We start from the raw sequence: 118,640 nt of genomic DNA, 5'->3' as shown, positions 1-118,640 counted from the left end.
GAGTTGCACTTCTTGCTTTAAACTGATTTATGTTAGCTGAGTTTAGTCTTCATTTGGAATCCACCTAGATCGGAATAAACATGTGTATTCTTTATTTTTCTTGTGCTCTTTTGCTTGCGATTGAGTCATTGTTAATTGTTCGACGTTCGTTGTATTTTGTGAGGTAAATTGCTAATTTACCAGATTTTACATCTGTTTCTCAGAGACTGGTACTGTTTCCCCATGAACCTTGAGCAACACATGGATTGTCTATTTCGTCTTATATTTCACATTATAAAACCATCGATCTTTGTAACCGAGTAGTTAAGATCAAACACTGATACACAGAAACAATATGGGTTCGAACGCTTTTCAAGAAGTTTGGTAAAACTAAATATACGTTCTGACCAGTGTGTTGATTCTCATGTGAGGTGGTAATACTAGATCAATTATAAGAGCTTTGGCCGGCGCATCCCACATAGCAGGTCTATAGGTGTCATCCTACTTTTCCATTTAATTTACCCAAAAAAAAATTCACATTAGAAAGGCTCGTCAACTATCGTCAGTTCCCACACATCGCATGCTTCATTCATGTACCTAAAATACAAGTTATAAACATCAAAATAGAGGATCTGGAACACAATCTGCACAGCTGTACAGGTTTGTAAATTGTGTTATATAGACAGAATAAATAGTAGAAGGGAAAGGTAGAAGACAGCTTGAAGGGTAGCAATAGCCGATATGCAGGGAAGACTTATCCTGGTGGAAATGTGTGTTGGAAAAAATCAAAACCAGGATGGGCTTTCGGCAGTGTGTGAGTTTGGTCGGTATAGACTCTAGAGAGGAGGACCATTAGCAGGATTGTGATGTGTGCACATGGTGTGTTGCCTCCACTTCGACACAAACACACAGACAGAGTGCAAAGATACTTCTGGTGGTACAAACAAGTGGTCATGATAAAAGCACAACTCAGTGGTTCCAAAGACCTTGATAAGTCTAGATGTTACCATTACAGTTCACAGAATATGTCGCCCTTGTGATATTTTGGTGACTCTTTGAGAACTGATCCACTGGTGATTGCCAGAGAAGATTAGATTCCTAAAAGATGGAACCTGTGTGAAAAGTCGGAGGAAAGCATTGGATTCATCCATAGAAGCCAAACAGAATCAATATCATCAGCAACTTTTTATCTCGATTTATTCGCTAGAACTAGCACTGGACCTTGTGATCTGAGAAAATCTGTACAGGTCAGCTACTTAGTCCTTCATCCCTCCCAAACTCAAGATAATCGGAAATAATATACTAATGAGGAGCATTCCCTCATTCAGCAACTTAATCTGATTCCAAAGAAATTAGCTTCCAATTCCACAAACTAGACCGATTTTGTGAAGATGTGCCGAAAAGATCACAACACGCAGAAAGGGTCAAATAGTTTTCAATCGTGAATATTATTCATCTTTTCCATGATTTCAGCACTATACTCAATGAAGTCAGTCTCCTATATGGGATGATTCTCAGGCTACTGTTCACCAACAAAAGTTGGAAGCTGCAGGAACTATTCTTGCTGATCCCCCTTCTTTCAATGTCTAAAACTTGCAGGAACCACTAACACATAACTGTGTATCTTGAATTTCTGCAACCTCCACTGCAAGACCCTCACACTGAATCACACTCACAACCACTTCCAGTTACTTATTGTCTATATGAAATAGCTGGATATTATTATATATACTCACTTAATTATATAGATACTTGTATCTTTAATAAGAATTTTCAAATTGAATTATTAATAATAACTACAATTCTTAATTATAATTAGTATAAAATATTAAAATAAATAATAATAACAGGTAAAAATTTCTCTTTAATAATGATAAAAAACCTCACTTCTAAGTTAGTTAGTTAAAAAATGGAATCCTGAATTGACCATTTTGTCCTCAACTTAAGAAATAAAAGAGAAAATCTAATGTCACAGCCTCTTTTCATACACCCTCTCTCTCTGTCCCTCTCCCCACTGTCGTAGCTTCCTCCCTCTCTCTTCCTCCCAACGACTACCTATTAGCTCCTACCTCTTTTTGTCCTTGTGGCATTCTCCATCTCTTCCTTACCCTCTCCACTCTCTCTCTTTCTGCACTCTCCTGTGTCTTTCCCTCCGACTTCCACTCCCTCGCCTTCACTATTTCTCTTTCTTGTTACTACTTTCTACCTCTCTTCTACATTACCAATTTCTAGAACAAAAGAAAGTAATGATTGGAAAATGAAAGACTGAGAAAGAAAATAGCAAATAAAAAAAAGACTATGATAGGATAGGAAAAAAGTATAAGGAAATATATTAATACAAAAGACTAATAGAGGGTGTTCATGTAAATTTTGCCACTGAATAGAGGGATTACTTAATTACAACTACAACCTCCAGGGCTATAATGGTAATTTTGCAAAAGATAGGGGGTGCTTGCGTATTTGGAATTTACCTCAAAGGGTGTCAATATTATTTACCCTATTTATTATGTGTCCGCACTAATACTCGTGTATTGTACATTGTAAATTATTCTTATATTATGAGTAATTCTTTTATGTGTAATTCTTTTGGGTTATAATAAATTAGGAAAAAACTTTTAAAATTTTACCCCTCCCCTTCCAATATTTTGTATACAGTTTGATAGGGCTGAGGTTTCACATGAGACCTAAAAGTGCTCAAGTTTTCAATATGTTCCACAAAATTATCCAAAAAAGCAGCTTTTGAGAGTTAATGGTGTCCATCATTAGTTTAAGAAAAGAATTTCAATCTTAGGAAATGGAGTATTATTCTGACATCCAAATAGGAATCATAAATTTAGGGAAGAGAGAGTAATAAACACAAATATCATATCATATATAAGCGTGAACTAAAACTACTTTGAATTATCAACATGACTATGTGTGATAACTGCTAAATTCCACCATGCTTTCTGGCTTTATCAAGTACATACCTGGAAGTACAACAAGCTTCAAATATGTTTGTTAGATTAAAGAGTTAATGACATGTGAGAAACAAATTTGCATATCCTGAGAACTTGTATACAGTTCACATTGAAGCCACAGTCTCTTATTGTTTTTATGTTCTATCACAAGGATGAGGTGGTAGAAAAAGTGAGAAACTATCCTCGACCTTTAACTTGACTGACAGAACCATAAACGGAATAGCTAATCTATGAAAACGGGGCAAGTTGAGTTAAACCTACTAGGCTCACTAACCGAACAGAAAATTAACTAGAACTGCACTAGGCACTGAGGCTGCTTGGTGTCTCAAAAATCTATTACTAAATCTGAGCCACAGTAACATACATAAAAAATGAAGCAGCAGAACTCTAGAGAGCACAGAAAATTAATAGAATGTCTAAGCAATGCAAGCTTCACCCCCAATGTCATGGGAAATGATTGACGTTCCAGAAGGTGACCTAAAACAGCAATCAGGATTCCACAATATTCAATTACTAAACCAGTTACAGAGATTATTTTCCAAGGCAAACTAACCAGAATCTCCATTAAACAACTCAAAGAAGATAGCCTAAACGTTAGGAACCTAATTTTTCCAACTCCAAAGGATGCTTGAGGCAGTCTTTATCATGTTCATTTCATTGTCCTTGATTCATGCAGTCTTTAATAATATCCACATGAACTAAGTAATTCATCCACGAGTGGTAACTGATTTCTTTTCTAAGAAAAATCATCCAAAGATGCAAGTGTAAACGAAGGAAATAGAAGATTGTTATATTCAAGTAAGAATTTAACAAAATTTTTTGCTCTTTCCGATGGAATAACCAACAGAGAAGAAAATCTTAAAGAAGTTGATTATGAGGAATATCCAATCAAAGATAAGAAATAAGTTAGAATGAAGTCTGACTTGAAGAGCCTTTGTAGGTGACGAATTTTCAATCACACTATTTCTTTTAAAGTTGTCTAGTGTTCACTAGCTACCTCTATCACTTCCCCCTGAGGTGCTTAATGATCACAAGCAACTTGCTTGCATAACCAGTTTCCACTTGCAGTTCGAAAGAATGCATTTATATTCTGCAACCAACTATAATAATAAAAAAATGTTCTATTACTTTCACCTTTTTCTTTGTTTTCTACGGCATTCAAAACATTCGGTACATGAGGACTTACTCCTACTAGTGAAGCTAAACTGGAGCTTGCTAGGTTGGACTTTCAGTTCTTCCACCAATATATGGCGAAGCTTCTCATTTTCTTTCATCAGCTCCTCAATGAGTACTTGGTGTTTCAACACCTGAAAGCACAAGAAAGTTTATACTTAATATGTTTCATTTAACGCGCAAAAGACAAGTAGAAGAAAGAATATTTTCTTCGGGATATTTAAAGAAAATAGAAAAACAGAAACAGAAACCAAAAAAAGAACATAAAAAAAATGAAGACAGTGTGAGCTCTATTTGGGAGAACTTGTGCCACTGATCACAGGAAGTCTCAGAGTAAAACAAATTTTAACAGAGCCTGATGAAAATGCTATAATAACTGGAGGTATGATTGCAGTTATTTTCTTTCAAATTCCTAATTTACTGAATACACTTCAGCTTATGGCAGGTCTATTGTATTCTTTTCACTACATCAAAAGAGACAATTCCATTAGAGTCCTTACATTTATGCAATTAGATTCTTGAGTATTCCACATTTCATTGATCTAAAAGTTCCCATGATTTATCGAGAAAAGAAGACTTAAACTTCTTTGTGTTTTTGCATATCAAAGTGATTGCTTTGTTGGGGCAATCTTAACCTTTTTGAGCTCTTTTCCCCTTTAGTAATATTCAACATGAAACTAAAGTCTCCGACAAAATTTAGAACACAAATGAGTATTCAGCTGATGAATTAAGTATTATTTGACATTAGTGGGAAAAATTTCTCTACATAAAGTATTAAGTTCCTGTGCAACCTACCATTTGAAGCACATCATTTTCCAACTGCAGCGGCCCAGCCTGCAATGAGAACTAGGAGTCTGTAATTTTTCAGTTGACAAGATAGAAGAAATTCAACTCAGCACTACTGAAGTTTTAGCAATCAAATACACAATAACTAGCGATTTGAATTCTAGCCTCAGTTTTAAACAAAGATCAAATAAGGACACAAACACCAAACTTGAGAATCTGTGAGAAAATAAATTTAAATGTTCTGAATCTATTGACACATTCATCAATCAACGTGCAATTGTGGCACATAAATGAAGAACAATTGTGATAATAGCACCAGATTTTCAATCTTTCTCTAGTTAAAAGAATAAGATCCAACTAACAGAAAAATGTGATTGTTCTAGGTAAAGATCCTCACCAGTATAGCACACGCAATGAAGAATTCAGAAAAATGCTTGTCAACAACTTAAAGTTATGTTGCAAAGAAAATACTCTAATAAAAAAGGATTCATTTTTACATACTTGGTCATGGAGTGAGCTCCCCTTTTCTAGAAGTGGATTTTTCAAAAAGTTGTTAATCACTGTCTCTGTTCGACTCCTATGTTCTGTGTCAACTGCAGCAAATTTTGGCACTAAAGTCTCCTCTAAGGATACTCTGGTTTTTGCATCCCTAATGTTGCCTTCATATGTACTGTTTGATACTGATTGTACCAAATTATGAATACTTCCAGCTCGATTTTCATGTGAGGGTTCCTTAACCTTGCTCATCCCAGTTTCCAAAGATCCTTTGAAGACGCCTTCATTAAGAGGAAAGGAGGCATTGGAACCTATTCCAAGTTTTATCATCACACTTCCTGCCACTTGCTGACAAATTAGGAGATGAAGTGAGATTAGGAAAATACAACCAACTTGCAAGCGTTGACTAAACAGAAGACAGTATGGGGTACATACCCAAAAATGTGATTGAATCTGATGCAGCACAGAAGGCTTCACAGCAAGGCCTGTCATGCCATGCAATATCTTAGCATATCTAAAATAAATGAGGATATGCAAGCTGCTGTAGCTTCCAAGCAACTAATCCAGTCATAATTCAACACACCAGATCTTCATACCTGCTCAGACATTTTCAAAACAAATGTAGAACCAAAAAACTACTGAAGTAAATGGAATCTTTTGGCAAACATAAATCAGAATTTCCTACAATTATTTTTAGCTCAAAAGGTGTAAAAGAATGAAAGTATAGCATTACAAAAAATTAGGTTAATTAACAAATATAACTCAACTTGCCAAGTGACTCAGAGTCGCATGAATTCTTTTGGTAATCCTAAATTAGATTCTTACTGTGCAACTTGGACTTAAAATATCCAATTTCTATTGTAGTCAATCTATAAAGAGTTCAATTGGATTTTCGCCATCTGAAAGAAGTAACTGAGTCCATTACAGGTATCTAAAATAGTGAAGTCACTGCGACAGTTAATCATCCAACAAAGAAATGATAAATTATACAATTATGTTAATCATAATGATTAATCATAAAAGAGTAATTGGTGACTTTTACGACCTCAATCAATTTAACTTCTGCATTCTTAATTTTTTCAACAATTAGTTAGACATTTTCATTGCTAAAAATTTAGGGTGAAACTATTCTTAGAATCGACCAATACCATAAAAGATCAGTAATAATTCATTCGATGACAACAAAATTAGGCGGTCATGGCAAGTCAAAAACATTCAGCAGATGAATTTGTTATCGTCATGCTGCAGTAGTTCTTCTCATTTCCATCCATAAGAGTATGATGTTTACGCATATAGAATCTAAAATACAAAAGTAAAAAGTAAAGCATTACACAGAATATTAATAGTCACAGACAAGAAATTTGGCAAATATAAGGAAACACCTGCGCAAGCTATCATGATATCATCTAACAAGTTCTCCAGATGATCTTGATGGCAATCTCTTTTGAGTGTAAAAAGATTGAGATATAGACAATAAACTAGAAAAAGCGAAGCTATCTATACATTGTCTGCTCTTGATTGGTTGTATACATATTTAGATGCAATCATTTATCATAAGGTTATCTAACATATATCTTCAGGATACGTACCAACTCCAAATCCATGGCCAAAACCTACTCCACAGCCAATACCTGCTTCAATGTTCTTTGCACCGACTTTCCTCAACTAGACACATTAAAAGACATGGACAGAAAACATTAGAAATTCAAAGCTGTCATAGCAAGTACGAAAAATACAAAACAGATGTCAGATATTAGAATCACATACTGAACTATTGACATGTCTTTGCACACCAGAAAAAGCATCAGTTGCACCCCTAGTAGCAATCATTACTTGGTTCAGGACTGGTATTGCACCTAATAAGATATTGAAGTTTCATAATAAATGAGAAATATGAATAAGCCCACATACTAATGTTTACAAAATAATAATGTAAGCTTATAGCATCATTTTGGTGAGCACAAGATGGAAGAGTGGAAGGAATCTATCATGATCAAACATGATTACAGTTATAGATGGTTTTCTCGTGATCAAAGCAATTAAACAGAGAACATTTAAGTTAATATCTCTTTCTTAGGAAGATGGTGCTCTAGATGTACCAGCATCAGTAAAAAGATGAAGTCCAACTTTTATGGATTCCCATATTGCACATAACTTTGGTGATTTAGTCTTCATGAACATGGTGCCATCTCATTTTCTTACCATGGCTGTCCCTAACTTGGCCTCCAAAGAATAGAGAAGCTTCATTTACTTGCCTAAAGTAAAAAAGCAGTCCTCAAACCCAGCTTATTCATCTATTAGAAAATCATTTTCCGTTTAAGCTTTTTATACACAAAGTTTAGCTCATCATATAGCATTGATTGAATCAAGATGCAGTAATGTCGCCTGATGTACTGATCAATGGAAAAATTAAATCATTTTCTAGGTGAGCCTTCCTTTGTAAGTAATTTAGACAGTCTTAATTTAATAACCAATGACAACAAAGTTAATGAACTAGATCCTACCTTCAGATGCACATATTTGACTCATGAGTTATACACTCAAACGAGGTATAGAATAGTGTAAACCTAATCATTCTCATCTCGTCATTATATTCTTTTTTCTTTCCATTTCAGGTTTCAGAATATATAGACATCAAACACCAATTTCTCAAACAAGAAAACAACCACAGCATAAAAGTGTATAATATTGATATTGACATTAAGTAAATTCAATAGAATAAACCCATAAACACAATCATCGTAGAGCAGAACCTCCAAAAATATCGAATACTTCTCCACCACATCACAAAAACCGGCCAAGAGCTCCACTATCCAAACTTCCCCAAATTCTCACCAAAAGTAAGCAACAAACGCAAGAAACGAACACATAGAAGACATAGTTATCAACAATTCCCTCTGTGGATTGAAGAAAGAAACAAGATTAATCTTTTTTCTTTTTTCTTTGCTAAAGTCTCAAGGTCTTGAGAGATAGAAACAGAATTAACAAGAATTTGCACATACAGACACTAAGAAAAGGTACCCAAGTTTAAAGGGCGACCGACGCCAATGCCAATTCCACAGCCAACGCCAAAACCAGTGAATACTTGACCCACTTTCAAAGTAAATGGATTTTCTAAACTAATCCCTCGCTTCTCTTTCATATCCTTCGCATAAATGACTCCACTGCCAGCTCTAGTCTCCATTCTTTCTTTATTTTGCTCTAGAAGTTCCCAGCGGTGTGAGGAATGAAGTTTGACGGCACAAAGCGGCGGAGTCTGGCGAGCAAGGAGACGAAGTACAGCAAAATACAAGTTTGAAGTCCTTAACAAGTTAAGAAAAGCACTTTTAAATTAAAATCTAAAAGCCCTTTGTATTGCTTTTAGCTATTTTAGCTTTTTTAAAATAAATTCAAGTTTATTTTTTATTATTTTATTTTTATTATAATAATTTTAAATGTAATTTTATTATTTTTAATTTATTTTTGAAATTATATATTTAAAGTTGATATCGAAAATTTTAAATAATTTGAATATTTAACAATAATTCATTTATATTTTAAGTTTTTTATATTTATGTGCTATATTATTAATATATATTTTCTTTCACATTATTAGTTTATTAACTAATAAATATTTTTTTTTTGCAATTATGCAAGTTTAATTATTATGTATGAATAAAAAAATATATTATTTAGTGAGAGCATTAATAAATTAGATATGCATATATGGACGGTGAGAAAATTAAGTGTTCTTGATAACTACACAAACTGTCATGATTTCATAGTGATTTAAATCTTCCTTTTGAACCAAAAATATTCCTAATCTTGTGAATTTATTGCATATTCAGCTAAAAGGGATGATATGGGATAAATATGCAAAATCAAGCCGAAAACAGATATTAAGGGCACCAAAAAGGAAAGAAAAGATTTCAAGGCAGTTTTGCGGGATTGACTAAACGTGCCCACGTTTAGTGATTTGGTCATCACGGATGAAGAAAGGAAAGACGCAATTTTTGCAAGAAAAAAAAGGAATGATTTGCTGAATTTTGGAAAGGACTCCTTTAAATACGTGATTGATGATTTATTAATATTTTTAGAACCAATCATGTACTTATCTCCCCCCTATGTCTAGATTCGTATAAGACTTTTATTATAAATAGGGGGGTCTCTCCATATGTAAAGCACACTTTTGAATTGAAGAGAACACTTTGAATTCAATAGATTAGTTCACTTTCATACTTTCTCTTTTTATTTTAATTTGTTGCCGGGGTTAATGGAATTTCACTTCTTAGTGTGTTCTTCCATTAACATGTCCGGCTAAATTCATTATTTTCTAGTTAAGGTTATGGTGATTGCTTGATTCGTAACTTGTTGTGATATCTAATCTACTCTTTCTACACTTGTTAAATAAGTATTCATGTTATTCTCTGTGCCTTTATTACAAACATCTGATTTATGAATAATGTGGTCAATTATTCATTATCAAGAAAGTTTGCTTAGCTAATTGAACTTTACAAATTCGTGTAATTGTTTGTTCAGTTTAAATACTTAGTAGCAACGTAGCATAATTAATTATGTCAAAGTAGTTAGTTATTTTATGGGGAATGTATGATCTAATTTAAACGAATTATCCTCGTAGGAATTTTGTTAATTAGAATCACGTCTTTCTAATTCTTAATGTTGTTAATAGATTAAATCTTGCGGACGTTCCCGGGATTGTGAGTTAATTAAGAATTTAGCCAACGGTCGTACCTTGACTAACAAAAAGGTAAGAAAAGGTGAGGTTGTTATGCCGTACCAATGACCATAACTGATTTATTTGTTTATACAAGTGTTATATTTGCATTAATGATCAACTCATAGATTTAAGAATGATCCTGACCTTAACCGGAAAAGCTCTCTCTCATATCTTCGCATGGTAATTTTAGTTACTTTCTAGTTTATTTTAGTTTTTAATTATTTCTCTCTACCATCAAGCATCTCCCCAACTATTCTTTTTTTCTTTTAAAGAAATCGACTTAAACCAGTCCCTGTGGAATGATCTTATTCCCACTTTCGCAAGTGTTGTAGGAATTATTTTTTGTGGTTTCGGCACCTATAAATTTGATGGGTGTCGAGACCACAAAAAGTAATTCCTACAACACTTGCAAAAGTGGAAGTAGGGTCCATTCCACCAGGACTGTTTAAGTCGATTTCTTTAAGAAAAGGAAAATAGTTGAGGGGATGTTTGATAGTAGGGAGAGATAATTAAAAACTAAAATGATCTGAAAAGCAATTACAATTACCAAACGAAGATATAAAAGGGCACTTTTTTTGTTAAGGTCAAGATCATGCTTGATTCTGTGAATTGATCATTAATGCAAATATAACACTTGTATAAATAAATAAATCAGTTATGGTCATTGGTACGCCCTAACGACCTTACTTTCCTTGTCTTTTCGTCAGCCAAGGTACGACCATTAGCTAAATTCCTAATTAACAGACAACCCTGGGAACGTCCACAAGATTTAATCTATTAACAACATTAAGAATTAGAAAGGTCTGATTCTAATTAACAAATTCCTACGAGGCTAATTCGTTTAAATTAGATCATGCATTCCCCATAACATAACTAACTACTTTAACAAAATTAATATGCTACGTTGCTACTAAGTATTGAACTGAACAAACAATTACACGGATTTAAAAAGTTCAATTAGTTAAGCAAACCTTCTTGATAATGAACAATTGACCACATTATTCATAAATCAGATGTTTGTAAGCACAGAGAATAACATGAATACTTATTTAACAAGTGTAAAAAGAGTAGATTAGATCTCACAATAAGTTACGAATCAAACAATCATCATAACCTTAATCAGAAAATAATGAATTTAGCCGGACATGTTAATGAAAGAACACACTAAAAAGTGGAATTTCATTAATCCCAGCAACGAAACAAAAAGAGAGAGTATGAAAGTGAAGAATTCTATTGAATTCAAAGTATACTCTTCAATTTCAAAGTGTTCTCTTCAATTCCAAGTGTGTCCTACAAATGGAGAGACCCTCTATTTATAATAAAAGTCTCCTACGAATCTAGACATAGTGAGGAGATAAGTACATGATTGGTTCTAAAAATGTTAATAAATCATCAATCACGTATTTAAAGGAGTCATTTCCAAAATTCAGCAAATCATTCTTTTTTTCTTGCGAAAATTATGTCTTTCCTCTCTTCATCCGTGTTGACCAAATCACTAAGTATGGGCACGTTTAATCAATCCTGCAAAACTATCTTGAAATCTTTTCTTCCCTTTTTGGTGCCCTCAATATTCATTTTTTGCTCGATTTTGCCATCTTTATTCCATATCATCCCTTTTAGCTGAATATGCAATAAATTCACAAGATTAGAAATATTTTTTGCTCAAAAGGAAGATTTGAATTACTATAAAATCATGACAGTTTGTGTAGTTATAAGTTCTTGTTGAAAGTGCAAAAATGAAGTTTATAAAATTATTGACGAGGTGAATTTCGACTTGTATATAAAATATTTTATACCAAGTATTATAATTGGACTTCTCATGGCGAAAAGAGGGTATAGGAGTATTTTGAGTGCCATCACCGCGGCCTCTTTGCAGGAAGAGGAAACTCCCATTTTTCATGAGGTGGAGGGTACCAGTACGCACTAGGGTGATGCAGCGCAGATGGATTGAGCGCAGAGGATGGTTTTTTATGCCGCCGGGTCGGCTGTCTAGTCTTTCAATTATAACCAGGATGGTGTGTCTGATGATGGTATGTGGTCGTGTCCTAATAATGCAGGGCCTAGTTGATATTATGTTAGGGGCCCCTATGATTATGTATTTGGACTGATAGATCGATTTCACTATGTAGTGCATGTTGCCCAGCAGCCGTTGTGGAACGGTTGCACCTAATCTCAGTTGGGTGATGTTGATGAATTGATGAATATCAAGACCAAGGGCCATATTTCTCAATATATATAATCAAATATCCCATTGGGCTGATTATGTATTGCACCACGATCACCATACCCATGTATCATATTATCAATACTTAAGAGTATTTTTGACTATTTTTATTTAATTTACAAAAAAAAATAGCCAAATTATATATATAAATAAAAACTCTGTTTTTTGAAAACTTAGCTAAAAATCTCCTATTTGTTTTAAAAATAGGCTAGGGCCCCCTCCCTTTTTTTTATTTTTTTAAACATAGTTCAATTGCCTCTCCATTAAATGTAACTAACGACATTAGTGTTTTGATAAAATCACATATATCCTTCTATATAATATACTATTCTTTATTTTAATGACTATTTGATCTTTATCGATAATATAAGAATCGTCATATTTAACTAATTAATTTTAACCGTTGGGTTTTAAATTCATAAAAGAATTGAATTCAAATTTAATTAATTCTAAATATATATTATAAAAAAATAAATCCTTCCTCCACCACTGCCCCCACCCCACAAAAGGGTCGTTGTCGCCTCCAAATCTGGCTACTCGCATCTCCTAGATTTGCTCTAGGCAATGGCAGTAGCCCAGACTGGAGATAACGACAACATCGCCCAACGAAATTATTTTTGTAGTATCTAAATATTATATTTAAAAATGATTAAAAATTTTAATTAATTAAATTTCAAATAATTCATTTAAATATTTTTAAAAAGTTTAAAGATAATTAAAGAAAAGTATCAGATTCGGGTTTGGTCAAGTCCTATAACGAGGGAAACCCTCGTTTTGTGTTGCTGAGACATGCACCTAAGGAGAAACTCATACTTATAACATTAAGTTAAATATAAACACAACTTTAATATTTTTAATTAAATAATAATTTAAATTAATTAATAATATATAATTTTTATAATAAATATATATTCATATATGTTAAGATATATAAATTTGCATAATAATTTAATATATTAAATTGTGTATGTGGTATTAATTTAATGTTTTAATTTAATTATAAAACTTTAAAAATGAATATTGTTTTCTATATTTGTAGATAAATATATTTTTAAAAAAATTATTTAATTTTTTTAGAAAGATGAAATTGCACAAAAAACACTAACAAGTTAGAAATAAGTCAAAAATATTATATAACCACAATAGAAACATTTTAGTCATAAAAGTCCCAGAAAATAGTGGAAGGACACCAAAACACTCTCCAAACCACACCACTCCCACGATCCTACATTTTCCACTAGTTTCTAAAAAAGGGATGATTTCACAGTGAGTTTCACGTAACACCTGCGGGGTGGGGGTTCAGCCTTTGAGGAAAAACACAGTGACGTAAATTGAAGTTTAGCCTAAAATAAATGCACGCACGACACCTCTGCCTTCATAAGCAGCAAATACATTAAAACACTTTTCAGAATCTATCCTGCCAAAATTCTCAAGATCATTGTTAATTTGAACAGTCTATTTGCAAGTTGGACAAAAGTTTGATTCTTAAAACACAATAGTTGGAGAATACCATGATTTATAACAGGACAAAATTGTTATGACTCAACTTCAACACAAAAATGATTCCAATAACTCAAACAAAAGGGAAAAAAATCTGAAAGAAGAAATAAAGGAAAAAGGCCCTAACGCTCTAAATATGGTGAAAACATTCATGCATGTCCAAGTAGTGAAGCACCATGAGTGCAAATCCTGGGGATACATCTAAATTTACACTGAAAATACTAGGAGTTTGAGCAATTTCATTGAGCCACCGCAAGCCACAAAGATAAGCATGTAAGCTTCAATGTATGGCAGGAAGGCCCTCACTTGGCAACCAGGGAAGGGAACTGTCCAACATCTTCAATAGCTGGGGCCTCCACGTTATAGTTGTTTCCTCCAAATCCACCTCTACCACGGCCACGTCCCCTGCCACGCCCACCTGCTCGGTAGTATTTGTCCCCTTCTGCTGGCTTCAGAAACTCATTTATGCTTACAGACTACATACCCACAAAGAAAAAAAGGTGCAAGGATTAAGCTTAATGCATTATATTATCAGCAAGCAAGTACTATCCAAGTTTCCAAAAAAGTGTGTTTCATGAATAAAAATGCCAAAGTGAGTTCTCCAACTATAAAATATTTAGCATGAATAACACAAAATGATGCACAGTTTAAAGGAATATTGATTCCCTTGTATAACCCATGCAAAAGTTTTTTAACAGAAAATCACAGGTATACATTTTTTAAACAGGAAGAAGAGTGCTGTGCAAATAGAAGAAAGTGCCAAACAACTCAACCATTTCATAAGCTAGCTTTCTAGACTAAACAGACAGAGGATAATCCCAAAAGGCCAAACTAATTCGATTTATCAGGATCATGATCTTTTTAGGGTATAACAGAACTTGTGACTGAAATAGGAAGGCAATGATTATTGCAAATCTGTCAAACAAATCAAACTGACATACATATCAACAAGTACTGAAAGACATAAACATACCTTCTTAGCCTTCTCAGCTGCCTCTTTGCGCTTATCCTTATCTGAACCCTGCCGCATTATTCACAATTTTAGCAAAACCAGTAAAATGTTCTGATTTTAAAGATGGCATTGCCCAATATCAACTCACCAATTTAATGAAGACCTCATCGTCATTCTTCTTGTTGGACAAAAGTTGCATAGATTCAAGTTCTTTGTCCAAGCCGACCTTCCTTTCCTCAGATTTTAATGCAAGCAATGCCTTTCTCTTCTCTTCCAGTACTTTCTCATACTCCTCCAGAGTCATCTCCTACCATGATACAGATAAAAATGCAATTAATTTCTAAAATATAGTGAAGTAGCACATCAGAGTTGTTCAGATGAATTACAACATACAGACTATCACATAAACAAAAATGTTTTACACTAACTCTGGTCGTTGGCACTAATTTTAACAAGTTATACAAATGACTTTTTCGCAGGCTAACCCTGTAGCAAGACATGGCATAAAAGCATTCACGAATGCACACAATTTCACCTAATCAACTTGCTTAAAAAGCAATTACATTTAATGCAATCCTACAAGTTAAATTTTAAAGCTGATGAACAAAGACCCAAATCAACTGCCAAAATGAAAATGGATTTGAAATCAGCAAGACAATACTGAAGCAAGCCATGCTTATAACAGTCTATCTCTTAAAATATGAAGCATGTAACCAACCACAGGAGATAAAAGAAAGCGGCCAAATTAATCAAGTATACCTTTTCCTCTGGCTCCTTCTCTTCCTGTTCATTTGCAGAAGAGTCCTTGTTAGCATCAATGACATCATCTTCTCCAGATTGCTTTTCAGAATCAACATTCTTCACTCCTTCATTGGTAGGTTCCTCAGTTTCCCTAAAGTTTAGGAAATGGTGGTCTGAATTATACAAAACCCATGCAAAATCACAAGCAAAGTATGCTAGTTCAAGAATGAGTGGTTACGGGACTATTTCATCAGTGGGTGTTCCCCAATTTCCACGTCCAGCACCCTCTCGTTTGAACTCAGTGCTGCAGCATCATATTTGGTGAAAAATAGAATAGGAAGGCAACAAACTAAGATAATGAATACAGTTAGGTTAAGCATTTAATCTCAAGAACACAAGGAAAACAATAAACCTGAAAACACCAGAACTACAATTTGCAAACAAATACCATAAAATGTCCTCTCTAAGTGAAGCAAAAAGGCAAAAGTATAAATGATAACCACAGCCTCTTGATTCCCTTACCCACGCCCAGTTCCACTGCGGCGATCGAACGCCCTACGGGGACGGTCACCCTCGGCAGCTTCACCATTATTGTAGCCACCACGACGACCACCACGGAAACCCCCACTTCCACGAGGTCCACTATATGGACGTCTTTCAGAAGGAGCCCTTCCACCATCTCCGTCTTCTGAAGCCCTGTAGCCACCAGAGAATCCATTACTGTTTCCAAATGTATTTTCATTGTCAACCAAATCTCTGCTAAATCCACGCCCACCGCGTCCACGCGCAGCACCACGACCACCACCACGGCCTCCACGCTGACCATCATTCCTGGACTCCCTCACTGTTCAAATTTTTGTTATAAAAGCTGTTAGTAGGAAACAAGAGATATAAAACACATAATAATCCTGTTGGCATCAGATATGCAAAATAATAGCATAAACTTCATAAACTATGGAATGCAAATGAAAAAGGCTGTCTCAGAAAAGGAAATCTCAATCTGTAAACAGCTGAGGACAAAAATCCAAACAAGCAAGAAATAATCACAAACAAGGCAGTCATGGAGTACACAGCATATCCAATTTAATATAGAACAGACCCCAAATCCTGCCCTTTGTGGCATAAATAATAAAGAAATTATGTTTATCGAAACAGAATCTCATAATAATCAAAGCGCAACAACCTTGAAACAACATAAAATAAGCAATGAACCAAAAACAGTAACGATAGAAGATATTTCTTATCAATAGATTATAGAATTTCCAAGGAACATACTCATCAAGGCTGTACATTTGATCATTCCCGGAAACTTGTTTCTTTTTTAATTAGTGAGTCAAGTTCAATAATTATATGAGTTAACGAAAGGCGAATGAAATCCATACAACACCACCAGACCCCAACTAAATACAAGAGGACAGCGAAATCCAAGGAAGATATAGATGTCACTTCTTAGCACTCAAGGGGAAAGGAAAAGTTCACAGCGAAAACGCGACCAAAAGATTAACAATTCTGAGTAGCAGGCTATACTACACAACAACCATCAACTGTAACTTATAAAAAAAAGGAAATTCCGCCTTCGGTTTATTTTTCCAGTTTATATTTCAAGCATCACTAAATAAAGGATATACACAAACGAGTTGCAATGAGCAAATGGGTCTACAGTATCTCACCAGCCTGAGCTGGTGGTAGAGGCTTAGATGGCAGCTTAGCCGAGGCCTTGGCCGCAGGCTGAGCCTGAGATGGAGCTTTCTTGGGCTGAGCAGCAGCTAAAGCTGAAGCAGCAGCTTTTTGCTGTGCAGCAAGGAGAAGAGTCGGGTCCTCTGCGTCATCATCACCCAGAAGCCCAAATGGATTCAAAGTTGCCATTTCCTCACTTCCTTGACAAATGAATCAATAGACACACAATGGCGTATCTCAAGCTATAACCTCCCTTAAGATCCTCAAAAATAAAGATGACCCTAGTTTAAGGAATCCATGAGATTACAAGTACGAGAACGAAATGGAAGGGGTGGCGAAATGGTGCAAACCCTAGCCGAATGCGGCAGAGAAAAACAATGAGTAGTAGAACAAAAACCTATAATCCTTTAAAAACCCTAGTGGGGATGGGGACTATTGGGGGAGTGAGAGCTGTAGTGAATTTGTACTGTGGTAATTGTAGGCCCCAGAGATTTGTTTATGGATTTGGGCTTTGCTGGAGGGCTGCTTCTCTAGCCCATTAACATTTTGGTTAATTACATCTACCACCATTCAAATTTTGTCTTATTTTGAATTGATCAACTCAATCAGGGAACTCAAACATCCTGTGACGTGTGTGATTTGGTAGATGCTACTTATCAGTGATTTGGATGATAGATTAAGGCTTGTGTATGAAGATAGGGTTGTCCTACAAATGTTTCAATTATATATGACTGAAAATTGTAACGATATTTTGTAGACGGGAGACATAAGTCATTTATACAATTTTAGTGGATTGATTGGAAAGATAGTTGACTAATTGAATTGACTCGCAGAAATTGTTATTATGTGTTTATTTGTGGTTATGTGGTATGAACCTCGGATGAGTGATATGTAATCTTATAATTGATTGTTAAATTAAATTGAGTGAAAAAGTTACTAACGAGAAATAATTATTAAATAAAATTGAATGATGAAGTTAATGATGTGATATTGTGAATGGTAAATTGAGATAAAAAGATGGCTTATCTAACCTGGGGCATATTTAGTGGTTTACATAGCAGGGAATTAGTTTCGGACTTGAGGAATCATGGTAGCCGCATGCATATGAAAGATGTATCTTAGATTTGGCGAAAGGTGACTGTATTGTGAGATATGGTTATTATAAGCCTTGTCCAGTGCAGTTTAAGTATGTAGTAAGGATGGTGGATTCCAAGAAAGAGTTTGTTTCCTGTCAGTATGTGACAGCGAGTCTCCTATGCGGTCTAAGATGGTTTAAACTCTATAAGTCTATGGTCATAGTAATTGATTGAGTGAGAAGAGATTTTTTATATTGATCAGTAAAGTAAACGCCTCTCAAGTATGAAATATAGATGCCTAGTTAAGGATGACAATCGATACCCAATTTCATACCCTAGACTAAAGACGGGAGATAGTTGGCAAAAGGATCGTACTTGTATGGAGTTTGGAGCCTAAATATTCACGCTATTATTCACCTAGTTTCTAGTGTCATAGATTGTTATTAGATGATCACCTGTGGTAACGGACATTTCTAATTATGAGATAATAAAATATAGTAAATTAAAATTAAATTTAATTAATTGAGTTGACCACACTCCTAAGTTTAGTTGAGGATGAACCTAAAAAGTCATACATAAATCATAAAAAGTGATGGAATTAGTTTAGAATTAATTTTGAAATTAATCTTAAAAGAGATAAATTAATTTAATTGGATTAAACTCATTCTTGGATAACATAAATAATTGGATCATTTATAAGGGTTAATCAATTGGATGGATAGTTCAAAAATTTGATTAATTACATTAATTTGATTTTGAACTTAACCTTTTAAATTGATTGGGTAATTTAAATGAGGCTTGGATTAATTATTTAGTAGATGGGCTTGACGGGCTAAAATAATTAGTTGGACTAATTATGATTATGAATTTGATTGATAAATTAAATTTATTAATTAAGTATATATGGGCTTGTGTATATTTAATTAGATTAAATATCCACATGGGCTTTATTTTGAGTATTTTATTTAATTAAACCCAAGAGATTAAGTATTAGACTTAATTTAGTTTGTTGAACAACTTAAAACAAGCCTGATCTAAATTTTCAAACTCTAGCAGGTTTTGAAGAGGACCAAGTCAAAGACATGGCTGTAGTACACATGTTGTGCATGTTTTGTGGAGATTAGTTGAGTAGAAATTCAAAATGGCCAGGTCTTTTGAACAATACACGACACTAGCACACGAAAGTCTCCCTTGATCGCGAAAGTCCTCAAACTTCTTCGAGTTACGTTCTTCTTGATTTAGAATCAAGTCAAGAACAAGGAAGATTCAAAACGCACTAATCGACAGTGCGGCTTTTTTTTATCTTTCTTTCTGGATTCATTTCTTGCTAGCATAAGAGAAATCTCACGTTACCGGTGTGGTGTGGACACCTTCACACGTTGGAGTTTAGCATGCACGTATCTTGGAGGAACAACGCGTACAACCGATTAAAGAAAATGAAAACGGTAATATTTTCTTTTAAACATAGCAATCTCATTTTCTCCATAGCATAGATCGTAGATCTAATATTTTTATTTATTCTTTGCGATTTTATACACCGTTAACAAGAGAATGTTCAAGGAAACAACCCTTGAATGCTAATTCACACGTTTATTCCTTTTATTTCTCGTTTCTGCTGCGTTCCCAACCGATTCACTCCCTTTAGGACGTGTAAAACATTGACATTGACATTGCATTACCCTTTTTACCACATATTGATCTCGTGGCACATGAAAATAATATTGAGTTGGCTGCACTAGGGTCTGAAAATGAAATATGTGATGTCAACGCAAATGTGCATGAAAAAGAAGGAAAGTTCCAGTAAGTGTGATTCAAACTTACACGGCTGACATTGGAAGTGATAGTGAAATCGAAATCTGTTTCAATTTTGATTACTTTGTTGAAGGTGATATGATACGTGACAATTGTGATCCTATAGGTACTATTGAGTTAGGGGGGACGAGGTAATGAGCATGGGCTCTAGATTTTACATTTTTAACTAAATAAATGACATATAGAGTGATCCAGGTATTTTAATAGAGCCTAGTGAAAATGAAGAAGAAAACAGGTTTTTGAGGTTTCCTGAATTTGATGAAACACTGGACATGAAAAAACCAAGTCTAGAGGTGGCTTTTGTCTTTGCCAACATTGTAATTTTCAGGAAAGCTTTGAGGCAGGTTTTAGTGAGAAGGGAATTTCAGTTAGTATTTGGAAAATTCAGACAAAAAGATTGATAGCAAGATGTATAAACAACTGTGGGTAGAAGATAATGTCCTCCACATTCCAGGTGAGGAGCTTGAATTGTGTGAAAAATTCGATATGACCCGAGAATTGACAAGAATTGAATGAAAGTTTGAAAATAAGCATATTTAAATTTTAAATCGAAAGGGAACTAGTCTCCTAGTCCCGGGCATTCGGCACTCAACAGTCAACAAGTATAAAATAAGTTTGAAATAAAACAAGTGGTTATTGCAACAAAGAGTGATGAAATCGTAATAACGAAATTTTACCTTTCCAATTTGAAGACTTTTTTCAAGCTTTTCTCTTCCAACTGTGTGTTCATACAAAAACCAACGCGATCTTCTCTGCGTCGAACACACACTACACCACAAGGTGGTCTACACCAAACCTTGCTAGAGGTGAAGTGTATGTAGTATAAGAGACTTAATTATACTATTAACTTAGTATATCAAAGTAAGAGGACTTGTTGTATATATACATGTATATATTGCGTGTCAAGTCAAAAATAGATACAGCCCTTGAAAGGTAGAGAAATCCGCTAGGGTTGGAGAGAATTGAGTGTAGAAGAGTTGGATTGAAGTTTGGAGCAAAGAGTGGAATACCTAATCAACTAGGTAACTTCCCTATCTCTACCAACTTTCCATAAACTCTCCTCGTCTACTCAAATTCGAAAATCAGCCTTCTCCTTACTCTAATAGCCGATTCTTTATTTTCCCACAAAGCAAGTTGACCTAGACAAGGTCAACATGTGCTAGGTTTGGTGTATTTAAATTGAGTTTGATTAGTTTATCCCAACATATTAAATTGAGTCGAACAGCTAATTCTGTTGAGCTTATTATTTAATCTAATTAAATAAAATACCCAACAAATAAATCCCAAGTGAATTGTTAATAATATTTAATCCAATTAAATATTCACAAGCCCAAAATGCATTGAATTAATTATATGAATTCAATCCACTTAATTAGGACGAGAAAAAGGTTGGGTCCCGACTAAAAGCTCGCTAACCTATCAAGAGACAAGTCCCTTGAGCCCGTCTGGCTGCCAAATGTACCGCCTCCCCCCCCCCCCCCACACACACACATGTGGTAGACGACTATTAGTACAACACCAAAAGGAGGGTCATGTAATAGCCACCTCAACCTGAACACTCGAAGAAGATCACATTCACTTCACAATAACCCTCCTCAGGATGCAGACTTTTTTTTCTCTAGGAGACCTACCTAGCTCAAGTCTCCTAGACTAGCCTGACTTCTTGAAAACCTCAGCAAAACACTTTCGAATTTGGGGGAGCCTTGTTGACAACAATCATAGACTCGAGTCCTAAGAATGCACGTCAAGTCATTCGGTGAGGAACTAAGGCTATAAAAACCAGTCTCCTCGATTCGATTAAGGGTAACGATTCCTGGTACAAGCACATATACAAATTTACTATAGAAGCACTATAAATAGTAAAATTACTCTCTCATCTCTTAAGCATCCATTGGTATTATGTTTTTCTTTTCTTGAGTTTATCTTTTTACAACTGTTTACTAACTTGATTCCCCATTCTTAACTTCAAAAGATTTGACCCAAAGATTTTGAATCCAAAGACTTCATTAATGAACAATTTTTCCTAGCATCATAATTAATTAGTCAAATCTCAATTAAATTAACCTAATAAATTTAAAAAGACTAATATCAAATTTAATTAATTCAATCAATTAAGTTCTTAGGCCATCCATTCAATGACTAACCCAAATAAATGACATAATTATTTATTTTTCTCTATGAATTGATTTAACAAAATTAAATCAATTTATTTCTTTTGGAATTAATTTAATTAATTCCATCTCTTGCATAGAAGTTTGTGTGCTATGCTAGGTTCACCTTTAGAACGACTTGGGTTTGCGAACAATACATTGATTAATTAAATTAAATTAATTAATTCTAATGATCTATTAACTAGAAACACCCATTACCATGGATGGTTGTATAGCAACGATCCATAACACTAGAGACTAGATGAATATTGCCGTGAATATTTTAGAGTTGGGGTGCCATACAGGTACAGACCTTCCACCAACCGTCTCCTAACTTTAGTTTAAAGCATTAAGTTGGCATTGATTCTTATCCTTGACTAGAAAACTATACTTCATATTCAAGATGCATTTCCTCTATTGATCTGACCTAGAGAACCTTCCTTACTCAATCAATCGTTTTGGCCAAAGACTCAAAAAGTTTAAACCGTCTTAGATCGCATATGAGACGTTCTGTCCAATACATCCGTTAGCTCAGACGCCACGTGGACACTACCCTAAGAGTTACAGCCGAAAAGATCCGCACAGGCAATATTGATGCATCTATAGTACGAGCCAAAAGAAATGCAACCCAGTTCCCTCCCTATAACAAAAGGTGGCTTAGATTGAATCAAATTCAGTTAATACCTTCCAACAATCATTGATAAAGGGATGAGGTCCCCTGCGTACTGGGTCCTTCGTGCCAAGAAGATTAAGTAGAGTTTCAGAATCGACTCAATAATTAGTTTTAATTTTTTTTAAAAGTTTGATTTTGAATTTAAAATCACTTTCAAATTTGAAAGTTGTAAAGAGCTGGGCCAGTTGGCCAATAGTTTCCAACCATCAATTTTTAGAATAAAACAAAATTGTTATGACTCCATTCCAGCACTAGAATGACCAAAAAAAACTCCAATAAATAAGGACAAGGGGTAAAAAATGACAAAAGCAAACAAGGGTAAAAAGGCCCTAATGCTCTAATTATGGTGAAAATATTCATGCGATGTCAAAATCATGAAGCACCATGAGCTAGAATATTGGGATACATCTAAATGTACACTTAAGTTAGTATGAGTTTGCACAATTTTCATTGTGCCACCTGCAAGCCACGAAGCTGTGCTGGTTGACGGCAGAGCTTAGATGGATGGTCAGGTGTCCCTCACTTGGCGACCAGGGAAGGGAACTGTCCTACATCTTCAATAGCTGGGGCCTGCAAGTCATAGTTGTTTCCTCCATATCCACCTCTACCACGGCCATGTCCCCTGCCACGCCTGACTGCTCCGTAGTATTTTTCCCCTTCTGCTGGCTTCAAAAATTCATTTATGCTTACTGACTACATTACAATAAAGAAAAGGTGTAAGGATTGAGCTTTAATGCATTCTTTTATTACCAGCAATGTAATATCCTCAGTCCACAACAAGGTTATAGGCATGACGTACCAAATTACACTGAATAACATTCACTAATAGACAGGTCATCTTGTCACCAGTTACAAAGAGAGAAATTGTTCAGGTTTCATACTTCTTCAATTAAATCTTCCTTCCAAATAGCCAACTACAAACAAGAATCCCAATCTAGCCACCACAAAAGATGCTAAACATGCACTAGCACTGCAGCGCAAACTTTAGACATAGTACCTTGATTATGACTATAACTAACCAATATCCATCTGTATATATAAGCAATCAACACTAGCAGTAAATGAATCCCATTATTTTCAAATGAAACATTCATTTGAGTAAATCAAGAATCAGTTCAGTTGATTAAAAACAGTTGCAACAATGTAAAACAAACGGAATCAGAACATTCCCTTTAGCAGTAGTTCCATCTCACAATGGATTACACAGAAAAAATGCCAAGTGTACGGAACAATGATGCCTGGTATGACATAAGTGCATAATATTTTTAACAGAATTTTGCAGAAACCACAGATAGATGTATAATAAATTCCATGCACAGAAGAACTTACAGTAATATAGAATATGGCGGATAACCTAGTCTTCATTTTACAATCAGGCACATTTTTCAAGCAGATAATATAGTAACATGCTAATGGCATATGACCTTTGCAAAGGCAAACCCTTACAGAAATGCTTGGAACGCTGGGCCAAGGAGTACTTTAGTTGGCAAACATAACTATATTTGACTTATTTGCATAAGCACATAGAAATATTTACCATACATGAGTATCCGCCACGGAAGCTTCTATTTTGACTTTCCAAAGTAGAAGTGTAAAATAAAGTTTCTTAAGACAATATCTTCACCTTATTTAACATCCTTGGGGAAGGAACAATTTTCATACACATGCAGACAAATGTAGCATAAATAATATAGTTACGCAATACATTGGGCATATTTATAGTCCATAAATCAATCACAGAAAGTAACATAATGCCAGTATACTCCACGATTTGAATTGATGATAACCACCGTGCAAAACCACAGCAATGTTCTTAAAGTTTGTTCTTAGGCGCCTCTTGCCGTAGAATCCCATACCTATTTCACAGACATGAACATTGTGGTGTACGACACAAATGTAATATACAAGATTGCAAAATCTACTAATTTACAATTGTTTACTAAGTTCAATCAATTGTCAAGCTGACGAGCAATCATCTTTGGTACTCTAGGGATAGTCAAGACGTGTGGGTGATTTCTCCCATTACAACAGTGTCTAAGATATCAATGGCAAGAGGTTCCCTTTCAATTTCACTTGCAAGAGATTACTAGCAAAAGTAAATGAGAAACAGGCAGCACATCTAACCACAAATTTTTTTGATAAAAAACAAGTCCATTTCATGCAATAAAGACATGATATCTGAATGCTGCAGTCCAACACTAAAGATTGTGGGGGAGAAATTTGATCCTTACCTTCAGTTATTTCCCACATATAAGTAATGAATCAGGAGCTAGATTATATAAGACAGGGTATTGCATCTACTAGAATATACTTAAAGAGGAGGAAGAGTAAAGACAACATGAACTACCAGACAACTCTAACCTTCATAAGCTAACATTCCCACCTAACTCGATGGAGTATAGTTCCAATAGCAGAAAAGGCCTAATTTAATTTGTCAAGATCATAATAATTTTAGGGGAATGCACAGATGCCATTCTATTTCAAATTTATCAAACAGATACTGACTGGGATAATCATACCTTCTTGGCCTTCTCAGCTGCCTCTTTGCGTTTATCCTTATCTGAACCCTGTCGAGTTATTGACAACTTTAGCACAACCAACATAGTGTTCTGGAATTAAATACGACATTGACCAAGATTTGCACTCACCAATTTAATGAAGACATCATCATCATTCTTCTTGTTGGACAAAAGTTGCATGGATTCAAGTTCTTTGTCCAAGTCGACCTTCCTTTCCCGAGATTTTAATGCAAGCAATGCCTTTCTCTTTTCTTCGAGTACCTTTTCGTACTCCTCTAAAGTCATCTCCTAACGATACAGATGCAGATGCACTTATGTTCTAGGATATAGTGAAGCAGCACACTGGACTTGTTAAGACAGGCTACAACTTACAGAGCATCATGTTGAGAATAATGAATATGTAATTTTTTAAACTGAAAATAAAAGAAAGTTCTACACTAATTCTGGTCATAAGCAGTCAATTTTCAGGCATTATACAAATGACATTTTCACCAGGTGAACCTTCAAATAATGTAATCCAGCAAGTCAAAATCTAAACTTGATGAACAAAGACACAAAACAAACTAATTGCAGGTATGCACGTGGATCTGAACTCAGCAAGTCAATACTCAATGAAGCCAGGGTGATAAGAGTCCAACTCTTTCAATGAAGAATGCTAACAAAGCAAGAGATACATGATAGAGGCTAAATGAATCAAGTTTACCTTTTCTTCTGGCTCCTTCTCTTCCTGTTCTTTTGCAGAAGTGTCCTTGTTAGCATCACCAACATCATCTTGTCCCGATCGCTTTTCGGATTCAACATTCTTCACTCCTTCACTGTCAGGTTCCTCAGTATCCCTAAAATTTAGGATTTGAAGGTCTATATTATACAAAAATCCATGCAAAATCTGATGCAACATAGGCTAGTTAGTGATTGAGAGGTTACTGGACTATCTCATCAGTGTGTGTTCCCCAATTTCCACGTCCAGCACCCTCACGCTTGTACTCAGTCCTGCAGCATCATTTGTGCTAAGATATTGAGCCTTCATACAGTTAGATAAAGCAGTTTATCTTGAGAACACAAGGCAAACACCATAGCCACACTTTGCAAACAAACACCATAAATGCTCATCTCTGAGAAAATGCAAGTATAAATGATAACCACGGCTGCAGAATTCGCCTTACCCACGTCCAGTTCCACTGCGACGATCAAACACCCTGCGAGGATGGTCCCCCGCGGCAGCTTCACCATTATTGAGGCCACCACGACCACCATGGGGACCCCCACTTCCCCGTGGTACACTATATGGACGTCTTTCAAAAGGAGCCCTTCCATCATCACCATCTTCTGAAGGCTTGTAGACACCAGTGAACCCATTACTGTTTCCAAATGCATTTTCATTGTCAACCAAATCTCCACTAAACCCACGCCCACCACGGCCACGGCCAGTACCACGACCACGGCCTCCACGCTGACCTTCATTCCTGGACTCCCTCACTGTTCAAAATAACTTTATAAAAAGTTGTTTGTGTCCAACAAGAGACAAAAAAAAATGTTATGAACATTTTTGTTGGCGCCAGACAAGCAAAAGAACACCATACTTCCTAAACTAAGGAGTGTTGGCAAAAACTTCTACTTTTAGAGAAGTGATTTTAGTAAAGAAAGTTGGAAGTCGTAGCAGAATCAAAAGTGGATAGTGTTTGTAAAAAAGTGAAGAAAAGCAGATAAAAGCTAAATTGGGTAGTGTTTGTAAAAAAATCACTTCTTAAATAAACTTAATTGCTTAAAGACCATTTTGTCCATATGTATTAAAAAGATACTATGTTTGTTTAATATTTGCACTTGTCATTTGATAATAATAATTTTTCCCTAAAAAAATAATAAATTTTATTGCAATTAGTATATCTCACATTTAATTCGACAAATACTTGTCATTTATATTATTAAAATATTAAATATGAATGAAAAAATTAAATGTTTAATTTAATTATATTTTCACTATGTAATATAGTTGTTCAGTAATTCATGCACAATAAATAACCTCGCATGATTGCCGAAAAATATATTTACTAATTAATCATAGCAATTTTAATTTATATTTTTCTATGATATAGGAATAATAGTCAATAATATAAAAAATAAAATAAATAAATTTTAAAATATTAAATATGTGAAATAGTAATATTGTTAGTGATAAATTATTCAATTTATTTGAAAATTCTAACATCAACCTTAGACAAGCAATTTTAATAATAAATTAAAAGGGCAAAGCGAAATAAAATTATTATATTGAGGGTAAAGTATTCCAAAGAAAGTTAAATTTATTTACAAAAAAGCCAATACAGCTAGAAGCACCCTCCAAGGTGCTTCTGACTTTTGGCTTAAAAGTGCTTTTTTCTTGACAGTTTCAGAAGCAGAAGATGGTATCCCAAACACTTCAAAAGTGCTTTTCTAAACCTAAAAGCTGAAAAGTGCTTTTAAGAAGCTTGCGCAAACACGCAAATGGAAACGGTTATGAAAAGAAAACTCCATCTCTAAACAGCTGAGAACAAAATACAAACATACAAGAAAAATAACCACAAACAAGGCAGTCGGGGAGTACACAATACTTCCACTCTAATATAGAATGAACCCCAAATCCTTTTCTTTGTGACATATATAATACAGCATTATATGTAACAATTCAAGTTTTAAAAATCACAATGGCATCAAGCTTCCAACCATATAAAATAAACAAGGAATGAGAAAAAATGCCACTTATCAATAGAATACAGAATTTGCAAGGAACAGACACATCAGCTCTAAATTTCGTCACAACATTAAACTTGCTTCTTTTGAATAATTCGCTAAACAAACTTCAATGAGGCTAGTTCACGAAGAAAAATTTCATACAACAGCACAGTACCCCAACTAAGTACCAGAAGACAGCAATTCAAAACACAAAATAGAGAAGTAAAAATCCAAAGAAAATTTAGATGGCAATTCTTAGTACTCCAGGCAAAAGCAAAGTACATAGCCAAACCGATTAAAAGATTAAAAAGTTTCAGAGTAAAGCGAGTTAGTACACAACCACCAATACAACTAATCCAAAAAATATTCCACCTTCAGTTTATTTTTGCTGTATATTTCAAGCATCACTCAGAAAACGACAAAATAGTTGAAATAAACAAATGGGTCTTCAGTTTCTCACCGGCCTGAGCTGGAGGAAGAGGCTTAGAGGGCAGCTTAGCCGCAGGTTGAGCCTGAGATGGAGTTTTCTTTGCTTGAACAGTAGCCGTAGCAGGACCAGCAGCTTTCTGCTGTGCAGCAAGGAGAAGAGTTGGGTCCTCTGCGTCATCATCACCGAGAAGCCCAAACGGATTCAGAGTTGTCATTTCTTCACTTCCTTGACAAATCTCAAGCTCTGAGCTTCAGTAAAGATTCTCAGGAATCATGATGGCCTACTACAGGAATCCACGAAAATGCAAGAAATTGAGTGAAACTGAAAGGAGGAATAAATGGACCAAACCCTATCCGATTGCTGCAGAGGAAGATATGGGTCGTAGAGCAAAAACCAAATCTTTTCAAAACCCTAGTGGCTGGGACTCAATGGGAGAACTATCGCTCTACAACATGGACTCGGAGGTGAATTGTACTGTTACCACTTTAGGCCCCAGAGATTTCGCAGGTTTGTGGTTGCGTTTGGTGAGGGATTGCTGATCGAGCCCACCGAGACTTCGGCTCTGAAGGTCCATTTTTGGCAGCACAGTAGGCAACGTTTAAAATTAAATGGATTGTCTTTAATTAAATGTTTGATATAAATTGTAAGGTATTTATTTACATGTATTAACAAAATCATATTAATTTTAAGGTATTAATGAAAAAGTTTGATATAAATTGTAACGTATTTACTTACATGTATTAACAAAACCATCTTAATTTTATCAAGTATTTACTTTTATGTATAAACTTGCTTTTAGTTGGAAATTTACCTTTGAGCTATTATTTACAAAATTTAAATGCACAGCAAAACATTTCCCCAAGATAAATCACATCTATGCCCTAATTTACATTGAGCAGACTCGTGTTAATTTTCTTCGGCCGATCAGAAGACAAACTTGGGGTGTAAAAAAAGATTAAGGAGTATAGAGGGAGCTCAAATAAAAAAAGAAAAAGAAAAGAAAATTGAAACTTCATTACCTAAGAACCAAACTCGGTCTATACTCGTGTTCTCTCCAGAGTTGAGAAACGATGAAAGAGTTCATATATGTCTGAAAAATAGGGAAGAGTAATTCAACTCTTCTTTCAGCCTTGGGGTTAAAATGGTCATTTCAAAATGGTGTTGATAGGGGTATATCATGCCTATCTAGAAACTTACATAAATACTCAGTAAAGATTGGTGTCTATTACAAAGTTATGCTAAAGATTTGTGCCCCCTCGATCTGGGTCGGGTCACCCAACTACGATGACCTGCTACTGAGAACCGTTGACACCTGACAACACATAAGGCGAGATCACGACACATGACACAGGCAAGTAGACTCCTTCAGACCCTAAAAATAAACCATTTATACTTCATTTAAGGGAAGATATTTATTACATTCAAACCCGGACTAAATTCTTTGAGATCACTTTCTTCTATCTCGACCCCAGTATTAACTTAAGTATCGAAGAGTCTTAACTATGGACTTCCTAGCAAACCTAACCATATGCTCTTTCCTCAGGTACAATACTATTTCGAGGAAGCGTGAGGTAGCTAACAATCTGCGACCTGGATCAGTTAAGTGTCGTTTGTGGAAAATTGAGAAAAGAATACCTAAACTCAAGATGGAAGGAACCTCTAGAGGAGAACACACCCTATGAAATAACAAACACCACCGAACAGACCCCTGTGAGGCAAGAAGAACAAATGGTACACTTAACTCGTGATGAATTACAATGCATGATTGAGGCTGCTAACAGAAATGTCATTGTAGAGTATGAAAAAATAGTTACACCAACTGTTCGAGAACATGTAAAGAGACAATTGTTCAGTCGCAAAGGAAAGGAGATCGCAGATGATCTAAAAGAGGTGACAACTAAAGTAGAGCACGAGAAGAACATGAACCAGGGAGAGGGCATGAAAAGAAAACGTTAGATGATGGGTCGAGTAAATGAGGAAGATAGAGAGAGCCAAGGATTTCGTGAGCAGAGATAGAAGATGTCGGAAAGTAGATAGAAAGACTAGGCCAACAGATCCATGAACTCAAGAGGTGTGGAAAATTGGTCGCGCAGAACAGGAACTCTCCCTTTGCCAACAAAATTCTCATTGAGGTAGTGGATCCTAGTTTCAAGTTGCCAGATCTCCCTAAGTACAATGAATTAATACATGAACCAGGAGCATGTATCCGCCTTCGAATTGATAATGAATTAATATGGGCAAACTGACTCCATAAATACGAAACTATTTGTGACTACTTTGATAGGAAGGAGTGGTTCACTAGTTTACCAAGTGGGACCATAGAATCTTACAACTAATTGATCCAAAAATTAACTTTTCATTTCGCTAGTAAAAGAAAACCAAAAAGATCAGCTACCTGCTTGTTCACCATTTGACAAAGAGTGATAAATCTTTGAAAAGCTTTATAGGAAGGTTCAATAATGAAATTTTTGAGGTACAGGACTTGAGCATAGACATGATGGTGAGTATTTTAATACATGGTCTAAAAAAGGGACCATTCGCTTTAGCTTTGGCTAGGGACCCTACAGAAGACATTGAACAGTTAATGCATTTGGCTTCAAAATACATAAATGAGGAAGAGATGAATGCAATGTAGGATGAGGAGTGGTCCAACCCTTAAGGCGAGATAGAGGAAAAGTACTTCTATGAAGATTTGAAAAAGATCACTTTTGCATAAATTTAAAAAAAAATCATGATCTAAGAAAAATCTATATAAATATCACTTTGAACAGTTTACCTTAGCCACAAAAAGCTTGCAAATCCAAGAATTGCAAAACTTGAAAAAGATCTTCGCAATAATTCAAGTATAAGAGACCCATGGAGGTCGCATACAATTAAATTCTAAAAATTCTCCAAGTAAAAGCAACCCATTGAGGTTGCATACAATTAAATTCTGAGAATTCTCCAAGTTAAAGCAACCCATTGAGGTTGCGTTTAATTGAAAAAGAATTTTTCCAAGTATAAACAACCCATTGAGGTCACTTATAATCAAATTCTAAAAAAGAATTTTTTTTTCTGAGTCAAAAAAACCCATCAAGGTCACATGGAACAAAATTCTGAGAAAGAATTTTTTCTAAGTCAAAAAGGATCCGACGAGGTCGTGTGGAACAAAATTCTGAAAAAGAATATTTTCTAAGTTAAAAGGACCCCATTGAGTTAGCGTGGAACAAAATTTTGAAAAAGAATTTTTTTCTAAGGTAAAAGGACCCATCGAGGTCGTGTGGAATAAAATTATGAAACAGAATTTTTCAGGTATAAACGGCCCATTGAGGTCGCATGTGATCAAATTCTGAAAGAAAAATTTCAAATATAGACAACCCATTGAGGTTTCATATAACAAAATTTTGAAAAAGAATTTTTTCTAAATTAAAAGGATCCATCGAGGTCACGTGGAACAAAATTCTGAAAAAGAATTTTCTTTAAGTTAAAAGGACCCAACGAGGTCGAGGTCGCCCAAAAAAATTTTGCTTTTTTTTTTTTTCAAAAGAACTTTTGTACTCATTTCTCAGTTCAAGGGGGTGAGGGGGGTAAAGTGTATGTTTCCTATTTCGCATATGAAAAACACTTATCAGGTTAAAAAGAGATGAAGTTTTACAACAGGTATCTTACGAGATAATTCTTGACTGACATATACACTCGGAGATACACATATTACTTCAATAAGATAACTTGCATATGAATCTTGAAAAATAAGAGTGAACATTAACTTCTGGCCAAAGTTGTAGCATGAATGTCATACTCTGTGCTGACAGCATGAAGAGTGAACATAGAAGGATCCAAGTATAAATCCAGTCATGCAACAAGAATATTTTGTAGACTGAAGTTAAGAAAAAAGGTCATCATGAAATTCGGCACCGATTCATGCAAAACTTTATGAAAACAATTAACACTGAGGTACTGGGCAGATTTTAACAGAGTATATGATCATAGCATTGAGTATAAGAAAGATTATGTTATATAAACTTCCAACCTTGTCTAGGCCAGGTATGGAAGTGCCCTCCTAATACAGGAAGCTAGCAGAGCCTCTCAATCCTTCCTCAATGGAGTTCGATATCAGAAACAAAACTACAGGCATGAGAACTGCTCCCAAGTGAGGTCGGGAAGCCTGTGAGTCATGTTAGGAATATATTCAAGATGAGAACTTTTGAAATAGAAAATACTGCCTCCCGGTGAAGCCAATCTATTATTATATCGCATTCCGGCAAGGCTAAATCCGACTCATTTATTCACAGAAAGCTTCAATACATCTTAGGCTTCTTTCGAACACTCAATTAAGCCCTAAACTCTAGACGACACCCTGAACTAAGCTACAAAAGAAAAATAACAAATGGGTTGTAACTGTCGATCTATTTCAGAAATATCTTTATCGTTGTTTACATAGATATACCTCAGCCGATGCACACATTGCAGCAAACCACATGCTGCCAATCTCCATATTGGCATCAAATTCCTCTCTGCATATCACATTATCAGGCAATCAGCTTCATATTACTTAAACCAGCAAACATATATGAGTGAAAAGAACTTGAGAAACTCTGGCAACCCCCCACCAACATATGCAATTATAAGCATCAGAGGGCATTTGGTTATTGTGAGTCCGGGTGCAGACATTCACAATATGCATGCAGACAGATGCATTGACAAAACTAGCATGAACATATTTCACACTCTATTGAGTGAAAAAGAAGCTTTGCCGTTACATCAAGAGTCTCGCTTCCTCTAAAATTATCCTATGGTCATACCTCTAACTTTTGTCCAGCTAAACCTTTCACTAATAGAAGTTCAGAGATTAAAGCATAAACTCATTAGCATATAATGATTCTTAAGCATGCATATAGAGAAATAAATCCAATTATATCCAGAAATGGTAAAGCATCACGAACCCGATATGAGTCAGGTCCGACCCCCACCAAATACAATCCAGGAAAAACACTCTGTCAAAACAGAAAAACCCGTTAACATCCACCATACCCAAAAAGATAAGAATCTAGAGAGAGAGAGAGAGAAGCATTTCAAACCCACATACGTCGAGTTGTTTCTGAACGTTCTTGGGCCATCTTCTTGGTCTACGGGCAGGCTTACCTCCAGTCAAAGCATAAACATCCTCCTCGATTTCTTCCCTCGACAGAGAAATCCAAACTTTCCTCTTCTCCTTCCTCTCAACCCCACCACTGAGCTTTCCTCCTTCCAGCAAACCGCTTAGCCTCTGCGACTTAACCCCGTTACTGCTTCTAATAGTTTTGTTATAATTATTCCCATCCCTCGTTCCTTTGTCCAAATTCCACGCCGCTTTGATGACCTCTTTCCTTGGCCGCAAGTTCCAAGGCCTCGCTGCTTCATTGTCGTCGTCCTCCTCCCACACCAAGCTGTTGGACTGCGAAGCAGTCGTGGGTCCGCTCTCCAAGTTGCAGCCAGCGTCGGGGTAGCAGTGGTGACGTTGATCGGGGGAGTCATGGTGGCGAAGGCGGTGTTGGAGGGAGGTGGATCCAGAGGCGGAAGAGGAGGAGTTCTTGTGGGGCCATTTGAGGTGGGGCAAGGAAAAGTTGTGCAATGGCTGTGATTTCACCGGCGGCACAGCCATAGCACCACCGTATGAATACTGAATACCTTTTCTTTGGGTATTTGAATTACGAAAACTCTGAAAGGAGTCAACGAGGGTGTACTATGGTCTGCGGATGTGGGTCGGCGTTGGTTCTGAAAGGAGCAATGGAACAGAGGAGGTGGTGGAGTAGAAAAGGTCAGAAGGAGACGGCACCGCATTATATATATGGTGTTCAACTGTACGAAGCGAGCGAGGTGTTGGTTTTATTGGGCTTGTTTGGCTCACTGTTGAATGTTAGGAATTTACCCAGCGGCGAGACAAGAAAAAAATACAATTATTATAGTGGAATACAAATTAATATTATAATAATTATATTTAATAAGAATAGTGAGAAAAAATAATAATAATAAATAATTTTGACTTAAGGAGTCGGATCGGATAGGAAGTCCACAACCACAAAGGCCGACAACCCAACCACCGGTTGCTCAAACCCACCAAGAGACGACAGCCACCAAGGCTAATCAACGCCACCAAAGGCACACTCGCAGCCACCAAGACATCATCGAATCAATTAGGTTCACTTTTCTCATTTCTACTGGTTATTCTTTTCTTTTTCTCAGCGAGAACTCACTCTCTTCTTCTTCCATGGCAACGGCACTTTGCCTTCCCCACCTCGTAGTTTTCTTCTCCCATTTCCAATGACTTTGGAAATTCACTCCGCGCTCAAATTCCCTCTTTTTCTCATATTTTACAGTATAAATAAGCCCCTTTTGAATTTAAAATATGCGAGCTATCTACGAAGAAAAATTGAGAGTTTTCTGATAAGTTCTTTGCGAACTAATAAATACTTGAGATGTGGGTCTGTGTATTTTTTAGCCTTGGTGGCCGTGGTTCTTGGTGCAACCGATGGTGGGTTGCGCCATTGATGCCGTGTGCTTTGTCCCCTGATCTCGGCTCCTTGAGCCTCTTCGATTTTATTCCTTTCTTATATATTGTCATGTTTCTGTTTTATTTTAATATTACAGTTGTTATATCTCTGTTTTGTAATAGCTTGTGTTAGGTTGTATTTTTGGAGCTCATCACTATGGGTGAAATCCAAAAGTTGAAACTGAATGATAAAAAAAACATTTAATTTTGTTTTTTCATACTAATATTTATACAACGATATGTTTTTAGGGTGGGAAACTTTTCGTACATAAATACTATTTTTATTCAAGTACAAAATTTATAGTAAAAAATGGGTAGCTAAATAATACTTACAAAATTAGAGGTCGATATTTCTTTTGGAAAAAATAAAATTTATCCTCCTATTATATTGATAATATACAAAAAATTTCTTGTAAAACAAAAAAGAGCAATTAACTCATCTATATATTATAAAATAAAGCAAAAAACCTCTTAAGATAGGTGGTGTCATACAAACGCGCTTGATGCAAATTTTTATAATTTTTAAGAATAAATGTTATTTTATATAAATATATATAATATATATAATTTTAAATATTTAAGGTAATATATTATTTTATAACTTAACTCACCCTCACTGATAGCCACCACCCCCTCCTTTCTCCTTTATTTGCATGGTGTTGTCGTGTCCTCGCTCGTCCCATTCGACCTACCAGTCCTGTTGTTGCCCTCCCCCGCCCCTTTCCTGTTGCTACCCACCTCCCCTCCCCCCTTTCCTTGGTCGCCCTGCTAATCAATTTTCCGTTGTTGTTCTCCCTCCCCCTCTCTCTAGCACCGTGGCCATCCTCCCCCTTGAGCCCCCAATTGCATCAATCACCACTCTTTCTATCTATCTATCTATCTATCTATATATGTAAATATGATGAATAATTTCAATTATATACCTATATATTATAATATATTTATATATTTTTTATATAAATATGTAATTTAAAACTACACCGTTGATTTGAATTATGTAAAATTCAAGCCATTGATCTGCTAGTCAAAAGTGAACCTTATATTCAAATGATTAGATTCAACTATTTTATATAAGAATATAAATTTAATTTTATATTCAATATTAACAAAATGGGCATGAAACACGCAAAATCACGTTAGCAGTCTTTTTGCTTTAATTTGATAAACACAAAGGAGTAAAAATGATTTTTTTTTACTTCCACAGGGCTTAATTATTATATCACAGAGGGTATATTGCATTTAGCCCTATTTCTTTTTTCACTAAAAGCTAAAGTTAGTCAAGCTCCATAAATCCAATAGTAGGATGTAGTCGCTGCGAAGAGTTACCCTCCATCGAATATATAACAGAAGACAATTTTTTAGTCAGTTTCAATAAGAAGACTTTTCATGTTGTCACACACAACTAGTCTAGTGTCATATCATATGACCCACAGTTCTAGCTCAAGATGTGCAGTGGACTGAGCTAGCCTAGTTTGGCCCAGGATCGAATTGCACTAGTAAAAAAGTTGGCTAGTTTGGCCAAACCTGCTTGGGATAAGGCCGATTCTGGGCTGGTCTCAAGTATTGATATATGGGACCAACCCAACCTAGTTGGGTCTGCTAGGCCTTTTTTCTTATAATAACTGTAGTTGTTGTTGGACGCAATTTTCACGAGCATATAAAAAAATATATATAGTGTGAAATGAAGAGAAAAAATTATAAAAAGATAGTGAGTTGATGAAAGTATATGAGAAAAAAGAAATATGGAGTAAAATAAGAAAGAAAAAAATTATAATTGTGGGTTTCAAAAAATTATAATTGTGGGTTTAAGAAAAACAATATGGAGAATATAAGAGAGAAAAAATTAATGGTAATAGGATTATTAAGATTATGAAAGTTTGTGGGCGAATTTTTTTTTTTTGAAAGAATAAAATGAACATAAGGGTAAAATAGAACAATAAAAAATTCGTACGATCAATGAATTTTTTTTATAATAGCATAAATATGTGGCATATGATTTTTAATTCATTCATCTAAATTGACTATTCTAATAGCTTTTTTTACACTTTTGAAACTTTAAAAATTTTAATCTTTATTGTTATACTTCGAATACTTTTGGTACTTTAATTCATTAATACTCTTTGTTTATTTTAAATCAACTTTGAATTTATTATCATTTAAGGTTATTATTAAGCTGGTTAGGTAAATTATTATTTAATTTCATTATATAGTCATAAAAAAAAATTTCTAGTTATAAATTTTTGTGTGGTTGAATTTAGTATTTGTTTATTTCATAATACAATCATAAATTTAAGTTATTATTCAAAAGAAAACTTCAATTTAAAAAAAAAATAAAATAAATAAGGCACCCGAGCTTGATCTGTGGTTGGTCGGGCCTCAATTGGGCTAGTCCATGGACTGAGCTTGGATTTAAAAATAGACCCAATTGGAGCCCATTTAAAGGTCCAAGACCACCGCAAGACTAACCATAAGTAATAATGGGTCAATCTTGGGCCGAGTTTTTTTCGAGATTTTCAGTGCCGATCTTAAGTCGGACCAGCCCACCATGGACCTTGAGTTCTAGCTGCAAGAAAATACTTTTAAATTGTTTAAAATATTAATTTTGGCTTTAAAATAAAAAACAATAATAAAAAATTTGATATGTGCACTTTTTTTGTAAAAATGTTGGAGATACGGTATACTTGATATATTGTTAATCACTATTTCTAAAATAATAATTATAAATAATTATTTTTAAAACAATTTTTAGTACTATATTAAGTGGACATCAATATGAGAAATTCGGTTTTGAATGTATCTCCAACTTGATGTTGAGAGGTATCAATTTTATAAATCAACAATAATTGTTATGCCCTTTAGATTGCGAACGTGGCAACAACAGTGTTTCTTAAGCTCATAAATTTAAAAGCACCAAAGGCACATCACACAACTACTATAAATCTTTGTAAAGTGGGGATATTTATTATGATATGCATTAAAGACCTTCATGTACAGGAAGGTGACGCGCAAGACTTATTAGGAGACCTTGAGAAATAGTATCTTTAAAGACCTTATTGAGGGATTTATCTTTATGTTTATTTTTCCTAAGTACTTAAGGTATCCTGATGACATTCATAATTGACAAAAATAACAGTCGTCCTTCGCTGATAAAAGCACTGTCTTATCTGCTAGCACCACAATCTAACATTGTCTAGAACAAGATATGTGCAGCCACTGCATACCATTGATCATGTTTTTGATTTAGGGTGTACGTGTAATAGTACAATCCAATCGACATATATAAATATGGATGTCCCACATCAGGTACAACTTTTGCTATCCCAACTCTTTACACTTTTTCTATCGAAGACCTTAGATTCAAAACTAACTTGAGCGTTGAAAAGTCATCGATGGGAACCTTTGTGGTTTAGCTTGAATGTTGCCTTGTTTTGCAGGATTTCCTCACCTTTGAGAGCGTAGTCGGAGCATTTGGTGTAGTAAAGACCTTAAATACTCACTATATACGTCCCAGATACCTTGCTATAATATTTAGCGTCGTATGTGGGAACACCCTCCAGTTCTTTCGAAACAAAGAACATGAATAAGACTCCAGGAAACCCTAAAGGGGGACATGAAAACAAGTAGTCGTTGGTCCACCGGGTATGCACCTTATTAACCCGCCTAAGGCACCGGAATTGTTGGCTATATCGCTAAATGATTTGAGAAGAATGTTTGAGGAATAGGCAGCTAAGAGAGGTATGGTCCCTCCACGTCCTCAAATGGAGATGAGGAACATGAAGATTTTGTGGATCCATATGTTCTAGAGCCTCTAATGAATCTGCAGTTGCGGAGAGCTCTTTTCTTTGTAGGGGAAGAGAGAGCACCTCTTCCTCCTCCTTAGGAGAGGATTAACTAGAGAATACATAGAGTTCCTTCTGAGGAGGTGAGCTACAGTTGGATCATTTGATCAACTCACTAGAAAATTTTTACATCACTTCATGAGTAAGAATAAGGCAAAACGATCGGCAGTGCACTTGTCCGCTATCAGACCAAAGATGATGAAATCTTGAGGAGTTTCATTGATAGATTCAATATAAAGGTACTTGATGTGCCTGATTTAAGAGTTATTGGTCATAGAAAAGTATATACAAGAAGAGGGGATGGATATCCTTAAAGAAAATAATAGGAAGATTCAATTGGAAAAGCAAGAAGAGTTGAAAAAAATAGAAAGCGAAAAGATAAAACCAAGTCCGAGTCTAAAAAATACACAACATCCAAGTACAAGAGATTTCATGAGTATACGTCCTTGATCACCACAATGGTGGAGACCTTAATGAATATTGAAAAAAAAACTATTCCAGTGGCTGCCAAAGACAAGCCAACCCCATCGAAAAAAGTCTCAAAATTTTATTGCAAGTTCCATAAGGATAGGGGGGTATGACACAAAAAATTGCTTTTCATTGAAAGATGAGATTTAAAGGTTAATAAGACAAAGATATTTCAAAGAATTTATTCAAAACACTGAGGCCAAGAAAACTGAAAGTCACAAAGGGCGCAGACCCCGCGTGAGGGAAATAGGTCCCGAAGCCAAGAAAGAAAGTATCGCGATAGAGAACATGAAATCCCACGGAAAACAACCCCAATTGATGATAATCAACCGAGAAGAGGTGTGATTAACACAATCTCAGGGGGACGGGCTTGCGATGATTCTTCAAGTCAAAGGGGTAGGTACGTAAGGTTTGGACAAAGTTTCTCTAGCTTTCGACACAATCCTATTGTACTGTCTATAACAATCAAGTTTAGATGTATCATCTTTGATTACAGAGACCTTAAGGAGTGTTTTTTGCCTCATGATGACATTGTTGCCATTACCATAGATGTTGCGAACTTACCAGTACAAAAGGTATTAGTTGACCTTGACACTTTAACTGATATTTATTTCCGGAATGTATTTGGAAGGATGGATATCAATTTGGCTAACATCAAAACGGTAAACACACCTTTGATTAGGGTTTGGAGGAGAGGCAATTGCTCCTATTAGAACTATTGGCTTGCCAACTTTTCTTAGATATGATCCATGTGGACGTACCGTAATGGTGAGATATCTGGTGGTAGAACACACCTTTCTATTATAATATAATTTTGGGACGTCCTGCATTGAACCAATTCTAGGCGTTAGTGTCTATATATCATTTTAAGCTCAGACTCCCAACCAAGAATGGTGTGGGGCAAGTGAAAGGTGACAAAAAAACTAGCTAGAGAGTGCTATCATACCTCGGTCAAAACAAGTTCAACTCAAAGAAAAATAGTTGGGGAGAAAGTAGAAAAAAGACAATGAGATTTCGAAGTTGAACAAGACTTTAAGACAATGAAGGTAGAAAGGATGGAGCCCTCCAATCACAAGGTTGTAGTGCGGGTTCCAAGCAACTCTGACAGAACAACAAGGATCGGAAGTTAGCTTCCTTCATATATGGAAATAATGTTAATTGATTTTCTAAAAGAGAATGTTGACATGTTCACATGGACAACATCTGATTTTGAAAGGATCAATCCAGAAATTATTGAACACAAGTTGAATGTGGATCCTAATGCAAAACCTATTAGATAGAAACAGAGGAATTTTGGGTAAAAAATTGATCAAATCATCGAAAAATGAAGTTAATAAATTATTAGCTACTGGATACAAGGAAATTGAATACACTAAATGGCCGGTGAATATGGTAATTGTGCTAAAGCCTGGGGAAAAATGAATAATGTGCACAGATTTCACTGTTCTTAATAAAGCTTACCCATGGGATCTCTATCCACTCCCTTGAATTTATCAACTCGGGCACTCCACGGTAGGTTGGGTTTTATTAAGCATGACGGATGACTGCCAATGGTACCATCGGATTTTTATAGCGAAGCAAATCGCATTAAGACTTCATTTATTATTGAAAATTAAATCTAATGTTATTTGTCATGCCATTTGGTCTTAAGAATGCAGGTGCAACGTATCAAATGCTCGTGAATCGCATGTTCAAAGAGTTGATTCATAAGATTATGGGGTAGATGTGGATGATATGTTGGTAAAAATCTTAAAAGAGTTGAAGTCCTTAACACATTTGGAAGAATCTTTCCAAGTCATGCGGCGGTACGGAATGAAATTAAACCCAACCAAGTTTATATTTGGGGTTTGCAGTGGCAAGTTCTTAGAATACCTTGTCACAGAGAAATGGATCGAGGCCAATCGTAGGAAGATTGAAGCGGTCCTACAGATGCCCATCTAAAATTCGTGAAGGACATCCAACGATTGGTTGGGTGAATATCTCTTAGCAGATTTATCTCCAAAATAGTTGACAATTGTTTGTCTTTTTTAAAAAATTTTGCCAAATATGAAGACCTTTGAATGGTCTGATGAATGTGACAAAGTTTTTCAATAATTTGAAAAGTTACCTTTCTCCCTCTCCATTTTTTCAAAATTTATAGAAGGAGAATATTTATATTTGTATCTGGCTAATTCAAATCCCATGTAAATTATGTGCTAATAAGAGTTATGGACTGTAAACAATGACTAGTTTATCATGTGAGTCGCATGCTATTGGAGCTGAAAAGAATTATATGGTGATTGAGAAATATGCTTTAGCACTTGTAATCACAACAAGGAAATTGAGACCTTACTTTCAGTCTCATGTTGTACTTGTATTAACTGATCAGCCGCTGAAGCAAGTACTTTTGAAACTTGATGTTTTCAGAAGATTGGTGAAATGGGCAGTGGAACTTGGACAATATCATATTGAATTTCAATTAAGAACTAGAATCAAAACTTGAGTGCTTACAGACTTTTTAGTAGAGATGAACATCCATGATGAAGAGATCAACCATGGCAAATGGTTTTTTCAAGTAGACGGATCTTCAAACTCGGCATAAAGGGGAACATGTATTATTTTGAGGGACCCTGAAGGTCTCGAATCTGAAATGGCCCTAAAATTAAATTTCACGGTGACTAATAATGAAGAAGAGTATAAACCACTAATTGCAAGAATAAGATTGGATTCCCAGCTAAGAGCTAACACTTGATTACTTGTACAAACTCCCAACTGGTGGCTTAATAGTTTAGTGGAGCTTATAAAGCAAAGAGGCAAACATGGTCAGATATCTTAGAAAGTAAGAGAACTACGGTCTAGCTTTATAAACTTGTAACTGCATCAAGTTTTGAGAGAAGAAAAAGAGAGGGTCGATGCATTGTCAAAATTTTCACATGCAGCTTTTGCAACAAAAAAAATATCACTTTATATCTCAGAAAAATCAGAAGTGGAAAGGTCTTAGAAAGATCTTCAAACAAACAGGTCTCAAAAAGACCCCCCTAAGTGTTAAGGTCCCAAAAAGACCTTCAAATTACAAATGTGTGAAGAGTCTAACTCTTCACCTTCCAAATATGAAAGTCAACTTGGTTGTTGGGCCTAATTTAGTGGGCCAAGGCTTATTCTAATCAATTCAAGACAACCTTAAAAGGTTCAATGAACTAAATCTAATTTAATTCAAGGCTTATATAAATTAAGCCCAAAGTTATTTAATTCAATTAACGACTTAAGTCCAAATTCTCTTAATTTATAAATCCTATTTATTAATCAATGTAGGCCTAATACAATATTGGGTCATATATCCAATGGAATATCCCATGTACAAATAATCAAATTGTTTAACATCTTTCAAAATTAACTCCAAATTAATTCCTTCACCTCATCGGTAATTTATGTGTGACTCTTTAGGTTCACCCCCCAACTAAACATAGGCTCGTGCCCAACACAATCCTATTCTCATGGATGGCTGTGTAGCAACGACATACTAATAGAGACATCCTATTGGTATGAATGTTTAGGCTCCCCATTTCCATAAGGGTGCGATACTTCTGCCTACCATATCCCGGACTAAGTCTAGGGCATGCATTGGATGTCGATTCTCATCTTGGACTAGGAAATTATGATTGATGCTCAAGTCTGTGTTGGTTTCATTGCGTCAAGATAGGAAACCATTCCCTATTCGGCCAATTACCGTGGCTAAAGTTTCAGAGAGCATGAACGCGTCCCCGAGTGCATAAGAGATACCATTATCACATACTGATATAGAACGGACCCTTTCTTGAAATACATCGTCCTCGCTACACATTCTGACTATAGTAGACAAAGCTTATGGATAACATGTCTGTGACACAAACACCTCGTTTCAGATCTAAGATACACCCATCTTGTGTATGTGATTGCCATGGTTCCTAAAGTTTGAGTACTACTTCCATACTATCATAACTGAGGAACTCTAATCATATCGATCAAACCTCCAAGACTTCCATATGATGATTCCCCGTGAGTCAGTTCAGTAGTCTTGACTTCTAATTAGTTAACCCACCAAAAGATCATATAATCGTCCAATCTCTATCGTCGATGAAACGCAACACTCATCTAATGAATAGGATGCATAGCTTAATTCTCAGTAGGACATTCGATGCGCTATCTTGATACCCTTGACTTGGAAGATTTAAAACTTAACCCTCATCAATTGGTTTTAAAACCACCATCCAATACATGATCCAACTGCATGGGTTGTCTATGTGGTCTATGGACTTTATTATGATATTTATACAATATAAACATAATTAAATGAGCACAATAAAGGTAAAGCCAAATAGTGAATACTTATTTTATTCACTGCAAAATATTATATTACATCAAGTCTGTCAAATAGATTACATAAAGGTCAATCACATTGACTTTCTGGTTGCCTATTCTAACAATCTCCCACTTAACCTAAAATTAATTACCTATTGACCTCAAGTCCATCTTATCAAGATATTGAGAATGGGCAATTTGGAACACTGGCTTAGTCCATAGATCTGCTATGTTTTCTTTCCGAGCTGACTCGGTCCATGAATTGTGACGTCCGTAGAATTATTTATTTAATTGGGAGACTAATTGGTAATTATTAGAAATCTAGATATAATTAGCAAATAAATTATAAACTGAATTTGGAATATAATAAAATTTGAACGGATTAAACTGGAGTTCGTTATAATATTTGGGGGCAAATTATAGTAATTAAGAAAATGAAAAGGGTGTAATTGGTATTTTAAGAAAAGTTTAATTAAATATATAAAATAATAATAATAATATTATGTATATAATAATATAATATATATATATATATATATATATATATATAAAGTGAAGAGAGAGAGAGAGAGTTGTGAGTGTGAGGCGGTGGGCTTTTTGTTCTTTCTCATTATAAAATAAAACACATACACATTTTATACAAGCAAACACATATTCCAAAACACAAACAGTTAGAAATTTGCAATTTCTCGCGGAGAACGAACAGGTACAAAAATTTATATTTTAAATTATAATAATTTATATAATTATATTATTTATTTACTCCGCTTATTAAATAGAGTTTATATTGAGCGGTGAACTATTTAATCGGAGTATTTTATGATTTTGGCTATTTAAATTAGTGTCGTATTAAATATCACAATTGCTATAAAAATGATATAGTTGGGTAATTAAAATATTAGATTTGTTAGATTTAATTATTACTATAGCTAATTTACACAATCCCATCGGAATGATTAACCAAATATGTAATTCTATATATTGTTGCTTAATTAAATTGTATAGCAACGGTAAATTGACAGGAAATTCATAGAAATACTTCGGAAGTTATATTTTAGAAATATTATGTTATTAAAGAGGAAAATGAGGTTTCAATGGTAATATAATTTACGAATGTTATTAAAAATGATAGTTATAAATATATAAGGGGTTTGATTAAGTGAATTCTTATGAATTATTTGGTAAATTAAATATATTGATTATACGTATTATAATTTATTATAGGACGTGACGACAAGGTAGAGGGTTGAGCAGTCCCTCGTAAAATAGAAGCATTTTGGGATATAAGGTAAGTATAGCTAATTGGATTTATATATAATATATATCTATATGTGTAGTATTGTATATATTATATATGTTGATTTCTTGGATGCGAACGTGGATTTGGCTTTATATTATTATGCGTGGCTTTCGTATATTGATTGCTTATATAATTAGTTGTGGATTATTTGCTAGATTATCATAATATTGGTGAAATTGTTACTATGTGATATGTAATGGTAATATAGAGATATGCGGGATATGATTATGTGATAATCATATAATTGATTGTTGATGAAATCAAATTGGGAGTTGTTGTTGAGGAAGTGATTATTATAAAGAAAAGAATGATGATCGTGAGTTGAAATAAAAGATGATGCTTACCTAGTTGGAAACACAGTCAATGGTTTATGAAAATGTGATTGATATTGAGATATGAAAAATATGTGAATTAAGCTAGGTACCATGGCGCGTAGGGTACCGGGGTATTCCGGGGCAGCAGGGAATATCCTGTGCTTGTTAGCTACACACTGGGGTGGTGTGGGGGTACCATGTTTGTTGTGATGTCCTGTGCTATATTGCTACACAGCTGAAGTAAAAGAGTGTGGGGATATCACACAACGGGTATCCTGTGCTGTATACGATATGATGATGGCCGGCGAAATCATTGACTGATGTATACCAATTAGAGTAAGTAGGGCCCTTAACTAATAAACCATAATGTTGAATATTGTGTCATAGCTTGATTTATAATTGTGAATAGGTATTACTGCTTATATTTGTTGTTGCTATTGACAATGACTGTTAGTCGATGTGACTGCATGTACGTGAAATTGTTGCCTGTATGTATATATAAACTGATCAGCTATACTTATTGAGTAGGCAACTCATTCCTTGCCACATACTTTTCAGGAGATAGGTCACACTGACTAGCCACATTGACTTTGAGCGGTGCCGTCGTCTTTATTAGGTGGGTCAGTCGTGACTTCTGAAGCCAAAGTTTTTATTTTTGGGTTGTAAATATTCTGGTCTTTTGTCGGGATTTGTGTTTAAAAGTTGTGGTATGATTTTTCTTGAGGTTATGTACACGAGAACATGTAGTGAGGGTAAATATTACTTTTGGTGATATCTAATACCTTTTGTGATATATATATTGCTGATAAATTAGAATTTATTTTACTGATTGAAATAGAATTACTTATAGAATGAATGTTGATTAAAGAAAGGATGAAATAGAAATGATTAGATGTAGCGGGTAGGGGGGTGCTACATGAATGCCACCTCTGCTAACCATCTCTCTAAGTATATGGAAGCGTCTAAGAATATATTTGGATTGGTGATGAGACCCTGATTTCTTTGCTTGTGCTATCGCCCCATTGGCTCAATAACACTAGGTATTACTCCTAATTTTTGGATATAGTTATTCCTCCAAACCACTTCTTTACCAACTTCCAAAGCCACTATATATTCAGCTTTCGTGGTGGAATCCACTGTTGCGGCTTGCTTCGAACTCTTCCAAACAACCACACCACCATTCAACTTGAATATAAAACGTGATGAGACTTGGCATCATCATTATCTGACTGGAAGCTAGCGTGCTATAGCCTTTCAATATCAATTCTCCACCATTTTAAATTAAGAGCATATCTTCAATCTTTTTCAAATACTTAAGTATGGTCGTGACTGCATTCCAGTGTGTCTCTCTGACAAACGCCTGATATCGATTCGTTAAACTCAAAGCAAAAGCGACGACAAGCCTAGTGCACTGGACAACTTACTAAATGCTTCCTAAGACAAGGTTTGAGGAAGATCCTTATACAAAATGTAAGTTTCATTTTTGAAATCTAAGACTATCTTGAGATTTCATAGCTAGTAGTTGTAGTTTATTCCATCAAAGTTATTAGTCTCAAGTATTGGAGTTATTAGATTTTTAGACATTCTACAATTAAAGAAAAAAATAATAAATAGATTATAATAATATTAAGTTCAAGTTAAGACTTGACCTTTAGTTATTAATCCCTCTCACTATTTTTGCGAAAACCCATCACTCTCAAATGGGATTTTTGGAAAACCTTTTACAAATGGGCTTAGGGTCCACAAGCGCAATTCTCCATATCCCACTTAAGATTCATATAGAAAAAAACCTTGTAGGAGGTAATTTACACCATTCTCATTCCATGAGATCCTCAAGGCATTTTGCCTCGTCTTTTCACATGATCCCGATGACTCTGAGCAAATCATGTTACTTAGTATTAGTCCCGATCCATCAACCAAATCATATCTTAACTATTACCCCCCAAGACTCATGAGACAGAAAAACAGGAGTGTATTTGTTTGTTCGTAGCAATACTGCAACTTTCTTTTATTCCAAACGTGTGATGACTCATAAGACCACGACTGGTTGGTAGTAGTACTATAGCTATGCATGGAGGGCCTGGATTAATTAAAAAAAACTTATTTGATTTATATCCATTAATGGGTCTCATCACATAACGTGTTTTCACATGTGGTTAAATTACTAAAGCATTTAATTAAAGCATTCATCGAAAATAAATGCACCACATGCAGAAAATAAAGACTAACATGTCCTGTTTGGATGATCCCAAGTTCAATCTATACAATCCACTCCGCGGAGGATCTATTGTCAATCTAATGTAAGGCCTCCACTATTATAAGATATTTAACCCATTATCATGCTAATGGACCTTGTAATATATCTCTTACTTCTTGAACTCTCCATCATGGAATGGGCCTCTTTTCCACGGACCTCCATAGGCCAACCTATGGCCTCCTTCATGGGCCTCCATTGCCTTAAGCTTGCTCCTTAAAATTTTATTTATAAAAATAAAATAAAACGTCTCCACCTATCTATTCTCATTACAATTAAAAATAAGATTCCTCATTCAAAAGTTAGGGAAGTACATAGATAGGGCGAAAAGTAAATATTTTAATAATAAAGCAAAAAACGAGAGAGTAAAGGAAATAAGAGGCACGCAGGTCCTAACCTAACAGAATTAAAACCAAGCACATTGTCAATAGGGTCTGCAATTATCCCTTGTTAATACCATTAACGAGCATAGAATAAAAATGTATTTCACATAATCATCCTCCAACAATTAATACATACCATAGGTTAAAAGCATATAGTATCCAATATCATATAAAACACAATCATGTGCTGAAATTACATGTAAAATAATGCAGGTAAAAATTGAACATTGGTGCAACCCATGCAGAATGATTTTTGTTTTGAAACCTATTCCAAATTAATTCTAGCATTTTAATTCTAGGAAATTTACCAATCTCAACAAAAAATAATTATATTGACCATAGACGTCCAACTTTTTTCGCTGATAGAACATGACACTCATCTAATGAATATGATGGCACAAGTCTTAGTAGGACACTCGATGCCTATCTTGAGATCTTTGACTTGAAATATTTTAAATTTAACCTTCATTTGATTTCATAATCATAATCCAAACGAATGGTCCAACTACATAGGTTGTCCATGTGGTATATGAATTTTTTCTGATGTTGATATAATATAAACATAATTAAATGAGCACGGCAAAGATAAAGTCAAATAATAAATACTCATTTTAGTCGTTGCATAATATTACATCACGTCGAATCTGTCGAATGGATTACATAAAAATCTGGCGAATTAACTTTCTAATCACTTACTCTAATAATTTTCTGTTACAACATTATACAAATCAAATAGTTATGTCCCCAGTTTGTAACAGCTAGCTTCTACATTATCTTCTTGGGTGCGCTTGTAAATTTTTCAAAACTTTTAATAAAATATTTAAAAATTTATAAGATTTTAAATAATGTTTGATAATTTGAAAGAATTAGCTAACACTGGAAATCAACAATTCCCAACTAAATTTTAAAATATAAACAAACACCTTCAGGTTTAACCATTTAAACTAAAAAATTATCATTATTAATATCTTATACGCTTCAAAATTTATTTTTATCAAACACTTTTAACAATTTATCTTTAAAATAAGATGAAATTCTAAATATATTTTATAATATATTATCAACTTATAGCCAAATGCCCATCTAATACCACAATAAAGAACATCCTTCAATCGAATATGGTTGAGATTGGTAACAAATGCTCACAAAATCAGACTAGAATCGCTGGACCATTTATCCCAGCTGTGTCTCTCTACCAAATATTTATTTTAGAATATTTTCCCAAAAGTAATACACAAATATCACAGCTTTCTGCTCTGGTATCTCCTCTCACGAACACCCAGGGAGAGAGACCTTATTCCATCCGGGTCGGGTTTATGATAGGCAAATCTAGGACACAGTTGGCTAGAGAAGCTGTTTCCTACCACCATCTTTATCATCAAATGTGATTTATTGGTGCACACAGATCAATATTCCATTGGTATCGAATCCAAAAGCCTACATTCTAGCACTGCGGAGCTGTTGCTTAAGCAAAGGCCTTATGTATTCATGGTAGCCATCCGGTATATCTGACTCATTCAACGGATCCCTCCATGCTGCCTCGTAAAGTTGGGGATAAACATTTCCATCATAGCGCCCAAGAATTGAGCCGAGGAAGTGGTCAGTGTAATTGAATGAGTCAACAAGCGCAACGGCATTCGGACGGACCTAAAACAAACATGTAATTTAATGGATTTGGATAAAGAAAGTTTCTGGTGAAGGGCGTGCAGGGGATAATAAAACTCTAAGGCCGAACCTTGGCATACAATGCTCTGAGCTGATCGTTAGCAAATGCAGCCTGCTTAGGGGTGAGGAAGCTGGTAGCGAGGAAGTCACCCTGATGCTTGTGAAGCAGAGAGAGGTAATAAATACCACAAAGTGCCTCTAGCTGTTGCTTGACCCCTTCACCAGGAATATCTTGTTGAAGTTTCTCGATAAACCTAAGCATAGCAGAAGGTTTCTTTTGTGAGAATTTGACATGCACAACAAAATATTTTAGCATAATCTTCTGCACGCAAAGTATTTCTACTGCCTTGATATTGCTCAAGCAAAATTAGGTAAATTAAGCTTGATGGTATCTTATTTACCTCTAGGCGAGTTGTTTGATTGCAAGATGCAGGAGTTTCCATACCCACATCAATAAAATCAGGGGTAAAAAATGAAATTCTACTGGTATAGATATCACATTCATAAAATATTAGAGATCAATGTATCGAATCAAACACACTGTTGGGAACTCCAAAAACCGGATTCCAGGAGTTCTAATCCCGACTTACCTAATGTATTTTGGGGTTCACATGTCGTATGGATATATTCTCATTTATAAGAGATTATATAATCGGGTGATAAAGTGATTTGGAGTAAATACGTGAACACCTTCTGTTGGTAACTTTGAACAAGGGCATGTTCAATCAATGATGTTGCGACAAAACTGTATGTGGGATGTTAGTAAGGCCATGGCATAAACTGGGCAAAGCAAGAAGTTGGATCTAGGTCATGGTTGGATTAATCTTTACAGTGATGCTGAAAGGCATGCCTTCTTTGTTTGTCAGTTAAATGAAAATATAACATCTTTACAACTAGAATGTTGGGTTGGAAGAGACATCATCTTATTGAAAATAAAAGAAATCCATGGTAAACAGCTGACAAAATCTTTCAGTGAAGACCATATAGCCCTTATATTTGTAGCTACTGTAAAAGAGATCCTAGTTTCCTGGACCAGACTAATTCCCGGCCACCACAACACAGAAGAAAGTATGAGACCCAGAAACTTCCAAATTCAACTACCTTAAACACTGGAATTGAGATGTTAGCTCATTTGATGGTTTGAAAGAAAAACACCAACACTGTGGATAAATTCCTCAAACTAATGTCGTCGACCACATCAATCTTGTATAATAAATTACAAAAGCATAAATGAAAAGCTTACTTGGACACAACAATTAATTGACAGTGTGCAACTGCCGCCTCAACTAAATCTGCTGATAGCTCTGCGAAACCTGAAGGCAACAACAAAAGGGAAATTGAAAAACACATTCACAACAAACCGAGGGACAATTACATTTACACCCTCACACCCTCCGGCCTATGGTCTCTTTATACAAACCACCCCTGTGAATAATTACATTTACACAACCCACAAGAGCATCTAAAACATGTTCCCAAAGAAAAAGAAACAAAAAGAAAAGAGGAAAACCATAGAACTATATAATAGGCTATTAATAGGATCAGTTGGACCAATGTAGCCTACATCTAATATCAAAACTATTGGAGTAAATGATCAGATTAAACTTCTTTCTATCAATAAGTAATTAATAGCATCCTTCTTATTTAGATTTTAGGCAATGATGCAAATGATCCAAGTGGCACAAAACTCGTAATGGAATTTGTTATAGTTCTTCTCATCACAGTATATGGACCTTTTCAGCCATAACTTATTTGTCTAGTTGAATCTAAACATAAGACACTCGTCACGCCTGCTTTATTATCTAGTAAACAAATACAGACCAAGAGATATTAAGTCACCATCAACCAAGAGTACCTTCTTCAGGGTTAGCGAACTTGCTCAGATTTCGTGCACAGGAAACAGACATTCTAGCAGCTCTTGCCTCAAATGCTTCCAATACTTGACCAGGCTTTAACCAATCCTCAGCTGCATGACATAAAGACTGAAGTGACCAAACTAATTCGTCCCAAATGGATGTGGGTCATATTAATCACGAAAGGAAACTGGCTATCTTCTATCACTAATTTCTAATAGCAATATGGCATGTAAACATTTATTGATAAAAACTCACGACATGAACACTTCTAATCCAAAAGTAGTTCCCTCATACTATAGACTTGATAAACGTTCAAGTAATTGGATATAAGCATGTCTAGTGAAAATAGTGCTATTTCAGCACTTAATTTATCTACTTTCAAGAAAATTAACCAGCATACCACTTTGAACATTACAGCGGCATTGCATTAGATGTTCAATTCTTCCCATATAAGCAATAGTTCCTACTGGTTGTTTGCCTGTTCCAAGCTGGGAGACAGTCTTCATGAGAAACCTAGCTACCTAGAGGAGAGAGTAATCAATTAGTTAAAACTCATCATGTGATGTGGTTATGTTCTTGACATAGTAAATAACTTAAAATTAAGTCCAAAACTATAGAACAGCGAAACCAATATACGCGGTACGCAATTTAACTATCCAACAGCTTGACATGTTTTATATTGAGTTTCATTCCACATCAAGTCAGAATAAGAATGGGAATAAAACATTGTACAGAGAAAACACTGAACCCATGAATCACTTTTTACACGTAATGCATAAAAGCGTGCACGTTCACATCAAGTGACTTCAGAGCAGGCAACATCGGTGTGCTTGAGACCAAAAATTTTTCATGCTTAATTTTCACGAATAATATGTATAAATACATATATAAACAAAGCAACGCCTACCAAAACATGATCAAGATTCCCTAGTTTAACTAGGAATCAAATAAATTAGCATACACCAACAGACAGTCTACCCAGGCCCTGGAAACATACACTTCTCAGAATAAATTTTCAAATAAATAATACTTATCCCCGTTTATAGAAGACATATCTGACACAAACCAAAAACCCTACATTTTCTGATCCTTTTACATAGTCTATCACATTCACAAGCATATCAGAGCAAAACATTTAATTCAATTCCAGAATCCAAAATTACATCTAACGTAAACCAAGTGAGATGAATAATACATCCAAGAAAAATATCATATTCTACAAGCTTCCAAAATCAGATTCCCGTGACTATAACAAACAGTTCAATAAGAATTTGCATCCAACATAAAAAAAGGCAAATCCAAAATAAGAGAAGCGAAAATGTCATAGTTAATAAAATGATGATCAGATGAAGCTATGTCTTATTATATATCATGTTTCAATACCCATTCCACGAAGTAGTGGATCAACTTTTCTAGTCTCGCATACATTTTAACAGCAAGCAGCTATTGTAATCACGTTTAATGATAGTCTTCGGCTCAGTGTTCAACTCTGTATAAATGTCGAAAAAGAAAAAAGGCAAAAGCAAAGAAAATGTCTACTATAACAACATATAGGATGGATACATCCTAAAATGGCTACCTGTAGAAGCAGGACAGTGTTGTCTCCTTCATATGTACAAGCTGGAACATAAACTGCAAATAATTCTGGAAGCCCACTGCTGCAAAGATAGCCATGGCCTCCACATAACTTTCGACATTCTTCAATTCCATCCTGTGTCACAAAACAAGAATCATTAACAGGCTGGAGGGAGTGAAATATAACAATATTGAACTCTTTGAACTAGCATCACCTTGCTCATAAATTTCTACTCCTGCAACATTCTAGATATTGAGCATGTTGACCAGGCATTAAGCTCAAAGAACAAAACAGACATATAAATAAACAAGCTAGCAGAAGCATGTTCATTGCATCGAACAACTATGATAAAGGAAGACAAAGCGATATGCATAACTTACAGCAGTGGCAGAAGTAGTCAGGGACTTCAACCCTGCAGTGCATGCATGCACCTCAGGCAATGTTGAGAAGTCATTGGCTTGCAACCTTTGTGTTACATCCGTGTACAGCCATTTTAACCATTCACCAACAAATCGAAAGGCATAAGCAGAAGCCAACAAAGGGAAGAGTCTGCTTTGCTGAGTCTTGTAATCAATAACCTATAAATCAAACAGGCACCCAATTATGTCACAATATATTCGCACTAAAAGCCCAACAATTCCTGACAAAAATTTATTTCTTTCAGAATCAAGTTACAAGGAATAGTTAACAGTTGCTCCATCTAAAAAGATGAAAGCAAAGTTCAATGTGCATTACTGCACTAACACAGCAAGACATGAATGCTGCTTCAAACAAGGCTGAACACCTCCAAGGCTCCACCTCCCAAGTGCATAAAGCATGTTTGAGTAAATTTAGTCCATGACTCCATGAAGAAATGAGATTACTCAGATTGAAAGATAAACCAAAAGGCAAGCAACAAGGAAGTACAACAAAGTGAACAAGTAAACAGGACCTATATCCACAAACAGCAATGCGATATCAGTGAACCACTTTATGGTGATGGTGCCTTCATAATTTTTCAAATAAGCCTTATCTGCATGATGTTGTACTTTTATACACAATCTTTCTATATATATATATATGCAGACAGGATCCAAATTATTACACCATCAACCATACAGGTATTTGAGGTTGACTTCTAGACAAACTATCAAGTCCTATTGTGTAAAGGGTGAGAAGAAGTTATCAACCTTGATCAATAGTGGGGTAAACAAGACCAAAGTGGCTTACCATCTCACCTGCTGGCTAGACAATGGTGCAAAACAAGTATTTTGTGACATAAAACAATATTCAACCTTTGTGAATGGTTTTAAGTTACAACATGAAAACCAAGACTTACGAACTAGAACTATTTAACAGAATAGCCTACTCCTAACTCCTACCTGAGTTTCAGGTCCACCATTCTGCGATCCAAATTGTCTCCGTATAGCACTATACCTCGTTGCAATACAGGTTGCTCGTGATAAAGCGCAAGAAGCATCTGCAACAATCTGTTGGCGGACATATACCATAGTCCCATAAACTAACTGCCGCGGCACATCTGATTGTTTATATTTTCCTTCCCTCGTCACCTGAGAAACCCTGAGACATTTGAAAGGAACTTTATAGAAGAGTTTAGGCAATGTTTGTTTTTTGTTCTAATGGAGCGTTTTTCCCAAAATAAAATAGAACACTTAATTTTAATGTCCAAATTTTTCCTCGAAATACTTATTTTAAAGAAATTAAGCCTGATAATCACGATATATATATATATATATTTCAATCAACTTTTATATATTTTTTAAGACAATCATATTAAGAAACATAATACACTTGATGTAACATCACCAATCCAAAAAAAAGTTTATAAGAAATCTACTGCAAAATGTCTCCCCATAAATAAGACAGACACAGATTTGTTCTTTTCATGTTCACCATTACATTCGCAATGGAATATATTCATCTAAAACATTCCGGAACTTCCAAAATGAAACCAAAAACCAGCACTATACTTTCCACATTGGTGCTGACTATATTAAAGATTCACAAAATAATATATAATTCCTAAAAGGTTACACACGGAAAAACTATGAACCTCTCTCTTCTACTTTGTGTTATTGTCAGTCCAGAGCCAATCTTGTGAATATTCTTATGGTATTGGCAAAGACTCTAGCTTGAAGATTCGAAGCTCTCCAACAAGAAGGAGGCTTTTTGATCAAAAGGAATCTATTCTTTAAGTTTCTTTAACTTTTAGAGTCAATTGCACTTAAACTCCCTCCAAAAATGTGAAATGATATTTTCCTCCTGAAAAGTTTCAAAGTTAAACTTACACCCCTTCCGAGACTTCTCAGCTTACAACGGGTCCCTTCCGTTAGGGTTTATATGGGAAATATTTAGAACGTCACCAAAAAAATTGCATAAACTTTCATTTACACCTCATTCAACATTCCCATCCTAATATTTTTATACTTATAAGGGGGTAAATGTTATACATATAAAATCAAAATAGTGTAACTGTAATATAATATTATTTCCGAATCATAGCCATCAAATAAAATGTAGCCATTTACGGTTTATGAATGAAAACATAGTCATTTTTTGTACTTTTTTTCCTATATGGAGCGAGGTGTCCACTTATGTTGCATCTATTGCTTGACGCACTACATGAAGTACTTGCACAACACATTTAAATATATAGATGAACAATGTTATTAACCTGGCCTCATATATGTGAAGTAAATAAAGCATTCTTTCATTCATCAATGGCTACTTTGTAAAAGGAGAATTTTAAGAGGGGGTAATTGTAATTTTTAAACTTTGTAGGGGCAAAGTGTAGTTTCCCATTTTAGAGGGGGTCCAATTGTAATTAACCCTAATTTTTATGATTGAGGAATCGTATGGTGATTTTCAATTTTCATGAATACTCTACCCCAAAATATATGGCTTCTATTTCTTTCCTAGGATGTCCCAAAAATGAAATTCCAAGTCCTTTTCCAAATAAATCTCTCTCACTTAAAGAAATAAGTTAATACCGTAAGGCTAGTGGGGTATTAAACCACTAATGCAAGTCGTAAGATACACAACTTATATTTTTGCAACTCTCTTCTAAGATGTTGCGCCAGTTCTATACAAAAACAGAAAAATGTTATGAGTATTAATCATATATCTTTGATTACGAGATATGTCTATTCTTTAGTCCTCTATTTCGTTTGTTGTATTTTGAGTCCTTAACCATTTAAGATTAGGTTCAGAATTTATTATTACTTCCTAAATAAGAATCTAAGGCTTTGTTTGGTTCAAATGACAAGAAAAGAAAAGTGAGAGGGGGACAAGAAAAGAAAAGTGAGAGGGGGAGGGGGAGGGCAAGAATAATAGTTTTCCTTCAAATTGTTTGGTATGATTGGAAGGGAGTAAATCTCAAATACTTCCACTTGTTTGGTACAAGAAAAACAGATTGAGAAGAAAGGTATTTTTTGAAATTTTACTGAATGACACTTCTCTTTATTTTGTATTAAAATATTAATAAATTAATATTATACTTATATAATTTTAATATATCAAAATTTTAAAAACATTAATAATAAAAATACTTATCAAACAAGAACAAGAATATTTTTTATTAATAAAAATATTCATCGTTGACTTTGATACAATAGTTTTTCTCTAGCAATTATGTATGATATTACCAGGGAAGGAGAAAAGAATTGGAGGAAAATTATTATATATATGGGTAATTAAGTAAATAAAAATAGAAGATATTTTTGTCTTTTTGGTCTTATACATTCACTTTTCCGCCCAATTTTGGACCGAAATTGGACTGTGGACGGGTTCCATATACATCGAGTTTTACTTCCCGTCCATCTTTTTCCCTTAACCAAACACCAAACAATCTCTTATATATTCCTTTTTACTTCCACTTCTCTTATACTCCCACTTTTCACCCCAACCAAACATACTCTAAAATCTTTCCCTAGGAAAACTGTTTCAAGGCCTACAAGTAGTTATGTTATCTTCTTATTTGACTAGAACTATAAAGTCATGCTTTCTTTCATTCATTTGCTTCAGCTATTGCAAGGAAAAATGGTGTCCCCTCTTCCTTGACCTTTATTTCTCTTTTTAATTTGTTGCAGTTATTCTTCTTTCTCATAGTTGTAACATTCTACTAATCTTCTCATGATACTTCCACTTGTTGCAAAGGCTGATCGTTTAACATAATAACAAAAACAGCCTCTGTTTTCCCCTAAAGCTGCTCTTCTGGGTATTATTCGCAGCCTGAAACGGTAAACAGACAGGTGCAACTCATTGTGGTCCTGGAACCATGAGTGATTCGTCACTCCAACAGTGAAACTGCTAAACAGACACAAATTGACATCAATTGTGTGCTGACAAATGATGGACTGGCAAAGTACCTTATCATAAATCAACAACTCTCTTTAGCTTGATCAGCACAGCCGTTGGCAGCAATAACATCCCCATTCCCCATGCCATCATCTTAGCAGTTTTCCATTGCTTAAAACATCTCCCCTTGTATATTTTCACATGATGAGATGCTGAACTTCCAACTACTATTTGCAATATTGTTAACACTACTTCTCTTTGGTGCAATATGATATGTTTCTTTCCCATCTACCCACTCGCCCACAATATGCATATGTGCCTAATTCTTGAATATGTAATACATCCAGAAAAGAACACATACCTTTGAGCATTCTCTCTTTGTGTACTCCATAAATTAACGATAATATTAGACTAGGAGATTTATAAAGTATTTCAGCGTATAACCAAAAGCCAAACTTCAAAGAGTGAGCTTCAGTTGCCTATAAAGGTAACATCATAAAAAATCTCCTGAAACGAGAAAACCAGAAGAAAACAGAAGAAAATGGAGAACTAAAAAGTTGGAATGAGAAGAGAGAAAAGAGGCAAAGGGAAGACAAGGAAGAGGTAACAAAGGGAATCAGAAAAAAAGCCATTTTTCTGTTTTATCCGGTCCAACCCAGCAGCCATCCTTTCAATCAATAAGTTCGATAAAATTTGGTCCAAGCCAATTTGCTTAATCTAGATACAAGAAGAACAGAACAGAAAACCAATGTATTTCATGTTTTTTGCCATAGAAAATAATGACTGTTCTGTAAGAAATAGAAATATATTATAATCTAAAGAAAGTACTTTAACCAAGATGGATACTATTTGACTTTCTCAGATAATCATTTACTTACATTTCAAGGGGTTTGTATTCTTCATCATCCATATCATGTAAAAATGTGCAATTAACATGTTTTGTTGCTTCTAGAAAGACTAAACATTGACTTCACATGATTAGTAGTGTCATTCAATCAAATACATCCAGATCTAGTTAAATCTGAAACTTAGAAGAATAGTTCAAAGTGACAGCATTGACATAAGATTAATATGTGTTATTTCCCAGCGGACAAAACATATCACAATATATTGGGCAACATGAAGAAATGCATTATATAATGCAAAAAATCTAAAATGTTAGTAAATTATAGAATAATGTTGTGAAATTTGAAGTTGTAACAGAAGCAGCTCATTAAGAATACCAACAAGAAATATTCATTGTACAAGTCATAATACATTGAGTATTAGTATTATACAAAGAAGTATAAATTTTATTAATGGATGTAACATTTGTGATAGTAGATGTTATCGTATATTATGGCTAATAATATGCTAATATAGCCAGTAATATGATGGTCTTGGCAGCATAATACAATATTATAGGATATTATCAGCGTTATTGAAAAATAATAGTTACCAGCAAATTTTCATAAATTGGAAACTGTGGGTGTACGCATCAGCCGAAATTACAGAAATGACTCGATGCTTAAACCATGCTTAGAAGAACAAATAATTCTAGATTTACAAAGAAACTAAAAAGTACTTTGGCAGAGGTGGATGACAACATACCTCATCAACATCTGATCTCGTGGAATACGGACATGATCAAATCTAAGCACTCCATTGTCCATGGTGTTGTATGCTCCATTTCCAAATTTCATTCCAATGTCTCCAATAGTTATTCCTGGAAGAGGTCTATGATTCTCCAAGCTCCGTAGTTGGACAATAAAACCTAAAAGGCAAGCATTATTATACTATCCTATGAAAGAAGAATTTGGAGATGAACTATATAAAACAATAGAAAGAAGTGCTTGCCCATACCATGAACACCGTGGTCTTTACCATCTGTAATGAGACGAGCATAAACGACAGCATGTGTGGACACTTTGCCCAGTCCACCAGGCCACCACTATGTAGAAGATAGTCAGAGATTAAGAACCCATATGAGAGGTCAATGAATAGAAAAAACAGTATAACTCTGGCAGTGAAAATATAAACACAACAATATCACTGATAACCAAAGACCATAGCAGAATGATGCCTCATTTTGTCCAACAGAATAAAAGCACACAGCAAACTCGTTGTGCATAACTTACTTTGCTTGAAGTTAATGTCGGACTATGAATTACAAATTCATCTGTACGAGGGTCAAATGTTGCAGTGGTTTCAAGACCTTGCACATTGGAGCCATGGCCAAGTTCAGTTTGAGCATAGCAGCCAATTATTTGCATCTTGTAGGCCAAGGGCAACCATTTTTGCTGCTGTTCATCAGTGCCCTGGCCTTTTATGGCTGGTACAAACATCCCCTAAATAGGAAAAAGTGCAAGAAGGTCATAACAGCCAATTATTTCACATTCAGACTAGAGACTCGAGATGAAAATTTCAACTTAGCAACATACAGTACCATTGGAAAATTATTTTATAGACAAGAAATCAAAATTTAAAAGTGGAAGCTACCCAGTGAAGATCAGTATAAGCTGGTTCATCCACATAAAACCTCAATTTAGATGCCTCTTCTTCTGCAACCATGAAATCAAATGATATTAGATTCATTCACATGGAGATAAAAGCAGCTAAAATCGCTTCAAAATCTGAAAAGAGCTCACCTGATAGGTGAAGTTCAAGAATTCGTTTCCATGCATGAGCAGCCTTCCTAAGGGTATTTTTGAATAGTTCCTTTCTCGGTAGCATAGTTCTGTTGTCCTTCCGGAATGCCTAACTCCAACCATGAAATAACTCATGTTAACATCCATCCATCAGGTGGTCTAGAGTTCTTGTGGTGGACCAAGGCTTTGTTTGTTCAATGACAAGGGAATGGGAAGGAGAAGAAAGAAATTTAAATTTACTGGGGTAAGTTTAGTACTTTTCATCCAAATTGTTTGAAATTACCAAAAGGAAGTACACCTCTAATGCATCTCCTGGTTTATTTGACCCAGAAATTACTCATTTCTGACATTAACATTTTTCCTCTTGTTTTGTGCATAAAAATAAAATAAAATTGGGGTAAATTACATTTTAAAACCTTATCCTTCATCTTTTCAGTAGAAATTGGGCTGTGAACAAAATGCTTCACTAATACTCTACTTTACTAATCTTTTACCGTTCACCTAAGCCAAACATACCGTAAATACTCTTCATTATTGAATATAACATTTGCTGGATGCAACTTAATTATTTAAATGCAATCCGTTATCCACGAAATGAACTTATCATTAAATCTGAAGAAAAACTGAAATTTGAGTAGCTATCCATCCTCAAATTATAGGCACGATCTTATGCCTCCTATGGTTAGGAAAGCCGTATTATAGGAAGAAAAAAGAAGAGTCTTCTGACTTTGACAAATAATATACAAAGTACTAATTGTCGGTAATAAGCCAATTCAATCATTAAGTAGTTTATTACTTTGTACTTCTCTCTTTTATATGCATTTACTATTAAATTGTATCCCTTCCTTTCAAATACATTATGAGATTATAGCTCATCTTCCTTCATACACAATTTTATGACCTACAAATTGAAGTACAAACACAACATAAGAGTTCAGTCTAGCTCAGCTTGATATTTCCATTGTATACTTCAAGATAATATCCAGTATTCGTCCCTTTTCACACGCTTAAATTTCAAATTCCAAAAAGTAGAAATATTCAGTTCATCTTTAAATAAACAAAAACAGTGGAATAGAATACTCATCATCATTTGCGCACTAATTTCCTGACAGCAAAACAACATTTTTAGGACTATATCAATTATCACCAACCGAAATTTTACTAAAACTCGAGCAAAACGAAGTCGAATTTCATCGAGTGCCCTAAATTCATCCATAGACCGCATTAACCACCACCAACCACCAACCCCACATACACAAAAAGAAAAAAAAAGAAAGCTAGAGAAAAGTTACAGGATCATTGGCCACGAGCTTGGAAATACGATCAGAAACTTCGAAGGCGTCTCGCGAGCCAGCCCAGACAATCTTCATGGCCTCCACATCGAACGCCGCCTTCTTCCTCTCATCAGCAAGATAATCAACTCCCTCCATTTTCCCTCGGTCAACAACAACGATAGTGATAACAATTTACAGATTAACAGATATATTCCCCGATGGCGCGAGAAATCAGTATATATATAGAATTATACTCAAATGTGTACAGTGTTGGCGTATTTCTGTGCACTAGAAAAGAAAAAAAATTGCGGAAAGAATTTTGCACACGTCGTATCGACCTTCCCGAGGAAATTTGATTCGTGTTCTCGGTGATATATATATAGAAGTTTATGTGTATCTGTATACGAATACACAGAATATCCAATCACACAAATACAATAGTGCGTGTGTAAATTCACGCACATTTATATTGCCAACCAACCGCCCCCAACTGACCGTCCACAACTGCCCACAATTTTTGACCCATATGTTTTTTAGGGGAAAAATTCAGACACTCTGTACCAATAGGAATATTTAAAAAATTCTCAATAAAAATTAAAGTATTAAATATTTTTGTGATATAAAATAAATTTAATAAAAATTGTATAGAAATCAGGCCATATGCTATTATATATATTTATTAATAATAATATATTATTTTATATAATAATTATTTTTAATTATATAAATAATTAAATATATTTTAATTAAATTAATTAAAAATTAATTTATACATTAAAAAAATGCAACTACGGCAGCGCCGCTGCTGAACAGGAGCGCGCAACCGCGCACTCCTCACCTCTGGACGATGACCGTCACCCAACGTAGTGAGGGCGATGGTCGTCGCACTCCACTTTTGAACAACGTCTGTTGCCCAGACGGGCAAGTGGGGGGTGCGAAGGGAAGGGAGAGGAGGTCGGGGTTGGGTGGGGGCACTCCTCACCTCTGGACGATGACCGTCACCCAACGTAGTGAGGGCGATGGTCGTCGCCCTCCACTTTTGAACAACGTCTGTTGCCCAGACGGGCAAGTGGGAGGTGCGAAGGGAAGGGGGAGGAGGTTGGGGTTGGGCGGGGGAGGGGGGAGGCGGGGATTACGGGTGAGTTATAATTATTATTTTGAATATTTTTATAAAATTATAATTATATATTTTATAAGTATATTTTAATAGTTATAAATTATATATATTATAAATTAAAATAATTATATATTAATAGGCCTAGTTTGATTAGGAGGGGTATTTTAGTCATTGTTTCAAATAAAATAGACTCAAGTTGACTAGGGGTGATGTGATTATTTATTCATCACATAGCGGTGATTTTTTATATTAAAATTTTCATAGGAGGGCTTTTTATATTTTTACATATGGGGTCAAAATGAATTGAACCCTATTTTGTAATGTTCAAACTAGAAACAATAACGTATCGAAGTTGGGGCAATTTAAGAGCTGACTAATTGAAACTCTTTGTGCCCGTAATTTTATGGACTGGATGGAACGAATAAATCATTAAACTCGATTTATTTAAACTAACATAAAAAGAAAAGTTACTCCACACTTATAAATTAATAGCGATTAATTAAACCGCCACGCCAATTTTCTGTGAAGTCGAAAATATTGTTCATGAAAAAATAACTAACTTAGTCAACTTTTCAAAAGTTACATTAATTTAATTATTATTTTTTTCTTTCTTTTTTTATTAATATAATGTAATAATTTATATATTTTACTCTCATTTATGATATATTTTAAAACGTAAAAAATTATTTATTATATGCATAGGAACGATATGCTACAACGATTAATAAATTTTAAAAATATTTTAATTTTTAAAATATTACGGGGTTTATCGATCAATAATATTAAAATATGCTCAACACCCTATAAATACCACAAAGATCAACTTTAAAATCAAATTACTATTCATTTTGATAAAACATGACACATGCCACCTCACCTATAAAAAGTTATTTCTCTAAAAAAGACTTACAGCACATTCATAATATTTGAATTCGTTTTTTGAGTGTTTTGTTGTGTTTTGTGGAGATAAAGAGAGAAAAATAAAGATTAATAGGTATATGTTAGAGATAGTATATATGTTTGGATTTGTTTTTGGAGATAATTTAAAATAAGTATTGTATGTTTAATATTGTATTTTGGAGATAAAAATTACTATTCATTATTAAATCATTGTGAAATCATGTCTTTTTTTATATATATTTATGTATATGTGTGTGTGTGTGTATAATGCATACTAAAACAGTTAAAAGCACCCAAATAAGGTGTTTTTGAATGATGACAAACAATGAATATATTTTGACTTGTCTCGAAAATAATTTAAAAATAAAAACAAATATAGTGATCAAGTGTATCGAGAGCAATTTCAGAATTTTCACCACTGTTCAAATCACTACCACATCAAAATATTAAAAACAATGCTATATGAAAACCACGACTTCTTTATAAATTTTATATATGCATGTTTAAGTTTTTAAAAAGTTACAAATTTAAAATATTCATTACTTTTATATATATAAAAATGTAAACTACTTTGCATCATTATTTTGATGCGCCAACGTACTATTTTTTAGATATTATATGCGAATATAAAAAACCCTTAAAATTTCAAACCATTTCAAGATCTCGTGTACTTTGAAAGTGCTATATTGAAGTTGATGGCTCAAAAATAAATCCAAGTTTAACATTATCCCTTTGTTTAGAGGGTGTTTGTAAATGTCGAAAGTAAATGCTTATTAGCCTAATGTTGAAAATAAATTAAAAAATATTTTTGTTTTACAATTTTTACTTTTGAATTACTAGAATAAAATATGTTGGTTTAAGTTAAAAGCTATAAGTAACTCCCTACCAACTTTTACACTGAAAAAATTGAAAATATTGTGTTGTTTTTCGTAACATTCCAACTTCAACTTCAACTTTTTTATTTTTAAATTTTATTTTCAAGTACTCTCGGCTTTTGTTACTGCTTAATTTACAACTTTTATTATAATATTCTCACCATAAAATAAGAAGTTATTGCAAAACCCCCTTAAAGAATGAAATTATTTCGTGTTACTATATATTACATTTTAATATTTAAATTACAACACATGCCTCTTCATTTTCCTACATGGATGTTGATTAGTGGTATTGGTTGACGTTTTATGGCCATTATATTTGTAACCTTTCTTCTTCAATATCATCTTCCAACTAATATACCATACTTATTGTTATACCACTTACTAATCACTTATCCTCACTTGTAATTCACATTATTGTCCATTTATTCACATTAAAATAGTGGATGATTTTTGCACCTATGAACAAATAGGACATCTTTCTTCCTATTGAGACACACACACATACAAGATATTCTAAATGAAATTATCCTATAAGAGAATTATATTAGTTGTAGGAAGGTGCTCTTTTTTGGTGGAGCATTAGACTCTACAACTTGTCCAAAGTGACTTAGAGTTATACGACGTTGTCCGGCTGTTGTATCCTGCAGGTGACGAGTCAAGAGTAATATTACTGGACCACTAAGAATATTTTACTGCAGTGAGCTTGAATCTCCTTAAAGAGAGTGAGATATCTGCCTCAAAGGTATTTTGTTTTTATTTTTTAACTGTAATTGTTATTTTTACAACAATTTTAAGGAGGTTCAAATGGCTATAATTGAAAAACTATCGAATGTCAACATGGGAGATCTCAACAAGCTCTTTCTTTTCAGTGGTACCCATTTCGATAGATGGAAGGAAAAGTGCTTTTTTAACTAAGCCTTCTCATAGTTTTTGATATTCTTACTAAAAAGGATCCAAACAAGATTATGCTATCCACCAAGAGAAAGTGGAAAACTACAACATTGATAATTTTTATGATTATTATGATGAGCATACTCTTCTGCAAAGAAATTTTGGGAAGCATTGTAGAGCAATTATGATACCAAAGAATCAGGTGCGAAAAATTATGTTGGTAGAGGATTTCTTTTTCTTTTTTTTTTTTTAATCCCAGATGATGGATAATAAATCAATTGCTGACCAACCTAAGACTTTATCATAATTTTGGGAGAACTCAAGTTGAAGGACATCAAAATTTGAGATAACCTTATTGTTTGTAGCATCATTGACAAACTCCCGCCTTCATGGAAGGAACTTCAAAAAACAATTCACCACAAGCAAAAGGAACCATCTCATGAAATGTTGATAATGTGAATCCACATGGAAGAAGAAGCAAGGGGCCAAGATGCACTCATGCAGCTCCTAAGAGTAGTGCACAATCCATCATAACAGATGTAAATTTAATTTCATCAAATAATATTGCACCCAACTCTCACAAAAGTACCTATTTGAAGTCAAAAAAGAAGAATTTCATGAAAAATTATGATAAATTTTCCAAGAAAAATAATGGGAATAACCAAGCTCTAGATCAAAATCCAAAAGCATATTATGTATGTGGCAAGAGTGGGCATATTGCTTGATTTTGTAATAATAGTAAATGTGAGCCTACTCTGCAAGCTAATGTAATTGAGGAGCCACTTGCGACAATGATAACAGACATACATGTGGTTGAAAGTGTTGACGGGTGGTGGGGGGACTTTGGTGCAAACTGCTATGTTTGTTATGAGAAAAGTTGGGTCAGAGTGTATACTCCATTTGAGGAGTCGAGAACTATTATGCTTGGTGATTCTCATGCTATATCCAAGTTCTTGGATGGGAGTAGTTTTCTTGAAATTTGCCTCAGGAAGGGTACTGACCTTGAAAGATGTGTTGTACACTCTTTCCATGAGGAAAATGATGTATAGCAGATTATAGAATTTAAATATGTAATTACAAAAAAGAATTTTTCTGGGTATGGGGTATGCATGTGATGGAGTGTTTAAATTAAATTTTGAGATGAATAAAATATCTTCTACTTTTGTTTATATGCTCTTAGCTATTAACTTTTTGCACATTAATAATTGTTATGCTTGAATCATGAGTAATTTAGGATTAATTAAAAAGAATTTTTGAGAAATGTGAATTTTGTAGTAAAGCCAAGATCACTAAAAGGTCTTATCCAAGTGTTGCAAGAAAAATAAAATTACTAGAATTAAATACACGATGATATTTATGAACTTGGAGGAATTTCAACTCATTGAGAAAATCGTTATGTTGTGACTTTTATGTTTCTTTAATGAAAAATAAGAGTAATGTTTTTGACAAGTTAAAGATTATCTTCACGAAATTAAAAATTAATTTGGTAAGGAAATAAATGAATTAGAAGTGATAGAGGCCCAGAATATGAGTCAAATGAGTTAATTCTTTTGTTAAGTTATTGGGAACAATTCATGAAATTATTCTACTGTATTCTCCTGCATCTAATGATTTAGCTAAGAGAAAAAAAATACAATATTGGTTGACTTTGCAAATGTCATGCTTATCAAATCTTGTGCAGTACCTTCAAATCTTTGGGTGAGGTTATTTTATACAGTTTGTTTTGTTTAATAGGATGCCACTTAAAGAAAAAAGAAAAACTAAATTAACACCTTTAGAGGTGTGGAGAGGTTATAAGCCAATTGGGATACCTTAAAGTTTGGGGTTGTTTAGCCTCTGTGAGGCTTACAGATCCTAAAATTTCAAAACGAGGAGTAAAAGTTACAATTTGTGCTTATTTTGGTTGTTTCTAGTAATACAACTTACAGATTTTTAAATCTGAAAGATAATGTGATTATAGAATCAAGTGACGTTATCTTGCATGAAGAAAAAATTCCATCTAACTCTAAGAATTGTGCAAGACAAAATATTGAAAAGAATATTTTATCTTTACCTAGCTCTTTCACTTCGATTTTGAAAATTGAGAAAACTAATGTCAAACTAAGAAATAGAGTAGAAAAAGATTTTAGTCCTACTTTTTATATTTTCAATATTGAAAGTGACCCTAATACTTTGAAAGAAACTTTTTTATCACCTAATGCTATTTTTTTGAAGCAGTGGTGAATGGTGCTATGGAATCTTCAATTTCTAATAAAACTTGAAAATTAGTGGATTTATCACTGGGTTGTAATGGGTCCTTAGAAAAAATATTTCATCAATTTGGTAATAAAATTATTAAGTTATTACCTATTTATTTTTTTAAATACACTGTAGGATCAACTTAAGAACACGGCGGAAGTGTGAAAAAAAAGTATTTAAAAGCAATTAATTCGAATTAAAGGGTGTGCCCTTGATTTTTTCGGGGCATTCGGTGTATGAAATGAAGTTTTAATCATGTACAAGGCTTATGAATAAAAGAAAAAACTAGAGCGTTAATTTAAAATGAAAATACCTCTCAATTTCTCGTCCAATAGACAATACGTGTAGATCTCTTCTCCAGTGTTTATCTATACCAAACCTCAAGGTAGAGACTCTTCAAATCACACCGGAAACATGGGAGGCGACGTTGGGCAGCATGAGGGGGTTGGGGTGGGCAGTGGATGGAGTGGGGGTGGGGAGGGGGAGAGGGTTAATTTTGTAATTTTTTATTTTTTATAAATAATAATTTATATTTTATAATTATAAATATAATATATATCAAAGTTGATTAAATATTGACCCTAAATAGTTTAAGATCGAAAGATTGAGATGGATTGATTAAATCTTACAGCTATTATGCAATAAAAGAAATCCAACAGTTATGAAAATAAGAAATAATATATAATAGATTAGGGCATGTTGGTTTTTGACAAAAAAAAAATGACGCCGTTAGCATCAATTAACGATGAGGGATAAGTGTGCTATATTTAAGAAAACAGAAAAAAAAATTTGGATTATTTTTAAAACAAAAAAATTAGCTGAATTTTAAAAATACATGAGGATAATATGCAATTTGGCCCTTTTGCATTATTTCAAAATACATAAGACTGGAACAGCTTTGACAAAAAGGCTTTGTTTGGTTTTATTTTTGGGGGATCTTTGAGATGAACCAAAACATACCAAATATTTGACTGCTTTTTTTTTCACCTTATCTATGTGAATTTTTTTGTTTTGGACTTTCTATATATAATATACATAAACACACACATATATATATAAATATAATATAAAAGAGACATTATTTGATAATAAACAATTATTTTTATCTCCATAAAACACAACATCAAATATACAACACCTATATACATACATATATATAATATATAAAAGAGATAAATTTGACAATGAACAGTAATTTTTGTCTCCAAAAAACACAATATCAAACATACAATATTTATTTTAAATAATTTTAAATCATCTTTAAAAATAAATACAAACATACACTATTTCCGGTACATATCTATTTATTTTTATTTTCTCTTTTATCTCTACAAAATAAAACAACATATCGAAAAAATCAATCCAACCACTATGTAAAGCTGCTTGGACCATTGTTCAAGAGAAGGGAAAACCTAAAGAGCTTATCTTCAAGCCGCAAGTCAAAGCAAAATTAATATTCAAAGTCCCACACCTTTAGAGCTTTTCTAGCTGACAGAATACTCTATTTTGTAGTTACCACCATTTTTCTCAAACTTTGTACCTTCAATAAACTAGCTGGTCATACCCCTTTGTTTAAGAGTGGTTGGATGAGCAAGTTGGGGGGGGGGGGGGGGGGAGTTAGGTTGTTTTTCATTTTTGATCTTATTGATTTCGGGATTGTCACTTTTGGTCATGTAATTTTAAAAAAAAATTAATAGTTTTAGTTTCATGACACCTTCTTTTTAAGATATTCAACAGAAAAGATCACGTGCTTGTCAAGTGCATGAGTTCAAAAGTGCTACTTTTTAAAAGTTATGGAACCAAAAATATTATTTTTTAAAAGTTATGGGACCAAAAGTGTAAAGATTCTAATGACCACATGCTTTTCGTTAAAATATATAATGAAAATGTGTTATAGGACCAAAAGTGCTATTTTTTAAAAGTTATGGGACCAAAAGTGAAAATTTAGTAACCAATCAGACCAAAACTGAAAAGGCTGTAAGTTACTAATGAAAAGTGTCATTTTGTCTTTTATTCACAATAAAAAAAAAAAAGGAACGATAGTAACACAAATAAGAGTAAAATTATTTTAGTACCCGACTTTTAATGCAAATTGATACGAAATGTTATACAAATGATATAATTGATTCCTGAGTTTTTTCATAAATATAAAATTGATATATGAGATTTTTCGAATGCCCTAATTCGTACTCGAGTTTTTTTCATAAAAGTTAAATAGTGCATATCAATTTAGAATATTTTATAATGAAAAAAGTATTTGCCAATTTCACTATTAAACCAAGATTGGTAAGGGTGTTGCTTCGTCCTTCAGAAAAAGACAAAAAAGCCCTTTATCTGGGGTAGAAAATACCCAAAATCAAACTAACTCGCGTGAGTCAAGCGCAGGTTGGGCTCTCAAGAGCCTACCTGCTCCAGTTCCCAAAATCTGCATCCATATGAGCAATTCGACTCCCTACTGCACGATCCTGCGGAAAGGACCCTAAGATGACGCCACGTTGCCCAGTCCACTCTGCACAAGTGGGCACTATAAATACTTCAAATCTAAAACATTTAAGGTAAGACATATTCAGGCTTTCTAACCCAATTATATCTCAAAATTGCATATTATCCAACTTCGAACATAACTAACTTGAGCATCAGACGATCTTAGCTGGCGACGAACCCGACTAGACTAACGTGTTTGGTTCATCCTCAAGACTCATCTTCAATATGTGGACGAAGACATAGCGAGCTAACACACTTTAATAGAAATCACGTATTTCGAGTCAGATCAAAGATGCATAATGATTATACATATAGTGTATGCCCTTTCAAATTACGACATCATGCTTGACCAAAAAATATGCGTGAAATGATTAATTAGATTATACCTTTCACATTCGAATTGATAAAGATGATTTATGAAATGCTTCCAAGCGTTATCTCACCGAGTTCGACTGCCTCATTTTTGTAGAGTTCCAACTTTTGCTTCTCTAATTTTACATATTATACTAACAAAATGTGACTATAATTTTCTCACATAAGAATTTATCAGAAAATTTTATTTATAATGCTTTTCAACATCAATTAACCGTTGTAGTGTAACTTTAATATCAGTAATAATAAATTTCGAATAAATAAATATCCACATCAAAATAACATGTAATGATAAGGAAATAATCATGCACTGAAAATGATAAAATTCATACCAAGTTAAAAGTTTTCTTCAATCTCCTCAAAAATAACTTTTATAAAATATGAAATTTGGTAAATATGCAACTCTTTCTAATTAATTGTACATACAAACCTATTTTTTAAAATGTCTTCAATTAAAATTCTTAATTATAAATAACCTAAAATGGTAAATTACAATGATTTTTTCTTGAAATATGACATAATTACGAGTACCCCCTTATTATTTGAAAATTTAGTAATACCCCCTGATTTTAACGAGCGTCGAACAATTAGTTCATTTCGTTAGTTTCCATTAGGGTTTCATCCATTTTTTGTGATAGTATAATCAAAATGTCATTGTGAACAAAGTATAACCTTATGCAAGTATTGCATTAACTAGGTTATAAGGTAATTAAAACAAGAAGAATAATTCTTTCTTTTTGTTTATTCACAGACACAGATATCATCTTAGAGAAACTATAATTCGATCATAGTAGAAGAAAGAAACCGTAACGTTTGAAACTAAAAAGCTGCACCAATAGAGAGTCTGACACTTGTCGCTGTTTTAGATCAATGATTGACTCCTACGTGCAGGTTTTAACGGCTGATCATAACTCCAGGATAAAACACAATTAGTTCTCAGCAGTGTCTCATTCCATGTGCACGACCACGAGTTGACTAAAAATAGTCCAGAATCACGTTGCAAAACTCTAAAATGCTTATAGGGGAATATGAAGTGTTTCTCAAAATGCATAAACTATCAACACAAAATTCATTCTTTCAATGTGCCAAATGATAAAGCTAATAATAGTTGTAAAAGATCAAATGACCTAATTAAATATCACAATATTATTAATTATAAATAGGCCGCATAAATACATAAAATATAATATGAATTGATACTTATTAAATCCCATCACGCGAATAATATAAATTTCCATTTTTGTCCTCTATTAATAAGTCTAATACATTATACCATGCATAACAATCATGGAATCTTGTTTGTCCTTGATAAGGTTTGCAGGTAGGAGGTATTAGCAATCCTCGCGATGGAATGAAATAAGTTTGAAAATTAACAACACACGTCGGAGGTGTTGGGGTAGCTCCCATAAAAAACACTACAACGCTCAAGTATAATAGCAGTACGATCATGCGGGCATCTAAAGGTCGAAGAAGATAGTAACAATTAAATATTAAAGACAGCTAAATATTCGGTATTTTGAGAAGTATTTACAACTTACAGTCAATGTACAGAGTGTGTGTGGGGTCTTAAGAATATTGCCATGTGTCCGACCATCAAACGTCCAAATTCCTCTGATTTTTGGGCCGACCCAACTGGAAGTCCAAAAAGGCAATGCCTATCGCCAGCCTGGGCCTAATCCACAACACTTTATACTCTTCTTGCGGCTGGAATTCTTGCTTTACTTTAATATGATCAAAATATTATACGAAATTACATTTCTGCCCCTTGGTCAAATTTTGATTTCACTATCATCATATTATATATTGTACAGCATCATGTGGACAATGTGGGTTCCCGTAGTTGAGGATAAAAAGTTGGGTACGCTGTCGGCCCTCTCTCTCTCTCTCTCTCCTCACCAAGACTTTACCGATACGCACATTATCCGGTCAACTTTGCCGGCTCTCTTTTTCTGCTTAATTATCTCTTCTAATTTCATTAACATCATAATTTTTGTTTATTTATTTATATTTTAATAAATATTAATAATTCACATATAAAATATTGTAATTAATAATAATTATTGTATAATATGATTTATAAATGCAACCTTTTCATTGAGAAAGACAAGAGCTCAAAGGTTATTTCATTTTTCTTTTAGCAAATTGATTACAATCATATTTTATTGTAACTATTTATATATTAATCATTATTATTGAATTTTCGTAATTAATATTTATTATTAGAGTAAAATAATAATCTACGTATAATGAGATTCAGACGCATGATTTTATAGTCATGGCATGTGTGCTTTGGTTTCTGAATATTGTAATTTGAAACATATCATTCTTCATTTATCAATTTAAGATAAATTACATCGACATCCCCTCAGGTTATGTTTAATTGCACAAACAAATTCTATCCCTTATAAAATTACAAATACACCCCTTATTGAGTGTTAAAAATCTTACTAAAGTACACTTTTTGGATTAAATTATATCGACATCCCTTAAAAGATGTATTTGTAATTTTTTAAATGATAGGAGGTATTAGTGTAATTTAGACCTCACCTTAGTGAGTGTCGATTTAATTTACCCTATTTTTAAAGTACAATCGATTGTCAGTGTTATTTTCTTATTTAGTATACTATATGCATATTTCATATGCAAAAATACATATCTATATTGATATAAATACACGTCCCATATTGATTGCAAAGGAAAAACTTCAGTGAGTTATTATTAAGCGGCCTCTTCTCCCTAATAAGGGAGCTTTCAAGACAAAACCACGATACTTAGAAAAGGGCAGAACTGAAATACATTGCATAATGGGGATACCAATTGAATCGCAAGCAGCATCTTATATACAATAACAAATATATCTTTTTTCATATAAGTAGAACTTTCTTTTAAATGCAAACACCTAAATACAAATACAAGACCTTTCATAATATAAGGATAGTTATACTCACTTCTTTTAAAATTTAGTGTAATTACACATAAACCCCCTTGGTTTGGAGAATTGCATCTAGTACCTATGAGGTTTATTTTCATCTAACAAATAAGTCCTCCATCGGTCAAAAATTACTAAATTTGCTGATATTAACAAAAAAAAAAAAAAAACTGAATGAAAATTGATATTTACCCTAAATTGACTTATTACTGATTTATTGCAGGTCAAATAATTTTTTCGGACTAAGATTTATTTGACCTTTAATAAGTCAGTAATAAGTTAATCGATGGTAAGTATAGATGTCTTTTGTTAATATAAAAAGTTTTCGTAAATTTTGACTGATGGAGGGGATCTATTTGCTAAATAAAAACAAACTTCAGGGGTGCTAGATGTAATTTTCCAAACGATGAAAAATTTACGTATAAATACACTAGATCTCAAGAAAAAAGAATGTAATTATCCTGAAATATATTGAGGTCCAACCTTTGGACCATGACCATGGGACCATATAAGTGGGCTTGAAATGGATGGCTATCTCTAATTAATTAATTAGGTAGATTGAAAATGAAAGTAAATGCACAATTATGAGGTAATAGAAAGCATTTATGTATTTAGGTGGGGACAAATTGGTAGTGAGAAGATGAGGGACATTATCCTTTGCTAAAGATTGTGATGGGGCCTCCTCTAATGTGAGCCGACCAACTGTATGTCTTGGCACGTGACACTCTCCCTTGCTTTCCATATACTAACAATAAACATTTCTTTTGGTAATTAATTAATTAATTAATTAATTAATTAACCATACGGATACCGATGTTCGATCTATGATTGATCAGGTTAAATCTACGTCCCGAGTGGGAACACAATTTTTTTATACTATTTAACCCCTTTCTTGAAATTATTTTTGGGATTAAATTAAACCGAAATCAGACTTTAATGTAAGTATTATCTGTTATACCCATTAAATTCTGTTGAAATCACTTAACATGAGGATCGGCTCTTTCGATATTTGTCATAATTATGAATACCTTCTCGTTGTTTAGAAAATTACGAATACCTTCTCGGAAATCACAAATCCTCTAACAAATACCCTTTTGTGACAGCTCAATGCAGAGAGGTATTTGTTAGGGTACTTGTAATTTTTCAAATAATAAAAAAATATTTGTAATTAAGACAAGTCGCAGAGAGTCGTTGTAATATACCCATTATTTATTAAAATTGTGAATCAAAACACTATAATTATTTTTCTTAAAATCAACTTTTCATAATCAATTATGCCATTACTGGGCCTAAATATATATTTAAAAAAATTATTGCTAATAAGTTTTGGATTGTCAACAAAAGAAGTATAATTTCTGGTCACATTTAATTACCGTAGTCACAATAAAAAATCATGATGAGTATAAATTAACTATGAATACGTAATAATTATTAGTCGTTATTTTTACAATTGATGACATAATATTAGACATAGTTAATAACAGTCGCAAATATTTTGATCCTAATTAAATTTAGCAAGTGTTGATCAATGGAATCGTGGTAAAAAAATTAAATTAATTTTGTTCGGTCGTGTTAAATAGTATTTATTTATTATAATTTTTATATCGTAGTCATTCATCGTGTAAAGAAAATTCATTTTTTCTATAGTTGATGTATAACTACTAATTCTCCATCTACAGTGATAATTTTTTCTATAGTTGATGTATAATTAGAGAACAGTGATTTTTTAATATACTGATTAAGGTTGAGAGTGGGATTTCATGAATAAGTTTGAAGTTAGGGTTCGAGTTGCACTGGATGTGTGGGTATTTTTCTCATTTTATATAAATATTTACTTTACTTTATGTGAGTTGTTGTACTTCGTTATCGGTTTTAGTCATATTGATGTATTGATTAAAACAATGTAATTTGCTACTATTTTTAATTGTATTGATATATTCGTTAAATCGATGTATTACTAAAAAATAAATTAAATATTTCAAAAAAAAAAACATATATAATCATTACAGAGTGTTTGTAATTTGTATATTATTTTTAGTCATGTTGATTTATTGTATTGATTGAACTGATATATTGTTCAATTTATTGAGATGTTGATATAATAATTACATAATTACTGCTAGAAAAAAGAGAAGAAAAAGCCTCTTAGTTCCTTGGCCTGTCGAGGAAACCGTTTAAATTAAGCAAAATATATTGTACTATTATACTTCGTTTACTTAATGAAATTTACCTTTACCGAAAAAAAAGAAGAAAAAGCCTCTTAGGATGATTCGGTTAAGGTACACTACCGCATTTATGTTGTCTTGGTGGGATTTGGTTAGGTTTGGGAACAGTTTTGAGTTAGGTTTCCTGACCATTCTATCGCCGGATCGCAAGCCATACTGACAGACTATTTCTAGTGTGTCAACGCTTATATTGGAAAATTATGAGATGCAATATGACAAAGGACTAAATTATAAATAATAATAAAAAAAAAACTTAACATATGAGACCAAAAATACAATTTTCATAATTTTTGACATATATAGAAGTTACCTTGTAAAGCAAGAAGATGGAGGTTTTGACAAGTTAGCGAATGTGTACAGAGAAAAAAATGGATAAATTACAACTACATTCTTTAAGGTTTGACATAGTTACAAATAATCCATTACTATTTGAAAAATTATAAATACCTCCCCCAAATGAAAAATAATTATCTAGTCCCTAAACGGTGAGTTGAACATTACAAATATTTCACCCTTGCTGTTTTTTTTTTATTTAAAAGCACGTCAAAAAAAATATAAAATTTTAAAATTATATAAAGTAATAATTATTAGGTTATATTAGGCCATAAAAATATTTACTTTTTTATAATTCAAAAACAAAATTCGATCCGTCCTTCATAAAAAAATAAAAATTTAACGAAAACTAATAGAATGAATTTATTATTAGTCGGATATTAAAATCAAGAAAATATTTATAATTTATTAGATGATGATAACATATTGTAATTTAGTATAAAACAAAATGGGCGGATAGAAGGCTGCAGATGGGGATAAGACGTGGGGATAAGGTTTAATACTCGAACGCAAACTTTAAGAAATAAATAAAAGTGGATTTATACTGCAGAATATACTTTGGACCTTTAGAGGGTTCCACGTGGAATTTCTGTCTTTTTGCAAAGTCTGAAAATCTCACCGACCATTTCCCCAAACAAAAAAACATCACCTTCCCACTTTATAACTTGTCTTTCTAATATCATAAATACTGATTTATTTTAATTTATTATCACATATTAAAATTAAATTCCTACTAAATTGAGATAAGCATAAAACCCTGGTAAGCTTATGAAAAATAAGCATACACGGCAAATTACAACCATCTGTCCTGAGTTTTAGCATAATTACAAATACTTTCTTGTTGTTTGAAAAAATTTCAACTACTCCTGATTTTGAAGTCCGTCTAACAACCAGCCCGTTCCGTTAGGTTTTTATCCATTTTTTATAGGGTTCTGCCCAGAACACCCTTTTGAATTATGAATTATAACTTTATATAATTTTTGGAATCTTATAAAATATTTTTATGAACTAATATTTTCAATGGATTATTTACTTTAAGCAATTTTTTATTTCGTAAATACTTTTATTTTTAATAAAAAATAAAAGCAATGGTAAAGTATTATTTTTACATTACCATTTAAGGGCGACATAATTATTTTCAATTTGGAAGAGGTATATATAATTTTTTAAATAATAAGAGAGTATTTATAATTATACTAAATTTTCTGAGCAAATAACAACTACTTCCCTTCCCCTGCCTTGTGGTGTTTTTCACCTGTACAATTTATAATTCATTTCATGTTCTGATTTGGATTTTGTTTATTTTGTTATAAGAGCTCAAATATTCATCTAGTACTTAATTTTTAAATACTTGAATTTTTAATTAATAAATAAAGATAAAACGGATAATATATAGGTTAAAACATGAAAAGTAGTTAATATTTGCATAATTGATACAAAAATGTTAAAATACCTATTTTTTTCTGAAAAAAATGCAAGCAACCCCCTTGTGATATAGCAAATGAGCAAATTACCCCCTTATGAAAAAATAAATAGCGATTTACCTTACTGTATTTTTTAAAATACAATAATTTATCCCCCTATGATTTTTAAAATGAAGCAATTTACCTCCCTGTATAAGGAGGTAAATTGCTTCATTTAAAAAAGTACAAAGGGGTAAATTGCTATATTTTTTTCATAAGGGGGTAATGTGCTTATTTTCAATATCACGGGGATAAATTATTCACCTATTTTTTTTTTTAATTTAAGGGGGTTTTTTATATCTATTTCAATTTTTTCAAGTACAACTTGAGTTTAGCCCCATGGATTAATAATTGATTATTGTATAACTTATTTCATAATTGTGGCCGAATTTCTCTAATAATTATAGTTTTTTTTTTTTTAATACAATGGTGGTGGGGGACACCTAGATTTGAATTCAAGACCATTTTCTTTAACGAGTCTAGTGATGCTAACTTGATCAATTGATAAGTTGATGGCTTCTTTATTAATTATTGACACCATAAAGGTCATGCAATAACTGCATTGGCGGATGTATGATTTACATTTTGCAATATACGGAGGGAATAATTACACTTTCCGTCCTTAAGGTCTGGTGTAATGTACGTAAAATTCTTTATGGTTTAAAAAATTACATTTAGTATTCCTAAAGTTTGCTTCCGCCTAACAAATAAGTCCATTCGTTAATCAAAATTCACTGGATTTGTCGATACTAATAAAAAAATTGAATGAAAATTGATATTTACCCTCGATTGACTTATTATCGATTTATTGAAGATCAAATAAATTTTTCTATCTAAACTACCTGTATAATAGGGAAGATATGTCTCTTCACATGTATTAACGTGTGAAGATATATAAGGGTAGTTTGATCATAAAAAGATTTATTTAACCTGCAATAAATCAATAATAAATTTGGTTATATCTTAATAATATCAGCAGATTCGTTAAATTTTGATTAATTAAGGACTTATTTATTAAATATAAGTAAACTTAATAAATACTAAATATAATTTTTTAAATTATAATAAATTTATATTTAATTGTATCAAATCTCATAAAAGAAAGGCTACAAATGTTGGGGATTGGACTAGCTTTTGCCTAGTGCTATGATCCAGTCTTTGTAGGCATCCGGCAAGTTTTGATTGAAGTTTTGTATGAGGTATTTTTTACTTTGATCATTGCATGATTTTGTTTTGAAAAATATCATACAAATAAAAAGAGACATTAGAGTTTACAAGTTGTACAAATTCTTATTTTGCTATCGATGAAGGATGGGAGCCAGTATTATCGAGTGTTATATGACAATGTCCACACAAACGGGATCGAATCATGTAGCATGTACTTGAACATTGTGGTCGGAGCTCATGTCTTTTCTGTCGGAGCCTCATCATTTTCAAATTAAAAAACTACCCTGAAAAAAAAAAAAAAAAACAGGGCTTGAGTTTATTCAAGCTTTGGAAAACTCATTCAACTCTTGGAAAAAAAATTCAACTTTTGGAACTTCTATTCAACACTATAAATAGGTGTTGTGTGATTTGTAAAACAAGTCAAATAAGAAAAGAGAGTAAAAGAATACAAGAGCGATCCAAGTACAATTGTAAAATTGAGTGTGCCGTAGCTACTCAAATATTTTCTTCTATAATATCCTACATTTTTCTACCTCTTATAGCTTCCGCACCCAACAGTATATTGTCGGCTTTGGTTGTAGCAGTATGATTTCATCCCTAAATGCACTTTTCGGGAAAAAAAAAAACCCTTAAAATTTATATGTTAGACAAGTGGCTAATTTAGTTACCAATGTTGAACAGGATGAAGCATTCTCCAATATCACACTTAGGTTCATTCTTTTAGACCTTCCATATTTGTCATAGTAATGCCCTTACAATAGATATTCATACATAAACATATGTACACATAGAAATGTACTAAACATATGCAAAATTATTGATGGGTAAAGTGGATTTTACCACATATAGAATGGGATACATGTGTAAGTATTCAATGAAGGATCAGCCAATACGGAGCTCATACCACATCAAAACGTGCATAGATTTTTTTTTTTTCGAAAAAAAGTAAATTGCATAACATCGAAAAGGAGTACAATCATACAATATCGAGGTGCATCTTTCAAACCTCATCTTGCTTGCCAAACTATCCTTGATTCCATGGGATTTTCCAAATTCTTAAGAATAGACAAGTGCCCACGCAATATACTAACTTATCGCTCATAATTCAAAATCGGACTTGGTTTACAATTTGATGCACAATTACTTCCGATTCTGTCGTCGTATATTGGATTCTTCTATTGTTGCTCTTCATCCACAAATGATGCACTAGGGAAGCTAGTACAACCCTTCTTGATGCGTTAATAACATGCTTCCTCCTCCACTGTTTAGATACTCGGACTATAGCCACATACCAAGGTAGACCTAGCCAGGTAAAACGGACCTCATTGACCAGCAACAGTAAGCACTTAGCAGAAAAAGCACACTGGAAGAACAGGTGCACATGTGTTTCCAAGAGCCCATCCTCAAATAAGATACAATTTCTATTTGTCAAATTGGAGCCACCGAACATCCATAGTAGTTAATTTGCCTAGGAGCGGCAACCAATAAATGAAGTTGTTCCTCTCAATTTCGAAAAGTCCCCGCAAGAACGTTTCCCATATCACTTTCGGGGCTTCGTGATGGAATAAATTATAAGCCTCAATCGAGGTTATCTTGCCCGTCGTTTCCCTCTACCGCATTGAGTCAAATCCACCATATATAGTTGGTAGACCCAAAAACGTGCATAAATTTGATGGGGGAGAATATTACAAATTTTTTATCGTATATTAGCTAAGAAAGCGTCCCAGAGGTGTTTATAAAGGGGAATATCCCTCCTCCATAGTAACCAATTTTCTAGTAGTAGATGTGAACCCTCAATAGTAGTTTTCAAACCACAATCATTATGATAGGTGTTACATTAGAAACAAAGAATAACTAATAGTTAGTCGGGAGAATTCTTGTCCAAAATTAAATTTATCAAATCTAAGCTAATCACACAGTAAATATAATGTATTTGTTGTATGAGTAATATATAATAAATAAGGGTAAACCACAAGGAGCTCTTCTAAGGTTTGCCTTAATTACAAATACAACATCGTTATTTAAAAAAATATAAATATCCCACTAAAATTACAAATACCCATCTGAGCTGTCACAAGGGAGCATTTGTTAAAGTATTTGTAATTTCAAGAGGGTATTTGTAATTTTTCAAACAACAAGGAGGTTTTATAATTATAAAAAAAAAAAACATCAAAAAAATTTATTATAATTTATCCTAAATAAAGTGACTATTCAAATAATAAGTATATTGATTTCTTCATACCTACTCTAAATAACAACACAACTTTCCCAATAATTTACCCATACTCATAAGCAATCAATAATTTCTCTCCGATCCCAAATTTTCACCAAATCACATTTTTCCCCCTAATATAAGGAGGATCACTGCCGATTCCCCAACCAAATCATCTTACTTTTATTTGATTTAAATATAGGTTCCATGAACATCCCATAAAATAATCAATTGTAAATTTGAAAGGAATAGGGTTAGGTAGCTTACTTGCCTGCCATGAACTCCTGTTGAAGATCCCCAAGTAATAGAGCAATTATGCAATTTTAACAAGTCTTTGTCACGTGGGAAGATCCTTCACTAGGAGGATTCGGAATATTAATCGTCCCAATTAGATTTCGTTGAACCAAATCAATCACAATTTAAGTATATCATACTTGTTCTGTGATTGATCATTTTTTTAGAACTGTACACATCAATCAAATTATATGTACCTTGTACTTTTCATATAATTTATTCAATATCAATCGAATTGGGTCTGAATTAGAATTATCGAGGATTGGTGCTGGTCTATTTTGAATGGCCCTCTATTATTGATCTCACAAACAAGTTGGGAGCAATGCAGAATTTGTAGTTGGATACCCATTTTCTATTTGTGTTTGTGCCAAATAGGACAAGGAAAGCACAAACAAAACCTTCCCAACAAATGCACAGTTTTATCTCTGAATTTGTTGTCTTCTGCAAAGGGGACTTGTGTTCACACCATCCAAATCTTTTATCTTCATCTTTCTCATAGTATATTTTGTGTGTATAAAATTTATATTATTTGTATATTTACAAAATTTTAAAATAAATCACGAGTTCTCTTGAAATTTGCACAATTATAAATTAATTGTCGTTTTTTGAAAAATTATCAATACCTCTTTGGTGTTTGATAAAATCATGTAATTCTATATAGAAGTCTGAAAATATCTACTTTGTGCTTACTGTTTTTTTTTTATTTAAAATAAAATAAAAGAAGTTATAGAAAAATTTACCGGGTGAAATTTCCTTCTTACTCTTCTGGTCCATTATTAAAAAGTTTTAGAAAATATAAATAAATTATTTCTAGTTCACAGGAGCATTTTGGTTAGTCTATCATAAAAATTTATGAACTAGGAGGTATTGTTAATTTTTTAAATAACGATAGGGTACTTATTATTATGCCAACATCAAAGAAACTCGTTGTAATTAAATCAAAAAATTATATATATATCTACATATATATATATGATATGTATGTGGAAAGTTCAATATTAAATGCACATTTGCAATTAAAAAATTTCTCCATTAATGGTGTTCGCATATATCAACTATTACTTGGAGAAATATGATATTTTTTCATGACTAATTACATGAGTTAAAAGTAAAATATCGTATTCTAAAATATTAATTAATCATAATTGGATAACAGTTAATATACATTGTTTTGGCAGACGAGGTCCAAAACTAAGTTAAATTATGATAAATATTAGTTAATCATTTTCGAATTTAAAGTTTAATATTAACTTTATTAGATTTAGTAAAAAGTATCAATTTATCATAATTTTTAAATTGCTGTGTTTATAATTAGGAAATAATCTAATTTTCTGTAGTTGATGCGTATCTTTGAAATTTGAAATTTGAAAAGTTTAAAAAAAGCCCTATAAAAATTGAAAGAAGAACATGCAAAATTACCTTTTTGACATCGTTAAATTAATGAATTTACCTCTTTTGTTAATGAAAAAGAGCAAAAACCCTTCCTATTAAAAGATAAAAAAAGAGCAATTTATAACTCCCTGTGTTTCTCAAAATAAAGAAAAAAGGCGCGCTCATGTAATTACTTCTATTGCACGCTCTATTTTTTTAAATTTTAAATTTTTACTTATAAAATTATATTTATAACCTTATTTAAAATCGTTGGATTTATTGCAATAATTTAATTTAAGTGTTCATGCGTTCTAAATTAAGTTTATAACTCAAAAGCTTATCCCTACCAACTTGCGTAGCTTATCATAAAATTGTATATATTAAAATTGTCCCCAAACAGCTTATTTACATTGTCAGCTTTCTCTTTAACGAAACTGTAAATTTTTTACAACTTATTCTCATCATAAAAGTAGAAAATTTTGCAAATATCCATTAATTGTGATAAGTTCAGAAAACAAAACATTATGATATTGACATAAAAGGTTTAGAATAAATTATCAATTAAAAAGCCAAACAAGTTGGCTAATAATTGAGTTTTGAATTAAAGTCCGTAAAAAATTTAAATTTTGTATATATTCAAGACGACAAACTCACAATAAGCGCATACCAAATTTGGGTTTAATAAGCAGTTATGGCGGTTTGATCCAAGATAAAATACAATGTTATTATTTTATTTTGCATCGACTAAATGAGTCAAAACATATTCAGTACCCTCCTGCAGAGACTGATCCGGGCTGAAGTTCGTAGTGTTAATATCAAATAGAAGTGAGTGGAAGCTACTGAAGTCCTGCTTATACCTAAAAATTAGGGTTTTCATAACACAAGAACAAGAAAATACAACAGACATACAACAAAAACGACTCAAGTCTAAAAGCTATATGCCGCGGCAAAGCCCTACAACCGCAAAGATTTCATGTCTTTCTTGGCATCAAATCTTCAAGTCTTGATATCAGATTTCAAGGTGACGCGTAATTTGGTGCATAAAATTAGAAGAGGTTATGCATTTGCATTCAATCGTAAGTTTCAAGTTCTTGGATCGACATTCAAAGAGAAAAATCAAGGGTTATCTACATTTACAGAGATTGTAACTGCTTCTTGTTTAAATTAATTAATTTTATTTGTCCATATTATTTTTTATTTTGTAATTTATGTATACAAACATGAAATTTTGTACGGACACTAGTTATGTGAAATTATTGAATCCAACAACTCATACGTCATATTCTTTTGATAAGTTAATAATTAAGTATTCTCATAAATTTCAGCCTCTTACAAATCTGTCATCCTTAAAAAAGTGTATTGGTTTGGTTGTAAGTGTTCAATTATTAAAAATGTGATGATAGAAATAAAGAACAAAATCACGTGAGCTAAACATATGATTCAATCATTGGAGCATGAGCAGTTATATCACTTCAATTCTCAGGGCCTATCGTTAGACTTTATTCTTTCCACCCAAATTCGAAAATTATGGGAATATTTTGATTTTGGTATGAGTTTTGATAGTTGTTGAGAAATACAAATTTTAATGGTATATGTTTAATGATATCACATTATTCTTTTAATTAGAATAATAATTCTTAAAAAAGAAAAAAAGAGATTCTACTCTATTACATAAAATTTTTTATGTTGGACGACAATATGAGAATAATAAAGTAGGGAAAAGTGGAAGCGCTCTCCCTGTGATGTGGAAAGTCAGCAAATCTCCTCTTATATGCATGCGCCCTTTAAAGTGTTTGTATGATTTTTAACAATAAAAATATTATTTTATATATATTATATATTTATATTAGATACATTAATTTTTATAATATATATATATATATATATATATATTTATATATTTCTTTTCATCTCCCCCACCATACCTCCGGTGGTCGCCACCATCCCACTCCCCACCATACCTCCGGTGATGGTTATTGGGTAATTGCTCTAATAGAGGCCGGTTTCTTGGCAGAAATGTGGGGGAACTTCAACACTAACTCGTGGGTGACCTTTATAAGCTGGAGTAAGGAACTCCAAAGCTTGTGTAAATGAACAAGCTGCCCAGTGCAGCAATTGTTGCCAAGATCTAAGACAAACCACCAACAGAGAAATAATCAAGATCAAAACGAAAGGTGTAAATGAGAAATAGTTGAATGAGCACTAAAGAAACACTAGAAGAAGAAAAGCAGCAAAAACGACTGAAAAGAGAAATTGGGGTATTCCTATTTATAATAAAAAATTAGCCGTTAAATAAAAAAAAATAGCCGTTGAATCTTGAATCAAGAAAATCAGAAAAAAAATAGGCGGGAAAGCACCGTTAAAACACAAAGGTATTTTTGGGCTGATCTATGAGGAGACGTGCGGGGTTCTTAGGATCTTCTTTACCTACATCGAGCACGCCAGGAGGAAGACTGTAATTGCCATAGATTAGTTTACACTATGAAGAGGAGTTTAGGGTTTATTGTTTTTCACTTTTGTGTTTTGGTTGGGGAAACGGAAGTCGCTGTGAAGAAAAAACAAATGCAAAAAAAAGGGTAAAGATGGATAGATTAGTGTTTCTTGTTTTAGTGTAATTACTCTTTAGTTTTTAGTGCAACTTTTTGGGTGGAAAGCTAATGATTTGATGCAAATGAAATCAAGATTTCTTGAATATTATGCTTAGCCCTATATAAAAAAAAAAAAGGATACTTTTGTTGATGGTATTCTCAGATAAATTAGTGAGGTTTGTTGGAGCCATGACTCCTCTAAAACTACCTCTAGAGGGACAGACCCTGGCTTGTCTTTTTTGAAGGGGCTCAGAGGTAGAGTCTAAAAAGTTTGAGCCTTGTATATTCCACTTATCCCTTTGTCGTGGGGTTCGTTTTCTTCCTGCCCATAATACTCCCAAGCACTCTTCTAAGTTCTTTCTCCCACCCTTTAACCGTTTCCCCATGTGTGGACTTCTGATCTTCCACCCATCACTTCCTTGTCCATAAGGGAGAGGAGTGTAGGGCTTTCTGCTCTCCTTGAGGACTTGAATCCCTACTACTACGACAGTCAGAGGTTGGTGGACGTGAAACTCCTCTCTCACTTTGGTCTGAGCCCCAAGGAAGTACTCCTCAAGAGCCCCTAGGTACAATCATTATTAGTATCCTTCCCTTCATGCATTCTCTGTTTTTTTTTTTTTTTGTTTATTAACTGATTTATACATTTTCGTATTTGTAGAGAAATCATGCTCAACAAGTTATGGTGGGAGGATATCCAACGTAGTATTGGTGGATGGCTAGTGACGACTCTCTCATCATGGGCTCTCATGGAGATGTTGGCATTCAATGATTTTCTAGAGAATCACTCAGCCTCCAGCACCCAAGGGACCTTTAAAAGGGCCAAGGAAAGTTCCTCCAGCTAGCCTTCATTAGGAATTCCTCTTCAAGTGGTCACTCAATCCATGGTCACGCCCCCCTTCTCTGCATCCCCCTTCTTGAGACACAGGTGGTTTCTCCCGAAGAGCCAACATTTCTCCCTAACTAAGGCATTATATGTACCAGTCATGCCCAGTGCGGCAATTGTTGCAAAGATCTAAGACAAACCACCAACAGAGAAATAATCAAGATCAAAACGAAAGGTGTAAAAGAGAAATAGTTGAATGAGCACTAAATAAATACTAGAAGAAGAAAAGCTGCAAAAACGACTGAAGAGAGAAACTGGGGTGTTCCTATTTACAGTAAAAAATTAGCCGTTAAATAAAAAAAATAGCCGTTGAATCTTGAATCAAGAAAATCAGAAAAAAAAAATAGGTGGGAAAGCACCGTAAAAACACGAAGGTATTTTTGGGCTGATCTATGAGGAGACGTGCGGGGTTCTCAGGATCTTCCTTACCTACATCGAGCACGCCAGGAGGAAGACTGTAGTTGCCATAGATTAGTTTACGCTCTGAAAGGAGTTTAGGGTTTATTGTTTTTCACTTTTGTGTTTTGGTTGGGGAAACGGAAGTCGCTGTGAAGAAAAAACAAATGCAAAAAAAAGGGTAAAGATGGATGGATTAGTGTTTCTTGTTTTAGTGTAATTACTCTTTAGTTTTTAGTGCAACGTTTTGGGTGGAAAGCTAATGATTTGATGCAAATGAAATCAAGATTTCTTGAATATTATGCTTAGCCCTATAAAAAAAAAAAAGGATACTTTTGTTGATGGTATTCTCAGATAAATTAGTGAGGTTTGTTGGAGCCATGACTCCACTAAAGCTACCTCTAGAGGGACAGACCCTAGCTTGTCTTTTTCGAAGGGGCTCAGAGGTAGACCCTAAAAAGTTTGAGCCTTGTATATTCCACTTCTCCCTTTGTCGTGGGGTTTGTATTCTTCCTACCCATAATACTCCCAAGCACTCTTCTAAGTTCTTCCTCCCACCAGCTAACCGTTTCCCCATGTGTGGACTTCTGATCTTCCACCCATCACTTCCTTCTCCGTAAGGGAGAGGAGTGCAGGGCTTTCTACTCTCCTTGAGGACTTGAATCCCTACTACTGCGTCTGTTAGAGGTTGGTGAACGTGAAACTCCTCTCTCACTTTGGTTTGAGCCCCAAGGAAGTACTTCTCAAGAGCCCCTAGGTACAATCATTATTACTATCCTTCCCTTCACGCATTCTCTGTTTTTTTTTTTGTTTGTTTATTAACTGATTTATCCATTTTCGTATTTGTAGAGAAATCATGCTCAACAAGTTATGGTGGGAGTATATCCAACGTAGTCTTGGAGGATGGCCGGTGACGACTCTCTCATCATGGGCTCTCATGGAGACATTGGCATTCAACGATTTTCTAGAGAATCACTCATCCTCCAGCACCCAAGGGACCTTTAAAAGGGCCAAGGAAAGTTCCTCCAGCTAGCCTTCATCAGGAATTCCTCTTCAAGTGGTCACTCAATCTATGGCCACGCCCCCCTTTCTCTTTATCCCCTTTCTTGAGACACAGGTGGTTTCTCCCAAAGAGCCAACATTTCTCCCCTAATTAGGGCATTTATATGTACCAGTCATGCCCAGTGCGGCAATTGTTGCAAAGATCTAAGACAAACCACCAACAGAGAAATAATCAAGATCAAAACGAAAGGTGTAAAAGAGAAATAGTTGAATGAGCACTAAAGAAATGCTAGAAGAAGAAAAGCAGCAAAAACGACTGAAGCAAGAAACTAGGGTGTTCCTATTTATAATGAAAAATTAGCCGTTAAATAAAAAACAAAATAGCCGTTGAATCTTGAATCAAGAAAATCTTGAATCAAGAAAATCAGAAAAAAATAGGCGGAAAAGCGTCGTTAAAACACAAAGGTATTTTTGGGCTGATCTATGAGGAGACGTGCGGGGTTCTTAGGATCTTCTTTACCTACATCGAGCACGCCAGGAGGAAGACTGTAATTGCCATAGATTAGTTTACACTCTGAAGAGGAGTTTAGGGTTTATTGTTTTTCACTTTTGTGTTTTGGTTGGGGAAACGGAAGTCGCTGTGAAGAAAAAACAAATGCAAAAAAAAGGGTAAAGATGGATGGATTAGTGTTTCTTGTTTTAGTGTAATTACTCTTTAGTTTTTAGTGCAACGTTTTGGGTGGAAAGCTAATGATTTGATGCAAATGAAATCAAGATTTCTTGAATATTATGCTTAGCCCTATAAAAAAAAAAAAGGATACTTTTGTTGATGGTATTCTCAGATAAATTAGTGAGGTTTGTTGGAGCCATGACTCCACTAAAGCTACCTCTAGAGGGACAGACCCTAGCTTGTCTTTTTCGAAGGGGCTCAGAGGTAGACCCTAAAAAGTTTGAGCCTTGTATATTCCACTTCTCCCTTTGTCGTGGGGTTTGTATTCTTCCTACCCATAATACTCCCAACCACTCTTCTAAGTTCTTCCTCCCACCAGCTAACCGTTTCCCCATGTGTGGACTTCTGATCTTCCACCCATCACTTCCTTCTCCGTAAGGGAGAGGAGTGCAGGGCTTTCTACTCTCCTTGAGGACTTAAATCCCTACTACTGCGTCTGTCAGAGGTTGGTGAACGTGAAACTCCTCTCTCACTTTGGTTTGAGCCCCAAGGAAGTACTTCTCAAGAGCCCCTAGGAAGTACTTCCCTTCACGCATTCTCTGTTTTTTTTTTTGTTTGTTTATTAACTGATTTATCCATTTTCGTATTTGTAGAGAAATCATGCTCAACAAGTTATGGTGGGAGGATATCCAACGTAGTCTTGGAGGATGGCCGGTGACGACTCTCTCATCATGGGCTCTCATGGAGACATTGGCATTCAACGATTTTCTAGAGAATCACTCAGCCTCCCGCACCCAAGGGACCTTTAAAAGGGCCAAGGAAAGTTCCTCCAGCTAGCCTTCATCAGGAATTCCTCTTCAAGTGGTCACTCAATCTATGTCCACGCCCCCCTTTCTCTGTATCCCCTTTCTTGAGACACAGGTGGTTTCTCCCGAAGAGCCAACATTTCTCCCCTAATTAGGGCATTTATATGTACCAGTCATGCCTAGTGCGGCAATTGTTGCAAAGATCTAAGACAAACCACCAACACAGAAATAATCAAGATTAAAACGAAAGGTGTAAAACGGAAATAGTTGAATGAGCACTAAAGAAATGCTAGAAGAAGAAAAGCAGCAAAAACGACTGAAGCGAGAAACTGGGGTGTTCCTATTTATAATGAAAAATTAGCCGTTAAATAAAAAACAAAATAGCCGTTGAATCTTGAATCAAGAAAATCTTGAATCAAGAAAATCAGAAAAAAATAGGCGGAAAAGCGTCGTTAAAACACGAAGGTATTTTTGGGCTGATCTACGAGGAGACGTGCGGGGTTCTCAGGATCTTCCTTACCTACATCGAGCACGCCAGGAGAAAGACTGTAATTGCCATAGATTAGTTTACGCTCTGAAGAGGAGTTTAGGGTTTATTGTTTTTCACTTTTGTGTTTTGGTTGGGGAAACGGAAGTCGCTGTGAAGAAAAAACAAATGCAAAAAAAAAGGGTAAAGATGGATGGATTAGTGTTTCTTGTTTTAGTGTAATTACTCTTTAGTTCTTAGTGCAACTTTCTGGGTGGAAAGCTAATGATTTGATGCAAATGAAATCAAGATTTCTTGAATATTGTGCTTAGCCCTATAAAAAAAAAGGATACTTTTGTTGATGGTATTCTCAGATAAATCAGTGAGGTTTGTTGGAGCCATGACTCCTCTAAAGCTACCTTTAGAGGGACAGACCGTGGCTTGTCTTTTTCGAAGGGGCTCAGAGGTAGAGCCTAAAAAGTTTGAGCCTTGTATTTTCCACTTCTCCCTTTGCCGTGGGGTTCGTTTTCTTCCTGTCCATAATACTCCCAAGCACTCTTCTAAGTTCTTCCTCCCACCCGCTAGCCGTTTCCCCATGTGTGGACTTCTTATCTTCCACTCATCACTTCCTTCTCCATAAGGGAGAGGAGTGCAGGGCTTTCTGCTCTTCTTGAGGACTTGAAAATCCCTACTACTACGACTGTCAGACGTTGGTGGACGTGAAACTCCTCTCTCACTTTGGTCTGGGCCCCAAGGAAGTACTCCTCAAGAGCCCCTAGGTACAATCATTATTAGTCTCCTTCCCTTCACGCATTCTCTGTTTTTTTTTTTTTTTGTTTATTAACTGATTTATCCATTTTCGTATTTGTAGAGAAATCATGCTCAATAAGTTATGGTGGGAGGATATCCAACGTAGTCTTGGAGGATGGCCGGTGACGACTCTCTCATCATGGGCTCTCATGGAGACGTTGGCATTCAACAATTTTCTAGAGAATCACTCAGCCTACAACACCAAGAGTCCTTTAAAAGGGCCAAGGAAAGTTCCTCCAGCTAGCCTTCATCAGGAATTCCTCTTCAAGTGGTCACTCAATCCATGGCCACGCCCCCCCTTCTCTGCATCCTCCTTCTTGAGACGCAGGTAGTTTCTCCTGAAGAGCCAACATTTCTCCCCCAACTAGGGCGTTTATATGTACCAGTCATGCCAGAGCAAGAAGGAGAATCTGCACTATTTTTCGAGTTTCTGTGGGGGCGTCGATTCTAGGGTATAAAGACATTTTATCCTCTCTCCAGGTAAGATTTGACCTCATATACTGCTTAGATCTAATTGGTCATAAGTTGGGAATCTGAATAAGCTATGAGGTATCTTGCTCTAGCTTCCCAAGCTCTCTTCATGCGTAACGTGAGGGCTTCATATTAAGCCTCATTATTTGAGTCTTTAACATTGAACCTAACTACAAATTCTACGTCCTCTCTCTTTTGGGAGGTGATAACTACCCCGGCCCCACTCCTTTGGAGGGTGGTTAAACCGTCTACATGCAACAATTATGCCTCTTTGCTGGGAAAGACTTGTCATCTCGATTATGAAATTAGCCAAAGCTTATGCTTTCTTAATGGCTGTCAGGGGTAGATAAGAGATATCATATTTATTTAACTCGATAGCCCATTTTACTAGTCTCTCTGAAGTATTAGGCTTCCTAGGGTCTATACCAGGGGCCGATTGGTCTTTACTCCTACCGGGAGGTTCGAAAATATGGCCGCAACCCTGAGTTGTAACCACCAAAGCGAAGGGGTGAAGAGGCTAGCTCTGTCTTTCAATTTTCCTGCTACTAGCAAATTGATGCAAGAATAGGGATTGAAACTCTTAAAAGTTCCCAATTGATCACTCCAACAACTAGTTGAATTATTGCTGAGCATCTCTAGCAAAGGTGGTGAGAAATACTCGACATGTGATCCCGTTTTCAAATCGGGACAAATGCTCTTAGGGATTCATTTACCATATATTCTGTGATAACAGGAGTTCGACAATTTAGGGAGAGCTCGTCCATCATGACTTTCCCGCTGAAAGGGAGACCACCTTGCACCTCCATTAGGACCCTACCACATGATGCTGAATATCCTGAAGTCCCTTCTCTAGGCATCCAAAACAGGCCACCTATTGAGGGGGATCTCTTCCAATGCTGTAGGGGCAGGCACTACTCCCTAGGGGGAAGTGATGGCCCTCGAGTCGGGGGTCTGTTCCCATCACCTGGTGCCTTTATAGCTGCAAGGGCCACCATAGGCACCTAGGTCATAGCCATCATTTGTGCTCGTACTATTGAGGCAATCATCTATTGAAGCAATATAAAAATATAAAATATAAAAATTTTACCTCCCTATGTTTTTTAAATTGAAGCAATTTACTTGCTATTCACCCTAAAGGAAACACAAGATGGTAATTTGTTATTTTTTTTAACAAGAGATATTTTTTTGGACATTCTCATATTATTGAGATAAATTGCATTTAATCCTAATAAATGTTGGAGACTTATTTATAATGCCTTTAATTGTTGATAGAAAAAATGTACGGTCTTGATTGACAGGAAAATTAACCAATAGAGATAATGAGATTATTTATGGTGGATAAGGTGCAATACATTTTATCCACTCATAATCATTGAATTATACGAATGAACAGCTTTCATTATCTAATTATTCTTAATTTAATAGTAGTAAATGAATCTCGAGAAAATTGCATTTTATACCCTACAAATTAGATATTTTGCAATTTTGGCCATATTATTTTTAATTTCATCATGTTGCATTTTATAACTTCAAAAAAATTATAATATTAGTCCCAATCCTTTAATCTAATTTTTTTTTTTTTTTTACAGAACAACACATTCATGGTACACGAGCTTCGATAAGTCTCAAGGGGAATTAAAGTTGTTTCCATTAGAAATTTAACAAAATTAAGACTTGAGACTAAAATTATAATTTTTTTTGGAGTTATGGAACACAATATGATGAGTTTAAAAAGGAAAATTATAATTTTTATACTGCAACTTAGGCGGGGTGACATTTTAAATCCTGTACAAATTGATTTTCACAATTTAGTCCTATAACTTTATAATTTTGGCAATTTTAATCAATTTCTGGTCAATTTTGGCTGAAAATTGCTATGTACTTGCAATTTTAGGCCTGCAAATACATTCATACAGGATAAAAAATGCCAACTCCTCTAGGTGATAAGATTAAAAATACTAATATTTTCTAAGTTACAAGACTAAAATTGCAATTTTGATTGGGCCATGTGTAAGTCACATGCAATTTTCCAGCCAAAGGATAAAAATTGCTAAAATTTTAAAGTTACAAAATTAAATTACGAAAATATATTCGTGCAGGACAAAAAATATCACTTTCATAAATTATAGAACGAAAATTATATTTTTTTATTTAAAAATAATGAGATCAAAATTACAAAACAAACTAATTTATGGGAGGTATTTTCCCGTAACATCTCATTCATCCAAAAATTTCGAGAGAGGGAACGTCAAGAGAATATATACACAGAGATTTACGTTTGGTTGGCAACAAATTACGTTGTTTTGGGAATTTAATTGTATTTTAACTTTTGATAGGATGATCTTAAATTGGAGAAAGTATATATTTATAAAAATAAGGCCCGAATATTGATGTATATCGAAAAAAATATTAACTTACAAGGGTAAAAAAATAATTTAACATATACGAGGTACATGTTAAACAAATGCAACCCACCGCACAATATAACTCCCAGCACTACTAAATACCGAAAATATTATTTTTTAACCTAACTACTACTCACTGATAGTGACCGCTCTTATTAAAATAGTCCCTCGAAAAATCGTATTTGCACCTGGTGAGTTATCGTGTAGCGGGTAAAATTTTTCAGTTTTATCCCTTCGTGAAAACCTCGACCACATCACATATAAATAATATTATGTTGGGATTTCTATTCCTCTTCATCGGAAATTTGTTGTAAAGATATACCGTAAAATATCACTTTTTTTTAAAGGTAAAAATAATAAATTATTATTACTTTATTTAAAAATAAATTAATTATTAAATATTTATATCTAACAAAAATAACTTGAACAATGTCTTTTTTTTTCTAATTTTGTCACATTTGACGAGTTGTGTTTTTATTTGTATTTTAGAACGTTACACAATTATTTTATACAATTTATAATATGCTTGTGTATGTACTTGTGTCCAATATGTATACATTCTTATATATATTTCACAATATTTTATTTAATTATAGTAATATATAGATTATATATTTTCATAAACATAAAACGAATTTAACGAACAAGCAAATTACCCTCTTTGTATTTCTTGCTTTTTGAAAATGAAACAATTTACCTTCCTGACTAAGGGCATAAATTGCTTCATTTTGAAAAATATAGGAGGATAAAATATCGCAATTTAAAAAATATATCAAAATAAATTATTATTTTTTTTAGAAAAATAATTTACTCATTTTCAATATGACAGATATTACTTGCAATTTTATTATTTACTAAAACACCCATATCAATATTTATAAAAATAAAACTTGTGCAATCTTTTCCCCTTGATAGTTGATTGTGAGTTCACCTTTTCTTGATTGAGGTCTATCTATCCATAAAGTAATGTCTATCCATCAAAGTCTCTACTCAATTAAAACATTTGAATTATCTTATTTACAATTTTGTGCCTTATCCTTATCGAAATTGACCCCCCAAGTTACTCATATTGTCAGGATTCCCCTATCACCATTTCTTTTTATGATTGCAACATATTTCTATTAGTTTATGTTTCTATATTAAATCAAATCCCTTAAGTGGACCAAACACCTAAACCATGGTAGGAAATCAAAAAACCTTAGAGGGTTGTACAAATTTTGTTGATTTTAATTCCTTTTATTTGTTTTTTACCTTATAAATGATCTGATGGTTGTTCGCATGTCGTTCTTAGAGTTTCGGTACATGATACTATTCATTCTAATTAAAATTGTAGAATTTTAGCATATCGAAGCTTAAAACTTGTATGGTACTTATGTCTCATGTCTTCGTATGACGTGGATGATAGTATATTTATGATCATAAGCCCCACGGACAAGTGACATAAGAGGAACAAACAGTCTAATCCCATATGAAATTCGTATATTGCGTAAATTTTTTGTTTCTACCTGATCTGTGATAGTAGTATATTTACCACCACAAGCTCCCAATGCAAGCAACATCGGAAGAGCATCCGGCATAATTCCTATGAATGACGCTAAATGATCCATGCTTGCGCTTTTAGAGGCCCTGTGCCAAATATTCTCTATTTTGGCCAAATGCTCCTGCGTACACTTGCACATTGCGATTGCCACCTGCGAGATACAAACCGCTTTAATATGATATTGAGCGTCCGTTTTGACCGAAACTAAATACATTTGTCTTAAAAAAACACCCAACGAGAAGAGCTTGAAACTTATATAGCACCCAAGTCCCTCATTTTTGTCTAATCTACTATTGCAACACACTACATCGTCCATATCTTTATACAGATCGAGCAAATGGGTTTAATGCAAATTACCTCATATGATATTATAAATGAGCAGATTACTCATTTGTGAAGAAAAAATAGCATTTTAACCTTCTGTGCTTTTTAAAATAAGTAATTGACCTCCCTGCTCAAGAAAATAAATTACTTCATTTTAAAAATCACGAAAAGATAAATTATTGTATTTTAAAAAATAAATTATTTTTTATAAAAAATAATTTGCTCATTTACAATATCGCTGAAAATGTTGCTTACATTTTTCCCTCAAGAAAATTAGTACACAAAATAGTTGGAATAAAAATGAGAAGATATTGGAGTTTGACAAAAATAATTAGGAACGTGAATGAAAGCAAGAATCAATTATCTTATCCCATACATCACAATACCGTATATATGTATATGTATATGTATATGTATGTATATCCATAAGAATAGGCGAATGTGTAAAATAAAGCACATAGGCCGACAGCAGAGGCCACATTTACTTATGTTAGCTAATTTTATCTCCTCGGCCTTTGCTTCCACACCTACATTTATTCATTTGTACACACAACAAACCTCACCCATATATTATTACACACACACACACCCCTCTCCCACACAATTTTCTTCTCCTTTCATTCCCGAGTCTTCCTCCTCTCTCTCTCTCTCTCTCTCTCTCTCTCTCACAGTCACGTTTCTCTTCAAGAGACTCTCTCTCTATATCTATATCAGTATCCACACACAGTGGCTTTGGTTTAGGAAAAACGATTCAAGAAAACAGAGGCACCCATCAAACCAAGAAACAAATCGCATGGTCGGACGGATCTTGTCAAAGAATCCGATTCACATCAATCGGACCATTTCGTTGTGGTTTCCTGCTTAATCTCCACTCGTTTTGGTTGATTATTTTAGTTTCTTGGGGCAATGACGAGGAGGTGCTCGCATTGCAGCCATAACGGGCATAATTCTCGGACGTGCCCGAATCGAGGGGTGAAGCTATTTGGGGTCAGATTGACTGATGGGTCGATCCGGAAGAGTGCTAGTATGGGTAACTTGACCCACTATATGGGGGGTGGTGGTGGTGGTAGTGGAAGCGGGAGTGCGACCCCTCAAAATGGTGTAACTCACGACTCCCCCGCCGACACCCCGGACCACCCCTCTGCTGGCTCAGGCGGCGCCGACGGTTACGCATCTGAGGACTTTGTTGCCGGGTCCTCCTCAAGCCGTGAGAGGAAGAAAGGTTTTTTTTTCCCCCCAAATTTATTTATTTACTATTTTTACTTGAACCGAGTTTTTCTTTACTTTCTTTTTTTTTTGTGTTATTCTGTTGTTATTCGCGTGTGTTGTTGAGATTTTAATTTATGTTGTATTGCATGTGGTGTGTTACTCGACTAACTTCTTATGGTTTAATTGAAATTTGGATCTGATAAATTTGTGGGGTTTTGATAATTTGGAGAAATTGAATCAGAAATTAAAAAAGGAAAAAAAAAAAGAAGCAGAAGAAAAAGAAATGGTTTCTGATTGATCATTTGCATCTTCCATAAAGCTTGTGCTTTTATTTGAATTACTAGAGAATTATATAAGGTTTATTTGTGTATAACTTCCTAAGGATTGATTTTATGCCCCCCAACCCCCACAAGAGAAAGGGAGAGTAGAAAATAATGGTTTGTGTTTATTTGCTCGGAGTAAGTTTATGTTTTATGTGATTTCTGTATGAAATTTTTATAATGGTTATTTGCATTGTATGTAACTTCCTAAAGATATGATTGTATAGCCATAGTTTATGTGTGTATACAGTGTGATATATGTAGTTGGTGCTCAATTTTTAAGGTTCGTTGGTTGTTTGGTTTTGTTTATTTAATTGGCAATCAGGTGAAGAACTGATTCTGTGATCTAGGTGATTATTTCTTCTGTTACCCTGTTGCTTTTCCCTGCATTTAAGGAGTTTAGGTGTGCTTTGATGTTTTCACATTTCCATTATATGCTGTTGGATTACTTTTAAACTGGACACAAACTCGAAACAATGGGACTGGTGTTAGCGCTTTCGGCGTCCAGATACATGGATGGAATTTGATAGGCCCAGTTTTTATGTTTTAGTACTCAAGTGTGCAGTCACAGGATTTCTTTTCGTATTGAGAATGAATGAGAAAATACGTATGAGTTTGCTACATTATTATGGTTTTGATTTGATTAAGTGACTGGGAAGTGGAAGAAAGAGGGAAAAACATTGTAGTTAACTGTGAACTTGCAAGCTAAAATCTTAATATTCATAACTAAGTTAGATAGGAAAACAAGTGAAAATAATCATGAATTTGTGATATATGATGATGTGGCCTAGCAAAGAATCCTTTTCTTGTAGGATGGGTGGTGTTAGAATTCTACAGTGGGACTGGAATATGCTACCTGCTGGGTGTTTTTTCTCACATTTGATGGATTACCTTGTTAGGTTTTAGCATTATTCTGAACATTGGTGCTGCTTCCATTTATCACTTCTGCAACTGCTTTGTATATTTTGTGTTTGAAATGGTCTTTACTTTTATTTCCAGGTGTTCCATGGACAGAAGAGGAACATAGGATGTTTCTGCTTGGCTTGCAAAAGCTAGGTAAAGGTGACTGGCGCGGCATTGCACGGAACTTTGTGATCTCCAGAACACCTACTCAGGTTGCTAGCCATGCACAAAAGTACTTCATACGGCAAAGTAATGTGTCAAGGAGGAAAAGACGTTCAAGCCTTTTTGATATTGTTGCTGATGACGTAAGTAATTTGATTGTTAGCTTTTGATGTACTTGGGGGACATTTACATATAAAACTTCTGTGGATATGTGAGATAGATAACTTTACTTCTCCACCATGGCTGAAAAGGTTATTAGTAAGTTGGCTGCATCGATCACTGGAAAATATATGATGATAGACCATCAGTGCTAACATTAAATGTGCTTCAAATACACTATGACATGTTTTGTGGGGGTTGTGGTTATGCAATTTCGATTTAATTATACATTTGATCATTTTAAGTAAGCTGAAGTACAAAATGAAGCTAAACCAATTATAACATTGGTCACAACAAATGTCTTGTTTTTAGACACTAAAGTACGCATACACTTTTTAATTTTCTGTTTTGCATTTTCTGTAGTCAGTCGATACTCCAGTGGTGTCAAGAGAATTTTTCCCGGTGAACCCTTCACAAGCTGAGACACAAAGCAGCACCCCTGTGCCACCTCCAGCTGTGGATGAAGAATGTGAATCTATGGAATCTGCAACCTCCAATGATGGCGAGAACATGCTTCCCAAGCCAGAGGGCTCACAATATACTTACCCGGTTGTCTATCCTGCTTATGTTGCTCCATTCTTCACATTGCCCATCCCATTTTGGCCAGGATATAAAACAGAACCTGTTAAAGAGGAAACACACGAAGTGGTGAAGCCAACGGCTGTGCATTCAAAGAGCCCAATTAATGTGGATGAGCTCGTTGGCATGTCGAAACTAAGCTTAGGGGAATCTCTTGCTGATGCTGGGCCGTCAACCCTCTCACTTAAACTTGTTGAAGGCTCTACAAGGCCATCTGCTTTTCATGCTAATCCAGCTTCTGGCAGTTCAGGCATGAACTCTAGTCATGATCCAATTCATGCTGTCTAGCAAATAAGAAAATTTTATTATGGTCTGGGATCCCTCGGTGCCGTTGAGCTCTGGAGATTCTCTTGTTAATAGAAGATAGCATTTAGAGTGGTTTCAGTAAGTTATAATTCTATTTGTTAGGTTGTCATAAATAATTTCAGTTTGTGTTTAGCGGGAGGAAGGAGGGGAGAGGGGGGGGGGGGGGGTCCAGAATTAACTCAAAACATCAGCATCTTACATCGTAGGCACCAGAAACTCGTTTCTCAGATTGTTGGATCTTTCACAGCTTCTGCGTCGGTTGAACGGCTATTTGCTAAGCTTGAATTTTTCCTTGTGAAGCTATCTAAATGGATACTCGTTTTATGTCCGATATAGTTGATCAAGTTCTGGTGGTGTATATAGTTCTTTGTTCTCTAGCATTTCTGATAGTTAAAATTAAGCGCATCCAAAAGCATCCAGTTTGTGTTAGAATTGCGTTATAGCTTTCTGTTTCCACAGGAAATCATGATAGAGTTGTTTACCCGTGATGGCGATAAGAGTCTAAGTCAGTTGCTTTTTTTCCTTAGAACATAATCTTTTCCCCCAGAAATTTTGTACATGGACTTGACAAAGTTATTATCTGTTGCCACTCTAAACATATACCTTTCCCCAAATTAATTTCTTAGGGATATACACACTCTTTTTCCCTTAGATTTAGTATAATTATACGATAATTCTCCATAATTTGAGAAATTATATTTAACACTTCTAAAGTTTGTTTTAGTTTAACAAATAAGTTTATTCATCAAATTTTCTAGCATTAGCAAAAATCGGGAAAACAAAATATATTTGTTTTCAATTGATTTATTACTGATCTATTACAGGTCAGATATATTTTTTACGATCGGATTACTTTCGTACCTCTTCATGTATTAATGCGTGTAAGGAGATAAATCTTCATTGTCGTAAGGGTAAATTAGTAAAAATTATTTGACCTGCAATAAGTTAATAATAATCAAAGTAGATATTAATTTTCATTCAATTCTTTTATTAATATAAACAAATTAAGTGAATTTTGACTACAGGTGAGACTTATTTGTTAATATTTCAGAGGTGCAGTATATAATTCCTAAATCACATGAAGTTTACATGTAATTATATCTGATGGAGGAGAAACAAATCGCGTTATGAAATGAAATATTGTTTCAACAAGGAAAAGATGATATCGCTTCAAAAGAAAAGTTCGAAGTCAAACTTACCAAACCGTTGTAACTTCGTAATTACAGAAATACCCTTAGTCAATAAATTCTAACCATGTAAGAGGGGTAGGTAACGGCCTAAACTGTATTTTGTCTCCACTTATCCTAAATAACGTATTTTTTGTTGTAGTATAAATATCCATCTTCATTCAAGAAGGGAATTTTTTAGAACTCTCGTGTGAAGCGTGTGAATCGCGCCTTTATAATACAAATCTAATCGATCTCACTTTTTTACGACGTCAGTATCAAACCTCATGTAAAAAAAAAAAAAAAAAAAAAGCATAAATATCCCTATTTGTTATCCCTAAAGTAAGATTTCCAACTTTTTTGCTTTTTCCCTCAAGTGGGTAAATATTTTAACCAATGCTTTAGGCTTTACTCATTCACTCACATCTCACCTTTCAGTTTGTAAACTTATCTTACTTTTCATCTGCAAATCATAAACAATCTAATCCTACTCAATAGTCTAAAACATATAATGGAACCATTTAAATCCAAATGGAATTAATTTATTAATGTACTTAGTATCCAATTTATGACTTAAGTGTTACTTTGGTATCTCAATAATTTCAAATAACTTAGTTGGTAATCACTATTATTATTTTGGTACTCAATTAATGTTTTTCGTTCAATTTTTTCTATTATCTTTTTATGTAGTAGTTATTTTACCCCTTTATAGTAAAATAATAAATATATCGAAGGAAATTGCATAAATTCTAATTAATATATTTTATTTTTATTGAACCATTTGACTTTTATTTTTATATTTGATGATAATATTTCCATTATTTTGTTAATTTGACTAATTTTGTTTATCAAAATTTATAAGATAACTAATTACTTAATAATTAGTTATATGAAATGCCAAATTCGAAATGTATTTCAACCCAGGTAAATTCAATTTGCATTTTAATTTTTGAAAATATGTAATTTAAAATTTAAACCTTTTAATCTAAATTTAAGTTTGTAAAATTGAATTTTAATATATGGATTGAATGCAAACATTTACCTTTTATGATGAATAAAAAATTATGTCCTACATTATTAGTATATCCATAAAACAAAACCATTACTTTAAGTGTATCCCTTGAGTGAACTTCACTATTAAATTAAGTTCTTAAATAATGAGTTCCAAGTAATGTTGACATAAAGAACGTAAAAAGATACCAAAATGATAAAAAATATAATAATTTTGATAATCAAATGTAAAAATGAATGTAAAATGGCTAAAATAAGCAAAAAAAAAAAAATTATCAATAAACTCAGTACTGAATAAATTTTATTCATTTTTGTTATCATCGTCATAAAGAATGTACTGTATTTCTTTTTTGAATAAATGTAAATATCGTAGGATACTAGTTAGGTTGCATGCTTTAATACTCTATAGTAAAAACTATTTTTTTTTTTTCATTTCGCATCACTAAACTTGATATTTTTAAGGTAAAGTTGCAATTTACCTATCCATGCTGTAAAAAATAGACAAATAATCCTCTTGGTAAAAAAATAAAACACCAATTTACCTCTCCCAACTTTTAAAAAATGTGCAAAATACCCCCTTCATGCGAGTGATGTATTGTATGCCCGATTCTCTCTCTCTCTCTCTCTCTCTCTCTCTCTCTCTCTCTCTCTCATTTTCACTATCTCTTTCTTTTATTTTTTATTTTTATTTTACAATTGTCAGATCTTACCATTTTCACTATCTCTTTCTTTTATTTTTTATTTTTATTTTACAATTGTCAGATCTTACCTAATATAAATCAATGGTTTATAATTTTATCTTTAGTAACCGAAGATCCAAATAAAATCCTAATCAAATCAATTGTCAATATCTTTGATGCGTACCGAGGTCCAGCAGCATCACACTGGTCGAAGGACTTTCACAAAAATCATAAGATTATCGGGGAACTAACCTGCAAACAGATGTTAACACTCTGATGCTTAAAAAATGAAAGAAAAACTTGAATCAAAGAGAGAATAATGGTTGAGATGGTGCTAAATTGATATAATTCGTGTGGAGTGCAAAAAGTGAGTTTAAAATAGCTTAAAATCCGAGAGAAATGAGAGTAAGAGTGTGATAACTTGTCTTCTCAAATTGACTGTATAAAGGGTCCATCTATAGGCGAGCCGTGGAGCAAGATCCGCAAAGTGGTTATGGTGAATTATATACCATTTGAAAGCTGCATGTATTAGCTATTCAACAGAAAAATCAATTCGTGATTTGGACTTCTCTGGACAAAGATATGACCTTTTGAATGAGTGTTGCCTAGTTTGTCCGAGAATCCTAAATCTATTACCTACTGCTTAAAGATTTGATTTCAGCCATTGTTTGGAGTTAGTTGGAGATATTTTAGTATAATATGTCCTAAAGTCTCGCCGACTTATGTGACGTGTTGTTCCTATTGTATGCTGACCCATTTTGTTGGATTAGGCTCGTCTTTTGGGCTTGCCGAGCTAGTAAAGATAAGACAAGTTATGGGCTTAATACCTTGCTCACAGCCAGAAAGGCCTGACCTGATGGGTTGTTCAATAGGGGTTCACTTCCTTATTCTTTAGCTTTGAAGAAAAATATTTAAGGGGGTATCATCAGTCCCCCCTCCTTCACTCCAGGCGTGCAAGACTTGGTATTGAACTGCTAGAGTAGGAAGAAATAATCCTAAAAAAAGATCCTATTCGTGCTTGTTTGGTAGGGGAAATCATACAGGGATGTTCGAGCCTTGTGTTGCTTTGCTGATGAAGAAGAATCTTGGTGGCTAAGAACAACTCATAGACGCATGCGAATTTGGGCGAATCATGCATATCTGCAAAAGGTAAGTGATAATCACAACAAACAAAGAAATGTAACAGACCTCATGGTGCAAGAACCTACTTATGGAGCAGTGCGAGGCCTGGCCCACTGTGGGTCGACTATTTAGTAGGGTAGGTCAAAGTCTGTTAGTCCCGTCAGTAGGAGCAAGTTCACAGGCGGTAGCCATGAGTAGCTAAACAATTCATCTTCAGGTTATAATAAAAGCAAGTAAATAAAATATTTGGAAAACATAACTACCAAGTCCATCATAAAAGAAATACAAAAACATTCATCAAAAGCATAGTTCTAAAACATAGGATAATCGTGCTATCATAGCATGGAAGAATCTTATCCAGCAGGCTGCTAGTTTTCTTGATCAAGAAGTTTAAATTCTTTTAAGTGCCCTGCTCAAATTAACCTTTCTATTTCGTCCAACAAGTGAAAACATTCATTTGTATCATGACCATACTAATATGGAATTGACAGAACTTGTCAGACTTAGGCATGGTAGGTCCTTCGCGAGCCTTCTTAGGCCACATCAGCAAATCTTCTTCTTCAATGGCTTTCAACACATGTACTGGGTTGCATTTAGCAGGGTGTAGTGCTTCTGATTGGAAAAAAATGGTTGACCCCCTCATTTGACTCGGATCTAATCTTTTAAGTGTATTAACATCATGCCTCGTATCTTTGTTTTGTTTATTGCTCCATTGACATTTCATTTGTTACATGTATTCTAGGTTCACATACTTTTCAGCTCGGACAAACAAATTATCAAAACTGACATCTAGTTTTTTAGTTATGTCTCAAAGAAAGCTCCGACACTCAGTCCTTTTGTGAAAGCACTGGTGGACAGAAGGTCCCTTGAGAATGGTGTTGTTGAAACGTTGTATATACGCCCTTTAAGTTTTTTTTTTCTCTTGTTTCATTCCTATATAGCCGTCTTGCGGTATTTTTTGCTTCTTGCAAACAGATGCACAAAGAGTGAAGTAAATTCTACAAAGGAGTGTATTGAACCAGGTGGTAGTAGTCTAACCACTACTAGGCAGATTTAATTAGTGTAGTAAGAAAGACTCAACATTTATACCATTAGAGTACCCGTGCAGTAGCGAATCATTTGCATACTATGGATGTGCTCAGTAGGATTGGTTGTACCATTATAAAATGGTAGATTTGTTGGTGCTCTAAGAAGAGCAGGGAATTCTTCATCCATCACCCTTTGCTAAAGGGGATTCCTTGCTTTAGGTGAGGAGTCTGTCCTCTTACCTACTAAGGAAGTTCCAACATCTCTTGTCGGAGTGTTCGCTAAGTCTCGAGGGATACCTGGTTCGTCCCTCCCTTGCTACAGGGATCACCAGGGTGAAGTTCATCGTGTTAGAGAAGAGTAGGAGCAGGAGATTCTTGGAGGACTGAGTTGACTGTAGCAGCAATGCTAAGCTGCTCATATGGAATGAGTTGACAACAATATGTAGGGGCATATAACTTGCACTTGTGCTTGTAGCGGGAGTAGGAAGGTATTGGAGGGTTGAGTTGATGGTCTCCATGATGAATTGGCTGAGCTGCTCATAAAAGAGCGAGTTGGCAACAATAGGCAGAGTTTTCGGGTCAAAAGTTGGAGTGAGGGCCCTCTGTCGTCTGCTCGATCTGGAGGTGGATAGTGGGACCTGCTACAGCGAAGAGGGAAGTGTTCCCCTTGAAAGATCCATTCTCACCTCCGTGGTCTGAACAATGCCATTTCTCATTTCTAAACTCAAGTGTCCCCAAAGATAGCGCCAATAATGCGTATCAAGATTATTGAGGGAGTAACTTGTAAAATAGATGGTTAAGTCAATAACGTGTTTATTGAAGAAATGAAAGGAAAATTTGAATCAAAGTGAGAATAATGATTGAGAATAGTGTTAAAGTGATACATTCATGTGGAGTACAAAAAGTGAGCTAAAACTAGCTTAAAATCGAGAGAGATTGAGAGTAAGAGTATGATACTTGTCTTCCCAAAATGACTACAGAAAGGGTCCATTTATAGGCGACCATGAAGCAAGACTCAAAACATTGTTATGGCGAATCATACACCTTGAAAAGTTGAACGTGTTAGGAACCCATCAGAAAAATTGGTTCATACTTTGAGTTTATCTAGGCGAAGATATGACTTTTTGACTAAATGTTGCCCAACTTGTCGGAGAATCCGAGAATCTGTTACCTGCTGCTTAAATATTTGATTTCAGCCGGATAGTTTGGAGTTCGTTAGGATCTTTTAGTTTAACATGTCCTAAGGTGTCAATGACCGATGTGACGTGTCTTCCTGCTATATGCTGACTCACCTTGTAGGATTAGGCTTATTTCTTGAGCCTTAGTAAAGATAAGACAAGTTATAAGCTTAATACATTACTCATAGGACAACAATACCTAACTCATTGAGCTGGTGGGGGCTCACTTCCTTATTCTTGGATTTTGAGGAAAAATATTTGTGGGAGCATCATCAATCTTATTTTTTTCAAATTAATGGTTCAGATTTATCCTCACCTATTTTATAACAAAATACACAGTACACATCTTCTCTTTATTTTTCAGGCTATAAAAATAATAAAAATAAAATAAAAAAAGATTAACCGTTGTCTCTCTCACACTCCCCACCCGCCTGTCTCCGCCTTCGATGGCCTCCCCCCGTCTCTCTACCCCACCTCCACCCTCGCCACCACCCTATTTTCCCAACCTACACTATCTTCCCACCTCTTTCATCTCCCCTCTTCCTCACCACTTCCTGTGTTGCCTCCCCTTCTCCTCCCCCTTCCAGATCGGCAACTATCGCTCCCCCCCACCCACTGTCCCTCTGTGCTGCGCCGCCACCCTCATATTTTTTGTGTATTTATTTACTAATATTGTATGTACATATTATGTATCTGTATTTGTGTATATGTATTCGTATATAATTTATTTTATAATTTTAGTTATATAATTGTTATAAACTTATTTTTGCAACTTGAATAAATTTTAAGCCGTTGATCTAACTCAAATGAATGTGAGTCATTGATTTGTGTATCAAATATGAAACGTTGATATGAATTAGAAAAGATATAAACCATCAATTTGTTTATTAAATTAGAACCATTTACATACATATATATATATATATATAATAAGATCTAACGGTGTATGATTAGGAATATAAAAATTATTTTATAGCTAAAAATTAAGTAAATCGCATCAAAGGCGCGTGGTGCACACCACCTGCATGAAGGGGGAATTTTGCACATTTTTTAGAAAATGAGATAGGTAAATTGGTGTTTTATTTTTCACAAGGGGGTTATTTGCCTATTTCTTGTATCACAGGTAGGTAAATTGCAATTTTTTCTTTATTTATATCTGTGTTACAAACTTTAGAATAGCATGAAGTCCCTAAATCATACATGATTATGACGCATGATACGGGTGTGATGGTGATAATGAAATATAGGTCTACAAACTTAGCCTTGATTAATCCAAGTGAAGAGTCACTGAAAGGTGAATATTAATAATCTCGTGAAAACTTGCTCAAATGACACATATTTGTAAAGTGAATGTCTCGATTCTTAAACATCAGTGCATAGATTCTAATTGTCCGTGAGGGTGCATATTTGGAACACCCCATAGAAAACTCTCTCTTGGATTGACAACATTGAATTGAGAGTTGTCTGACTGGATAATTTAAGATTAGTAGTTTGATTTGAGGCATAATAGTGATATTGCATTATCTTCCAGGTGATCATAGAAAGAATATTTTGTTTATAAGGCTATCTAGTATGAAGGTCAATGAGTGATACTCGAAGAATTCATTAACCTACCTCGATGAGTAGAAGATCTCCTGTGTTTTTTGTGTTTCTTTATTAAGAAATTTCTTTGCCAAGGTATCACAGTGATTATGCGATGGCTTTCCTAAGTCGATCATTTACTCGAGAAAATGAATGAGGTGTTGTATAGTATTTTAGTCAGTAAGATTTCGACTCACTATCCATGTATTTGATTCAATCTAAAGATAATTGATGAAGGGGCTATTAGGGTAGTGCCCGGTGTGCTACCTTGTTGATATATAGGATGCTAGCTAGCTAGCATGTTGTAATACCTTTGTAATAAACAATCTTGTTTGTTTAACATAAATAAATCTTATGCCATTAATTTTTGTTATGTAATAGAATGACATCCCTAGGTCATACATGACTATGGTGCATAGTCACCCATATGATGGTGATTATGAAATATGCGTCCAAAGTTTTCGCTTTAATGTTCCAAGTCAAGAATTAAAAAGATGTGGATATTATTGATCCAGCGGATCTCACACAACACAAATCCTTTAGGAGAACATCTCATTTCATGGATGTCGGGGGTGGAGTTCTAATGTTTGTATGAAGTGCTTGTGAATAAGTTCACCAAATAACTCCATAGGAAATTCTTTATCATAGTGACAACATTGAATTAAAAATTGTCGAATGCGATAGTGCGAGATTAGTCCTTAGATGTGAAGCACAATAGTGATCTTATATTAGGGATCTTGTAGTGATCATAAAGGGGTTGTTTTTGAGTACAAGCCATCTAATATGAAGGCTAATAAGTGGCACGTCAATAATTCACTAACCTACCTTAATGAGTAGGATAATTTCTATACTCTTAACTATTTCTTGATTAACAAATCCTTGGCTAAGGTATCATGCAACTAGGCATAGGTTTCCTAGGCTGACCTCTTAATCAAGAAAAGGAAGAAAGTTGATGCATGGTTATTTAGTCAACAAGGCCTCCACTCGCAATTCATGCATTAGACTCAATTCAGAGATAATTGATGAAAAGACCTTATTTGCATGATCTCGTTGCCTTAACATTTTCCACATTCACCTAGAGATCATGGAAAATCGTCATATGGAAGTCCAAGTGGCATGATTGGTATGACTAAAATTTTTCGATTTTGATAGTATAGAATCAATCCTAAGACTTGAGGACAATAATAGTCTCCTGCACGGGTGGCTATATCTTGGTCTTGGCAAAAGGTGGTTGTGTTTCTACACGGTCATTATGAGTGCTATACCAATGCAGTCGAAAGGCGTAGAATGACTAGTGAGTTCCAAGACAGAGTCCATCACCTCTATTGAGTCTGTGGCCATAACAGTTAAACAAATAGGAAATAGTTTCCTATGTTGATTAAGAGTGTGATATGAATTTAGAGTTGATACACAGTTGCCTAGTCCAAGATGGAACCGATACATTGGTCTAGATTAAGGCCAGGACATGATTGGTGGAAGAATCGTGTTTGTATCCACTAGGGAACTAACAAGTTCACGCTATCTTCACCTGTCTCTATTGCTATGGACCATTACTAGACAGCAATCCATGATAACAGATACTTAGCAATTAATTAAAAGTGATTTGATTAATCTAGTATTAAATATTTGCCAATTAAATTATGTACTGACACAAACTTAAGTCTAATTGAAGGTGAACTTATAGAGTCACACACAAATTACCTATGATTTTGTTGGAATTACTTATGAATTAATTCTAAAAGAAAATGATTAATTTGAAATGTTCAAATTAATTCTATGAGATGGGAGCCCAAGTTTTTTACCTAATGTTGTTTGATTGAAATTTGGCCTTGTCTAAATTAAATTAATGAGATCAATTTATTTGAATCGAACTTAATTAATTGGTTCAAGCTTGATTTATTTAATATGATTAAATAAATTTGAATTGGGCCTTAAAATTAATAAAATTAATTGGTTGGCCTAATAAAATGTAGTTAGGCTTGTACTAATTTAAAAATTATATTAAAGTCAAGCCCAAGCCGACATTTAATTAAATCCAAGTCCAAATCCGTGAGAGGGAGGTTGAGAGAGGATATAAATGTGCATGAAAATTACACATTTCATGCTTTTGTGGATGTGTTAGCATGTGTAGTGGTGTGTGTACATGTTTGTGAAACAAAAGATACAATACACTCTCTTGTGTGTAGCCGTCCACCTCTCCTCTTTACTCTTTGGTCCTTCTTTTGTTCTTCTTGCAAGTGAACAACGTTGAACAAAATAATTATACTAATCAATATTACTAGTTGTTTTGTGTTTTCTTTTTTGATGCACATCTGTTTAAGTGTGGTGTCGATAAAATAGAGGATCTTGGTTTAACTCCTGCATGAACGCCAAGAATGGAACAACGCTTGTACCCATTTGAAGGCAAAACTACAAGAAGTAATTCCTTTTACGTTCCATGTAACTTTTTGGTTTTCAAAATCTAACCACGTGAATGTTATTTAATTTAATTAGTGATGAACTTTGATCCCTACATGGTTTTATGATTTTCCATGTTTTAAGTTTAAAGTTTGGCTGCGTATATGTTTTCCCGAACCATACCTATATGGTGGAGTGGGACTACACTGTGGTTGCGGTTCATTTGTTTCAAGTGGGTTGATGAATGTGTTTCAACAACTAGTTTTCCTGTTTGCTTTAATAGTTCTATACGTGAGTTCTTTGCACGGGCAAGGGGGCAAAGGGACAGAGGCAAGGGGACCCCATGGCCCTTACCTTTCTGTTCCTATCATGGAGACTTTTCATCTTATTTGCAGAGCGAAGGTGGATCAGCCAGATTTATTTTCTTACCACTGGGTGGCACAAGGAATTGAAACTACTCCATCTATGTTTGCTGATGACTTACTATATTTTTGTAAGGTAAATGTACACTCACTAAGGATCTTCAAAAAGGTTTTGGATCAATTTGGAGAATTATGAGGGCTCTAAGCTTATCCAGCAAAGAGCTAAATTATCCTCTCAAAATCAGTAGGGTGAAATAAACAAGAATTTCTTGTTGTTTTGGGGTTCCAAGAGGGCTCACATCCTGTTAAGTATCTGAGGTTGCCACTTACATCTTCTAGATTAACTATGGCAGACTACGAACCTTTATTATTGAACATGGAACAAGGAATCACTGGATGGACTCGCATCAATCTCTCCTTTGCTGCTAGGACTCAGCTTATCAAATCTGAGCTGTGTGTTATGTGTATATACTGGAGAGCAGCTTTTGTGCTCCCTAAAGGAGTGATCAGGATCACTGAGAGGAGGTTGAGGACTTTCTATGGCAAGAGAACACCAGATCAGGCTATGCCAAAGTGGTTTAGGGACAAATCTGCCAACCTGTTAATAATATGGCCTTGGCATCATAGATGTTGGGGACATTAACTTCGCACCAATGAGCAGGCATATGTATGCTGTAATGCAGCAACTTCTACATCAATTTGGGTCGCATGGATATTACAACACATAATTAAAAAGCTTACAATATGAACTGCAAGGCCAAAGGAAGTTGGAGCTAGAGGAAGATTTTAAAGTTGAGAACCCAACTCCAAACAGGGGTGGACTACAGGGTTGGTTAAGGACAAACCTTCAAAATCTGGTCAGATTCTTGGCATGGGGAATGAATTCTATTACACAACTACCTTACACTCCCCTTTATTACAGGAATCCCCTATGATGTGCTAAGTTGCATTTTGTCATTAATGCAGGACAATGGGAATGGCTGGCTAATAGAACCGCTGAGGTGATGCAACTCTTGAGCATCTGCCACTCATTCAGCAAGGGTCAGATTCAATTCTATGGAGTCCAGCAGAGATTCTTATAAGTTATTCCACCTTCATTCCAGCAAGGTGGCATGGTACGCTTTACTGCAGGGGCTGTTCAAAATACCACGAATACATTTATTTCGACTTGCTATTTCTGGAGAAACTAACTACAATAGACAAACTGTGGATGCAACAAGAGGATAGGAACTGCGTTTTGTGGGGTTTAATGCAATTTACCCCCTACAGGGTCGATTTCAATGGTGGCCATGTCCACACTAGCAACAGGGGGTACTATGGGCAACCAAATGTTGGAGGGGCAAACACCTGGTAAAGCAGCATTTATGTGTTTACTTGCCTCACTGATCTACCATATATGGAGGGAGAGGAACTTCAGAAGATTTTAGGGCAAGACATGTTCTCCAGTGCATATATTGCAGTTTTAGTACTCGATATATATGCACACATATTTTTCACCTGTTAATTAGCACCAAAGCTCTTATTTCCATTCCCTCAATTTATTTACCTCATATTTGTTTCATTTCTGCTATCATTCTCTTCTCTTCCTAGTTTTGGTCATTTTTTAGATCACTTTTGTGTTTAAAGTATTCCTGAAGGAAACCCTTAGTCGCTCCAGGCATGGCGCTTCTCTTGCACTTCAGGCAGTAAGAGTGTCAATTTCTCTCGCTGCTGAGGAAGTATGTCAGTTTATTTAGTTAAATACATTTGATTGGATCACCAACTCTGCAGTGTTATGGTTGACTCTTGGAATTTGGCTAGGAAAAATAAAATGGATGAAGCATAAAGTTACATTGCTTGTAGAGAAGATATATTTTCCTTTTGCATTACAGATTTCAGACCCGGGAACGCACATATGATTAAGTCTTCAAACTTATTATATAATTAATTTAAATCTGACAACTGAAATTTTTGCCAAATTTGACAACTAAAATTTTCGCGAGTCAGGTTCTGATATATTTCCTGCAGTACTTGACATGGTATGTGGCCTTATGGAGCACAATGGATCAGCTCTCAGGATCTGTTTGCTCAATTCCATTGGCCTAACTAAAGAGATCACCATGGGTTTTCTTATAATCCATTTATACTAAACGAATCGCTTAAGAACATAATATAAACTTTGCGCAACGCTGATGTCCATTCCATCATCAACGCTGATGTTTCATGAGTCAAAATTCACAATAGTTCATCATAAAGCACACAGTAACAGTAAGTTAGGATATTCATATACCCAAGTGTTCCGTGTTTGTGTTCATTTTCTTACGAGTATACAGATGTTGGCAGACAGATGTCAGTCGACTACAAAACTCTGCTCGGACTTGATATTTTCAATTGTAGCTTGAATGATAGAACGAGACAGGCCAGAAAGAGTGATTTCTGTATTTAGCCAAGTTTCACATCCCAGAATTAGCAATTATGGTTGCAGCTGAGGATGTAAAAAGCCATTGCCCTCCCATTGCACCTGTGGAGCTCTAAATAGCAACTTTCCGAGCACTGGTTCTTGTACTTTTGGAATATCCGGTTTTGCTGGAATATTTTCGTTACCGGTAAAAACAACTTCTGGCAAGGTTCCGGTCTTCAGTTGTTGCCGGAGGACATCAGGCAACAAATCCACACTTTGGCCCTGCAAGGAAAAAGACGAACCAGTTTGCTTAACATCAAACCCTTTATTTGACACTCTAGACACCTCGAACTCCATAACTTCAATCACCCCAGACCCCCAACACAACCTTCTATCCCCCAAGACTATCACAAAAAGAATAAAATAAAAAAGTAAAAAGAACAGACTTAGACGAGACGGAGAGCATGAAAAATTTCAGCCTCTACCGGAACAGACAACAAAATTTCCAGTGAAGAAAACTAAAAGCCGAGCATGAATACAGCTGGAAACTACATTCCCATTCTCTCTAGTGAAATTAATTAAAAGGAACAAGAACAAAATGTGTTCCCAGATCCAAATATCAAATGGACACAGGGAATGAATTCTGAGAAACTTAAATGTTAACTTTCTGTGTATCAGAAAATGCTCATTAATATTGGTTAAAGCGGTCTAAGAACAAACACGTTTCAGAATTTAAATAGCAGGAGGATATCCAGAAATGTGTTTCTAATATTTGGCAAAGACATTTAAGCAGCATGCAATTTAGTGATTTAGTTATAACTATTTGCTGCCTTTTGAAAAACGATTTAGCAAAATCCAGAAAATAGTCAAATGACTAGAAAGAACAAAACTGGCCAACGTGGGTATTTTCATTGTATCCAAAACACATACAGCAAAAAGTTCAAGCACAAACATTAATTTCAAAAATCAATCAGCAGTCACTCTGAATAGAAAATCAGACCCCAAGAAATATGCATCAAGCATATGGAACATTAAATGCAAGCATACCACGGCAAGTTCCTGTTTTCCTAGACATCATTGGCAGTACTTTATTCAAATATTTCTTGACAAATAAATTATTAGCATATTAAGAAATAGTAATAACTTAAAAAGTCGAGAAGACTTACAACTAATCCCTTTCTCCAGTGGCTCATCGATCTTATTTTATATGCGATCTCGTCATTCCGATTTTTCGAAATAAAATCTTCCTCCAGAATCTGAAGCTTAGAATCCACTTGGTATGCGTCAACGTAGCGATAACGCTGTAATAGTAAAGAATGAAAATGATGTAGTGATTGCTAATTAAGCCATAAAGACTGAGACAGGATGACTGAAGATACAGATACATAACCAGCAAGCACCTTAACTGCCTAACATAAACTCCACCTAAACAAACTGTAATGAACTTCAAATAGAACTAAACATGTAAGTTGAAATATACAAGCACTAGTACACAAATAATCTAACTGATGTATATGGGAAACTTAGTTTCAAAATTGGAACCTTTCCCTTCCATTTTAGGATGATTCAAATAAAGATTTTCTAGACGGATAAGAAAACTATATAAAAATTATGTTGGATCACAAACTAAAATCTTGGAATATGTTTTATATGGATAACGAAGACACAATAAAATTGCACTGGACTTGGGAACTGGATGTGAGAAAACTTCAGTCAGCTGGAATCACTTCCACACCCAATTGAATTTTTTTGGGCTTGGTTTCAGGCATAAATAAACTATTCTAACTGTGTTCAGTAGGTAGGAGGGGCCAAGGGGAGAGCAGTGAAAGTTGTGCACACTCTTTTTGCTTTGTTAGGACGTACAAATGAAGGAAAATAGAGTGTTGAAGCAATCTCACCTAAAGTCCAAATTCCAATTCCTTACTATAAGTATTTTCCTGAATAACTTTTCAAGTGCCTTACTATGCCAATTAGGTCCTAGGCCAAACACATAGCTCATGTATATTACGTGATCGTAAGGGTCATCCACCCACACCAAAAACCAACTAAATAAAGTTGCTATGGGTATAGGTGTTGTCAACCAAGGAAAGAGCAAAGGGTGGGGAACAGGGAACAAACCATTCTATAACCATATAAAATGAAAGCCGCATAATTGCCAGTTGTCTCCAATGTATTGCTATGGGATTATAGAACAATTAGTAAAAACTATTTTCCAGTTGAGATAAATCTGCAAATAAGAATGCATGCTCAGTGTTGCAGCACAAGTGTCCGGAGATAAAGAAGATTAATGGCAAGCCATAACCTAGATAGGAAAGCATAAGTACCTGTAAATAGAAAACCACAAGAAGACTTCCGACTGTTGATGAACAATCCTCTGTTGCAAAATCAAACAAGCATTTATGAAGATGCTTCTCCTCATCATAGTTCCACGGCAATTCAATCATCCGATCGACCAAGTTCCTCCGAATACAAAGACAACAGATTTCGGTTACCAGAACCTCCAACCATAGTGTCCAATTGCAAGACTGTTCTTTAATTTCATCATATGTGCCAGTTAGTTTCTTATCCTTGACTTTTGAGCATATCGTTCTCTGGTACATAAATGCTTCAGTCAGAAGCCCAGATTCCACCCGAACCCGAACAGCAGTGACGGCTTCCCCAAGTGAAACTAATGTTGCTCCCCCATCTCGTCCTGACCACCTCAAAGCCATAAGAGCTGCATCAGGATTTTGTCGCTCTAATAGTGCCTGTGCAACCTTAGGATGAATGTTCGGGCCTGCGATTTCAGGAAGAAGGCGAGATGCTTCCTGGCAATACAACTTGTGAAGAATAATCAGTTCAGCCAATAACAGATCTAGAGCAGAAAATAACATAACAAAATTTCAGTCATTATTGTCTTGATAGTTTTAGATGGGACGGGCCCACTAAAAACTTGATGAAGCAGAGATGCATAGTATCAGATATGTTTAGTTTGTGGATCCCCAACATGGATATTTGTCTATGAAAATGTCAATCTGTTGGCAAGAAAACGATCCACACTACACCAACCAAGCCAACAAACAGAAAACTTTAAGTTTTCATTTTCCAGTAAATGCTTTTAATTCGTCAAAGCACAGACTTCTAGATCATGCTACATATATCCTCTAATGACCCACATATTTATAGGAACACCCTCCCCCCTAAGTTCATAGCCATTGTATTCGACATGCAATGGTCTATAACCTATTTCTTTCTCATTCTTTCTTCCTTCTTTTTTTTCGGGAAGACGAGCTTCCTAAACATTTCCTCAAAACTGCAGAAAGACTAGAATATATGCTAAAACTGTGGCTTGGAGAAAAGTAAAAACCAAACGATCCACTCTAACACACAGGTTGATATAAAATTTTACATCGCCCTGGAAAATAGTAAAACAATTAACTGATTATTTCATTAAACAATTCAAGACTGAAAAGGGCAGTAGATGTACAGTGAAAAACACGAAAGAGAAGTAACAGGAAAAAGAACATAGTGCTCTGGACAACTAACTAATCATTTCCGAGCACTGTTCAAAAAATCTCCAGAAGCATCAAGCCTGTGTCACCACATACTTCATACAGCTGCTGAACAGAGAAAATGGTTGAAATTCATCTTAACAAGACCAGAAGATGATAGTCTACCTTCACAGCTTCATCAGTGTGGTCATCCAAAAGATAGAAGACAAAAGATTCCAGCAAAGAGTGCCTGGTTATACTGAATGTGACAGCAAAGTCATCAACAATCCATCGCCAACCTTCATCAGGCATTGTCCAGTGTCGATCAAAAAGAAAATACAAGAACTGAGGCTGAGCTTAAGGAAAAGCAAAATGAAAGCAACATTAATCATCCGAAACTAAAAAACTCTATCAAGCAAGACATTCCACACTGTATTTGAGATTAGATAGGATACAATAGCCTGCTTGGCGATGACTAAATCAGAATTTCCTCGTAGAAAGAGCAAGTCAACAGCAGCACGGAGATTTTCAAAGGGGTAGCATCCAGGCATTCCATGCAACTTAGATCGAAAATATAAATCACCCCCGCCTGTCAGCAACGATGCAATTGATACTTCACCTTCATCTTTTTCAGCATATTCTTGCTCTGTATCAAGATTTGCAAGTGCATCTTCAATAAAGAGGCTAGACGCACTCTGCTCACTAGACTCCAATATGCGACTCACTGGATCAGGCCATGCTCGCTTAATTGCTGCAGATTTCCTTTCACGAACAGATGAACGCCACAAAGCAAAATCGGAATACCTAGATCTCACTTTCTCCAGAAATTGATGTCTAATGCACCACATCATGATATCCAAGTGCTGTAAGATACAGAAAATTTTAGTTAATGGCTTACATAGGTAAAGACGTTTTGCCAGCAAGCCAGCATCCTAAGACCAAAGAGATAAACGCACAAAATCCACGAACCAAAATAGATCTATTTTTAATCAGCAACTATCTTTTCAAAAAGTCAAGACCAATAGAACAGTATTTGAAACTAACAATTTAACAGCTTTAGTGACATGCAATATCAGATACGGTCCAAAATCTATTTGAAAATTTAGGCATATTATGAACAAAACCCCCAAGAAACTCAGATGAAATGCAGTACAAAATAATTTTCTACAATACTTCTGATTATATTTTTATCCTGTCTATCTCCTGGAATGATATTAATACTGAAGTAGCATATTACTGGGATATTACATTTAACAAGAACTATAGATGTTTTTACCTGCTTTGTCTTCACTATATTCTCCTGAAGATGGTTCAGGTCCACAAGCATTGCTGAAGCAGAGCCTCTGAATGAAGATTCCAACACTTCAAGAACATTGGACATACCTGCTAGCTTCAAAGAAATTTTCAGAAGCAAACTCAACTTTCCTTTCATCTCTAGTACAGTAAGATTATCTGTTAAGAATGTTAAGGTGCGCCAAATTGGTGGTGCAGCATTTTAGTGAATGTTTTAAAAGTTGTCAGGGTCGAAACTAAAGGATACATATTGCCTGCAGTTCTGTCAAAATAATTTTGAATGTCCGCCTGCACCAGTCTTTGACGACCTTCTCATCAAGCAAGAATGCTATAACTGGATCACTTGATACAGCACTTTCATCCATACATACATCCGTAACATCTGTATCCTTATTAAGGGAAAAGGATTGAACAATGTAGTCTCACTATCAAAACACTAATAAAGAAAAACCCAAAACTGGGTCCTAACTCTCAGAATAACAAGTAGCAATTTGAAGCATCTCAACGATTTTAGCCTCCTATTTTGCCAATATACCTGCTTCCAGAAAGTTACAGCCTTACGAAAAGAAAAACACCTTATCCAGCAATGCCACCAAAACAAATTAGTTCCGAGACAATTAAGCTAATGCGAACAAAGAGAGCATTGTAAAGGAGTGTAGAACAAGTTTATTTTTCTAATTAGAAATGAAATCCTGAAATGAATCTCCATCATAGAAAATAAGTGTCCTGCATTCGGAGTAAAAGTTATGCATCTACTCAATCATAAGGAAGTATGAGATGGTGTAGGATACAATGACAAATTAGAGAAACTAGGTTGTTCTCCAATGCAACATCGAATAGAGAATAGAGCCGTTGCACATCAGCAATCAGTTGATTCTCAGCATCTTCTTTATCTTGCAACCTGTCATCACACCTCTTGGAGATAAGACCTCCCTCGATGCACTCATAGTAAAGACGAAGAGGAAGCTCATTTGCTCCCTTTGGCAAGGCTATTCTACATATGGGGCAAGAATCACATCTCTGACTACATTCTTCGCACAATGCAGCATGACCACAAGAGATAAGAACCCTCTGCACGCAGCGTCCACAGCTTCTCAAATCCCTAGTCGCCCTACACCGCTCCAGTTTAGCTTCATTGCACAGCTCAATTGGATCAATCGAAGCCAAGCGAACCAATGCCTTCTAAAACCATTGCAATAGCTCAAATGTCAAGCAACTCGTAACATATGAAGTTGACCAACAGCCAAAATCATAAAACCCATATAAAATTCAGCACTCCAAGAAGGAAAACAGAAGCACAACACTGGAAAAGAAATAAAAATGGACATCGATACAAAACTGATTCAGTGATAAAATTTCCAAATGGAAAAATACCTGGCTACTAGAGGCAGTCGGTTCGTCGAACTTCCGACCAACCATGTCTGGGCAAACCGCAGGGAACAGAAGTAACAATCAGACCGAATTGATAAATTTTAACAAAGGCAAAATGTAAGAGCTCCTTCAGTCTGCTACAACTGAAGCAGCAATTGCCTAGAGAGAGAGGAAGAGAACGAGAGAGGGTTTTTGAACTGAACCAAATTTTTAGAACGTAGTGGGGTTTTAACGGGTTCTCCACCTTACTATCATGAATTGGAGTATTCGGGTTCGTTTTCGGGTCAGACCCGAGCAATGCGAGGGGTGTGCACTCTTTGTAAATCGAACCGACCCGAATCCAAACAAAAATTCCATCCGTTCGTTTGATATCTATATTATATATAATTGATATTTTTAATTTATTAATGTGTTAATTTTTTAATTAACTAATTATATTTAATTTTGTCATTCATCATATTTTTTTATAATTTACTTTTGATAGTTTTCTATTAGTTTTTTTTATGTTATATAATTTTTAGGTCATTTTTAACTCTATAAAAAGTAAATATATAATTTAAAAAGTTATTTTAAATATTTAATAAAAATTATGAACATACATAAAATATGCGATACTTACTAGTTTTGATAATCAATTTTGGCGAATTTTAGTATTTAATATGGTGTCGATATTTTATATCAATATACAATATCCTACTGAATATATGATAATCATATATAATATTTATATATGGAAATACAATAAATAATTAATTATGAATAAAAATATTATATACTTATATATAAATATTTAGGAATCTTTTAAGACAAAAATTGGTTAATTCAGTAAAAAATCAAAGTCATTTGTTCGATTTTTATCGAGCATTCCAATTTGGTATTCGATATGCGATTTTGGCCATCGAATTTTTTACACAATAATTTAATTCAGTTTTACTGAGAAAACACCTCGAAAAACGAACTCAAATGAAAAATTAAATCAATACAATGGAATTAGCGTTACTCCTATATGATCTTTTCAATTTATATTATATATTAAATCATGTTTTAAGAAAATGCCTAATATGAGTAGCTCTTGGCAAAATCCCTCGTCAAGCAATTCAACTGCAAGGTCACCAAGCCATGGTACAACATATTTGTTTTTGGAATGGTTTCTTCAAAATATTGAACAATATATATAAGAAAGATGTCTGAGATGTGCCTTATTTTTGTCCGTCCTTAGGGTCCTATGGGAGCAATAGACGATATTTATGACTTTATTTCTCCTTAGGTGTGCACCGACATTGTTTGATGTATATGTGTTCTAACTTTAACGATCGTTATAACAAGATGCAGTTCAAGGATCTTTGTTGGAAGCTACTTCTAAATATCAAATTGAATGATTTAATTGAATTATGGACGAGATAAGAAGTATAAAGCTAGAAACATTCATGTACTTAGACTAGATTGGAAAGGAAAAGTGGACAGTTTCTCGTGATGGT

General features: G+C 34.5%; 7 protein-coding genes across 18 annotated transcripts; 1 reads left to right on the top strand and 6 right to left on the bottom strand.

Annotated features, from left to right (window-relative positions):
* Positions 1 to 436: 436 nt before the first annotated feature.
* On the bottom strand, positions 437 to 8,709 carry LOC105164347 (dynamin). Of its 8 annotated transcripts, none has more exons than XM_011082978.3 (8): positions 8,415 to 8,709; positions 7,161 to 7,249; positions 6,983 to 7,058; positions 5,829 to 5,878; positions 5,400 to 5,741; positions 4,908 to 4,958; positions 4,126 to 4,246; positions 437 to 576 (listed from the first exon to the last, which is right to left on the bottom strand). In XM_011082978.3, the coding sequence occupies exons 1-8, from the start codon at positions 8,575 to 8,577 to the stop codon at positions 569 to 571; spliced, it is 900 nt and encodes a 299-aa protein (XP_011081280.1). In that variant the 5' UTR covers positions 8,578 to 8,709; the 3' UTR covers positions 437 to 568. The 8 variants fall into 8 exon arrangements, with proteins under 8 accessions (XP_011081280.1, XP_088738087.1, XP_088738086.1 ...); XM_088881961.1 differs by lacking the exon at positions 437 to 576 and adding an exon at positions 1,055 to 1,077; XM_088881960.1 differs by lacking the exon at positions 437 to 576 and adding an exon at positions 1,063 to 1,091.
* A 5,124-nt stretch (positions 8,710 to 13,833) lies between these two features.
* On the bottom strand, positions 13,834 to 17,647 carry LOC105164349 (RGG repeats nuclear RNA binding protein A). 2 transcript variants are annotated; one of them, XM_011082979.3, is made up of 7 exons: positions 17,198 to 17,646; positions 16,050 to 16,371; positions 15,766 to 15,831; positions 15,546 to 15,678; positions 14,935 to 15,093; positions 14,808 to 14,855; positions 13,834 to 14,310 (listed from the first exon to the last, which is right to left on the bottom strand). In XM_011082979.3, exons 1-7 carry the CDS (start codon positions 17,391 to 17,393, stop codon positions 14,137 to 14,139), a joined length of 1,098 nt encoding a protein of 365 aa, XP_011081281.1. In that variant the 5' UTR covers positions 17,394 to 17,646; the 3' UTR covers positions 13,834 to 14,136. The 2 variants fall into 2 exon arrangements, with proteins under 2 accessions (XP_011081281.1, XP_011081282.1); XM_011082980.3 differs by lacking the exon at positions 15,766 to 15,831 and having other exon boundaries at positions 17,198 to 17,647.
* A 5,525-nt stretch (positions 17,648 to 23,172) lies between these two features.
* Positions 23,173 to 29,154, bottom strand: LOC105164350 (RGG repeats nuclear RNA binding protein A). The gene is made up of 7 exons (XM_011082982.3): positions 28,604 to 29,154; positions 26,598 to 26,910; positions 26,359 to 26,424; positions 26,138 to 26,270; positions 25,564 to 25,722; positions 25,435 to 25,482; positions 23,173 to 23,608 (listed from the first exon to the last, which is right to left on the bottom strand). The coding sequence occupies exons 1-7, from the start codon at positions 28,785 to 28,787 to the stop codon at positions 23,435 to 23,437; spliced, it is 1,077 nt and encodes a 358-aa protein (XP_011081284.1). The 5' UTR covers positions 28,788 to 29,154; the 3' UTR covers positions 23,173 to 23,434.
* Positions 29,155 to 32,474: 3,320 nt separating this feature from the next.
* Positions 32,475 to 34,407, bottom strand: LOC105164351 (uncharacterized). 2 transcript variants are annotated; one of them, XR_848018.3, is made up of 4 exons: positions 33,639 to 34,407; positions 33,496 to 33,546; positions 33,000 to 33,066; positions 32,475 to 32,717 (listed from the first exon to the last, which is right to left on the bottom strand). XR_848018.3 is itself a non-coding variant. In XM_011082983.3 (3 exons), exons 1-3 carry the CDS (start codon positions 34,191 to 34,193, stop codon positions 33,055 to 33,057), a joined length of 618 nt encoding a protein of 205 aa, XP_011081285.1. In that variant the 5' UTR covers positions 34,194 to 34,406; the 3' UTR covers positions 32,755 to 33,054. The 2 variants fall into 2 exon arrangements, 1 of the variants encoding a protein (XP_011081285.1); XM_011082983.3 differs by lacking the exon at positions 32,475 to 32,717 and having other exon boundaries at positions 32,755 to 33,066; positions 33,639 to 34,406.
* Positions 34,408 to 49,040: 14,633 nt separating this feature from the next.
* On the bottom strand, positions 49,041 to 61,682 carry LOC105164352 (peroxisomal acyl-coenzyme A oxidase 1). The gene is made up of 14 exons (XM_011082984.3): positions 61,269 to 61,682; positions 59,977 to 60,085; positions 59,828 to 59,889; positions 59,467 to 59,676; positions 59,192 to 59,279; positions 58,940 to 59,102; positions 54,415 to 54,613; positions 53,434 to 53,631; positions 53,057 to 53,188; positions 51,878 to 51,998; positions 51,477 to 51,587; positions 50,865 to 50,934; positions 49,692 to 49,875; positions 49,041 to 49,603 (listed from the first exon to the last, which is right to left on the bottom strand). The coding sequence occupies exons 1-14, from the start codon at positions 61,404 to 61,406 to the stop codon at positions 49,394 to 49,396; spliced, it is 1,995 nt and encodes a 664-aa protein (XP_011081286.1). The 5' UTR covers positions 61,407 to 61,682; the 3' UTR covers positions 49,041 to 49,393.
* A 33,337-nt stretch (positions 61,683 to 95,019) lies between these two features.
* Positions 95,020 to 98,481, top strand: LOC105164353 (myb-like transcription factor family protein). Its single transcript, XM_011082985.3, has 3 exons — positions 95,020 to 95,707; positions 97,014 to 97,222; positions 97,602 to 98,481. The coding sequence occupies exons 1-3, from the start codon at positions 95,392 to 95,394 to the stop codon at positions 98,103 to 98,105; spliced, it is 1,029 nt and encodes a 342-aa protein (XP_011081287.1). The 5' UTR covers positions 95,020 to 95,391; the 3' UTR covers positions 98,106 to 98,481.
* Positions 98,482 to 110,795: 12,314 nt separating this feature from the next.
* Positions 110,796 to 117,381, bottom strand: HOS1 (ubiquitin-protein ligase). 3 transcript variants are annotated; one of them, XM_011082986.3, is made up of 9 exons: positions 117,166 to 117,381; positions 116,583 to 116,973; positions 116,039 to 116,173; positions 115,775 to 115,950; positions 114,954 to 115,361; positions 114,685 to 114,843; positions 113,353 to 113,847; positions 112,195 to 112,329; positions 110,796 to 111,310 (listed from the first exon to the last, which is right to left on the bottom strand). In XM_011082986.3, the coding sequence occupies exons 1-9, from the start codon at positions 117,208 to 117,210 to the stop codon at positions 111,101 to 111,103; spliced, it is 2,154 nt and encodes a 717-aa protein (XP_011081288.1). In that variant the 5' UTR covers positions 117,211 to 117,381; the 3' UTR covers positions 110,796 to 111,100. The 3 variants fall into 3 exon arrangements, with proteins under 3 accessions (XP_011081288.1, XP_011081290.1, XP_011081289.1); XM_011082988.3 differs by having other exon boundaries at positions 113,353 to 113,835; XM_011082987.3 differs by having other exon boundaries at positions 116,583 to 116,970.
* Positions 117,382 to 118,640: the final 1,259 nt, after the last annotated feature.

The sequence above is a fragment of the Sesamum indicum genome, linkage group LG6 (genome assembly GCF_026168435.1).
Source record: "Sesamum indicum cultivar Baizhima isolate 11 linkage group LG6, ASM2616843v1, whole genome shotgun sequence".
Classification (NCBI taxonomy): Eukaryota; Viridiplantae; Streptophyta; class Magnoliopsida; order Lamiales; family Pedaliaceae; genus Sesamum; species Sesamum indicum.
This window is presented reverse-complemented; position numbering and strand designations above follow the sequence as displayed.

Coding starts and splice junctions, on each gene's coding strand:
- LOC105164349 (XM_011082979.3), bottom strand. CDS start 17,393: ATGGCAACTTTGAATCCATTTGGGCTTCTGGGTGATGATGACGCAGAG. Junction 15,832..16,049: donor CGCAGTGGAACTGGGCGTGG/GTAAGGGAATCA, acceptor ATGATGCTGCAG/CACTGAGTTCAAACGAGAGG. Junction 15,094..15,545: donor AGAAGGAGCCAGAGGAAAAG/GTATACTTGATT, acceptor GTATCATGGTAG/GAGATGACTCTGGAGGAGTA.
- LOC105164353 (XM_011082985.3), top strand. CDS start 95,392: ATGACGAGGAGGTGCTCGCATTGCAGCCATAACGGGCATAATTCTCGG. Junction 95,708..97,013: donor AAGCCGTGAGAGGAAGAAAG/GTTTTTTTTTCC, acceptor TTTTATTTCCAG/GTGTTCCATGGACAGAAGAG. Junction 97,223..97,601: donor TTGATATTGTTGCTGATGAC/GTAAGTAATTTG, acceptor CATTTTCTGTAG/TCAGTCGATACTCCAGTGGT.
- LOC105164352 (XM_011082984.3), bottom strand. CDS start 61,406: ATGGAGGGAGTTGATTATCTTGCTGATGAGAGGAAGAAGGCGGCGTTC. Junction 51,588..51,877: donor CCGCTGTAATGTTCAAAGTG/GTATGCTGGTTA, acceptor TATGTCATGCAG/CTGAGGATTGGTTAAAGCCT. Junction 49,604..49,691: donor TCAGAGCATTGTATGCCAAG/GTTCGGCCTTAG, acceptor TGTTTGTTTTAG/GTCCGTCCGAATGCCGTTGC.
- LOC105164351 (XM_011082983.3), bottom strand. CDS start 34,193: ATGGCTGTGCCGCCGGTGAAATCACAGCCATTGCACAACTTTTCCTTG. Junction 33,547..33,638: donor ACGTTCAGAAACAACTCGAC/GTATGTGGGTTT, acceptor CTGTTTTGACAG/AGTGTTTTTCCTGGATTGTA.
- HOS1 (XM_011082986.3), bottom strand. CDS start 117,210: ATGGTTGGTCGGAAGTTCGACGAACCGACTGCCTCTAGTAGCCAG. Junction 114,844..114,953: donor TCATCGCCAAGCAGGCTATT/GTATCCTATCTA, acceptor GCTCAGCCTCAG/TTCTTGTATTTTCTTTTTGA. Junction 113,848..114,684: donor ACACTGATGAAGCTGTGAAG/GTAGACTATCAT, acceptor ATTCTTCACAAG/TTGTATTGCCAGGAAGCATC.
- LOC105164350 (XM_011082982.3), bottom strand. CDS start 28,787: ATGACAACTCTGAATCCGTTTGGGCTTCTCGGTGATGATGACGCAGAG. Junction 26,911..28,603: donor TCTTCCTCCAGCTCAGGCCG/GTGAGAAACTGA, acceptor TATTTTGAACAG/TGAGGGAGTCCAGGAATGAA. Junction 26,271..26,358: donor CACACTGATGAGATAGTCCA/GTAACCTCTCAA, acceptor CCTAAATTTTAG/GGATACTGAGGAACCTGACA.
- LOC105164347 (XM_011082974.3), bottom strand. CDS start 8,577: ATGGAGACTAGAGCTGGCAGTGGAGTCATTTATGCGAAGGATATGAAA. Junction 5,879..6,982: donor TGGCCATGGATTTGGAGTTG/GTACGTATCCTG, acceptor ATGGCATGACAG/GCCTTGCTGTGAAGCCTTCT. Junction 4,959..5,399: donor GGAGCTCACTCCATGACCAA/GTATGTAAAAAT, acceptor ACAGACTCCTAG/TTCTCATTGCAGGCTGGGCC.